We start from the raw sequence: 144,179 nt of genomic DNA, 5'->3' as shown, positions 1-144,179 counted from the left end.
TCAAGAAGCAGGGGATACCTGTATACCTGGCTTTACATACCCTGTTGATACACACTCAGGTTGTTTCCAATTTTTGACTCCTGAATAAAGCTGCTTTTAATAGTCTTACATAAGCCATTTTTGGACTTAGACTTTTAGTTCTCCTAGGCAAATACTTCAGGTATATTTCTCCTTAGGAAATGTTCCCCTTAGGAGAACTATTGGGTCAGGGAGGAGCTATATGTCTAATATTAGAAATAATTTACACACAGCTCTCCAGGGTAGTTTTAAGATTTTACACTCCAAACTTCAATATTCTAGAGGGTTGCAGTTCACATATTTATGACTATCTGGTATGAACAATTTTTTAGCATTAGCCATCCCCATGGTCTCAATTTGCATTTTATTTATGATTTGTGATCTTTTGTACCTTTCATGTACTTATTGGCCACCCTGAAGTCTTCCTTGTGAAGTGCGTGTTTGTTTTAACAGTTTTAGCAGTTATTTATATACTTTGGATACAAGCCTTTTGTTACATATATGTTTGTGAATATCTTATCACAATATGTGACTTACCTATTTATACTTCTTACCAGTGTCTTTTGAGTAAAAAAAAAAAAAAAAAAAAAAAAAAAAAAAAAAAAAAAAAAAAAAGTTTGCTTTCCATGAAATTTAACTTTTTAATTTTAAACTTACTATTTTTTTGTGAACTAAGAAATATTTGTCTATCACCATGCCACAAAGGTATTTCCACTGTTCTCTTCTAGAAGCTTTATAGTTTTAGCTTTATTTTAGAGTATGATTCATGTAAGTTAATTTTTCTGTGTGACGTGAGGTAAATGTCAAAGTTCTTTTTTTAAAATATTGATATCCAGCATACTCTGTTGAAAATAATCTCCATTTCCTATTGAGTAAAGGAATCGACGCTCCATTTCTTGATATACTTGTTTATCCTTATGCCAGTCTCCTACTGTCTTTGGCTTTATAGCAAACCTGAAAGTCTCATACTATTTATTTTCCAATTTATTATTTGTTTCTTTTTCAAAATTATTTTGGCTATTAGAGGATTTTTTTCAATTTCATTTATATTTTAGAAATAGCTTGGGAATTTCTATTTTTAAAATCTACGGGATTATGACTGGGATTACTTTGAATCTATTGTTTTATTTGAGGATTTGGGTATCTTTCATTTTATCTAAGCTTCATTCATTTGTCTTAGCAAACTGTCATTATTTTCAGTGCAGGGATATTAGATAGGCTTGGTTAGAATTAGTCTTAAATGTTTTAAGGTTTTCACTTCGATTATAAATAGAAAAGTTTTTTTTTTTTTCCTGAATTTTACTTTCCATTTGTTTCCTAATAATATATGGAAATGTAATTGGCTTTTGTTTATTGACTTTATATTCTTTATGCAAATACTCAGGGATATATTCTAAGTACATGCCTAGCCCTCTATACCTCTTGGATTTGTGTTGTTTATAGCACTTGGGATTTCACATCTATATTGTATAAGTTATGATGCATTTTCTCTTGTGGTTCTGATTTAAAAAGTCAATTAAGATGCTGTTTTATTCCAGTCTTCCCAGTTTTAATAATTGTGATTAATTACATTGCAATTCTTCTAGGTTGGGCTATATATGCATATATATATATATATATATATGTGTGTGTGTGTGTATGTATATTGTATATACATATACAAATGTATATGTAATGTATATAAATATGTATAAGTGTATTATATATACATATTCATGTATATACTCATAATGATGTTATTATATATACAGTCTAGTATATATGTATATATATATTCCTATACATATAGATACCTACACAGATAATAACCACCAATTAATTGATGACTGTGCTTATGGCTTACTGGGTTTCTCTGGAAAAACTGCTTAACTTCTCTGAATTGCACTTATATGCAAATAGAAAAACCTCTAATCTGTACTGAGAAGGTTACTGAGGTTAACAAAGATAATTAAATTTGTTAAGGAGAATGTGGGCTAAATTTTTATCTTTGTATCATACCAGTTGATATCTAAATAAAATTTCTTTCTATTTCCTCAAAGTTGTGGCATTATTTTGTTATTTGTTTTTTCTAAAATAGTGCAGTGGAAAGTATATTAAAAACCATGTACCTGACCTTTATTAAGACTTATTTTTAAAGCCAGGAAGATTAGAATTGCATATTGTTTGAGCCTGAAACACAGCTTTAGTGTTTTATATTGTTATTATTTTATGTAAATACCTTTGATGGTAGGGAGTCTTAGAAGATTTTGATATGATTAGCCCCAAGGTTGTTTTCATAGTGAAACAGAAATGTAAAGTCAAGGGCTAAAATCCTGGGTATAACGTTTTTCTGCTTTTGTTTTCTTTTTTTTTTAAAATTTTATTAAGAGGATTTTTGCTTTCCCAAATACTCTTGATGTCTAAATCTGTCAATTTCCTTTCATAAGATTCTGAGACCACATAATTATAAATGGGAAAAGTTCTTATCTGAACAGCTTTCTGATCATCAGCTTGTTTACGGTATGGGTAGCCATTCTGAATAATGTAATGAATACTATATTTCCTACTCCACTCCTTCTTTCTTTCATGCTGTGATGATCCCCAAAGAACGTAAAAATGTGCTGATGTAATTACAGGTTCAGGGTAATATCTATAGGAGTTTAATGCAGTTTTTTATGTTTCTAAGGATATAAGCCTCTCAGTTAATCACAGTTTGAATTATCCAACTGGTTATTTTAATTTCTCCCTATGCATTGAAGGCTTTTTCCTCCTTTGTTAGTTTTGGAAATGGAAAATATGCTCAGTGGATGTCTTGCTTCTTAACTCTAAAAGTGTATCCTGTTCTTACCCTGGTATAAAATTTTGGTATATTTTTGTGAAAAATAAGTTAGCTCTTTTTGTATATGGCTCAGTAATCCATACTGAAACATAGACCTAGATCTCTGTGAACTTTATGTATTGACTCATTAAAAAATAATGCCATGATTAATATTAAACACTTTGAAATCAAAGTCATGTTATCTCTGTGTAATTTCTTACACACCAAACCTAGTATGATAATGAGAAGGGTAGTAAATGCAGACTAGAAAGTGACAATGTAATACCACATGAAGTCTTCCCTTTAAAATGGTTGGCCTTTTTTGGAGGGTCTGTTCTGTTTTGATTTACGTTACTTTTTTTTCGGATTTATGTTGCTTTTGCTCTATATCTCATCTGGAATGTTTGTGACTAGGTATGATTTGACTTGCTTTTTATATATAGGCCAAATCTACTTTCTCTGGAAGTCATTAGTCCCCTCCCTCCATATCCTCATGTTATTTTTTTGCTGTGAAGACTCAATTATTTTTAAGGAGTAAAAATGAGAAAATAAGTATTTTTCATTCATGGAAATACTAACCATTTATATGGCTATTCATTTTTGTGAATGAATATTTTCATCTGGTATCATTTTATCTTTTCCTGAAGAACTAATTTGAGTATGTCTAGGAGTACAGGTCTGGTGGCAATAAATTCTCTCAGCTAGTGATTTTCAAAGCTTTTATTTTGCCTTTATCTTAAAAAGGTATGTGTGCTGGGTATAGTAGTTTATGGTGGCAAGTTTTTTTTTGTTTGGGTTTGGTTTTTACAATATTTAAACACATTGTTATGCTTTTTTTTTAATCTTGTAAAGTTTCTGATAAGTTGGCTATAATTTTAATTTTTGTTTCTCTGTACATAATTTGTCTTTTTTCTCTGTCTGTGTTAATGATGTTTCTTACATATCATCTGGTTCTGTCAATTTGATCATAGTGCACCTTACTCTCTTTTGTTTGGGGTGTATACTTGAGCTGATTTGTTTCATGGATTTGTAGCTTCTATAACATTTAGAAAGTGTTGACTATTGTATCTCCAAGTGTTGTTCTCTCTTTCCTTTCTTTCTGGACTCCAAAATATTAGATCTTTTGGTATTGTTTCACAGATCATTGATGTTCTGTTTACTTATTTCAGGCTTTTGTTTACTCTGTGGGTTTATTTTAGATGGTTTTTATTAATATATTTTCAACTTCACTGATCTTTTTTTCATGGTTAAACTAATTTGTTGTTATGCCATCTGATATCTTCTTCATTTCACATATTGTATTTTTCTTCATAGAATCTGATTTTGGTCCTAAATCATTTTCATTATTCAAATATGCTAAATACTTGCAGCATATTCATAATAGTTCTTTTAAGATTATTTTTATCATATGGGGTCTGTTTCTATTGATTGTGTTCTATTCTCTTATTCTGTTTTCTCTCTCCTTGATAACTTCTTATTGACTTATAAACATTGCAAATTTTACATGTGTTTTCTGGATTTTGTTGGATTTTTTTTTAACCTAGGGTTGAATTTGTCTGGCATACATTTAAATTACTTAGATTTAGTTTGATCCTTTCAAATCTAGTGTTAAACTTTTTAAAAGAGGGCCTAGGGTATCCTTTAGGACTAATTTAATCCCACTCCTAAGGTGATACCCTCCTAGGAACTTTTCCCAATACTCTGTATACTACAAGGTCTTTTATCTTGGGATAGTGAGAGCTTAAACTATTGCTAGTGCACTTGAACTACTGTTTGTTTGTTTCGTGTAGAGACTGCTGATTTCCAAGGTTCTTTGTCTAGCCTCACATAGATCCTTTCACACAGGCACTGATTATTATTTAGCCAGAGATTGGAGGGAACCCTACCTACCTCAGATTTCCAGAATTCTCTCCATTTCTGTAGCCCTTCCTTCTCTGATACTCTGCCTCCCAAACTTTGTTGCCTTGATTTGCCTAACTTTCAGTTTCCTCAACTCAGCAAAACTGTTATTCCCTGTTGAGATCTCCCTCTCTTCGCTGTGGCCAGACAATTGCTTCAACACAATAAACTGGGGACTCTTTTGCTTCCATTCCTCTTATCTAATGTCTGGAAACATTGTTTCTTTTTTTTAAGATTTTATTTATTTTTTCATTAGAGATACACTGAGAGAGGCAGAGACAGGCAGAGGGAGAGGCAGGCTCATTGCAGGAAGCCTGATGCAGGACTTGATCCTCAGACCAAGGGATCGCCCTGAGCTGAAAGAAGATGCTCAACTGCTGAGCCACCCAGGCATTCCTGTTTCATATACATTCCTGTTTAACCCAGGCATTCCTGTTTCATATACATTGTCTATTCACTTTATCATTTCTGAAGCAGACATTCTCCAAGAATGTTTTAAAGCATTTAAGCAAAGCCCAACCAGAGCTCTTATTTAAATTATATCTGTGCTATTTTCATTAACTTCCCTAAACCTGGAAATTTGGTGGACTATTTTGTAACTTTTTTTTACCTGAGGATTTCCAGAGGTTTTAGTAAGTCCTATATAGTTTTGCTTACAGGCAAAACTTATTTTACTTTGAGATTGTACTGCCTTAAACCGACAAATGGTTATTCATTCTGATGGTTAGCACTTGACTGGGCTTTTATGAGGGGTAGTTAAGTGCAACAGTTTTAAACAAATGAGACAAAAGGTGTCTGTTCCTATTGGCAATATATATATATATATATATATATATACTGTTCCTATTGGCATCCCTGCATTTCTGCAGGTTTTGCTATAATTACTTTATGCTAGATACCCATTACCAAATGCACCATGAGTTTAATACATTGCCTTCGTATTAGGAAAGGAGCTGTCTCTGTGATTGTCCAGGAGTGCAAGCAATCCCTGAGTGCCAAGAAAAAGGTGTCCCCATCCTCCCAACTAATTGCTGCCTCTGCTCCAGAGAATACAGCTAAGAAAGGGTGACCAGGTGCCTCTGCTAGATCCTTTGTGTAATGTATGTAGAAGCCTTGACCTCAACTTTCAGCTTTGTAGATTTGGAAAATTTATTGAGGGAGATTTCTTAAGGTGACCTCCTTAAAAACATTTTTACTTTTTTTAAAAAAATATATAAAACTCTAAAAATAAATTATAAAATATCACAAACCCCTTTGGTACTCCTTGGTTTCCCAATGCCGAATGCCAGTTGTCTGATTCCTTGGAGGAAAAAGGTTCAGAATTGTCAACCCACAGAAAACTGTGTCTGGGCCTGGATCTGCAGTAATCATTTTTAAAACCTTTGGTATCTCAGGAAACAAGACGTGAACTGTTGGTGCCAGAGAACCTCAAAAACAATGGGTAGCACCAAAGTATGCATAATACTTTGTGATTGAAAAACAAAATTGTGTTGGAAATAACATATAATGGTTGAGGAGGACAAGGGCCTTTCTAAACATTATAATTAATACCCTGGCTCTACTGCAGCTTTCATAATGCTTCACATCTCCCAGTCTTATTTATTGTGCCTTCCGAATCATATTGTTAGAGGAATTACATAAAGTAATTGGTTCATGTTGTACTTTGTACGGTACCAATCACTACTAGTTTGATGAGTGGAAGCCTTGTGAATAGAAATCATTATTGTTGCCATTGTCATTATTGTAGTCACTGTAAAATGCTAAATAGGCTAATTCAACACTACTTACTAAATGCTTACTAATGCTACTTCACTAAGACAATAGATTAAGCTCTTTAAGTTAGGATGCAAATAATAAAATATAAAATTTAATAACTACAAATATATAAACATGCACATACAGTTCAGCATAACTGTTTTTTGGAATGATCAATCAAGGCCATAGTAAGCTATTCTTATTAAAGATAATTTGTTCAAAAATGTCAGTAAGGGTTGTCATATATTAATAGTAATTCTTCAGCTGAAATTCTGTTTGAAGATTTTATCTCTGGGTTTCATCTCCCTAAAATAAAGATACTTTATTTAAGCATCGATCATGACAGGTTTTGAAGCTCTGGAAAGAGAGGAACATGCCCTGTCACTCCTTCTTCCTGAATTCTACATGGGGAGTAGAACATCCATGAAGGTGGCAAATCTGTTGAGGAGAGCAGTGAGGCTGTGTGACTTGAATTCCTCTCCCTGTGCTCAGAAAAACAAGTGATCATGTGATTGATAAGACTAATTTTGGCATCAGCTTTTTTTGTTAAGTGTTTGGTAGTTCACAATTACTTCTTCCCTAAGTATGGAGGAATACATTCTTTTGCTCAAACTGTCTTCCCCATTTCTCCTGAGGTTCCTATTCTACTAATAGTTATCACTACTTCAATTCATACTTCACTTCTCTCTCTCCATGATACATAGCCTGTGGAAGAGTGAAACTTCAGATGAGCTCAAATTTATTCATTTGTGACAAAATTACTAACATTGCACTAATTGTTATAAAAATCTAATTAGATACTAAGATTCATTATATGCTTACTTTTGTATTCTAATTGATTGCAGATCTTAATCAAGCCCTTGTATGGTATCAAAAATATAATTTATTGTTTGTGTACCTGAAACCATTCCAACACCATCCCTATTTTCTGTCCTGCAAAGTGACTGGAGAATCTTCTTTGGACTCATTTTCTATATGGGTATAGCTCTTTAAGACTTATCAGAGAGGATATCCTTGTTGGGTTAGAAAAAGGGCCCTTAAATATCCATGTACTTCCTTTAGTCACTTTCTTCCTTTTCTTTTTTCCTTAGAACTAAGGACCCACTTACCCCTTTTCTGCTACTCCCCAATACTGTCCTTGTGAACTCTCTGTTCTGTCCTTACTCCTTAAGGTACACTGTTACTGCTCAAAGCTGCTGATCATGAGCAAAGATGAGAGGATCTTCTTAGATGACCACCCTCCAAAACTGTCTGCATTACTGAGAGCACTAATGCAGAATGCAAAATTATCTATATAGTGTAACTTAATTTGTACTATATATAATTATTTGCAAATATGCACACATATGGAAAAATCACTGGGGAAACATGTAAAAAAATTAACAGCAACTGTCTCCGCATGATGTAAATTGTGTTTCCCTTATAATTTTTCGATATTTTCTATATGTTCTCTACTGAGAGATGCACATCTTTTATAATTTGAAGAGTCCACAATATTGTTAAAATTTGGAGTCAACAACTGGTGATATGGAAAAATTGAAATATTAATGCTAAGAATACTAGTTCAAATTAAGAACCATCTAAATATTATTCTAAACAATGTGTGTGTGTGTGTGTGTGTGTGTAGTGCGTACATATATATATATTAATGTATAGCCTAGGACCATTTTTGGAAGATGGAGGAGGCTTCAAATCATGGGAGCAAATGCTCTAAATATTTTCCAAATTCTCATTGTCCCTTGTTAAAGGTCTAATGTTATTAGATTTCTAAAAACAACTATGATGCCCTTGGGGGAAAAAGAATTTTGAAAGGAATTATATATCTATGTAATTGCAGTCTTCTGGATCACACCGTATTATTCTGAGGTCGACTAGCATTCACAGAGTTAAACACACACAAGCAAACATACCAAAACTACTCCATCAATATGCAAGAAATCGAGGACACTGTCTTGTTACTAGGTGGGAAAAAATGACACAAAAGAAAATTCCCTATGTAAAATCATGTATATTATAAATTCTCCACAAATAATGAAGGTTACTTTTCACAAACTGAAGCTATAGTCGTAGCAGCCTCAAGACTCAAGTTAAATATAAGCACAAAAACAGTATACTTGTTGTAAATAGAGCAATCAAGCAGGTAGCAGTGCAAATTATGCATAAGAACTACTTCAATCAAGTGAGGCAGAGGGTGAAAAATCACCTACCCTGATCGTCTTTAGACCTAGGAGACAGCAAGTTAAAGGAAGATAGAAACAAACGTGGCAGGATTATTTTGAAAAATCAATTATTAATGAATGAAGCAAATAACCTTATGTAAATATTTATCAAATGGATAGCTTTCCTAGGGGTTAGGTCATCATCTTTAGTCTTAGTATTACCATAGCTATAGTCCCTGCTCATGCAGGAAAGAGGGTAGCCCTGTGAATTCTTTACATAAATACCAATATTTTGGTTGTAGAACTGCCTTATTTAAGCACTAAAAATATGTAATCTGGAATCCCTAGATGGAGAGGAAGAGAGAGGGAGTGAAGTGGGTTTGGAGAAATCCCCAGCAGAGGATGGTTATAGACATGGCTGCTTTCATAAAGACCCAAATTCTTTGCAGTAGTATTCCTGTAAATTGAAGTTGCCCTCTGCAACAGATCATCCAAGCACCACTCTTGCTGTTATCATGACTGCCTTTCCAAGGCAGTTTCTCATGTCCCTCAAATTCACCTTTAGCTGTCACTGAGAACCAGTAAAAAAAAAAAAAAAAAAAAATCCAGGACCGAAGTTTTGGATGGTAAAGAGAGGAGCATGCATAGCTAGTAAGTCCTGCCTCCAGCATATACCATTAAAAAATCCAGGGGTGATACCATCATGGATTGAGCTCTTAATTTGGGCATAAGAGGCAGAGGTCGTGGGAGAAGAGCGTGGGGAGCACAAGACACCTGACTCCTATCATTTATGTACCTGGGATTTTCTGTCAAGGTGATCACATATTGTTTTCTATACCTTCTGTCCATTCTCAAATATGTGTCAAGGGTTTTACCTATCCCCTTTTCTTCCAAAACATAACCTTCAATAAATAGTCATCTAACTGCTGAGTATATGTTTGAGAATCTCCCTTCAGTAAGTAATTGCTCCTATGGCCTTCAAATCTCACACTCTTTTTACTCATTTGGTGAGAACAACATTGTTTTCTCCCATAACATGCAAAATTAAAGTAGCCATATTTCTAATTGGCCATTGAAGATGAGAAAAGTACCAAATTAGGGAGAAAATTAGAGTTTATGAAGCCTAATCAAGCATTTTTTTAATTAGGGAATTTAAATCTGTATAAAATGCAGTAAGAGAAAAATAGGCAAAACAACATAATAGCGAGAATCATTCAACCATACTTACTTATTGTGTTCCAGGAATGTTCTGGATGCTGGGAGGAAATGTTTTATATGTTTTATAAAACACAGTCATTGCCCTAGCAGGCCTTGCAGTCAAATGGAGAGACAGACTTGTAAAATTCCATTATGGTGAGAGCTAGTGAAGGAGTGGGAAAGAGATGAAAAACTCAGTTCCAGTAAGGGGGCCGGGGAGGCCTTAAAAGAGGAGCTGACAACAGAACAGGGAAGCATTCCAGGCAAGGAGAACAATATTAAAAATATTCACAGTGGGGTGTGTGTGTTTGTGTGTGTGTGGGTGGGTGGCTCAGCATCTGCCTTTGGCTCAGGTCAAGACTCCTGGGTCTTGGGATCAAGCCCTACATTGGGCTTTCTACTAAGTCGGGAGTCTGCTTCTCCCTCCCCCTCTGCCTGCTGCTCCACCTACCTGTGCTCTCTCTCTCTCTGTCAAATAAATAAAATCTTTTAAAAAGAAATATTCATAGTAGAATTGAAACCACTATTAGATTCTTAAATATCACCTTATTTTGATTTTTTTCTGACTAGATGCTAAGATTATCATCACTTCATAAAGTGATACTTAGATGGCTTCCAAAAATTACAGTAGGGTCCTTATTAGAGTGTCATTGAATTTTACTACCTGGGAATGAAGGTTAAGGAAAAGAGCAGAGAATTTGGGACATCATGGTAAAGAAGTATAATTTATACAATATCTTCATCTATGATTAAGATTCAACTGTCCAGTAGCTTCAGCTTGTAGGCCTTAGAACTTTTCACTTTCTGCCCTTTCAAGCCCAACTAAGATCAAGGTGCTTCAAAGTTTAATTTGGTTTTCTACTAGATAAGTTTCTCATCTCAGGATTGTTTCTCATCTGAGCCAAGTGCACATGCACATGTGTTTTGGTTGAGTCTTACTAGATTGGGACAAAATGATGAAGACAAAGTTTATATTCTCAACTTTTTCCTTCCTCAAGATGAAAACTCCTAGCCCTCTCAGATGATCTATGCTCTTTAGGTTTGAGACATGTGTTTCTTCTTCATAGGGCTTTGTGTAAGCTTTCTCTCTGATAATGGAATGGAAGATTCAATATCCAGCTGACTGCCTCTGAGGCACAGACAACAGGCAAGTCCAGGTGATCTGGATGTAGGAAATCTTTCAGTGCTCTAGTAACATACCATTTGTCCAAGGAACCCATATAAGACTCCTGAGCTCTAGCTATTCTTTTGTCTGTCATTCAGGAAGACCTTTGGTCTGAGAACTCTGTTTGTTAGCTCACGTCTCTGAGAAGGTAGGTTAAAAGGAGAAAAAAGGGGGGGAACACATTTTCAAGTATCACCCACACAAATGACTTTCTTCTTGATCACACAATTACTAATCCTATAATATTTGGATATAATACAAAAAGGTAAAGCATTGACTGTGTTTGTGATGTTCATGCTTGTTTGTATTTGCAGAGTATAAAATATACAGAATATACGAATAATAAGCAATTTAAAAAAAACACTTGGATCGTAATATATTCCTTGATTCATAATACAACGTCTTTGGTGCCTCCTGATATGAAACCATGCTGAGTTAAAAGTCATAGGAACTATAACAACACTTTTGTTTCCCACTTTCATGATAAAATTGGAGAAAGCTAAGATGATGACTTTATTAGAAATGGTGAACCAAATATAATTAAGTGGTCAAACCAACAATACATTTACAAAACTGTAAAGTTTATAATAATTTCTATTAGTTCATTCATGATATGTTCATGAAAATGTAGGGTTTTTTAAAAGATTTTATTTATTTATTTGAGAGAGATAGCAAGAGAGAGCATGAGCAGAAGAGAGAGAAACAGGCTCCCCACTGAGCAGGGAGCCTGATGTGGGACTCCATCCCAGGACCCTGAACCAAAGGCAGACACTTAACTGACTGAGCCACCATATCATGAATATGTCGTTTCATAAAGTGGGTTAAATCATAAAGGCCAGATAAATACAAAGCATGAGATAATAGATAGAAAATCTTCCAATGTTTCAATCTGATACATTTTGAATTAACTTATTTTGATCTTCACTAAAATTTGCAAGTTTGTATTTTAAAGGCCTACTATTTTATCAGAGCTTTTTTATTAAAAAAATAAAAAAAGAAAGAAAGAAAGAAAAAGAAAAAGAAAAAAAAAAAAAAAACAAGGACAGATTAAGTAGAAGCCCAACCAGATTACCAAAACCAAACAACTATCTATAAGAGTAAAAAGACAAAAGATAGGGTTCAATGAATAGATTTTATTTTCATTATTTGCTGAGTTGGCATGATTGATGGCAGATACTTGACTAATAAAATTTGAGATCCTAAAATAGCTTCTCAGTTTTTTGAACAGATACATAGTACTCCCCTGCACAAATGTGCCAGTGTTAAAAAATCCTTTATCCATGTTAGTCAGCTTTTTTTCTCTTAAATTTTAGCTATTACAAAAGAGATCTAGCATGAACCTTTTTATGCATACATATTTGCTTGCATATATTAAAATTTTTAGGATGGTTTGTTAAAAGTGCAATTAATATATCTAAAGATACCTAGTAAAATGTCTTTTTTTTTACAAGATGTAAAAAAAGTTTACATTTTTACAAATTTTACCAAAGTCAGTAATGAACATTTCAACCCATTTTAACCAGCAGTATCCTTACAACTGCTACTTTACTGAATTGATATTAAGGGAAACAATTGAATGGAGATGGGAAGAATAAACAGGGAAAGGTAAGAAAATAAGAAAGTAAACATGAAGATAAGGACAGAAGAAAATTGACACAAATGGGAAGATTAGGGAAAGAAGCATGAATCATACCATGAATTGAGATGCCAACTCCATAACTCATGCCTCCATACTTTTTGTGAGTTTCATACGCACTATCTGCACATTTAGTGTATGAAATTTACGTGGCTATTTTTTTTTTACAGTGAAAGTGGAATATACAAAACAAAGTGAAAATCACCAATTTCCTCTTTCAACTGCTTATTTTATCCTAACAGATGGTGCAACCATCCTCCTCAAATATCAGGACATAAACTTGGGTTTTCCTCTTGACTCTTCCTCTACCTTTCTCACATTGTAGTCCCTCACACTACCTCCTTCCTCTACTTTAATATCGATAGATTTTGTTCATTTTTCCTCATCCTTGCTATCACTATCTCCGATTAAGGTAATTACATTTTTCACATGGAGTTCAGTTATAGTTTCTTTGTTTTTACAAGCTTGTAGTATCTTATTCTAGGTTTCCCTTTGCGGGTTTAGCAGCTTTATACTTAATCTTTTCACAGTTAATCTTGTTATCATGTATACTTAACAAATTCTAAAATTACACATTAATCCTACCCTCTGAAAGATGACAAGGGCCTTAGAAAACTGAGTCTTGTTGACTCCCTTCCTGACATATATATGTAATATATTGATATAGTATTTTAGATTTATCTTAACCTCATAAATTTGACATTATTATTATCTTGTATAGATAATAATTTTTTTCTCAAACTGTATGTTATGTATTTATTATGTTTATTATTTATATACTGTGTCCCCTCACTAGAATGTAAGTTCCAAAATTGCAGATTGACCAATCAACCTTCTTTCTTTCCTTCTTTCCCTCCTTCTAAGAACTGTGCATGGCACAAAGTTTATATTCAATATATATTTTGGGGAAACAAATGCATTTATCCATACATTCACCTATTTTTTATCTCATTTTTTTCTGCATTTAGCTAGCCTTTGCGGAATAGTATTTTTCATAGTACATGCCTCATAAGTTTGCCATAGCTGGAATTTGTTGATGGTAAAATCTCCTATGTTTATGTAAAAATAAATAAACTTAGTTTTGTCCTATTTCTGGAAATTATGTCTAATTTGAAAATGTTTATTTAAAATGTTTCCCTCTTAGCACTTAAAAGATATTTTCCTGCTGTCCTCTGGCTTCTGTTGGTGATATTAAGACATCTGTTGCTAATCTAACTATCCTCGGTAGTTTCTGCTTTCCCTTAAATAGGCCTAGCTGTGGAATATTTCTCTGTTTCCATACCCCTTCTCCTTTCTCTGTCTCATAAAATTCTCTGTTTCCATACCCCTTCTCCTTTCTCTGTCTCATAAAATTCTGCTTGTTAACTGTTGTTCTTTCTGTATATGAGGATCCCTAAATTTCTCATTTCTAGAAAATTTTCAGACATTACCTTTGAAGTATAAATATAACCTCGGCTCCATTCTCTTCATTTTGTCCTTCTGAGATTCCAACTGGAAATATCCTACCTCTTCCCGTTCTATCCTCTTTGTCTTTTCCTGAGTTCCCATTTTCTTGTTTCTCTTTGTGTATCCTGATTAGATTATTCAGAATCATCTTGTTTTTTTTTTTTTTCCCTATAACTGGGTGTATTATATATACTCTTTTACTCATTTTCTATGTGTCAAAATGCATTTTTTCTTAATATGTACTTGGTCACTTTTTAAAATTTCCTGTTGCTCATTTTTGTTCCTATCCTTCATTCCTTAAATACTTCATCCATAAATATTTTTACAACCTGTATTTGATAATCCTAATATGTAATGTCCTTGCAAGTTTAAAATTGTTTTTATTTTCTACTGATTCCAATTCGTATTGACCTAGGATTACATTTGATTTTAAACTGTGGAAATCATGAAGACTCAACAGGGAATAGTTGATTCTAGAGAGATTGTTCTACCTGGATGCAAGTGACTTATATGGCCCAGGGCCCATTTTAGTTCCAGGTCCCAGGCTTAAAACTAAAGGCTGTGGTTCAGATTCTTCATCTTGTTAATGGTTCAAAATTAGTCTCTAGAGCTCTGATATTGTCACCTGCTCTCAGCACATCTTTTCCTTTCTTGTTTGCTTACAGCTCTCAGATCTCAGATTCACTTTCTTTTTTCTTGATTACATTTACTTTTGTATTTATCATGGGTGACACTCTTCCCTCCTATGAACTTAGAAGCTCATTAAAAGTTCCTTAAAGGAAGGCTGAGTTTCTGATGTAGTTTCTTAACAGCTTTCTGTCTTTAGTATGTCTCTTGCCTTTCCATTTTTCATATCACAGTTAGATCTGTTTATTTACTAGAAATCCCACTCTCTTCGGTTTAGCCCATATGCCACTGCTTTCCAGATAAAATGAAAAGTGAAAATTCTTAACATGTTTACCAGGTCCTCAGTAATTGGTTCCCAAGAATATTTCCAACCTCATGTTTTGCTATTCCACCTCTCTTTCTACTCCAACGTACACAGATTTCTTCAAGTTTGTAAATGTGTCATGTTGATTCCCATTTGTAGGCACATATTGTTCTCCCTTCTGTTGGTTTGCAAGCCTCTTGGGAGCTTCCATGATGCAATCTGAAATTGGCCTCTGCACATAAAGGGTGGAGAGAGACCAAAGAAAGAGACAAGTCATTCATTCCAGGTTGATAGGTGGTGGTTTTAATAAGCAAAGGGAACTTACACATAAGGTTTGTCTTGAGTGACAGCAAGACAGATGGATCATCCCACCCTTCCACCAAATCTTAGAAGTTTAGAAAGAAGATGTACCTGGATTCAGTTGTGTACACTGTGGAGGTATAGAGGTGGCTCTTTTGGTGGTCATCTGGCCACGTTGCAGGCAGATGCCACAGCCACAATACAGGCACATGTAAGAAAAACACAGGTTAAGCTAATAATCCCCCCAATCAGTGACAACATTTTTCCACCAAGATCTCCAAGATCCAAACCACTGATTTATTAAATCCCCTAGGTTTGAGATCAGATCACTTAAGGAATTCACTTGTGTCCTCATGTAATTTTATAAAGATGATATATTAGCAAACTCATGAGGTATGAACACAAAACATTGTGTTTTAATAATAGCACAGGGTCCTCCTTGCGGGGCAGTGATAATGTCTAAGGCCGTCTTATTTTGGGGGATGTTTTTTCTCATTAGAGTCATTTTATTGTTTAGTAAGGACAGACTTTGTTGGCTAACATGCAAGGCTTGCCAAGTGCATTTAGTAAGGGCTTCTGTATATGCTATGACATCTTTCAGACTGATGGAGGGGAGAAAAGATGGCAGACAAACTACTGTTCTAGTGAAAACAGAATCTTCCCACCTGGCATTGATGAGAGGGATGTTGGTAGTTTTAGAAACTTGACCTGGTTGTACATACCGCACATGTTGGCCAGGAGAGGCAATACCATCAGGCATGAGGAGATGACTGGAGGTGGGATATGCCAGGCCAAGACCCCCATATTCTCCCCTTTCAATGGTGCATGCTCCATTCCAAGCATGGTGTATTTTTTTTTTTTCAGGCATAGTGTATTTTAACAAGTCCAGCTTGAAGCAGAACAATGGGATCCTAGCGCAGATTGTGCATTCCCTTTACCCAGGGAGTATGAAGTAATTCACCTATCTTGGTAGGACATCCCCTGGTCTTATTCCAGTAAATAATTTCTTTCTGAGGTGTGATGGGGCTTGGTGTTCTCAGCAGAATAGCATGCTGATTCACAGTGAGAGTCAGGGCAATAGCTGGTACCCAGAGCTTCTATAACTTGATGGTACCGGGTGCCTCAGCAGGGGCTCCCAGTCTGGCATATAGGGCAACAGGCCCTACTAGTTAACCATTCAAATGTATTTAGGCCTGGGACAGTACTTTAATTGACCTAGCCAAGGTGGTTTTACCTGTGAATAATTTAATCTGCTGCTTTAATATTCAATGTTTTTCTTTCTGCCAACACTGTTGTTAGTGGCTTGTAGGGAAGAGGCAACATCCACTTAATGTGTTTTTTTTGTTTTTTTTTTTTTTTTTGCTATTTAGTCTTATATATCATGTGATATACATGTGACCCTCAATCATATGTTTGATGACAGTATCCATCCCTGGTACTCAGCTTCTGCTAATAGTGACAGCTCTGTTTGCATGGTAACAAGGAAAGCTTGAGTTAGGCCATTTTGTAGCATCCATACAAACCAAGGCATACATAGAACCATTGTTAAGAGGGAGGAGGTTAACAATCTATTTGCCAATTCTTCACTGGTTGGGAACTCCAGTGGATGGCCCTGGATTCTTTCACCACTTGCCTTGGATGCTGTTCAGAATACACAAGCCATCCTGTTATTGCATTAACCAAGTCACTATACTTTAAGGGCAATCTAGCATCGTTGGCAATATGCCATCTTACACAGGCACTGTGGTGGCAAGTCTTTCTATGTGTCCAATCTACAAATACAATTCCGTAACTACCAAATTGTCAGTAACTAGGGCTGATACTCAAGCTATGGCATCAGTTTCCTGATTGCCAGAGAATATCTGTATCTTATGAACCAGGGCATTACAAATATTGATGGTTGCTCTAGATTGCCTGCAGATGGACCCAAATGTCCTTCCACATATCTTGCCCCTACAAGGGCTTATTTATGATCACCCATCCTTTTGTTCCATTGTCCAAGTCATAGGGATGCTTTTTTAGAATGGCCCAAAAATCAAAGGGTTAATGGGCAGGGTTCGTGAGTAATCACCAACTAGACTGTTTTGAGTTCAGCCCAAAACCCCTGCTGCACTGGCTGCTATATGAGATGTTTTACTTAGAGAAGCACTGTGTACATTGCTAGCAGCTGTTGCTGTATGGTTGCATATTGGGTTTTCGAGTCGGGACAAAAATCCTAGGGCCATTTTTCCCCCTCTGTTGTCTCTGCCATCATATCTGACCCTGGTATCTGAAGTCACAAACATATCTAAACTCAAATGGTATCCCTGTATAGGAGATGCCCAGATCTTTAGTCTGCTTCACTAGTGTTTTTGCTTTCCCAAAGGTGGCTTGTTGCTCTGACCCCCAGTCTTATAAATGCCCTTTCCTTATCAGGTGATACAAGGGATGGACAGCCTGTGCCAGGTGGGGAATAAAAAACATTCAAAACCCCAAAAGCTCTACAAAGACTTGCACCTCTTTCACATTCTTAGGCAATGGATAAATCTACATTTTATCAATTACAGCTTTTGAGAGAACATGGGTCTTACCAAACCAGAGAGCTGGGCCTTGATTGTCTATGGATTCAGTGCTCACCCTCTGCCTTGTAGACGTTCTAGCAAAGCTTGCAAGGTGTCCTACGGCAGAGGGAAATCTTGACATGTTAAACATTATATCAATGTAATGGGCCCATTTTGCTGATGTGGGGATGGAGTACAAGGACAGGTCTCAGTCTACCATTCCATGACATACTGGAACTATGCAGGTAGCTGTGCGGGAACACTTGAAAAGTTTATTATTATCATTCCCACATGAAGGCAAGTTAATCTTAGTTATCAGAAATCTTGTCAAAGTCTTTTCCATAAATCTCTTGAAGAGGAAGTATTTATGCAGGAACTCTTTTTGCCAAAACATTAGAGTAAAACAATAACTGCATTTGACAAGACTTAAAAATAGCCATCATTGAAGATCTGATGGAAGTTCATTATAATGCAGCTGACTAGCGAACTTTTACAACAGTCTATATTTTTAAAAGCCTCCCTCTGGCCTCTTCTCCTTTGGTCTCTGTGAGCAGTGCTTTGGTTATCTCCTGGGGTGTTTACATTTCAAAGATATAAGATTTACAACTTCAAGGGACAGAGAAAGAATGCAAGTTTCCTCCTGGGAGTTTTGGGATAATTGCTATTTGAAATTTTCCTTTGTATCAGGGTCCACAAGGCATGGGACATCTTGCCTGTTTTATTGTCAGTTCCCCATAACATCCTCCTCTTTGTTTTCATCACTCTCTCTGAGATTCCACATCTTCAGCATCCTAATCAGGCTTTGTAAGAAGTGCCCAGATCTTAATACGTGGGAGGTTGCCTTTGCAAAAGAGCATGCTAAGGTCTCTAAATTACTATCCTCTTCTTCCATCTTGTCTACCAGCCCCAAAGCTAGCAGAGGATTATTTGCCACATGCCCTGGTCCAACCTCAGCTCTTCTAACTTTCTAACTCGAGCTTCAGCTTCTAGTTGGGTATTGGTCGCTGGTCAAACCGTCCACAGCAGAAGCCAGCCCACTGCAGCCATCATTTGTTTTTCTTCTTTGCCACTGAGTGCTATGTGCAGTTGTCCATGTGCATTAGGTTGCCTAGCATATTGGGGGCACCCTCATTCTCACTTGGTGGTCCACAGCATCTAACATATGGGCTACTCCTCCCTGCATTAGAGGTCAATGGCCAACTCAGCATTTCTCCCATGGATACCTCATTCCTCAGGTCCATATCTTTGCTCTTCTGGCTGGCTACCAATTACTGCTTCACAGTCCTCTTGGGAACTTCACTAGTATAATCTGAAACTGGCACCATAGAGAGAAGGCAGCAAGAGACCAAAGAAAGAGGCTGTTCCAGGCAGGCTGGTAGGTGGCAGAATTTTGTATTTATTTGCTTTTTAATAAGCAAAGTCTACTTACATACAAGATTTGTCTCGGGTGGCAGCAAAATGAGTGGATCCCTGCACATGCCTGCCAAATCTTAAAAATTTATGAAGAAGTCTTAACTGAGTTCAGTCACATATACCATGTAGGTGTTCTTAACACCACATCAGTGTCTTAAAGCTGTGTCCTTGGTGCAGCCTCTGGAAGTAGTAAAGCCAAGTGGAACCCACATTCAAAGACAGGAGCAGGAATAAGGAGCATTGGAATGCCCGGTGCAGCTCATAGATCAACTGGCAGTCACATCCTTTCAATCACCTTCCCCAACACCTTCTTTAATTTGCCTGGATCTATTGGTCTCTATGAAGTTTATTTAAATATGCAGTCCGTGCTTTCATTCAGCATGTAAAATGTTCAGTGGACAACATAGTTACTCTGATATAAAGTTTAAACATATCTTTATTTTTAAACTTTGTCTTCTCATTTAATTTCTTTGCTTTCAGTATTCAAGTAAAAAATAACTTAATCATGTAATAAATATACATAAAAGTGTACAGATAGATAACATGTGTCAAATTTGCATATATAAATAATCCACCTATCCTTAAACACACACACACACACGCACACACACACAACACTTGACTATGGCGGCTTGTTTGCAGTAACGTGAATTGCTGTTTCACTTGTTGTCAGCATCAATTGTTAAAATGGTTGAAGTGATTGATCAGGATGTATGAAAGGAAATTGACATCCTTAATGTGTCTCTGACTCTGAGATCTATGAGAGCTTTAACAAAAGGAAATTGAAGCAGCAAAACCTATTTAAAGATGGAAACACACACACTGGGTCTCTGTTTTTATGCACAACAATTGATGTCCCCTTAGGCTAAACCTACTAAAGCTTTCATCATAATGTAATACACCTACAATGGACCTTAAGAGCTTGTGTGGTGAATCTGAGGGGAAAGAAGAGCTCTTCATTACTTAGGGTATATGTGACAGCTCTTTGTTCTCTTGCAGCTGGTAGATTTGCTCTTCACTTTGCAGAGGACAATAGAACTCCTATGAAGAACTGGTGCTGTTTTATTTTTTAATCTCATTTCCTCTGTCCTTAGCTGCCTTATTTCCACCTGACATTCAAACAATAAAAAACACCAAGTCACCACCACTGCAGCCGAAAAGGAAAAGAAAGGCTAATGTTACCCTAAAGCACTATTGCAAACACAAAGAAAGCATAATTCCATGTCATGGGTATAACCTGGAATGACACATTGGCATGAATTACCTCTTTGAGTTTTTGACAGAAGAGAACAAAAAGTGGCTAATGAAGTCACGAGAGGCTTTGGGACTTCAACTTATGAAACCTTTAGTATTATGACAGTGTCAGGACAGGTCAGTCTTACTGTTTCACTCATAAGATGGAACATACTTGTGACCTCCTGGTAAAGTCAGACATTGGAAAAATTATAGCCTCAAGTGAATTCTGACACCCTATCGTAACTTTGCTATCTGAATACATATTTGGTTTTCTTTTAATTTTAGGAGTGTTCTGTTGGAGTATAGTCAAAAATTGGTGCTGTATTAGTTTATTTTCTTAGTATGTTCAGCTTATGCATCTTCTCAATACAGTAAAATATTTCTTGGCTGAGAGAGAAAATTAAAACTGAATCTGAGAGATATGGTGTACATTCTGTACGTATGTGTCATTGTCCTGTGAACTCAGAGAACTGACCTTGATACAATACCAGGAACAATCCATGTATATATACAGATTTTCTGAGCTCTTCAACAATAGGATCAAAATCAATTCCTGTTGCCTTTGCTAACTTAGAAAGATAAAAGATGACTTGGTCACTTATGCTGCAACATTTAGAGGAAAATGGAAAGTGATTTTCCCTAAAATATGTTCCTATTTTATCAAAAATGTATCTGAAATATAACATGGAATTAGTGGAATATAAAAGTTTAAAATAATATTCCATGAGATTTAAAGTCTTAAGATTGATCTCACAAACTCTATTTAAAAACTGATAAATTATGCAGGGCATGCATTATTGCAATCATTTTTATCAGAGAGGCAGGTAAATTTGCAAGGTTCTGTAGCAAATAAGGGAAAAGCTGGACTCAAGCACCAGGCCATCTGATTCCAGAAGGTCTTCATATTATACTAATAAATCATGGCATTTTTTACTTAAGTCATTTCTCTGTGTTAAAGTACAAATAAATCTGAAAAAAATAAACCTATTTAAGTCCATTAGCAGCATAAATGATCTAAATATATTATTTCAAATTACAAAGGAAGGAGAGAGGGAAGAAAGGAAGGAGGGAAGGAGCGATGGAGAGAGAAGGAGGGATTAGATAACAAATAATGATAGAGCAAGAATGGAGAGGAGCAAGAGGACCAGAACACTGATAAGTTCATCAGGACTTTTGGTTGTAAGTAACTAAAAGTTAACACAAAGTAGCTTAAGGCTAGAAGAGAACCTCCTAGAACATACAGAAAAAGAGAAAAAACAAATACCTGGAAGGAAGGGAACCAGGAAGATTTTAGAAGCCCAGCAACCAAAACTAGGGAGTCAACACATAGGATTCTCCATCTCTGTTTGATTCCTGCTTCTATTTTCAGGTTAGCTTCATTCTCTCTTCTACCAATAAAATTCTTTATGCTTTAGGCGTGTGATCACCCAAAGCTATAGTTTGCATCCTCAGGGTACCTCACTAAATGAGAAAGATAACTTATCTACTAGTCCTATCTCTAAAACTCTAAGCAAAGCCCCTGACTCGACTATGTCTCATGTTCACTCCTTGATCTAATTGTAAACCTATAATGATAACATAAAGCATTTGGCTCCACTTGGTTCAGGTCCTTACCTTGTGTGTATGATCTGAAAATAAATTAACCGCTATTTGTTAAAACTAACTAGCATGGGTGCTAGATATAGCAGAGAATTGGCCTCAGAAGAGCATTCTGTGCATTGAGGCAACTACTCAAGCAACTGGATTAGCTGCCCGTGGATGTACGTTGCCTGGGACATTTAGGAATTAGTAAATGAGCCCTCTGGGAAATCTACAGGTTGTACAGAGAAATAGAGATAGTGGAAGAGAAGAGTGGGAAGCAATTGAAGATAAATTTCCTACTGATGTGATCATTTCAAGTGTCAGACTGACTTGAAGGGCTTACCTCAAAAGCAGAACAAAGCAGAGTAAGTTTAGAGGAAAGGAGCTTGAGAAAGCCACTGTGGGAATTACTGTGTGGAAAAGAGACCTTTTTTTTTTTTTTTTTCAAATCCTGTAGGTTATTACAAGTAGAAATCAAGACAAAGAACATGAGATGAGAAAAAGCAAAGCAGAGGAATATTCTAGGATTAATATAGGAGGGAACCAGAATCTAGAAGGAGGTAAGCTCTGTAAAATCTTGTCCTAGGATGGAGAATCCTTCTCTCCTATCAGAGTGTCATGGTGGTAAGAGCTTTGCTGTTGGGTTTAGAGAGTCATGGTTTTGAATCCCGACTATGTGCTTGTATAGTCTACATTCATACCTATACTACATATTGTCTGTTTCTCCCTCTACATCTACTCTCTATCATGGTCCATTGTGGGAGGATCAATAACAATCTTTCTTGTCCTTCAGCTTCCTGTGGGTTTGACCAGTGAGAGATTACAGCAGGAAAGAGGGCAGTGTCATAGTATATCCCCTGTCTTTTGATAGCCAGAAGCTCCAACCTCATAAGCAGCTCTAAAACTACACCCAGTTTCCTCTTAATTGTTAATTACTATTCCCTATCCTTGACTTTGGGAGCTATAATGGCACCATCTACTTCCACCCTTAGAGTATTGCATTGCTCCTTTATAGTTTTCTTTAATCCCGCTCCTACTACTATAAATAGATCCTCCATTCAACTCTACTCAAGTACTGTATTGGAGTGTGGCGATCAGTTTCTTTGAAGTTTTCCGACTGATATAGTACCCTTTTTCATCTTGATCAAATCGAGATTTAAAAAATGTTTCTAATCACTTAAGCTGAAATTCCAAATGCCAATAGCATATATAGTTAAGACTTTGTGATTGAACAATTAGTTCCTCTGTTGATACATATGTTATTTATAAGATCATATAGATCTTAAGATCAAGATCATCTCATGATTCTCTCACACATAAAACTTTTGGCAGAGTTCCAGTAGTACTCGGTATAAGAGTTCGGCACACCTTTGCAGATTGATTAATCTGTTATGTTTGATATAATATAGTTCGATTTGGCAATTGGGCATACATTTTTCACACATAAAAATGTCTATCACTTAATAGATGACTCCTAAGATTTTCTTTTGTGATCTACTCATTGATATTATTGTATGTTCATGTTTATATGTTGCAACAGAATAATGCTATTAGGCGTCTTTTACATACTTAAATAAAAATAATAAGGAGAAAAATTCTTATTTTTATTTTTGTGCTGTAGGAAATTAGAAGACTGTAACTATCTATAACTTAAACATCCATTGTTAAAATGATTTTTCCACTATTTTATCAGGGTATAATAAGCCAACATTTAGTCACACAAGCCCGTGTAATATCTTATACTGTAACTGAGTAGAAATAGGTTTTATTTTTACGGTTTTGGGTATTGAATAAAATTGGTTGTGGAGACTTTCAAATTAACTTTTAGAGTGACTTTAATAAGATGGAATTGCTGTCAATCCAATCCCCAAGGCAGTATTATTTAGCAGTTCTTTGTGTTTTAGTTGTGTATTTGCAGGAATGCCACACTACTATTGGGACTTACTGGATGCAGTTCTGCTTTGTTTCCATATTCAGGCAGTCTGACAGGGACAAAGAAAAGCAGTCCTCAAGGCAGTGACTCTACCTGCTGGATATAAATATTGCTGTGATTTGTATTTATGATGTGTTTCTTTCTTTCCATCAGTTTATAAATGGATGGATAACAATATCTAGGTCTTCAATTTTTTTTTTTTCCAAACTCTCCCTTGAAGAGTTGTAGAGCTTGTGATTTGGGGAAGCTACAGTTGGTTTGTGATTTCTACTATGGCCACCACCTCCCGTTCATGTCCTTTTGTCTCTGCTATAGTAAAAATACAATTCTGTGAGGCTTCCCCACACAAAATCTTACATTCTTATAACCAATTACAGAGAAAGGAGAGGATTTTGATGTGTTCATGTAAATTTGAATGTGAGCTAAAAAATAATGAAAGAGCAATTTGAGGGAAAAACCTAAAAAGATAGGAATTTGCCATAATTCCGAAATATGAACTCTACTTTTAAAATATTAACAATTTCATTATGATTTATTCACAATTCTCATGCATTGATTAAATCTCTAAATTCAGATTTTATTTTAAAAACTATTTCCTCCCCACTTCTCATACATGTGTGTGTGTATGTGTGTGTGTGTGCGTGTGTGTATATACACACATAATAAAGGAAGAAATGCTACATTCCTCCATCAAAGAACATTAGAATTTCTTGAGAAGTGAATGGCCCACAGGAAATTGTGGAATACCACAGGGACTGCATGCATTTCTCTATTGGTGGTCAAATGAACTTCTAAGTTGGCCTCAGTGTCCTAGAATCTGGGCCAAAGTAAAAATAGGAGAACAAAGCAGAACATTGCCAAGTCATGTAGCTTTTAAACCTGTCAAAATCTGGCAATCTCTTGAACAGTCTTTTTAGTCTGAAGGCACAGGATATCACAATAGGATGCTAATGGTATTCTAAAATGACTTGAAATGGATACTTCCACATGGGTATTTAAGGGGAAGGTGGACAAAATCAAACTTGCAAAATAAGAAATGCTAACATATTTAACCTAAAAGCCAGGAAGTTCAGTTTCTTTTGCCAACTCCTTTTTTTTTTTTTTTTTTTTAAGGATTTTATTTATTTGAGAGAGAGAAAGAGAGAGTGTGCACTAGTACACATGCGTGAGTGGGGGAAGGGGCAGAAGCAGATTCCCTCCTGATGCCAGGACCCTGAGATTATGACCTGGGCTGAAGTCAGACACTTTATGGACTGAGCCACCCAGGCCCCCCCAACTCTTTTTTTTTTAAATTAATCTTATTTAGGCAGCCCACTCTTCAATGCCTTTTTGCTTTAAAAGATTAATAGGCAATGTATTTGTCATATGTTTCATGAGCATGTTGTATAGACTAATGAAGAATGTGAAGTAATAAATAATTTTCTTTGAAAAATGGAACTCTGTTAGTGCAGAGATTCTTTTTCCTTGATTGGTTGGCCATACCTACCAAGATTGTGAGGCGCAAATTTATTAGGCCGGAAATAAGAATCAGCTTCATTACCTTTAAAAAGAAGATTAAATATTTCTATTTATATTCTTGCAAATTAGTATCATACTTTTTCTGAGTATTTCAATAAAACAATTTTTAACTTAAATTCAATTAACCAACATATACTACATCATTAGTTTCAGATATAGTGTTCAATAATTCATCAGTTGCATATAACACACACTGCTCATCATGTCTTGTGCCCTCCTTAATGCCCATCACCCAGTTACCGCATCCCCCATCACCTCCATTCCAGCAACCCTAAGTTTTTTTCCTATAATTAAGAGTCTCTCATGATTTGCCTCTCTCTCTGTTTTCTTCCCATTAGGGTTCCCCTGCTTCTTCCCTTATGATCCTTTTCACTATTTCTTATATTCCATATACAAGTAAAACCATATTATAATTTTCTTTCTCTGATTGACTAATGTCATTTAGTATATATATATATATATATATATATATATATATATATTCCAACTTCTTTATCCATTCACCTGTTAAAGGACATTGTGACTCCTTGCATAATTTGGCTATCGTGGACATTGTTGCTATTAACATCGGGGTGCAGGTGCCCATTTGTTTCACTACATCTGTATCTTTGGGATAAATACCCACTAGTGCAATTGCTGAGTGATAGGGTAGCTCTATTTTTAACTTCCTGAGAAACTTCCACACTGTTTTCCAGAGTGGCTGCACCAGCTTTCATTCCCACCAACAGCTTACAAGGGTTCCCCTTTCTTCACATCCTTGCCAACATTTGTTGTTTTCTGTTTTATTAATTTTAGTTATTCTAACTGGCGTAAAGTGGTATCTCATTGTGGTTTTGATTTGTATTTCCTTGATGACAACTAATAAGGAGCATTTTTTCATGTGTCTATTGGCCATTTGTATGCCTTCTTTGGAAAAGTATCTGTTCATGTCTTCTGCCTATTTCTTGACCAGATTATTTATTTTCTGGATGTTGAGTTTGATAAGTTCTTATAGATCTTGGATACTAGCCCTCTATCTGATATGTCATTTGCAAATATCTTCTCCTATTCTGTAGATTGCCTTCTGGTTTTGTTAATGTTTTCCTTTGCTGTGCAGAAGCTTTTTATCCTGAAGTCCGAATAGTTCACTTCTGCTTTTGTTTCCCTTGCTTTGAAGATGTGTCTGGCAAGAAGTTGCTGTGGCTGAGGTTGAAGAGGTTGCTGCCTGTGTTCTCCTCTAGGATTTCAATGGATTCCTAACTCACATTTAGATCTTTAATCCATTTTGACTTTGTCTTTGTGTATGGTGTAAGAGAATGGTCCAGTTTCATTCTTCTGTATGGCTGTCCAATTTTCCCAGCACCACTTATTGAAGAGACTGTCTTTTTCCATTGGATATTTTTATCTGCTTTGTTGAAGATTAGTTGACCATAGATAGAGTTGAGGGCCCATTTCTGGACTCTATTCTATTCCATTGATCTATGTGTCTGTTTCAACAAAACAATTATAAAAGCAAGTTTGTGTGTGAGTTAATAATTTATGATTCAGTATTTATATGTGGTAGTTATCTATTAAACAATTTCTAAATAATTTGTTTAGCTAGTGGTTTTGCCAGTCAGCCAACAATTTAGACTAGCCAGCCTCATCTGAGAGATGTTTCTGATCTTATCTGAACTTCTTTGTTCATTTGCTGCCATCTGCGAGGTTAGATAGTCCTGCTTTTGGAGACTAGCTAGCTAGTGACTGGGGCATTTGGTTCTTCTGTTCAAGGTCTCTCATCATCCAGCCAGCCAAAGTGGCCTTCCTTTCGTGGTGGCTGAGTGGCATTCTAAAAAGGTAAGCAGAAATATGTTAGGCATCTTGAGAGATAGGCTCAGAACTGACACACTGTCACTTCTACCACATTCTTTTGGCCAAAAAATATTTATAAGGTTGAGGCATATACAGTTGACCCTTGAACAACATGCACATGAATTATGCAGGTCTACTTATACCTGGATTTTTTTCAATAAATTCAATACAGTACTGTACATGTATTTTCTTTATGATTTTCTTAGTAACATTTTCTTTTCTCTAACTTTATTATAGGAATATAGTGTATACATATATATATATATTATAAAACATACAACAAAATATGTGTTAACTGTTTTATCTAATGAGTAAGGCTTCTGGTCAATAGTAAGCTGTTAGTAGTTAGGTTTTGAGGAAGTCACATGTTATTGGTGGATTTTCTACTGCATGGGGGGCTGGCACTCCTAATGCTCACATTGTTCAAGGCTCATCCGTATTCTCCTCGTAATGGTAGAAGCTAATAAATTGTATTGCAAAGGCATAGATTGGGGGACGATAATTTGAAAATAACCCCACTATATGATGACATATCAAGGTTTTTAAAAATAGGTTACTACTTTATTTCTTTAGCACATAGGAGAATAACTGAATTTTCTTGAATACACAACTAAATTAAATAGGTCAGTCTACAATGAAGTTAAGTCCAATCATGTGACTGAGTTCTAGCCAGTAAAACCTGAGTGAAAATGATGTCTTTGGATTTGATCCATATAAATTTCCCAATTGTGATTATATATTTTTGTTTTCCATCTCCAGTCAACTGTTATGTCGCTCAACCCTGACTTAAGAGAATACAGAGTCAAGGACCACAAATGACTGCACAGAAGTCTATTTACCAACCAGGAAGCATGACTGTACTCTATGTCAATGAGAAATAAACTTCTGTATGTTAATCCACTGAGACGTAGGAATTGATTTGTTATGACTACTAGGATTACTTACCCTAACTTATGTAATTTTGTTATATCCAAATATTAGTAACCTGGGTTCATCCTTTATTGGCCTTAGTTTTAGATAGCTATGTTGACATGCATTGGATTATTTATTTAAAGAATTAGTATTGGAAGAATAGCTGCATTTGCAAACTCTGCAAAAATTAGTGTTAAAGACAACTAGCAATAGTTTACTAGTCCAGAGACATGCTTCCATATTCTAGGGTTGAAGGAAGCTTTCATGTCTAGTTGTAATATTGATTTATTTTGTCTTGAAATTAAATAATTACCTTATTTTCTGCTGTGTTTCCCAGTTATTTAATGATCATAACTTAACTGTTAATGTAGCCTAAATTATTGGTCTTTATCTTTTTTCTTGTGTGAAATACTGGAAGAGGAAGACCCCAAAGAATGCTTACTCCCCATGTTCTTGCTTTCCATAGGAAAAAAAAATCCTCAACAGAGTAACAGAAGCCATTGATAAAATATCATTTAGGTAATACAGTTTTATTAAATGTAGAAATTAAAACTCATTTCCCTAAAAAAGGAACACAATTGCAACCATTTAAAAATGTTCATACTATTTAATTCACTGGCCCCTAAGAGAACCTAGGGACAATATCAGATCCCTGATATTATGAACTTTCTCAGTCATAAACCGGTTGTTAAAGACAAAGAAAATAATGATGGCAATGATAATATCTTGGGAGTTTTACGAATTATAAAGAAGTTCACAGAGTTTATTTAATTTTCTGTGTCTCTGTTAACATTTAACCTCTGTGCTTGAGGTTGACTTAAGGAAAATCTTTCTTTTTATATTATATTTGTAAATGAACCTAAAAATCAAGTGCTTTTATTTTCTAAAGCTTCAAGTGTTGAATTACTTCTTGAATATGAAGTATTCTATTTAAAAATAAATTTGGTTATCTTTCACACATCTTGCCTGTACTGCCATATGTTTATAAGACATAAAAAAGACCAGATATTAAGTATATTGATTTGTTAAAAGGTCAATCAATCCATGAGCACTTTTGCAATTATCTTGTGCATTTCTTTTCATAGAAGCACAATGTCCACAGGCTATTTCTAACAGATGACCAATGGAGTTCTTTAAAAATGAATTTAGTTAATATATACCAATTATATATGAATTTTTCTACATCCTTTGGATTGAGCTAACATCATTTAGAGACTATCTTTCTGAATTTCATCATGTTTTATCTAAATTTTATGTCACAACTTTTGGACCTTGATTTCACCCATATTATGACTAAAAATGATGTGTAAGCTTTTGTGACAATGAATTTTGGTGAGTTTTTCCTGGTATTCTGAACTTGAAACAAATGGTTTCTCCTCTCTTACTTAACTGTTAACCATGCTTTTAAAATATATATCCTTTTTATTTTATAACAGTTTTAGAGTTACAAAAAAGTTACAAAGATAGTACAGAGTCACCACAATATATACCATATTCTATTTCTCCTTACCTCCTAATCTTACCTCAATATAGTATATTTACATTATTACTAACTAAAGTATGTTTAATTAATATTTTTATACTTTTTACCTAATGTATTTTTTCTGTTCCAAGATCTCATCTAGGATTCCATATTACATTTAGCCATTATGTCTCCTAAAATTTCTTTCTGCTGTGACAGCTTCTCACAGTTTTTTTGTTTGTTTGTTTGTTTTGTTTTGTTTTTGATGGTCTTTGACAGTTTTGAGGAATGTCTCTCTATTGGAATTTAGGTGATGTTTTTGTCATGATTAGACTAAAGTTGTGGTTTTGAGGGAAGAAGACCACAGAAGCAATGTGCTATTCTCACCGTACACTATCAAAGGTATATACTGTCAATCTGACTTATCATTGATGATGTTAATTTTCTTCAGGTAGCTGAGGTAGTGTTTGTTAGGCTTCTCTAATGTATATTTTTTTTTCATCCCTTCCATGGTGTATTCTGCATGTAAGTCATGAGGCATCATCCATTAAACATACTCTTCATAATTTATTTTTAAAATTTGGATCCACCTTTTGAAAATTAGTTTATTTCTGTAGTAGAACTATGATATTTCCTATTTTAAATTCATTTAGGTTTCTGTTTTCTGGGATTACTTATATTTCTGAATACCTGTTATAGTATCTTAATTTCAGGTTATATCTACATTATTTCAGGGTAAAGCATAAAGTGTAAATCATCCATGTCCTTCAAACCATTCAGATGTTAGGTGACCCAGAAGAGTGTATATGAAGTTTAGTTTTGGCAAAGGGTTTACTAGAGAGAGAATCAATGAGTGGATGGGTCAGGATTTAGTGATTAATTACAGATGAAGTTATGTGGCAGTTAGGGTCTTAAATAGGACATAGCAACAGAGAAAGTACAAAAAAGTCCATCTGATTTTTGTGATGTATATATGTATATATGTGTAAAATATAAGAACATTTTGAAAGCTTTTCCAAGTTAATGGCTTAGTAAACTATAGAAGTAGTTTAGGCAAAGAACAATGGGATGAGAACTGAAGGACCAAGAGATAATATGGCAGAGAGATTCTAAACTATCTCATTGATCTTAAGGTCCTTAACATAGACAATGGACTGTCCTTAATTTCTCCTCATTTTACTCTGTATATGTGTGAGTGTTGTTTGTGCCCCTTAAAGCAAGCCATTTTATTAGATTGGATCTTTAAGAGTAATTGCTCTCTGGTACTGAATATAGAACTGACTAGTAAAGGCCAAGGCCTCTGGTCCTGCAAAGACTGTAAATATGGTGGGTTATCAAGTCAGGACTTCAGTCACAGGGAAACAACTCAGTTTTCCTATTACTAAACAAACAAAACAAAACAAAACAAAAATTAAAGTTTAATTGTAGGAATACAGACTAGAGGGTACCAGAATTCCATACATGAAAAATCCCTGATCTTTTATGTTAACCACAAATTCAGTATGCCAGTATAGTGAAATAGCTGCTAGAATTTACTGCAAGTTAGATGACATTAATAGAAGAATGATGTTTCTCTTTCTCTAGTCTGTACTAGTCAAACTACACCAGGAAAAACTGTTGAGTTGAGATATTATACCATTAATGGTTATAATGATAATGATGATAAGTACCTTACAATTATAATAACAATTAACTCTCTAAAGTATATATTATCCCATTTTTAGCACAAATTCTAATAAAATTCTGTATGTCTAGGAAGACATGATAAAATAAGTTATGTGGAAAGAAACTACAAAAACTTTAGGCAGCATTTTTTTTTTTTTGCTTTAAAATTTTATTTATTTTCAGAGGGAGAGCACACAAGTAGGTGGGAGGGGCAGAAGGAGAGAGAGAATCTCAAGCTGACTCCACACTGAGCTCAGAGCCTGACCTCACAAGCTTGGAGGTGCTTGACCTCACAACCCGAGATCATGACTTGAGCCAAATTCAAGAGTAGACACTCATCTGACTGAGCCACCCAGGCACCCCTAGGCAACAGTTTTAAGGTAGAATTTTGGTTTTGAAAGTGAGGACTTTCAAAGGGAATGGGTTTTCAAGATTTATTCAGAGAACTGGAAGGTAGATACAATTTTCATAATGATACTAAGAAATTATTTGCCTCTTCAGCATATTGACATTTTCACTGATGGTACAAAAGCAGTGATGGGTAAAATTTCTTATTCTTTTATCTAAATCAAAGCAGTGGTACAAAACTATACTAGCAGACATTGTATTATTCACTTGCAGGCACTCACAGAAAGAGAAAAAGCAGTTTCATTTAAGAATTTTTGTCCTTGATGAAGCAAAAATATTATTTGTATTAAATATGGGCCGTTTAGTACATCTCTCCTTAATATTCTGTGTGATGAAATGAGAAATACACATAAAGCATTTCTGCTGCATACCAAAGTGAACCAATATTTTCCAAATGAACAATGCACAATGTCTCAAAATTTCAAAGTTATATGCATGGGTAAAAGTTCCAAACAAAGCACAAGTTAGACCAATATATTTTAGTAGAACAGGATAAAAACATTTATTGGTATAGTTTTGGATTCCATGTTGCAGCCTATAAGAAACTATTTTTCAAGTTTGGATGTAGTATCAAAAATTAATATCCACAATTACCTGAAAATGTTGTTAGAAGACTCTCCCTTTTCAACTATATAGTGTGTGAGGCTAGATTTTCATTAAAACAATGCAGAATGAAGGCAGAGAAGATATGAGAATTCAGCCATCTGGAGTCACTAAAAAAACTCGAAAAACATGTAAAGCGATGCCATTCTCATGAATTACTTCTTTTGGAATATATACTCATTTTTCATAATAAGTACCATAGTTACACTAGTAGTTAATAGGTTTATTGTTATTTTATAGGAATTAATAATTAAAGATTTGTAAGTTTTCCATTTTAATTTTTAATATGGTATATATCAGTACATATAACTCACATATATAAAATTCTTGGAAGTTCTCAACAATTTCAGGAGTTTAAAGAAGCCATGAGACTGAAATGCATGAGAAGTGCTTGCTTACGTAAACCTGATAGAAGAATAATGAAATAAAATGGAGCTGTCATTAAGTACTGGCGAGAGTACCTTGGACATCTTTTGTTTTTCCCCGCTGAGCATACAATTTCTGTTTTTCTGATAGAAGCACACCAGTTTTCCTTTGATGAATCAGACCGCCCCTGTTTAAATTGGGGCTTATCTTAATTCCTAGCTGCAGGGGTAGATATTCTATCTAGGCATAGCCAATAAATACATTTTTTATAAGCCCCATCTCTTCCTCTGGCAGCCAGAGTAATTAATCAGAAATGGGTACAAGCCAATGAGACTTGCAGGAAGCTTTGGAGAAGAGGCTCTTTTTGTAGGAGTTGATAAACCACAAGGCTATTTGGCTAGAATGGCTGCTTGGCATCCTTGTCACCATTTGGAGACACCATTCTCAAAACAAAAGCAAAACATAGGAAAATAAAACAGCAAGATGGGGAGAGAGATAACTCTAATTATATCATTTGAGCACCTGGCTCAAGCCATATCAGTTTTGTGAGCCAATAAATTCTTTATTTGCTAAATTCAGTTTGACATGGATTTCTCTCACATATGTCTAAAAAGATCCTATTGACTACTGCTCCAGAAAGAATGAGAATCATGGTTGACCAGCTTTCTTCTTAATATAAGGGAGAAATTTCTGGCAATCATTGCCATTTTAGTCATGGTACAAACTGCTCCATGGCATTAGGTAGTTTTTTGAGATGAAAAGAAATTTAGAGATGAAGAGGATAAGCACTTTTATTTTAGGAGCTAAAGTCTAAAGAAATCCAGATCTCTAGTAAGATCCAGATTTTTAATATTCTGTCCATATACCTAATTTGTGGTAGATTAATAAATGACCTCATTGTAAGTATTTATAAACATCCTATGACCATTTTCCAGTGACGGTACAGATATAAAGGATTCCAAAAGGGCTAGTGGGAACCAAAGAAACAAAATAAAGTGAAAAAATAAGAGAAATATCCAAAAAATCTAAAAGGACAGTACCAGATAGGTAGAAGAGTGGTCATGACAAGGTCTATTATTGTTTTTTATGAAAATTGAGAATTAGAATACAGTGATAATTGGTCTTTTTTTTTCTTAGATCTACACAACATTCTATTTTTTTCTCTTAGTCATCAAAAATTCATTCCTACAGATAATTCTTAGGAGAATTAGCAGACTTTATACACATATACACACACATGATTGTATGTTAGGATGACTACAATATATACTGTAATGTACTTTTAGTTAATTGAATAGTTTTCTTGAGTTTATCCTCTACACTAAAGAAGATTTTCTGGTATATATGCTTTTCTTTTGTTATAATTTAGGTTGAAGTTTAGGAAATTACTTCAATCTAATAGTATGATGTACAGTGTATTAAATCAATATCAATTTAACTTGAGTTGTGTTGTGCATGTGCATATAAGTAATTTATTACTCATATTATAATGGGTTATAATATGGGGCAATTTGAAGGTTTTGCCCAGTTACAGTAGGGAATGATACATTATTTTCTTAGTGTTCTATAGCTTTGTACTTTTATGCTGCTGTGGCTTGAATGTAGTTTTCTTAAAAATATGAAGAAAACAAGTTCATCTTTGATATAGTTTTTTTTTCTTTCCAGGTATTGATCATTTCAGATATCCCAATAAACGCTCACTAACTTATCCTCATTCTCTTGGAAGAAATTAAATTCTTAAAAATCTAGTACAGACAATTTCTCTCCTCACTAAAGTACATCCTGTAAGTACAAGTTCATAATCTACAAGAAAAAAATGAATTTCCTATTTGGAAACATAACAAACATAACAAATTCAATGAAACAAGAAAAATAGGCTTATACCTTAGGGCACAAATTTAATTTATTTCAGATTTACCAAGCAGTGCTGTAATTCTGTTGATGAAAGGTGAAGTTCAACTTTGAAGATACAGTTGTAGCAAATCAAATTGAGAAACAAAGAGCAAAAAAGTCAAATGAAAAGGGAGGGGTAAAAAAAAAGTCAGTGATTATATGTATTCAGGTACTTCTTTATGTATAGCAAGCAATGGTTCTCAAACTTCAGAGTCACTGATCCTGTTAAAATCCAGATATGAGTTATGAATCATTTTAATTGAGTGAGTTTTAGTCAGAGCCAAGGAATCTGCATTTTGGGGAGGAAGGAAGGAAAGAAACCCAGGGAATTCTGATATGGATGATTCAAATGTTGTATCAGGCAAAACAAATCTATTTGGTCATATATGAACTCTAGTTAAATTGTATAAATTATATAAAGCAATTTTTAACTTAATAAAGGGCATTTAGGAAATAAGTTGCAACTGAATGTCAATGTAATTTGCTTGATTTGCCAGAAATTCCTCAATGAAAATACCAGAAAGAGTCAAACAAAACAAATGAGAAAGAGAGAGAGAGAGAGAGAGAGAGGTCCGAAAGAGAGAGGGGAAGACTCTTGCTTGAAAAACAGAGTGAAACACCTTTTTTACATCTTAGTGACTTCTGTCTGGGCTAAATCTCTTATAAATTGCAGTCGTATTGTAATTGATTTCATTCTTAACAAAACATCAAATCCTCTTGGGGGAAAAACAAAGGAAAGTGAGATTAGCTAAAGAAACAGAAAAAATTCTATTCCAATGATTAAAATGTATGCCTCAGGAATTAAGCAGGCTTGATGCTTTCCTGGATTTACAGCGTTTCATTTGTTACTGCCATTAGCTTTAACTGCTCTGGGAAAATTTAACAACAGAGCTATAGCATGGCTTACAACCATCATGAGCTTCAAAGATTCAAGAGCATGCGAAACATTTCCTTGCAAACTATGCTTTAATAGGATTACATGGATAGCGTCTTTGAATATTTATTCCCTCTACAAATCAGATAGGATGCATTTTAATGACATATTTAAAATGTTGTCATTTTACAATCCAAGACAATGACACCTAGAAATGTGTACATTTTTGAAAAATAATAAATCACAAGCCCAAAAACTTTCTTGAAAATATCTAGTATGCATAGTATCCTCTTTATTGAACAAACTGAAAAGTAGAATTTATGAAAAAATCGTATTGCATATCTGTTCAACAGTGAATTTGGAAAAATGGGATTAAACAGAATCATACAAACAAAAGGCTAAAGTGGCCACCTTAATCTTTCACAACCACAACATTTGCTATGATTTTTTTTTTTTTTTGCCTCTGAAAAGACAATTGTGATACACATTTGGATTGATATCTCTCAGTTCTCATGCATAAAAAATAAACTGACAATACATAATTAATCCAAGCAATGAAACTGGAAATATCTGAGACCTTGTTAAGATTAATGCCAACTGCTTGAATTGCACATATTCTTTTATTTTGAATTTTGACTGGATTTCCTTTAAATCATCCTATTTAAACTTTTCTAATCTAAAAAATTATGATATAATTTGAATTTAGGCATTCTGTGTTTGTATAATTTCAAAGTTATAAAACTTTCTTTAAGTTTCTTCATTAGCCTGGAGGTGACTTGAATAAAGTTGTTAACTAATGAATAGAGTCATTGTTAATATTAATCTACATATGCTCATTCTCTTGAAGAACATTTATTCAACTTTGAGTTTCAGAGCTAATTGAAAGTCATGGTAGGTTGATAAATATTGGAAATAGGCTAAATACCTAGGAATAAATTTAATCAAAGAGGTAAAAGACCTCTTTATTGAAAACTACAAGGCATTAATGAAAGAAGTGGAAGAAGACATGAATAAAGGCAAAGAGATTCCATGCTTCTGGATTGGAAGAATCAATAGTGTTAAAAATCCATACTGCCCAAAGCAATCTACAGATTCAGGGCAATTTTTATCAAAATTTCCATGGCATTTAAAAAAAATACAAGATAAATAATCCTAAATTTGTATGGAATCACAATAACAATAACAAAACACAGCTGAAGCAGTCATGAGAAAAAAGAACAAAGCCTCCTGCTAGCTGATTTCAAACTATATTACAAAGCTATAGTAATTAAATTAGTATGGTATTGGCATAAAAATAGACCCATAGATCAGTGGAACACAATAGAGTCCATAAATAATGCACAGATAATGGTCAGTTAATTTCCAACAATGCAGCCATATACAATGTGGAAAGGACACTCTCTTTAATAAATGGTGTTGAGAAAACTGGACAGTCACATAAAAAAAGAAGAAAGAAAGAAAGAAAGAAAGAAAGAAAGAAAGAAAGAAAGAAAGAAAGAAAGAAAGAAGAAAGAAAGAAAGAAAGAAAGAAAGAAAGAAAGAAGAAAGAAAGAGAAAGAAAGAAAGAAAGAAAGAAGAAAGAAAGAAAGAAAGAAAGAAAGAAAGAAAGAAAGAAAGAAAGAAAGAAAGAAAGAAAGGAAGGAAGGAAAGAAACTCAATCAGTATCTTACACCGTACAGAAAAATGAACTCAAAACAGATTAAAGACTTATATGTAAGACCTGAAACAACAAAACTCCTAGAAGAACCCATAGGTAGTAAGTTTCTAGCATAGGTCTTGACAATGATTTTTTTGAATCTGACTCCAAAAGCAAAAGCAACAAATAGTAAGTGGGACTACATTATACTAAAAAGGTTGTACACAGCAAAGAAAGCTATCAACAAAGTTAAAAGGCAATAATAAATGGCAGATGTTTGCAAATCATGTATCTGATAAGGGGCCAATATCCAAAATATGTAAGAATTCATACAACTAAATAGCAAAAATACAATCTGATTTTTTTCAATTCCATTCCATTTTTTAATGGACATTCTGAATAGACATTTTTCCAAAGACAACATACAGGTGGCCAACAGGTACCAAAAAAAAAAAAAAAAAAAAAAGATACTTAACATTATTAATCATCAGAGGAACACAGATCAAAACCACAATGAAATATCATTTCACACCTGTTAGAAAGGCTATTAAAAAAAGAGAAATGATAAATGCTGTCAATAATGTGGAAAGAAGGGAATCTTTATGCTTTTTTGGTGGGAATGTAAATTAGTGCAACATTATGGAAAACAGTATGAAGGTTCCTCAAAAAATTAAAAATAGAAGTATCATGTGATCTAGCAATTCCACTTTTGGGTAATTATTCAAACAAAATGAAAAGACTAGCTTGAAAAGACATATGCAACCCCATGTTCATTTCAGCATTATCTGTAACAGCCAAGATATGGAAATAAACTATGTATTCATTAATGGATGAATGGATAAATAAATTGTGGTATGTATATAATGGTATATTATTCAGCCATAAAATACAGTAATGCCATTTGTGATAACATAGATGGACCTTAAAAACATTGTGCTAAGTGAAATAAATCAGAGAAAAACAAATACTGTATCATTTCTCTTATATGTGAAATTTTTTTAAAAAAGCAAAAAAGTGGAAAGGCTCATAGATTCATAAAATTGATTAGTGGTGCCAGAGGAGGGATAACGGTTGGGAGAAATAAGTGAAAGATTATGTTAATTAAAAAAACTAAAAATTAAAAAAAAATTATAAATTTAACCAGTGTTTAAATTTTCATTTGTATTAGTCAAATTTGCTGCTGAACAAACAGTCCAAACTCTCAGTGTTTTACAGCAGACATTTAGTCCATGCCTCGTAGGTGTTTGTGACTTCAGGTTATCTGTGGTTGCTGTGACTCAGCTTCATTCAGCTTTGCTCTCCTCAGCAAATCTATTTTAAGATGAAGGTGGAAAGAAATACTATTTAGGACATGCCCATTCTTTGGCAGTAGGAATTATCAAGAGACTATGACAAACTCTACATTTAAGAGTTCTGCTCAGTTGTGGTACATGTCAAATCCCCTTACATTCCATTCATCAAAATATATCACTAATTAACTCCAATATCAATGGGATGGAATGTGTACTCCAAGGGTGAAGAGGACAGGGGTGTGTGAATACATATTTGAAAAACATAATAAATCCACCATGTCATTGTAGGCTCTTTCACATGCCCATTACACTCAAGACAGTTTCAGTATAAAATAGGTGGTTTGAAATTAAAACAGATACGTATTTTTCAAAGAAGCCTCGATTTAGGATCATCCTACCATAATATTTGTATTCTGGACATGTTTATTTAAGAAAAAAAATAAGACTTATTTCTGTCTGGAATTAAACTTAAACTATATATAGTCTATCAAATTCCCATTGCAAAGACTTTCTGTTGCTGAATCAGATGGTATTTTCACAAATTATTTTAATTCTATACATGAGAGACAACCTAAATATAGAATCCTAACCAGAGAAAAATCAAGGCTGATTTATGAGACTAAAAACTTAGGAATTGTCACAACCTGGTAAGGGGGAGAGTGACTAAGAGACATTAAATCACTTCTAATTGAGTCTTCTCTTTTTATGGTCCCTGGGTGAAATACTTTGTGGTTCCAGGCTAGATACACTTTCTATCTCATCCAGATTAGCCAGTTTGACCAGGACCTTTTACCTTCCCATGTTTTTTCCTATGGATGGTAATGGTTAGATTAATCAATTGGTGTGTGTGTTCATATGTGGGTGGAAACGAAATTAATAACACTTTGTTTAGGGCCATTTTTTGCAAGATTAACTGATGACTCTGTAATGCAATAAATCATTTCTTACTTCTTAGAAATTACTACTGCGATTTTTCCTGTAAATGAGAGACCAGAATTCCACAAGAGCTTCCATCTCTAATATGGGCCCAAATCAGTCTCATTCAATTTTGATATGCCCTGCTTTGGTCTTCCTTGATGAGTTAGCATCTCTGCTTCTTATTTAATCTCTTTAAATTATCAAGATCACACCCATGTTTTTTTACTTTATTTTAATTATGTTAAAATAAACATGTAATTGGAAGAACTACCTATAAAATATGATGAACATCAATTTAATAAAAGGAATATTTCAGCTCCTTTCTCTGACTCCCAAACCTCAATCAATAACAACTATTCTCTATTTTGGCTTGTGTAAAGGCCTTGATATTGATGACTTACCCATTGACATAAGGTATTCTCTCTCTACTATTTTTACACAGTTGGCAAGGCTGCCTCTCACATACCAGGACAGGTTGATGGGACAGGGATTTGTACCAACTTCTATATGCATAAGCTTTAATGATGCCAAGTAGATTTGCCAGTCTCACAGATTACCAAAAACTTCAGAGCTATCAAATTATATTAGCTATTGATTAGTTATCCATTCAAATTTATTATTTTTAAAAAATATGTCTCTAGCTGCCTATTGATAGTAAACAAAAATATCTCCACATATTTTGTGTGTCTCTCTCTTTCCCTCCTTACACTATAAATATAAACACTTAAACATATTTTGTTTTTCACAGAATAAAATTTGTTGGCCAGGCTTTATGAATATAGTTGAATCTTATGACATTATTTTTGATTTATGAGGAATAAATGGTCATATTTAGGGAAATATTGCCAATATTATTTTCTTATTGTTTTGTTTAATGATGTCTTCGTAAATAGCTAAAATTATTTTTATAAAAATGTTTAATACTTGGGCAAAAAATCTTAAAAATTGGTAAAAGGAAAACACAAATGTCTCATTAGGTTTCTTAGAAAAGGGAATTAACATTAAGTATATTTTCTCATATCAAATTATCAAAGAACAGCCAGTTTAAACTATAAAATGAGTAATACTACCTATTCAATAACAAAATATATAGTCCTCAGTGTTAGTGATGACACTACAAAATGTGCATTACTAATGTGTTGTATCATTTTAATGTCATTTTTCCTAAAGGCAATTTGGCCATCTATTCTAAAGTTTGAAAGTGTTTCCACATTTTGTTCAAGTAAATCTACTTTGAAAAACATATTCTAAAGGAAATGTTTGTATATATCAACTTGGCTATAGAAGGAATTTTAAGTTAATAAAAGAGGTCACAAAATTACAAATTCATAAATGTAAGTTGCTCCATGAAACTAGAGGTCACGTCATTATTTGTATATTTAAAATTAAACTGTCCAACTAGCTAGAAGAAAAGCCTGACACCAGCATTATTTCAGAGTTTCCTGTCCTTGCCTTGTATCAAATTATGTAATATGTCTGGGGAATTTGGGATCCTGGGGAAAAAAAATAATGTTCAATCTGTCTTCAACTGTCTTCATTATAGTTGCTTTTATTTCTTGCAAGCAAAAGTCCTCAAGGGATAAATATTGATTTCAGAATTTTATTTTATTTTTTTACCATATGATCTCCTTTATATGTAGAATCTAAAAACAACCAAAAAACCTCATACATGTAGACAAAATCCAAGAGGATCCACTGAAAATTCAGACTTCAGAAATTTAATGTTATCTCCTCTGATTTCAGAATTTTAAATTCTAGTTTGATCAGTTTCTAGCCTAGGACAGCAAGTTCTTTTCACATATTATAGCTGTGGTGAATTAGTTATGTCTGTTCCACGTTTAAACATATGGCTCCTCATGAAGAACCTTTAAGAAGTAGAAATTCCCATGACTAGTTTTTAATAGCACTCCTGACACCAAGCCTGAGGCACTGATTTTTACCAGCAGAGCTGAATCATATCAGGCTGAAATCCACTCTCTCTGTCTCCAATTCCATTTTAGTCCTGGGAATCCCAGTGCCAGGAGATTGTGCTGCTTCCCCTTCAACCATCAAAGCATATTAGAGAACCTTATTGGGTAGCTTGCTCTACATATCCTAGCCTAGACCCAGAACACCTTATTCTTCCTCAAGAGGAACATAAAGATACATCCTTGAAAGCTCTATCTATGGTTGGACTCCATTTCATTTATTCTGTCCCAGTCATCATTTTCTAAAAATGTTTGAAATATTCCTTATAGGGTATACTAGTTTTCTATTATTGAGCAACAGATTAACACATTTGACGGCTTAACTCAGCATCCATCTATTATTTCATAATTTCTGTTGACACAGTGTAATTGATTTTTCTGCTCAGAGTCCCAAATTAAGATATTAATATATGGAGCAGGACTGAGAGCTTGGTGTCTTCTTCTTCCTTCTTCCTTCTTCCTTCTTCCTTCTTCCCTCCTCCTCCTCCTCCTCCTCCTCCTCCTCCTCCTCCTCCTCCTCCTCCTCCTTCTTCTTCTTCTTCTTCTTCTTCTTCTTCTTCTTCTTCTTCTTCTTCTTCTTCTTTTCTCCTCTTAACATTTTATTTATTTATTCATGAAGGGCAAAGACATAGGCAGTGGGAAAAGCAGGCCCAATGCAGGACTCGATCCCAGGACCCTGGGATTACTCCCTGAGCCAAAGACAGATACATGCTCAACCACTGAGCCACACAGGCGTCCCTTGGTGTCTTTTTCCAAGATCATTTACATTATTGGCAGAATCGATTCCTTGATTGTTGTACTGAGGTCTCTCTCTCTCTCTTTTTTTTTTTTCCTGGTTTTGTCTAGGGATCTCTCTTTGCTCTAAAGACTGCTAAGTCTGTATTATGTGGCTCCCTCCATAGAGAGTTGACAAAATGGTTGTTTTTTTTCTTTCTTTCTTTCTTTCTTTCTTTCTTTCTTTCTTTCTTTCTTTCTCTTTCTTTCTTCCTTCCTTCCTTCCTTCCTTCCTTCCTTCCTTCCTTCCTTCCTTCCTTCCTTTCTTTCTTTCTTTCTTTCTTTCTTTCTTTCTTTCTTTCTTTCTTTCTTTCTTTCTTCTTTTTCCAGGCCTTTGAAAGAACTCTCTGACACTTCACCTTCTCTAAAATGCTTATCTAACTAGATTAGGTCCTCCAGAATTATCTTCCTTTGGATTAACTCAGACTCATCTGATTATTAACCTGATCAGGAGAGTGATATTTCCAGCATATTCACTAACAACCAAAATTAACAAGAGAAGGAGGTTATATGGAGTTTGTACATCAGGTAGGAAAAACTTTGGAGACCATTTAGAATTCTAGCTACTGGAGTTTTCCCTCTGTCTGAATCAATTATTTCATTAGAGTTTGCATTTTTTTGCCCTTTAATGTAGAAATTTTTGCTGTATCAAATTATAGAAAGTTATGTACATTAAAATAATAATAGACATAATCTCTAAGTGATGAAAACTTCAGGGCAAGTTTCAATATTTTTATTATACATTTATATTTTGTATACTTCAGTATTGAGGTTTTATCAACAGTGTGCTGGTAAATATTTAACAACTTGCTCTTCAAAAACAAAGACCTTATTTGTAGCATTTGTGGATCTGTGGTGCAAGTACTCCCACCAGATGCCAGTTCCAAGCTACAAGTATGTTGTTACTGAATGAAGAGTTAGCAGGAAATGCACATCATATCATTGACGCCAGCAAGCTGGTACAGCTAGCTTCAGAACACCTATAATTACTTTTATTATAAAAATGAGCTCTTTTCATTTTAGAAGAAATGGACATTTCCCTTGACACCATTTGGATATGATAGAATTCTATATTAGACTAAGAATCACTGAAGTAAAATTTAGAAATCTCTCAAATGAGCAGCACTAGGTTTTACACATACTCCATTTAAAAGACAAAGTATTTTTACATGATTGATTACATTGACCCTTGAGGCAGTTTAAATACATAGTAATTAACAGTCTGATCATAGGATTCTTTTGAAAACTCAAGTCTTTTGTGATAGTCCAGCATGCTTAGGAGAAAGCACAAGCCTTTTGGGGGCCACAGCAAATTCTCTCTTTTAAATTAATATAATCAATAGAAATATTATTTGAAAACATTAAATATCCTTACTCATATAAAGGTAAATTTAAAATTATCATTTTAAAAGTTACAATATTATTATACTATCTCAAAAGAAACATTAAATATCCTTACTCATATAAAGGCAAATTTAAAATTATCATTTTAAAAGTTACAATATTATTATACTATCTCAAAAGGGGAAAACTGAAGGCAAAAGCAACTTAAAAATATATAGAATTCCATATAATTTTTATAAGCATATAAGCTCACAATCAGGATAATGAGTTTAGTTTTCAAAGATTAAAAAGTCACAGACTAGCTTGTACAGACATTCAGTTTTTGTTTAAAGCATTATCAGTTTCGCTTTTTTCCTTTCCTTTTTTAGGAAACAGATTTTTTAAAACAGGGAAGGAAATAACAGTAAAAGGCAAATTGCAGTTTCATTGAATTCACTAAATGAGTTCTATCAATCTTGTGCTAATGTGTCATATTTACTTTAATAAAAGTAGAATGTTTCATTGATGGGAAAACAGATAAAGATTCAAAGAGTAGGTCTCTACTCCTAAGTAGAGACATCATCAAATCCCTTAAGTAGAAGCTTAGCTATCTGTAATCATTTGTAAATTAAAAAGAGATAAATTTCAGGAAACGATAAGATCAAATATTTTTCCCTAAAGGATAAACAAGTTTATAGAACTGTGACTGGCATACTCAGTATTTTTTCCAGGAATGGAAATATAATCAGTCATTATATTCAAAGCACTCTAGACTCTAAAACTTAGTATGATCTATAAATAGGAAGTAAGTTGGGGAAAAAGTACATAAACAAGTGTCCAAAAGTGAATAATGAAAATGTCAAGTCAGAAAGGACCAAAACAAAAACTACTCCAGGGAACAGAGAAGAGAGAAATAGATGACTTACTTCAAATAAATGTTAGTTTATTCAAACCCTTTGTAATTCATGGAGGATACGGTATGATTGAATCAGGTTGATATTTACTGAAATCACATACTGATTTCTGAAGGTTAAAAATAGACTTGAAGTTGTTCTAATAAAGTCTTTCTTACATAATTGAAGTTATTGGTGCTATGACATATCTCTGGCCACTTGAAATTGGGAAGAAACTTTTTGTCAATACCATGGACTGACAGCCATTCAGGCAACTCTCTAACAAAAATTGCTCAGTCTTGTCTGTTATGAAGACTAGTGGCATTAATTCAAGGTCACCTCTGAGTTTTCTTTACCTTGAATCTTCTCTCCAATTCCCTAATTTTACAAATTGGGGTCACTTTAGCACTTCTCTATTATTAATCCTCTCCCACCTCTGTCATAGGAAAACAAAATACACATTTTAGGGCTTTTAGGTCATTAGTTCAGAATTTGTTCAGTTTCATTGCTGCTTCCTTTTGCATCGTTTGTTATCTGCCTTCTTAGGCTATTTTGCATTTTAGTTAATAGATCTCAAACAGGTCCTTTAGGCGAAACCATTATGTTGGTACCAGGATAGCTACCTTAGCCTGAAAGCCAGCACCTGTTGTGCTTTCTTCTCCTGAAACTCCTGAATGTTGTGCTCTGGATGATTTCTGTAATTATACTAAATATTTATTGTAGATGCTCTCTGTGTATATGGCTCATCTGATTGCATCTTTCATCTTATTCATCTATGAGCCATCCCTGCCTATGCAGGCTTATCTGGCCTTCATATGTCCCTTCTTGGTCTGGCATAATATAGCCCCAAACAAGCATAGAGTACACCAGGGGTTAATAATATATCACATTTTTCTCTATCCATATCCCCCCACAAATTCTAAAAAAAAAAAAAAAAAAAATGGATTCAGGATAATTACTGCTGGGGTATGTTCACAATTGCCTTTCACAGCAATTTAAAGTAAGTAGATTTACAAGAGTCATTCTGACTGAGCTCTTTTTAATATGCCTATGTTTCAGAAGCAAAAGTTGGTATAAAGGTTCAAAATAACCTCAGGATGACAGGTGAAAGATGAGGATCGCACAGCATGGAAAACTAATACTAAAGGTATCCTTCTTGGATTCCAACAGTATAATCCCGATAGCTCTAATACTGAGCAAAATCCTAAACTTAACATGGTGGTATTTAGCTTGTTCCTTCTGTTCCTTCACATGCACTTAGACTTCAAAATACCTACTGCTTATGAAACACTTACTCCGAGTTTCATTTTTTTAATATAGGACTCTGCAGTGCAGAAAATATAAATCCCAGTTGAATTGCCTTTTATCATTGAGTCATGAGGAGTGCCAGAATGAAGGGTAGAGAAATACTCAAGCCTAATAGATTGGCTGGCATCCTGTACTTCTGCTATTATCCCCTCTACCTTTTCTATCAGTTGCATCCCTGATTAATGATCTGTGAAAGCAGGATCTGTGTCTCTCTGGTCCACTGCTTTATCACCAGTTTCTTGCATGGTATATGATCTATAGTCTAGTATAGAAAAGAGTGCTAAGTCCAAGAAGACCTTCAGCTCTAGTCCAAGAAATTTTAAGAACTCTTTCTGCCCTGACTAATGAAAATAAAAATAATTTCCATGAGATGGAGTCTACAATTTGGGAGGGAAAAAAAGAAAACTTTATCAAAAACTTCAGCAGTTAAATGTGAAGGGGTACATAAAATATATTTGATAAAGTATTAGCTTTATTGTTAAATAAAATATATTGTTTCAGACTCACAAACATAAAGAGAATCTAGAAACATCCTTGTGTAGTTAAAAAACAGCGAGAGAATTAGAACACTACTGAACTCTGCAGGATAACAAATGATAACCCTGAGGATATAACTAAATGTGAATAAACAATACCTCAAACAACCGTTACAGTGGCACACCACAGAAAAGGAAGCTTTGATTATATTTAATGTATTTTTATGGAATGAATACATAGAAATGCATGATGTGGGTAATTAAAGCTAATGAATACTTGTTTTTTTTTTTTTTTTTTTTTTTTTATTTATTTGTGATAGTCACAGAGAGAGAGAGAGAGAGAGAATGAGGCAGAGACACAGGCAGAGGGAGAAGCAGGCTCCATGCACCGGGAGCCTGACGTGGGATTCGATCCCGGGTCTCCAGGATCGCGCCCTGGGCCAAAGGCAGGCGCCAAACCGCTGCGCCACCCAGGGATCCCAATACTTGTAAGCCTCTGTTTAGCAGATCTGAAATTGACAGAACAAAGTGGGCAATGAAGGTGGAGTCTTGTAAGGCAACACAGAAGAAATTAGAATGAGACTGTGCTTTAAAAACAAAGTTGTGTTGTTGAGGCCCACTATGAAGTTTATGGGCTGAAGAGATAATATTATCACATGGATTTTAAACTGTTTGACTCAAGAGACAAATAAAGACCTTAAATTGTTTGTTGTGTTTGGTATTGCCTATGGCTTTGGAAAAGAGAGATCAATAAAAGAAGCAAACAACCAGGGAAAGAATCACTGGGGTTGTTAAGGAATCTAAGTAGAAAGTTAGTAACAGAATTAAGTTGATAATGCTATAAAAAAGCTAGAGAAAGTTTTAGCTTCCACTTTTACTAAATACACAGATATGGAGGTCTTGAATTCAAGGTGGTCTATCATAGGTACAATATGCTCAGTCTCTTTTCAAAAGACAATTGATATAAATAATAGGGTAGTAAAAATATCTTTTCTATGAATACTGTAAGTCTTAGGAAGAATGGATATGTTGTGGTGACTGGTTCGCTTCCATCAACATCCTTGAAAAGAACAGTACTTTCAAGATCTCTTGAAACCAACTGATTTCAGCTCTGCAACTAAAACATGGTTTCTGTTACAGCTGACAGTTGATTCAAAATGCCGATTGCTGAAGTTTCCATAAGGAAACTGCCGCCGGATCCCCTAGTGGATTTGCAGGAATTGAACATTCCGAGAACATTTTGATTCTATAGAGGGAAGCAAATGAAAAGTAGACTATAAAATATTCTACTCATGATGAACAAAGCCAAATGACTCACACAATACTCTAATTGAACTGTTGATTTAAATCACCCAGGGTGCCTGGGACCATAAAGGTATACTATTCTCAGAAGCACAATTGAGACATATTAAGAATTAACCTTCCTATCTCACTTAATGGGAATTTCAATATCTTTATTGAAACTAAAAATGATTTCTCTTTCCAGTGTTTATTTTCACCATTTTTATCCTTCTACTCATATTCATTTTACTCTCAGTGCTTCACAAAAACAATTCTTACCAGGTCTAGCTCATGTTATTCCAGGGGCAATTTTAAATCCTTTTTTTTTTTTTTTTTAATTTCATAATAGTAATATTTGACACAGTTGATCACTCACTTCTTTGGGAAATACCTTACCTCAGCCTTGGGACTGAACACTACATTCTTTCTTGGTTATCCTCCTGAGCTAATCATCCTAAACTGCTTTGCTGATTTCTCCTCAACTCTCTGACTTCAAATGTTGGGAGGCCTCAGGGCTCAGTCCTTGAAAATATTCTATTTAAACACATGCCTGAGATTAATCCATCCAGTCCCAGTCTATTTTCCTCATCAAGTCTATTTTCTGATGATTCACAGAATGTTATCTCTAGACATCTTTTGGAATGCCAGGATTGTCTGTTACTTAATCTACTTTATGTCTCAAATTTGATATATGTAAATCTGAACCTGAATCCTGCTTGCTATGAACTAAATGTTCTTGTCCCTTCAAAATTCATATGTTGAAACTTAATCCTCAGTGCGATAGTATTTGGAGGTGCAGGGCCTTTGAAAAGTGATTAGCTCACAAATGGGACTGTGAAGCCCCAGAGAACTTCTTGGCTCTTTCCACCATATGGGGACAAAGCAAAAAGATGGCCATCTGTGAACCAGAAAGACGGCTTTCACCAGACATTGAATCTTCCAATACCTTGGGTTTCATACTTCCAGTCTCCAGAATTGTAACAAACAAATTTCCATAGGTTTTATAAACACCCAGTTTATGGTATTCTGTTGAGCATCCCTAGTAGATTAAGACATTACCCATGGCCCCCCTATCTCACTAAATAGCTCCATGTTTCCATTGCTCAGGTTTTGAAACTGATGCTATTCTTGACTCATATCTTTCTCTCACAGCCCACATCCAATCCATCAGATAAAATTTCAAAATATGCCTGGGGTCTGACCACATCTCCCCACCTGCACTGTGATACCCTGGGTCCATGCCCTTGTCTCTTACCTAGATTTCTGCAGTGGTCTTCTAACAGGTCTCCCTCATTCTGTCCTTAATTGCCTCTAGTTAGTTCTTAACATAGCACCCAGAATTGCTCCATTTTTAAACATTTTAATTATTGTACCTTTGATCAAAACCTCCAGGGTCTTCCTATCTAATTCAGAGTACAATCTAAAGCCTTTAAAATACAACTCAGTCTCACGTTCCACAGCTCTGTCCTTTGACCTCTTGGCTCTTCAGTCACATAGGCTGACTTATTATTCCCCAAATACTTTCAAGTCAGGATATGTGCAGCAGCTTGTGTATCTCCTAAAATAATTTTCCCAAGATCTCTCTATGATTTGAATTTCCTTGTTTCTCAGATTTCAGTTCAATGAGGACTTTACTGGTTTTCATATGTAAAATATCACTTCTACTGTACTTTCCAATATCTAATAGACTACACAGCCATATATTTATTTATTTATTATCAATCTCCCACACTAGATTTAAACTCAGGTAAGCAAAGGAGGATTGTATTCTTGTTTTTCGTTTTTTGCTTTTTTTGTTTTGTTTTCCAGGTCTTTTTTGGTTTTGTTTTTCTGTTTTTTAAATTTTCCACAGATGTTCTTAGCACCAAGGACAGTTACCTAATATATAACATGCTAGTAACTGTTTGTTCAGTAAATAAATGGATGAATGACTAGATCATCTACTTAGCATAAGAGGGAAAGTACTTACCCTTTATCCCCTTTTCTTCAGTTTCATACTAATGTCCAAATTTAAAATTAATATTTCATTAACTGGTTCATATATATGAAGAAAAAAAAACCAATAAAAATAAATCATTTTTTTGTTACTTCTAGTCCAACAGGTATTAGAATGTCAACTCTCTTTAAATGTTATTTATTCTTAAAAAAAACTTTTATTATTTAATTATAGTTGACATATTTATATTAGTTTTAGGTGTACAACACAACTGATTTGCAATTCTTTTCTTTATGCAGTACTCACCACAGTAAGAATAGTCACCAACTGTCATCATGTAAAGTTTTTAAATTTTATTGGCTATATTATCTATGCTCTACTTTTCATCTCTGTGACTTATTTTATAACTGGAAGTTTTGTACCTCTTTATCTTCTTCACCTATTTTATCTACTACCCACTTTCCTTCCCTCTGGCAAACACCAGTTTGCTCTCTGTATTTATGAGTCTGTTTCTATTTTTCTTTGTTTCTTTTGATTTTTAGATTCCCACATGTAAGAGAAATCATATGGCATTTGTCTTTGTCTCATTCATTTCACTTAGAAATACCCTCCAGGCCCATCCATGTTGTTGCAAATGGCAAGATCTCATTCTTTTGGGGGGCTGGGTAACCATTATCCATTATCCTTTATTCATTCATATGTTGATGGACACTTGGATTGTTTCCATATCTTTGCTATTGTAAAAAATTGATACAATAAACATAGAAGTACATATATATCTTTAAGTTAGTGCTTTCATTTTCTTTGGGTAATACCCACTACTAGAATTACTGGTCTTATGGTATTCCTATTTTTTATCTTTTGAAGAAACTTCACATGGTTTTCCACAGTGGCTATATCAATCTACATTCCTACCAACAGTGCATGTATGTTCCCTTTACTCTACATCCTCACTAACACTTGTCTTTTCTTGTTATTTTGATACTAGCCATTTTTACTGGTGTGAGGTTGGTGATGTTGAGCATCTTTTTTTTTTTTTTTTTTTTTTGAGCATCTTTTTGTGTAGGTATTGGCCATGTATATATGTTCTTTGAAAAATTGGCTATTCAGGCCCTCTGCCCATTTTTGATTGGATTATTTGTGAGGGAGGGGAAGTTAGTGTTGAATTGTTCAAGTTTTTATATATTTTGGATCTTAATCCCTTATTGAATATATAATTTGCAAATAATTATATTTGACTGATGTCAAAGAGATTATTGCCTATGTTTTTTATAGGAGTTTTATGGTTCAGAACTCATGTTTAGGTCTTTAATCCATTTTGAGTTTTATTTTTGCGTAGGATATAGTAAAACAATTCAGTTTTATTCTTTTGCATGTTGCTGTCCAGTTTTCCCAGCATCAGTCATTGAAGAGACTGACTTTCCCCCCATTATATATTCTTATCTTCATTTCTCCAGATTAATTGACCATAAAGGCATAGATTCATTTCTGGGCTCCCTATTCTCTTTTGTTGATTTGCATGCCTATTTTTGTAACAGTACCAAACATATTTTATTAATAAAGCTTTTTTAAAAAAGTATATTTTGAAATTTGGGATGGTGATACTTTCAGCTTTGCTCTTCTTTCTCAAGATCCTTTTGCCTATTGGTCTTTTCTGGTCCCATACACATTTTAGGATTATCTGCTGTAGCTCTGTGAAAAATAACGTTGGCATTTAGATAGGGATTGCATTGACTTTGTGGATTGCTTTGGATAGTGTGGACATTTTAACTATATCAGTTCTTCCACTTCATAAGTATGGAATATCTTTCCTTTGTTTCTTTCATCTTCAGTTTCTTTTATCAGTGTTTTGTAGTTTCATCATATAGGTCTTTCCTGGTGTATGTTGCACTGAGGCTACCTTTTGGGGATGGCTGAAGTTTGGGTGGTTCGGGGGAGTCTCCTTGTGGGGACACCTGGGGCTGCTGTGGGCTAGTGTCCCAGGGCTTGCTAAGGCAGCTATCTATCCAAAGCACTCATATCTGCTTCACTGCACCATCAAGGTCTAGGGACAGATGGGGATTCCTGGGTAGCTCAGTGGTTGAGCGTCTGCCTTCAGCTCAGGGCATGATCCCGGGGTCCTGGGGTCAAGTCTCCCCCCCCAGGTGCCTGCTTCTCCATCTGCCTGCCCTGTTTTTCTCTGTCTCTCACGAATAAATAAATAAAATCTGGGGGAAAAAAAAAAAGGTGTAGGGCAGCCCAGGGGGGCTCAGTGGCTTAGCGCTGCCTTCAACCCAGGGCATGATCCTGGAGACCCTGGATTGAGTCCCATGTCGGGCTCCCTGCATGGAGCCTGCTTCTCCCCTCTGCCTGTGTCTCTACCTATCTCTGTGTGTCTCTATGAATAAATAAATAAAATCTTAAAAAAAAAAAGGTGTAGGGAGAGATGAACAATGATGCTCAGTGCTCCCTCCAACCCAGAAGACATTCTTGCAGCTGCCCTAGGACTATTTCCACTATTTTCCAGTTATATTTAAACTGTGGCATGTGTGTGTGCGTGTGTGTGCTGCAAGGCATCTGGGTCAACTATGGGGTAGAGGCCTGAAGGGTCAGGCTGGCCAGAGTGCCCAGACCCTGCTTCTGTTTATATTTACAAAGGTGGAGGGGAAGTGTAAACAATGGTAATCTAGCCCCTCAAACCCCAATGAGCATTCCACAGGTTGCCTTCCATTTGCCAGACACTCAAAGGCTGGTTCTTTTAAGTTCTAGCTCCCCTTTTAAGCCATGACTTTTTTTTCTGTGTTCCTGGGCAAATGAATCTGTCTCTGTCCTCAGTAGTAACCATCTCCACTGTAGTTCAGTGTCAGTACTCCGGTCTTTGTCTTTCCCACTGTTCTGTCTGTGGTCCCTCCAATTCTCTGTTGTGTAGAAGTTATTCAGTCAGCCTTTAATTTTTCTTCAGGAAGAATTGCTATATGTGAAGGTACAGATTCAGTGTATCCAAGGAGAAGAGGAGTTCAGGCTTTTCCTATATTGCCATCTGGGATCTCACTTTATCTTTAAAGTAACCTATGTTTGTCTCCTAAATTACATTACCCTTCCTGCACTCAAATATAATTACTATTCTGACTTCCATTATTATCATAGAATGATAATTTATAATTAACATATATGGATGTTATAACATATTTTCTTCATAATTTTCTTCATAATTTAATGTATATGGTGAATTGCTAAATGATATCTTATAGTTTTCATTTATTCTGTTCTATGTAAATAGAATTGTATGGATTCTGCAATTTGCCTTATTTCACTTACAATAATTTTAAGATTTGTCTATTTATTCCTTTATGGATTTCTCAAAAATTTGGAAGCATCTCATATATGCCACACACCCTTTTGTGGCCTCAGAATATATCAATAAATCAGATAAAGATTTTATCATCATAAGGATCACATTCTAGTAAAGAAAATCAAATAGTAACTGAAAACATGAGTAAATAAAATAAGCAAGTTAAATATATAGCATATTTAAGATGATATATATAGAAAAAATAGAGCAAAGGCAAACAGTAGGACTATGTAGGCAACGGGGTGAGAGCAGAGTTTCTTGTATTAGGGAGGGTGGCCAGAGGAGGCCTTAGTCAGCAGATAACATTGAGCAAACTTACAGAATGTAAGGAGGCTAGAAATATGGATTTATAGGAAAATAACATTCCATGCAGTGGAAACAACTAGAGCAAAGGATTCAAGGCAGGAACATGACTGGTGTGATTGAGAACAATAAGGGGGCCAGTATGACTGGAGCAGAGTGAGCAAGAAAGGAGATGAGGAGATGAAGTCAAAGATTTAACGGGGATCCAGAACCCATGTTGTTCTGTGAGTCACTGTACAGCTATCATCAGCCTTTTCTATGAGCGAAATGGAGAACTACTGCAGCATTTTCAACAGGAAAGTGACACAATCTGCCTTATATTTTAAAAGTATTTCTCTGTTGCTCCAATGAAAATCAATGGTAGAGGACAGAGATGAAAGTAAGAGAGCAGTTTGGAAGCTATCACAGTAACATAAGCCTAATAGAATTTCTTGACAAATTGGATGTGTGCATGAAAGAAAGAGAAAAATCAAGAATGGTTCCATAGTTTTTGCCCTGAGTAACTGGAAGGATGTAATTTCCAGATGCTTATACCATCACAGTCCCATTTAACTTTGGCTTATGTAGAAGGCTGATGGATCATAGAGAATGATAGTGGAGTATCATAAGCTCAATCAAGAAGTGTCTCCAATTGCATTTGTTCCTTAATGGTGATAGTGAATATAGCCCCTGACACCTAGAAAATTAGCTATCAAGCTGATTGATGCATTTTTTTCGCAATACCAATAAACAAAGAGCATCAGAAGTCACTTACTTTCAACTGGCAGAGTATAACTGCACTGTTTTGCCACAAGGCTTTATCAATTCCTGGGCTTGGCTCCATAATTTAGCTCAGTAGGACCTTAATTATCTTGTTTCCTATAGGAAATCATGCTGGTCTATTACATTGATTGTCCATGCTGATAGGACATATTGATTGGTAAGTAGCAGGTATCCTAGATACCTTAAAAGATACATGCATGCTAGACGATGGAAAATAAGATGAAGGACTTTTAGGTGCTTGCCACTGAATTAAATCTTCTAGGTGTTTAGATGTCTGAGGATGTTGGAATGCCCCTTCCAGGTGTCAGATAAGTTGCATCTCAGACCTATGAAAAGCACAATGAAAAGCACAATGCCTGCTGGACCTCTCTAGGTGTATACATGACATATGCCAAAATTTAGTGGATTGCTCAATTGATGCACATATTTGGAAATGCCATTCCTTCCTATTTACCTGGTAACTCATAATATTGAGAGCTTTGAGTGGGACTCAGAGCAATACAGGCCTTCTAGCCAGCCCAGTTTGCAAAGCAAAGAGTGTTGTTACTTGTGCTTATGCTCTATTAAAATCAAGAGTGTTCAGGGTGCCTGTTATCAGACTGCAATGCTATCTGGAGAGTGTGTCAAGTGCTGATGGGGAATTATAATATAGAACAGGGAGTTTGGGAGGAAGAAAACCTGAACTGTTCATAATGAACTAGGTATTATCTAACAAATTGTCTAATTGGGCATGCCCAGGATTATGTGGATGAATCGTACAGAAAAAGTGTGGGGAGTTAAAATATTTGTTTCCACTGTGAACATTCAGTGTACGTAAGGAGGCACTCAGTGATCAGGTGTTAAAAATACTTATTCTGTTATCTTTCACTATCAGCCTCAGTGCCTGCTCATTGCACTTACTATAGAGGAGGCCAAAAGTGGTGATTTTCATGAATTTTTCAACAAGTAATCCCCCTTCCAGCTCTCACTACCCCTCCTACCCCACCTCATATTTGATCAGGCTGCAGCTACTACTAAATGCCCTACCTTCCAGGGGGCAGAGACCAATATGTAGCGACCTGGTGTTAAGTCAATTATATTAGATCTTTACTATCCTAGGGAAGAGAGACGAGGTTTGTCCTCCTCATACTGAATGTGGATCTGGTTTCTCTGCTTACGTTTGGTATTCAATGATCTTTCCCTGTTATATATTCCATCACCTGGAAGCAGCTGACCAAATAAAATTGTAAAACGGAATATTAAAAACTCCATTTAGCCCACAATACCTTGTGAAGTTAGGCTTATGCACAAGAGGACTCAGTCTCCATTCAGTGATGCTTTCTCTCCCATAACTGAAATAAAGAGATGTGGGACCAAGAGGTAAAATAGGGAATGGCATATCTGAGTACTTCAGCTAATGACCACCAACTCACCAAGCCTGCTGAAGAAGTTTTCCAAAGTATACTCTGTTGTTGTTAATTTAATTCTGAGAAAATCTTCTTTTCTTCTTTAAAATAATTAGGTATAACATTTAAATTTTATATGTTTTTTTTTTAATTTTATATGTTTTTAAGAATAAATCAAGCATTTACTTCTATGTTAAACCTAAGCATCAATTTTGCTAAAATGAATTTTAGGATTTTACTGTTATAAGAAATTATAACTATGTCCCTATGTGATACTGGCTTTTTTTTTTTTTTTTTTTTGTATTGCACTTGTTAGAATATTTACTATTAAGGTGATACTAATCTTATAAAATCAGTTGAGGAGTGTTCTTTCTTTTCCATTTCCTAGAAGAATGACATTAAAGTTGAAATTACTACTTATTGAATACTAAATATTCCTAGGACACCCTAGGAGCCTATTTTATCTGTTTGGGGTGTTTTTAAATTACTTACTACATGTCATTAATGTTACTCAAATTTTCTGTGACTTCTTGGATAGTGTAGGAATTTCTCATCTATGTTAAAATTTCTCAAATTTGTTGGCATATGGTTGCTTATGATAATCTCTAATATTTTTAATCTCTGTTGTGTAGATATGTATGTTCTCTGTTTATTCCTAATAATTTTTACTCATACCTTGTTATATTTTGTCCCATCTGCTAAATGTATCTTGGACTCCCCTAATCTAAAATACAAGCACACATAGAAATCCATTGATTCAGCTTATTTTTTAAACTAATACCTTAATTATTGCCTTTTGCAGACAAACAGGTAGAGTACAGTAGTAAGTAACAATACGTTATCAGTTATATAATGCTAGTTTAAAAAAAAAATCACTCCAAACTTAGCCAAAACAATGGTGTTCTTTAGGATTTTGTGGGTTAGTTGGGAAGTTCCTTTATGAGTTTTCCCAGCCCACTCATATGCTTACATTTAACAGGGGAGATGGCTAGACTGAATAGTCGAGGATTTTCTCATGTGCCTGGCAGTTGGCTGGGGCACCTTGCTTCTCCTCTATGTGGCTTCTCCTCCTCATACTAAACTTCTTCCTTCACTGAGGTGTTAGTGTAGCATTCTAAGGGAGAAAAGTGGAATCTGAAAGTCCTCTGTTCCTTAGACTTTAGAATTGTCATTTCTAACACATTTATCAAAACTAGCCACCAGAACAGCCTGTATTCAAGGAGGGGGGAAACAGCCCTCACCGCTTGACAGGAGAAGCTACAAAAAACAAACAAACAAACAAACAAACAAACAAACAAAAACCTGTGGCAGAGTTTAGTCTCCTATAGCCTGTCTTCTGGCCACAACTAATTACATAGTTCTTCTATGCAAAATACATTCACCCTTTCAAAGACTCCACCAAAGTCTCATCAAATCCTAGCATCAGGATTGAAGTTTTTTATTTCGTGATCTGTATCAGTTCTGGGTGAGGCTTTTCAAGTGTCAGTTTTCTTAATCCAGAGATTTGTAAAATAAAGAACTAATAATTATTCTATCACTCCCCTTCCCAAAATGTATAATGGTGAAATGAATGTAGGGATCACTACCAATTTCAAAAGAAAGGAAAAGAAGGGACATAGCAGCCAATGGACTATAGAAACTCTGGTGCTTCTGAATTCTAGGAAGGCACATGCCACCATTTCGCCCAATTCCTAGAACAAGAAACTTGACAATGATCCATTTCCATTTTCTGGGAATGGTTCCTTAACCTATTTTTCTCTTCAGCTCTTGGCTCTGCCCTATGGTCTTTTAGCTCCAGACCTTGGACTCCTGGTCTGTTGTCAGTTACTTTCAGTCTGTTTCTTTTCATTTCCCTCCCTCCCTTTTTTTTTTCTTATTAATAAGAAATAATCTCTGTTTGCAGCTGTGTGATTTTCCCAAGGCCTCTGTTCATTTTAATCTAGCCCTGTCCCTTTAGCTCAAGCTAGTAGTATTGATAATTTCTTCTTACAATTTTCTAGTTTCCTATGAATCTGATTCATTTCCTCCAGGATCTCAAAGATAAGTCCACAATTCATTTTGAAACAGACCACTATCTGAGGAATACATGAAACTTCTAAGAGATAATACCATTATGATTTTCAGAAGAAAGTTTTTCTTTTTTCCCCATCTGAAAGCATTTACTAGTAGCAACTAAATTTCCCGAGATCTTACTTTAAATTTCATATATACTATGAGGCCAATTTTATTTAAAAAGAATATTTTCTGGAGAGAAGATGGAGAAGAGAAATAGATTTATTTTCCAACCCATAATGTATACTGTGTCTTTTGTAATTTCAGAAAATTTTTCTTGCTGCTGGAACTTCAGTTTGTCTCTACATTTTCATACCTTGTCATATGAACCTGTCAGAAGTCATTTGACAGTTTTGACAATCTGTCTGGAAATTTCCTTGGCCAGATTCATAAGTTCATTAGTTTTATTTTTTATCTACAAGTTTTCAGATGACATTGTTGTCAATTGTTTCTCCACTAAATAATACAGATTACCCTACATAATAAAGCTCACCCTTTCTCAAGATTTCAGTAGCAATTTTTTGTTCGTCTCCCAGAATCCACACTCTCCCTGCTTCTGTTATACTTTCTTCCTATTACTTTGTTCAAAACTAATGCCACGTGTTTTAGATTATTGTTATGGCAGCCACCCAGTTTTAGGTACCAATTTCTGCATCAACCATTTATTGCTGCATACCAAACACCCTCCAAATTTAGTGGTCTGTTCTTGAGATCCTGTGGGTTGTCTGGGTGTTTCCTCTGCTGCTTTCCCATGGGCTTACTCATGTGGCTCATTCAGCTGCATCTTTGGCTGAGTTAGCTTATTCACATGTATGGAATCAGTGCTAATTTTTCCCTGGGGCCCTTCATTTCCACTCCATGTGGTTAGCATCCTTACATGGTATCTCAGGACACTGTTTTTAAGAGAGTAAAGGTGGAAGCTGCAAGGCCTCTTGAGGCCTTGCCTCTAGAAATCAAGGAACGTTATCTCTACCACATTCCATTCATTAAAGCAGATCATAAGGCTAGCACAAATTTATGATTATCGTAACACTGACTCCACTTCTGGATGGGAGGAGCAGCAAACTTAATGTAGAGAAGTATATGCAGGGGGAAATAATCAGTGGTTAAGAGGAAAGGTTTGGGAACAAATTGACCCAGTTCAAATCCTGGTTGCATTATTCTTGGTTCTATATCCTTGGATTAACACCTTAGTTTCTTTCTGGCTCAGTTTTGTTATATCTAATGTGGGACTAATAATCATACATACCTCATATAGTTATTGTTGAGAGTTAAATGTGTAAAAGCATGTAAAGTGTTCATAACAGGGCCTGGTATATTGCAAACTCTTTTATAAATGCTCAGTTCTTATATTTTAGTTGATGCTTCCACTTTATTATCTGTTGTTTATTCTTTACTCTTCTTTATTATGACCTCTGCTCCTCCCACTCTATTTACTGCTTCTGTAATGATCAGTAGTGATTCCCACGTATAACAGTGTTGTGTCATAGGTTGTTATTAATACTCCTTTCTTATGGAATCACACTAGTGATTTCCCTGATTGTCCTTTAACAGGACCCTTAGGATCTTCTTTTTCTCTTCCTGTTTCTTCATTTTGTTCTTCATCAATGGTCTTTCTTTTTGTCTATTTCCCTCCTTTCTCAGTTTCCTCCCCCAAGCAATCTCATCCAGTCTCATTTTGTGAACTTTCAACATATACTAATACCAAATATGCATCTTTATTTCTCAACATTATTTCAGTTTCCAGTTGCCTACTTGGTATCTCAAACTGATATGAACCACAAGTTCTTCAAATCCAAATTTTCCAGACCAAAAGCGTATGGCTCTTGATTTTGGCTCAGGTCATGATCTCATGGTCATGAGATGAAGCCTCATGTCTGACACTATGCTGAGTGTGGAGCCTGCTTTAGATTCTTTCTCTCCCTTTCCCCCCATCACCCACTTGCATGCTCTCTCTCTCTCAAAAACAAACAAAAACCCCAAAAAACTTGTCTCTGAAATTTCACTGCTTTCTACATTCCCATCACCGGAAACTATATTATCATCAAACCCTGCCACCCCAAATTAGACCATCTTGTACCCTCATTCCTGTCATTTAATCTCTATAGCTACCTTATTCTACACCCAAAACTCCAGTCATGATAACATGTCTGTATTAGACCATTATAAGAAACACTACCATTGGTCTTCCTGTCTGCACTAGTAACACTTTCTCCCCTCTGTTGCCTCAGTTACTTTTGTATGTACAGATCTGTCAATACCTCTATTCAAGAAAATTATTATTATAACTTACTGATTACACAGTTAAAGTTAAAACCCTTGGTGGAGAAATCCCTATTTCCTTCATGGCCTCTTTTCACTCTGTATCCCAATACTCTTTTCTATTACCAGCCCTTTCCTTGCATGAGTACACATATACTTGGTTCTGAGTACTTTTAATCATTATATAATTCCATGTTGCTTTTTGGGGGGCTCTTTATTCTGCTTGAAATATGTTTCTCTACCTCCTCCATTTCCTCTTTGAATATGTGCAGATTATAACTCACTAGAATTTAAACTCCACGAGGACTGGAGACTTTGTTTTATACATTTTTGTGTATATGACACCTACAAATATGTCTATTTTGTAGCATCATTGAATATCTGATTCTAAATGAATGAAGCTTGGTAAAGATTCCTCTCATCACCTGACATTTCTTAAAGCACTTTATGCTGCTTTCAGTATTTATTGCAGTATACCTGAAATTGTAGTGTGTATTGTAACTTCCCCACTAGCCTCTGATTATGCCTGTGGGCAGAGACTGCTTTACTGATCTGTGACATTTATTATATAACACTACACATACAGTGTTGAATGAATGACTTCCCACCCAACTCTCCTATAGTTTATCTACCCTTTATTTGGTCATTGAGTTACTGGTCACCACATATGGCTAGTCACAATCTCCATGTTGACCTTCCCTTTGAACTATGGATAATAAAAATTTTAAAAACATTGTAATAAATATATTTAAAAATGTTACATGATAGAATTTCACAGAAAGCATCTCTGAGCATATGTTAGAATCATTAATAAAAAAGTTATTTAGTAAAAAAAGTCAATGTCAAAATGAAAAAGTACATAATAATAAAAATGTGTAAAGTATAACTTACTTTCAGTAAAAATACCAAAAATATATAGAAATATCCAACCAATAATATTATTTCAAGGTTTGGAAAAATAATTATAAAACCAAAATCAAAAAAATGCATTTAGCACTATAAGTTAAAGAAGATTTTCTTATAAGCATTAATTAAATATAATTTTAAAATATTGAGTTGAAATGACACACTTAGAATAGTAATGTGCAATTCCACTCAGCTTTTCCCAAACGTAGAAATCAATAAAAAAATTTAAAACATATGTATAATGAAGGAATTTAGGCAGAATGGTTTTGTTTTAATCTCAGAGAAAATGTGTTCTAATAGTGTTCTCATTGGGAATAAAATAACTGTATTTATATAATCATGAGAAGAAAGAAATGGGTTGATGGTCATAAAACTCCCTTGGTAGTCAGGCATTGTTAATTTAAAAGTAGGAAGGCAGGGATTGAAGTTAATGAGGGGGTGAACCACCATGCAATTTAGTTAAACTGTTTAACACAAAAGCTGGTAGGAATATGGAAAGAGAGTTCCAGAGGGAGTAATAGAAGAAAAGGTTGTAAATCAGTCTATGAAAAAGAAAAGAGAAAAACAGAACACTGTTTTAAAGGAAATGAGAATCACATAGTTCCATTATTTGATAGATTAGAGCAGTCAAAGGGATGGGAAATGCCAAATTCAGTCATTTGCTAGATTGGAGGAATCACAATAAAGACGTAAAGGTAAATTTGTATTCCTCATGAGAATGATCAAAGTGGATTATTAAGTACTCCCATGACTGTTAAATATTATGGTGACTTTAACTCTTCCCTGGGTGCCTGAAAATGTGTCTATCTTGATCATAGAAGGAGCGAAGTTACTTCTAGACCTTTATTTTCAGACTGCTTAAAAGTCAAAATTATATTACTCTCTGGGAGAGAACAGCCATTTTCATCGTAGTTGCTACAGCAGAGATAAAAATTTCACTGTCCACACAGAGTAAATTGAGGGGAAGTTAGAGAAGACCCCCAAGTAGCAGTAATGAAATAATCTGAAAAAAAAATATTTCATTTCATTCCTTCTTTCATCTATTTATTAATTTATTTAATAAGCATCATATGCCTACTATGAAATTATTTTAAACTGTTATAACCCAATGATTAAATATTAAAATTGACTCTTTCAGAGATTGAATATCTAGTGGTTTTCAAGATTTCTTTCCTAACTTTGTATAATTTTTAGATATCGATTATATGTTGAAAGTCTCCTTTATGTCACACATAAAATGCATCAAAATAATTTTTCAGTCAATTCTAATTCTACTTTAAATTAGCTTGTTTTGAATTAATGTGCATAGTTTACATACAATGGGCAAAAAAAAGTTAAATAGTAAGACCGTGAATTCCTAGAGCCAGGGAATTGCTGGCAATTAGAACTTAGAAAAGCTTGTAGAATCAATGACTTTGCACTGTAGGAAGATTTTTTTATGAGGTCGTACTCAATCTGAAAGCAGTTCTTTCCTGCCTCAAGATGGGATTGGCTATAAAACTGGTGTCATCACAAAAGAAACTAGAGGCCTTGAAGACAGACAAAGACAGTTAACAGTGCAGCACAGTTTAGCAAGAGACCAGTCATTCTCAGGTAAACAAAAAAAACAAAAACCAACCAAACAAAAATAGTTTAAATTATGTGCATTTTCATAGAGAAAAATTATCTTCAGATCTACTTCCAATAACAGGAAACATACAATTGAAGAATATAAGCTTCCTTATAACATAGTAAATATAAATTGTATTTCAAGTGTCAACATTGTGCACTTACAGAGAACAAAATTCTTTGCAACTTTAGGGAAACCTTGATTAAGTAGAGGCAATAATTCTACCACAGACTTCTTTGAAAATGAAAATAATCAGATTATGATTAATATGAAAATAAAGTTAAAATGAAGGAAATAGAAGTACTTCTATTCACTACATATGAATAAATGCTTTAACAGTACTTATGAGGAAAGATTAAAAATTGACATATATACTATATGTCTATGTAATTATTATTCATGTATAATCATTTCTGTATTGGTCTTCTTCCTTACTATTGGATCCACAAATCTCATTCAGTCCTTTATTTTAAATCTATAAATCGTTAGGGGAAAAGCTCTCAGTTTTTCCCCATTGAAAATGATATACACTGTGGGCTTTTTGTATAAGGGTTTTATGATATTGAGGTATGTTCCCTCTATCCCTACGCTGTGGACAGTTTTAATCAAGACAGGATGCTGTATTTTGTCAAAGCTTTTTCTGCATCGAGATGATTTTCTTTTGTTAATGTGATATATCACATTGATTGATTTGCAGATGTTGAACCAGTTTTGGGATCAGGAATTAATAAATCCCACTTGGTCATGGTGAATAATCCTTTTAATGTACTGCTGGATCTTATTGGCTAGTATCTTGGTGGGAATTTTGGCATCCATGTTCATCAGGGATATTGGTCTGTAATTTTCCTTTTTGGTGGGTTCTTTGGTTTTTTGATCAAGGTAATGTTGGCCTCATAGAAACATGAAGTTTTTCTTCCATTTCTTTCTTTCTTTTTTTTTTTTTTTTTGAAACAGCTTCAGAAGAATAGGTATTAGTTCTTTAAATGTTTGGTAGAATTCCCCTAGGGAAGCCATCTGGTCCTAGACTTGTTTGTTGGGAGTTTTTGATTACTTCTTCAGTTTCTTTGCTGGTATTGGATCTGTTCAGGTTTTCTATTTGTTCTTGTTTCAGTTTTGGTTTATATGTTTCTAGAAGTGTATCCATTTCTTCCAGATTGTCTAATTTGTTGGCATATAGTTGCTCATAATATGTTCTTAATATTGTTTATATTTCCTTGGTGTTGGTCATGATCTCTTCTCTTTCATTCATGATTTTACTTTGGGAGTTCTTTCTCTTTTCTTTTTGATAATTCTGGCCAGTAGTTTGTCAATTTCTTAATTCTTAATTCTTAATCTTGAATATTGTCAGTCATTTCAAACACTTTTTGAGGTAATATGTAAAAAGCAGAATTTATTTTTTTTCTTTTACTTGTGATTTCTTGAAAATATTGAAAGTTGACCATGAACTCATGCACATCTTGAGCTTCTCCTTTTTTGAATTACTTGTATTTTTCCCCCAATTCATATTAGTTTAGTTATTGTTTGCTTATTGTTTGGAGGAACTCTATAGTTTCTATACTAACTTTTCATCTGTTGAAACAACACTGCTGGGATCCCTGGGTGGCGCAGCAGTTTGGCGCCTGCCTTTGGCCCAGGGCGCGATCCTGGAGACCCAGGATCGAGTCCCACATCGGGCTCCCGGTGCATGGAGCCTGCTTCTCCCTCTGCCTGTGTCTCTGCCTCTCTCTCTCTCTGTAACTATCATAAATAAATAAAAATTTAAAAAAAATTAAAAAAAAAAGAAACAACACTGCTAACATATTCTCACTTAGTTTATCTCATATTTATGATATTTAGGTTTTTGATGTTCTTATATAGTTAAATGTGCCAATTATTCCTTCACCTTTGAATTATGTATCATTGTATGAAGAGATCTCAAAGATTTCTGGAAGTATGGTAACAGCATAATTGAATTTATGGCCATAAATAGAATTTATTCACACCAAGTAGTGTTTGAGAAGGGGATTCTGGATAGAACTCATCACATAAGCAAAGGATGAGAGAAGAACACACAGGTATGCTCAGAGAAAACATCATTTGATGAGCTGGAGCTTCAAATGTGAGGTAGGTAGTGGCAGCAAATAGGTTTGGAAAAGATAAGTAGGTAGATTCTCAATAATGGAGAAAAAGTGTGCTGTAATCAGAAACTTGGAAATGTGCTTTTTAACAATGAGGAACCACATGGGGATGTGAAATGGTCATATTTGCATTTTATTAATAGATTCTGAAAACTGTAGGAAGGATGGATATGAGAAACTCAAGATACAATGGTGACATAAGGAGTTGCAGTAAGAATAAATGGTGTTCAGCTAAAGCTAGGGTGCTGGTATTTTGAAGGAGAAGAAATGAGATCCTCTGTACCAGTATTGAAAGGTGCTACATTAAAAAAAAAAAAAAAATCAAGTATCTTTTTTGTTGTAGTTGTCTATCTAAAATTTAAAAATTTTAATTCCTAGAAGTCTCTAGGTCCTGTTGTTCAACAGTATGCCACAAAAGGCTGAAATTACCATTGGAATATTTTCTACTGACAATGTTTAGAAAGTTTATGTTACCTCTATATAATATTTTGTATAATTTAATATATAATACTTAAGTGATTTATGAATAAGACGTAAATTTATGATTAATTTTTCTTTATTCTTAAAAAATAAAATTCAACTGAATAAATTTGAAGATCAAATTGCCTTTGTTTAAATGATTCATGAATCTAGCAAGTTAGAGGAGAACCCTGTGGAGTTGTACAAAATGAAAGGTTTTTCAGGGAGAAAGGGGTGAGGTAAGAAAGTTATTAGCCAAAAGAAAAAGAAAAGAAAAGGATTGTTCCAGGCCAGGTCACTTTCCATTAGGGGGAAGAACAGGAGATCTTATGCAGATTACCTCATCTTACTATGGGGATAGAGAGGGCCTCTATGACAGATTACCTCATTGGGGTTGATCAGAAAATCCCTGACTGGCTGATTAAGACTTACATTTCTGGGGGAGGTGGAAACTGCCATAAGATTAGGTATTAAGTCCCATTTGGTGACGTGGCCTAAATGATGCCATTTGGGGCCTGTGGTTTTCTTTTTAACAATTCTCTCCTTATGATGAGACTTTCAGTTTAATTGAGAGATGTGATAAAATTTTAAGCCATTGGTGGTACTCTCAGCTACTTACTGGTCTGCACTTGTGGCTTTTACTGATCCTCTGTATGATATTCACAAGTCATGGGTGTTTGTTTTTCTGAATTCTTGTGATACTCATAAGGCCACAATGTAGGCCCACAATCCAGAAGTCATTTTCTTCACTTCTCTGATATTTCACTCTTAGAACATCTGCTTGGTAGTTAGTAGCTATGAATAGGCATTTAAAGGTTTTGAGAGGATACAGTGCACTAGGGAGATTATTATGGTGACTATAAGCAGGTTAATTCCCAAATTTGGAATGCACTTTAGAGTCATGATCTCTAAGACCCAAACCAGTCAAAGAAAGTCCCGATTGAAGAAGTCGCCATTTAAAGCCAAGTGCCTTATTTGGTGATCTTTTGTAATTGTGTTTTAATTTCCACCAAAGTGTTCATCCAAATACAGCAAGTGGTGGTAGCCACAGCACAGACACCTCCTTGCTCACCTAAAAGATAATCAAGGGCTATCCTAGGGGATCCCTGGGTAGCTCAGCAGTTTGGCACCTGCCTTTGGCCGGGGGCATGATCCTGGAGTCCCGGGATCAGGTCCATGTGGGGCTCCCTGCATGGAGCCTGCTTCTCCCTCTGCCTGTGTCTCTGCCTCTCTCTCTCTCATGAATGAATGAATAGAAGTCTTTAAAGAAAAAAAAAGGGGTGGGGGTCTATTCTATTATCTAGAACTATTTCGGCTAGAGAATTCAAGGATCTTTGTTGAATCACTATTGTTCTAGTAGCAGATTTTACAAGAATTTTAAGATTTAAGGAGGAGTTCTCAATCATAGCCTTATTTACATTTATCCCTAACCTGGTAAATAGGGATCTGCCAAAAGGAGTAAATTCTAAACCACAAGCTTCCTGGTAGGTCCTTTTCAACTCAATAATGTAAATTCAGGGAGTTGACCAATGAGATGTGTTCTTTTGCTTCTGAAAAGTTAGAGGCAGGGTTAGATTTTCTCCCAGCTTGAAATAAAGTTTTTTTTGTTTGTTTGTTCTTTAAACATCATCATCAACAGCTCATCCTCCATACCCTCACTTAGCAATAGCCTGGAAGATATAGATGAAGGCATTATCTTTATAGGCCAACAAGAGGAAAGGGAAAAAAAAAAAAGAAAGATTTAAAGTATGAAATTTTGATCTACTGTCTTGGGTAAAAACAGTCCACCTCAATGTTAGCTATTTATCTTCCTAGGCAATTGGATTTATAGGTCTCCAGCATCTATACGGGACCAGTATCAAGTGGAAACTTCTATAGATGTGTGATGTGTACCCAAAAGCCTTGATACCTCCTGGTTGTGAAGCATTATCAATAATCGTGAGCACTTGGTAAGGTCTTTTCTAACTGGGCATGAGAGCTGTTTTGCTCTAATGATGTTTCCAAAATAATCAGCAGGTTGTGATCACCAGGATCCTTTAAATTGGAATCCAAGAAGTCTTCTTTAATCTATTAATAGTTTTGATGGGATGCCTGGGTGGCTCAGCAATTGAGCCTCTGCCTTCAGCTCAGGGCCTGATCCCAGAGTCCCAGGATCGAGTCCCACATTGGGCTCCCTGTATGGAGCCTGCTTCTCCCTCTGCCTGTGTCTCTGCCTCTTTCTGTGTGTGTGTGTGTGTTTCTCTCATGAATAAATAAATAAATAAAATCTTAAAAAAAACTATTAATAATTGAGCATAAGATATTAGAGACTTATAATAGCTGCTCATACCAGCATAGTATCCTCTAGATCCATTCATCTTCTCAAAAATGCAAGTTCTCATCCTTTTTTTGTGTCTGAATAATATTACTCTGTGTGTGAGGTATGGGTATGTGTGTGTGTGTGTGTGATCTTCTTTACCTATCTATTGATGGGAATTTGGGTTGCTTCCATATATTGATTTTTCTAAATAATATTACAAAAAGCATATGAGTGTACATATCTTTTCAAAGTAGTATTTTCATTTTCCTTGGGAAATAGGAGTAGAAGTACTCAGTCCTATGGAATTTCTATTTTCAAAGGAACCTCTAGACTGCTTTCCGTAACGGCTATACCAATTTACATTCCCACCAATGCATGATGGTTCCTTCCTCCACATTCTCACCAGAACTTGGGTTTTCTTATCTTTTTGATCCTAGCCATTCTGACTGGTGTGAGGTGGTGTCTCATTGCAGTTGTGATTTGCATTTCCCTGATGATTAATGATGATGAGCATCTTTCCATATATGTGGAAAAAGACCATCTATGTCTTTTTTTGGAAAAAAATCTATCTGCTAATCTTTTAATCAGATTTTTTTTTTTTTTGGTGTTGGGTTTAATAAGTTCTCTATATATTTTTGGATATTAAACTTTTATTGGATATATCATTTGCAAATGTCTTCTCTCATTAAGTAGGTTGCCTTTTATTTTGCTGATGATTTTCTTTGCTGTGTAAAAGCTTTTCATTTTGGCGTGGTCCTGATATTTATTTTTGCTTTTGTTTCTCTTGCCTGAAGAAACCTATCGATAAATATGTTGCTAAGGTTGATGTCAGAGGAATTAATGCCTATGTTTTTCTTCCAAGGAGTTTTATGGTTTCAGGACTCACATTTAGATGTTCAATCCATTTTGAGTATATTTTCTGTATGCTGTAAGAAAGTGGTCCAGTTTTCTCAACACCATTTATTGAAGAGGTTGCCTTTTCCCCATTGTATATTCTTGCCTCCACTGTCATCAATTAACAGCATAAGCATGGGTTTAATCTGGGCTTTTGTATTGTATGGATGGACGTTTCTGTGATTCATCCTGCATAACTGACCATCCTGACCTATAGGTTCGCAAGCTTGTTGAAGAATGTTGTTTGTGAGACTTGGGCTCCATGAGTGACCTCAGGAGCCTAGTTCATTGCCATTAGCTGCCTTCCAGGTTAGAATTGGCCCTTCTGGTCTGGACACCAAAAGCTATAAGTTTTGCTTTACATCCCCAATCCCCTCTGGCTCCAGGCTGCCCCTCCCCCCGTGGAATCTGGGAGGGGAGGCAAACATGCCTAGCCCAGGTTCCTTGAATATATAAAGAGATGATGAAGTAGGAATGCAGCTGGCTCCAAATTGCAAGTCTTGGCAAACAAATGTTTAACTTCAGACCCAGTCATTTGTTCTATAAATACAGCCCTATGAGGATGGTCAGTTAGAAGTGTCACCTGAGGGGAGGATGCTCCACCCAGACCTCTGAATAGGGACTAAGGACTGCAGCTTCCCTGTCTCCAGGGGGCTTCCCCAGGTGATAAGGTTGAGTGTCAGATGTACCCGATTTGATGTAATTCTGTTTTAATCTTTACTGCTTACCATTACCCTCATCTATGTGCAGATTTCCCTTTTCTTCTGTTTCTATTAGGTTTTTATAATATCCATAAAGTGTTTTTTTCTCCTTGAAACAGAGTATGGCTGCCGTGAATCTTTAGAGCAGGTTTTTATCCCATTCCACTTACCTGAGTGTCTGTTTTTGTTCTAGTATGATATTATTTTGATTACTATAGCTTTCGGTGTATCTCAAAATTTGGAATTGTGATACCTCACAAGATTGCTTTGGCTATTAGAAGTCTTTTGGGCAGCCCTGATGGCTCAGCGGTTTAGCGCCTGCCTTTGACCCAGGGCTTGATCCTGGAGACCCAGATCGAGTCCCACATCAGGCTCCCTGCATGGAGCCTGCTTCTCCCTCTGCCTGTGTCTCTCTCTCTCTCTCATGAATAAATAAAATCTTTAAAAAGAGAGAGAGAGAAGTCTTTTGTAGTTCCATACAAATTTTAGGATAAATAGTTTTAGTTCTGTGAAAAATACTGTTAGTATGTATGCATGAATGTATGTTGTATGCATTTATTTTATTTATTTTTTTACTGTTAGTATTTAGATAGGGATTGTATACATCTGTAGATTGCTTGGGGGTAGTATAGACATTTTAACATTTTAACTATATCAGCTCTTCTAGTCCATGAGTATAGAATGATCTCCCCCCCCCCCTTTTTTTTTTGCATTTTCTTCAATTTCTTTCCTCAATGTTTTACAGTTTTAATCATTATAGGGCTTTCACTTCCTTGGTTCAATTTATTCTTAGATATTTTATTCTTTTTGGTGCAAGTAGAAGTGGAAATGTTTTCTTAATCTTTCTTTGTACTTTGTTCTTAGCATATAGAAATGCAACAGATCTGTCTAGTAATTTTGTAACCTATAACTTTACTGAAGTCACTTATCAGTTCTAAGTCTTTTGGTGGAGTCTTTCTAATTTTCTATTATAGTATCACGTTATCTACAAATAGTGACTTTCCCTACCTTCTTATAAGTTTGGGTGTGTCTGATTGCTGTGGCTAGGACTTCCAGTACAGTATTGAAAAAAAGGGATGAGGCAGACATCCTTGTCTTATTCCTGATCTTAGAGAAAACATTTTTAGTGTTTCTACATTGAGTGTGATGCTAGCTGTGGGTTTCTCATATATGGTTTTTATGATGTTGAGGTATGTTCCCTCAATCCAGTCTGTTGAGAATTTTTAACATGAGTGGATATTGTATGTTGTCAAATCCTATTTCTGCATCTGTTAGATGATTGTATGGTTTTGACTTTGCTTCTTATTAATGCATCACATTCATTGATTTGTTAATATTGAACCACCTCACATCCTCCAAATAAATCCCACTTGATCATGGTCAGCGATCCTTTTAATGTATTGTTGAATTTGGGTTCTGAATATTTTGTTGATTATTTTTGCATCTATGTTAGAAATGTTGACTTAAAATTTTTTGGTAGTGTTTTTGTCTAGTTTTGGTATCAGGGTAATGCTGACCTTACAGAATGGATTTGGATGTTTTTCTTCTTCTGTTTTCTAGAATAGTTTGACAGGAATAGATATTAACTCCTCTTTACACGTGTGAATGTATCCATTTCTTCTAGTGTCTAGTCTGTTGGCATATAACTTCTCATGTTACTCTCCTATAATTCTATGAATTTCTGTTATTACTTTTACTCCTTTGTGTCTGATTTTCTTTTCTTTTCTTTTCTTTTCTTTTCTTTTCTTTTCTTTTCTTTTGGATGAGTCTGCCTAAAGGTTTATAAATTTTGTTTAACTTTTCAAAGAATCTGTTCATTTCATTGAGCTTTCCTATTTTTATATCTTTCTGCTCTGATCTTTATTATTTCCTTCCTTCTACTAAACTTAGGATTTGTTCTTTTTATTTATTAGTTCCTATAAATGTAAGATTACTTGAGATTTCTCTCAATTCTTGAGGTATCACTCTATCACTGTGTATCACTATAAATTTCCCTCTAACTTCTGCTGCATCCCGAAGATTTTGGTCTGTTGGAATTTCATTTTCATTCATCTCCATTTGTGTTTCTTCTAGTTTCTTCCTTGTGATTAATTTCTACTTCTGTATTGTTTTGGTGAGAAAAGATGCATCTGGTCTAATGTGTCCTTCAAAGACACTTATTTTTTGACTAAATGACCACCTATGTAAGTGGAGTGTTAAAGTCACTATCAATTACTATCAATTTCACCCTTTATGTCTAATAATATTTGTCTTCTGCATTCAGGAGCTCTAGTAATGCAGTGCATAGATATTTACAATTTCTATCTTCTCTTGTTGGATTGACCCCTTTATCATTATGTAAAATCCTTCTTTGTTTTTGTTTGTTTTAGCAGTCTTTTCTTTAAACTTTATTTTATCTGATAAGTATTACTATACTGGATTTTTTTTTCTTCCATTTGTATGGACTTTTTTTTTCTCTTCTTTTACTTTCAGTGTATAGGATGTCAGGTCTGAAGTGAGTCTCTTGTAGGCAGCACATAGATGAGTCTTGTTCTTTTATCTATTCCATCACTCATTCTAGATCTCCTGATTGGAACATTCATACCATTTACATATAAAGTAATTATTAATAGGTAGGTACTTACTGCCATTTTGTTAATTTCTCTTTTTTGGTAGTTCTTCTCTGTTGCTTTCTTCTATTCTCTTGTGATTGATTACTTTATGTAGTGTTATGCTTGGCTTTCTTTTTATTTTTTGTCTAAGTTTTGGTTTTGTGGGTACTATGAAGTTCATATATAACATCCTAAGTATACAGGAGTCTATATTAAGTTGATAGTCACTTAAGTTAGAATAAATTCTTTTTTTTTTTTTTAGAATAAATTCTAAAAGAACTTTTTTAAAAAAATTTCTCCCTCCACATTTTTATATATGTTTTCATATTTTACATATCTTTATCCATAATTTCCTTCTAATTATGGCCTTTCTTTTCCACTTAAAGAAGTCCCTTTACTGTCTATAGGATAACCAGCTTAATGGTGGTAAACTCCTTTTTGTTTTTCTGGAAAACACTTTCTTTCTCCTTCCATTCTCAATGATAACCTTGCCAGGAGAGTATTCTTTTTGTAGTTTTTGCTTCCTTTCAGCATTTTGATTATATCATGTCACTCTCTTCTGGCCTGAAAAATCAAATGAAAGCCTTATGGGGTTTGTCTTGTAAGCTTTTCCTTGAAAATTCTCTTTATCTTTAAACCTTGGCTTTTTAATTATTATGTGTCATGGTGTGGACTTCTTGGGTTTATCTTGTTTGGAACTCTCTGTATTTTCTTATACTGGATTCTGTTTCCTTCTCCAATTTGGGAGGTTTTCAGCTATTATATCTTCAAATAACTTCTCTGCCTCTTTCTCTCTCTCTTCTCCTTCAGCGATCCCTTACCTGTGAACATTTATTTGCTTGATGTTGCCCAAAATATTCCTTAAGCTATCTTCATTTTTTAAAAATTCTTTTTGCTGTTCAGCTTGATTGCTTTCCATTACCCTGTCTTCCAGATCAATGAGCCATTCTTCTGCATCTACTAGTCTACTGTTGCTTTCTTCTAATGTATTTTTCATCACAGTCATTGTATTCTTCAACTCTGGTTCTTTTTCACATTTTCTATGTCTTTATTGAAGTTCCCTCTGAGTTGTTTCACTCTGCTCTGCAGTCTACTGAGCATTTTTATCATCATTACTATAAACTCTTTTTTCAGATATTTTGCTTATTTCTGTTTCATTTAGTTCTTTTTCTGAGATTTTTGTTTTGTTCTTTCATTTGGAGCATATTGCTCTGTGTTCTCATTTTGCTTGACTGTGTTTCTATGAATTAGGGAGAACAGTTGCTTCTCTTAAACTTGAAGGAATGGTCTTGTGTATGGTCATTCCTTGTATAGACTGTGTGTGACTGGGGTATCTGGAGCCTACCTAGAGGGCATCCTGGCAGGATAGGTGAAGTGCGTGTAGGGCTACCCAAGTTGGGGCAACTGGAGCCAAGGCTGATGTGGGCTGGGGTGACCTTGGGTACTATAGGCAGGAAGTATCAGTGAGTATGGCCCTGGCTGAAGTCAAAATTAGGCATGAGAGGAAGTCCTAGTGCACTCTGTTCAAAGGAGTTAGCCATCTGGAACCAAAGTTTTACAGGCCTAAAGATTTTTAGTACTTTGTGCCAGTGTTATCTTAGCATGATGGATAGGGCTGTAGTGAGTGCTGACCAGAAGTATCCCAGTGTGTACCACGTTAAGGCTGCCTTAGTGGAACAGTTGGGGGTGGTGGGGGCTGGGGACTCAGGGCTGAGATCTAGGCCAGCTATGGCATCCAGATCCTGTAATCAAGACACACTGGGATAAACTGTGGTGTTCATTATCCCCACCCCATCCTCCAACCCAGAGAGAGTTCCAGCAGCTACCCCATTGTTTGGCAGAGTTCTCAGGATAGTTCCTCTATATCCTAGTTGCTCTTTTAAACTATAGTTTTGTCTTGTGCCCCAAGGCATCTGGAGCTGGTGTGGGCTAGAGCCAAGGGATTGCTGAGGTAGCAAGCTAGTTGTGGCATCGAAACCCTGTCCCATCTGTACCATTAAGATGGAAGGGAAATGTGAACTGCAGATCTTACCAGCTCCTCACACCCAGAGAGTTCCAGTAGCATTCTGGAACTTTGTTTGGCAAAGTTCTAGGGCTGGATCTTTTATATTCTAATTGTTCCTTTAATCTGTGGCTTTTTTTTTTTTTCTGTATGCTGGGGTATACATATCTATTCATGATTCATCAGCACCTTCCCTCCCACTGAAATTCACAGCATCAGGGAGAATTCCATTTTTTGCTGTGTCTCTGTCTCTCTTGCTGTTTCCTATGGGGTCCTTCCTTCCTTCTATTGTACAGAAGCTGTTCAATCAGCCATCTGTTCTTCTTCAGGAGGAATTATTCTATCAATAGGTTTAGATTTGTTATGTCTAGGAGGGGGTGAGTTCAGAGCCTTCCTACATTTCCACCTTGGGTTAGAATTCCAGGAAGGTAATTATTATCTAACTAACTAACTAAATAAATAAATAAATAAATAAATGGAAAGGTCATTTGGAACTTGACTTGATAAGGACAAATACAAATCTTGAGTGTCTTCTCTACAAATACTAGAAAAAGCTTTAGGCATCTAGACAGATAGCCTTAACTTTTCCTATCTACCCAAAAAGCAAACTCAAACTGACTTTTTATAACTAGTGAATTTTTTGTTTTTCATGGTAGTAATTGTTTTATTTTTAAGATTTTATTTATTTATTCATGAGAGGCACAGAGAGAGAGAGGCAGAGATGCAGGCCAAGGGAGAAGCAGGCTCTATGCAGGGAACCTGATGTGGAACTCGATCCCAGATCCTGGGATCATGCCCTGAGCCAAAGGCAGTTGCTCAGCCGCTGAGCCATCCAGGCCTCCTTTCATAGGAGTAATTTTAAAATGGAAGCTATAAGGTAGCTGAGTCTGTATGTTTAGGTGTCTTACAGATATGTAGCATTCTCTATCTCTGGGTGATATTACTAGAATTAGTTCCTATAAGAGCTCTATTTAGTTGGTTGGAAGGACAAGCACCTATAAGGATTAGGCACTCTAAAACCCTCAGAAAGATAGAAACTAACTCAAATGTGATTCAAGTTCATGTGATCCCCAAAAATATTTGATATGAAAGCCAGGTTAAGGTTAAAAGTCTGATTAAAATTTAGTTTTGGGATGTACTGTCTTGGGGCACCTGGGTGGTTTAGCGGTTGAGTGTCTGCCTTTTGCTCAGGGCTTTTGCTCAGGGTGTGATCCCCAGGTCTGGGACTGAGTGCCTCATCCAGCTCCTTGTGAGAAGTCTACTCCTCTTCTGCCTCTTTCTCTCTGTGTCTCTCATGAATAAAGAAATAAAATCTTAAAAAAATAAAAGAAACTAAAAGAAACATGGGATGCTTAGATGGCTCAGTGGTTGATCATTTGCCTTTGGCTCAGGGAATAATCCCAGAGTCCCAGGATTGAATACCACATCGGGGTCCCTGCATGGAGCCTGCTTCTCCATCTGCCTATGTCTCTGCCTCTCTCTCTCCCTGTGTCTCTCCTGAAGAAAATAAATGAAATATTAAAAAAAAGAAACAACTTACATGTCTTTAGAGTTATCAATACTAAATATAAAACTTTTATTTTATCAGAGTTCACTGTCAAATAAGTATGTTTGTTATCTCACATAAGATGTATAGATAATAAAGTAGCTTAGGATAATGGCTGACTTCACCTAGAAAAACTTCATTATGCATTATATAATCTAAACATAATTACAAAGAAAAAGTGAATTAAATAGATGTAGACAAGGTAAAAGTTTTTTATACATTAACTTTCAGCAATACTTATGTCTACTTTCCAAATCTTTTTGGTAACCTAAAACTTTGAAGTTTCTCTGAGTTAGGTTAAATGATGAATAGTTAAATTCATCAAATATCTAGATCATTTCCTAAAAAGACAAAATACTAAGGCATTAATTACTCAGTATAGGTTTGTTTACTTTTGGTTTCTTATTTTCCAGAAGATAAAACAATATTTGAGTATGTCAGTGGTACACTGGAATAAAAAACATGCTTCTAAAATTATAAAGTGTTTTCATAAATTTGCAATTTTTAAAGGATTATTTTTTTATTCATGAGAGACACAGAGAAAGAGGGAGAGACATAGATAGAGGGAGAAGTAGGCTCCTTCTGGGGAGCCTGATCCAGGACTTAATCCCAGGACCTTAGGATCAAGACAAATGCTTAACCACTGAGCCACCCAGGTGCCCATACATTTACAAATTTAAAGAATGCAAATATAACAGTTCACAATTGGCTACTTCCTAGTTTTCACTAGAAATTAAAGTTGTAAGGTTTAAGAATTTGAAGTAATATATACCATTAAAGTTACTAGAAATAATAAGAAAAACATCTCCATGTGCCAGGAAAGTGGGATACTTTTTAGTAAAAAGGCATAAGAACTGGATATAACTGGATATGCATTTTTCATTTTCTGTTGAGGGCAAATAAAGCAATTTTCTCCTAAAATAAGACTGGTTGTTTATAGAGGAAAAATTCAGGACAAAATCACAATGTAGAAGAATATAGTTGTAAAAGTCTTGTGGAAAAGGAATATTTGAAAAGGAATTTTACTCTGCGGCCAAGCTGGCTAAAATTAAAATGAATTTATTTAAAAATAGGTTATAAAATAAAAAATAAGCTGGTACATATTTAGAATTTTTTTTCCTTCTGTTAAAAGGAAAAATTTTATTGGATTTTTGCTCTGCTTTTGATATATTTTAAAGGTAAAGAAACTCTCACAGATTTCATAATGCTATGTGATTCTGTTTAATCAAGTGCTTTAAAACCCTTTAAATGATATTTTTATCTGGAATATACCAAAGGATTTGTTAAGCCAAATAGATTTATTTGATTGGTAAATTAAATGGGCAGTATTGTCAAATAAGTAATACTAAGGTTTCTTTATATTACATTTGCAAGATTGTGGCACATGTGGATGAAGTCCATTCTGCTTTGTTAAAAAAAAAAAAAAAAAAAAAGCAAGCCCCTAATTGCCAGACTACTGCCATCCTGACACCCTTGTAGCATGGCAATAATCTCCTGAATCAGAAATTAAGACAGGTAGGGATGCCTGAATGTTTCAGCAGTTGAACATCTGCCTTTGGCTCAGGGCATGATCCCAGAGTCCTAGGATCAAGTCCCACATCGGGCTCCCTGCTTGGAGCCTGCTTCTCCCTCTGCCTATGTCTCTGCTTCTCTCTCTGTGTCTCTCAGGAATAAATAAATAAAATCTTAAAAAAAAAAAGATATTAAGACAGGTAAACAGTGACTATAAGATGAAGAATAGATGGGGCTGTGGAAAATCCAGAATGGCTGCTTGAGTCCTTCTAGCTCCCTGAAAAATCTTATTTCTTTGTTTTTCACATGCTTTACTCATCATGGTACCTTTAAGACTCAAAGTACTGAGAGTAGCATTAAGATTACAGAGTAGGAGTTTCCTGATGTCATGTCATCCCATGAAAACATTGAGATAACAACTAAATTTTTATAGCTACCTCTGAAAACGACCTGAGGATTAGCAGAAAAGATCTTCCATAGCTACTTGTAGAGAGAAGGCCACATCAGAAAGGGTAAGAGGGGCTGAGATGGTGTTGGGAACCAAACCTCCAGTGCAAATAACCACAAACAGGAGTTAAATAACAAGCATGCAGAAGCAAAAGAATCAAGCACCACCACTACTGGGAACATGCACTGGGAAAACAACGAACAGAGAAAGGATGGAGAAAAGAATAGAGAACAACCCAAAGACAATTAACAAAATGGCAATAATTACTCTAAATGTAAATGGTATAAAAACTAAATCACTGAATTAAAAGATAAGAAAACACCTGGGTATCACAGTTGCTTAAATGTCCTACTCTTGTTTTTGGTTCAGATCATGATCTCAGGCTTGTGAAATTGAGCCACACACATGCTGAGCACAGAGCCCACTTAGGACTCTCTCTCCCTCTCTTCCTTCCCCCCATGTGCTCTCTCTCTCTCTCTCTGTCTGTCTCTATCCCTCTCAAAGAAACAAATCTTTAAAAAAAAAAAGTTAGGTGATAGAATAGATTAAAAGAACAATGCCCATGTATATGCAGTCAAACCTAAAGACATATACAGAATAAAAGTAAAGGAATAGAAAAACATTTATTTTAAAAATAGAAGCAAAAAATAAAAGTAACAATAGACAGAAGGCATTAAATAATAATAAAATGATGACTCCAACAGGAGGACATAGCCATAGTAAATGTCAATGCACCTAAATACATTAAAGCAAAAATTAACAGACATAAAGGAAAGAATGAAGATGTTATGATAATAGGGGAGTTTAACACTCTGCTTACATCATGAATATATTATCCAGATAGAAAATCAACAAGAGAAACTGTGGCTTTAAGCAGTACATTAGACCAAATGGCCCTAACAGATATAAACATAACATTCTATCTAAAAACAGTAGAAACATCAGAATACTTTTTTTTTTTTTTTAGGTGTATATGTAATGTTATCCAGGAAAGATTACATTTTAGGCTATAAAACAAATCTGAATAAATTTAAGAAGATTAAAATCTTATCATCTTATTTGACTACAACAGTATGAAACTAGGCATCAGTTACAAGAAAAAAACACAAACGTGGAGGCTAAACAACATGCTTCTAACCTAGTGAGTCAAAAAGGAATCATACGAAATAAAAAATACATGAGACAAAAGTAAAAACACAATGGGCCAAAATCTTTGGTTCTTAGCAAAAGCAGTTCTAACAGGGAACAATAGCAATATAGGCCAACCTCAAGAAATGCAGATCTCAAATGAACAAACTAACTTTACACCTAAAGGAAATAGAAAAAACGTTCAATGCTAGTAGAAGAAAGGAATAATAAAACACTATGAAAAGTTGTATACCAACAAATTGGACATAGAAGAAACCTAAAAAAAAAAAAAATGGATATATTCCTAGGAACATACATATTTCCAAAACTAAATCAAGCAGAAATAGAAAATCTGAACAGACTATAACTAATAAAATGGAATCAGTAAAAAAGAAAAGCAAAACAAAAAACTGAAAAACAAAAAAACCCTCCCAAAAAACAGAAGTCCAGGCCCAGATGGATTTACAAGTGAATTCTACCAAACATTTAAGGAAGAGTTAATTCCTATTCTCCAAATACTCCAAAAAATAGAAGAAAATATTTCAAATATATAAGGCCAGCATTACTCTGATACCAAACCCAGATAAAGACAATACAAAAGAGAAAACTACAGCCAACATCCTTGATGAATATGGATGCAAAAATAATCCTCAAAATATTGGCAAACTGAATTCAACAATACATTAAAAGATTCATTCACCACAATCAAGTGGGATTTATTCCAGAGATATAAGAATGGTTCAATACTTGAAAATCAATCAATGTGATATACCACATAAAAAAAAAGAGATAAAAAAATCTCATGATCATCTCAGTAGATGTAGCAAAATCATTCAGCAAAATTAAAATAAACATTTGTTCATGATAAAACTCTCAAAAAAGTATACTTAGTGGGAATAGGCCTCAACATAATAAAGGCCATATATGAAAAACCCACAATCCGTATCATACTCAATAGAGGAAAATCTCCTAGCTTTTAATTAAGATAAGAAACAAGACAGGCCTATCCACTTTCACCACTTTTATTCAACATAGTATTGGCATTCTTAGCCATAGCAATCAGACAAGAAAAACAAAAGGCATCCAAATTGGTAAGGAAGAAGTAAAACTGTCACTATTTGCAGATGACATGATACAATAAATAGAAAATCATAAAAACTCCAGCAAAAACTATTAGGAGCAATAAATGAATTCAGTAAACTTGCAGGATACAAAATTAATATACAGATATCTATTGCATTCCTATATATTAATAACAAAGTCACAGAAAGAAAAATTCCCATTTACGATGTACCACAAAGAATAAAATACCTAGGAATAAACTTCACCAGGGTGGTGAAATCCCTATCTGCTAAAAACTACTGAACACTGATGAAAGAAATTGAAGGTGACATAAACAAATGGAAAGATATTCCATCCTAATGGATTAGAAGAATAAATATAATAAAAATATCCATACTACTTAAAGCAATCTATAGATTCATCACAATTCCTATCTAAATACCAATAACATTTTTCATGTAACTAGAACTAACTATCCTAATAATTATATGGAGCTAGAAAAAAACCTCTAATAGCCAAAGCAATTCTGAGAAGAGAGGACAAAACTGGAGGTATCACAATCCCAGATTTCAAGATACAGTAAAAGCTACAGTAATCAAAAGAATATCATATTAGCATAAAAACAGACACACAGATGAGTGGAATAGGTTAGAAATCCCAGAAGTAAACTTACACCTATATGGTTAATTGATGACGATGGAGGCAAGAATATGCAGTGGGGAAAAGACATGGCCTCTTTAACAAATGGTTTGTGAAAACTGGGCCACTTTCTTACATCATACAAAAAAGTAAACTCACAATGGATCAAACATCTAAATGTGAGTCCTGAACCTAAAATTTCTAAAAGAAGACAGGCAGTAATTTCTTTGACATAAGTCTTAACATTTTTCTAGTAGATATGTCTCTTCAGGCAAGGGATATAAAAGCAAAGATAAAGTATTGGGACTACATCAAAATAAAAAAGCTTTTGCACTGCAAAGGAAACCATCAGCAAAATGAAAGCAGCCCACTTAATGGGAGAAAATTTTTGCAATTGAGAAATCTGATAAGGGAGTAATATCCAAAATATACAAAAACTTATACAACTCAACACCAAAAAACAAATAATCTTAATTTAAAAATGAACCGAGGACCTGAATAGACATTTTTCCCAAAGAAGACATATAAATGGTCAACAGACCCATGAAAAGATGCTCAACATCACTTATCATCAGGGAAATGTAAATCAGAATCACAATGAGATATCACTTCACAACTGTCAGGATGGCCAGAATCAAGAAAACAAGAAATAATAAGTGCTGGCAAGGAAGTGGAGAGAGGGAAACCTCTGTACTGTTAGTGGAGATGAAAATTTGTGCAGACACTGTGGAAAAATTAAAAATAGAAGTACCATATGATCCAATAATTCTGCTGGGTAATTACCCAAAGAAAATGAAAGTACTTCAATGATATGATATATGCTCCCTTTTGTTTATTGTAGCATTATTGGCAATAGTCAATATGTGGAAGCAACTTAAGTGTTTATGTATAGATGAATGGATAAAGATGTTAGTTATATATAGAGAGAATATTATACAACCATAAAGAAGAATGAGATCTTGTCATTTTCAACAACAGAGATGAATCTGAGGTTATTATTTTTTTTAAGATTTTTAATTTATTTATTCATGAGAGACAGAGAGAGAGAGAGTTAGAGACACAGGCAGAGGGAGAAGCAGGCTCCATGCTGGGAGCCTAACGTGGAAGGCCCTGGGTTGAAGGTGGCGCTAAACCATTGAGCTACCCTGGCTGCCCGAATCTGAAGTTTTATGCTAAGTGAAGTAAGAGACAAATACCGTATGATTTCATTTATGTGTGGAACTTAAAAAACAAATTTAAAAGTAAACAGAAAGCAGAAACAAATACATAAATCGAACTGATAGTTGTCAAAGGGGAGAGGTTTGAGGGATGGGCAAAATGGGTAAAGGGGAGTGGAATATACAAGCTCCCCAGTTGCAAAGTGAATAAATCAAAGGTACAGCATAGGGTATATAGTCAACGGTATTGTAATGGTGGTGTATGGTGACAGATTGTAACTATACTTGTGAGGATAGGATAGCCTATAGATTTGTAAAATCAGTATGTTATACACCTGAAACTAATGTAACATTATATGTCAACTATACTTTTGTTAAAGAAGAACAAAAACGAATTCCCTCCCTGAAGATGGTAGATAAACATTCCTGGAAAATATCAGATAGAACATTGAATGATTAAATTTTAATGCACAGGGAGGGGGGAAATCAAAGTCCTCCTCAAGGAACTTTTGTTCCTTCAAGGCCATAATTTTTATAATACTTATAAGCATTTTGAGATAAATAGGAGAGATTTGGGGATTGGGAAGGATGGGTTATCTCTAAATTGTTTCTGGTCCTGTAGAGACCAGATTTGTAAAACAAGGATTGCTATTTTTAATTCCTCAAAGAATTATTTTGCCACTTGAATCATATCAAAGGACTGACAGATCCATCCACCTAATGCTTTTACCTCTGATACATTAAGCTTAGGGGAGAAGACCTAAAAATAAATAAAGTTATATCAAGCTCTGAATATCAGCTTCCAGTTTTGCCAACTTTCTGATCATAAAGTCATGAAATCCTTTCTAGTATGTTGTCAGGCTTCAGCCAGGACAAACAGTAAATAAATATTTCTGACAGTATTAAAGAATCTCATAGATTCAAGAGCTGTCATTGTCATCAAAGAGTATGCAAAAGATGCTGACTTCATATGATCTAGAGTCCCTCCTAAAGTTAGCCAGAGAAACAGCCAACAATCTGTGTGTCCCAGGCAAGTAGAAAGTCAAACCCTGTTCTTGGGACATGTCATGAAACAAGCAAGAAGGAAATATCTATCCGCAGGAGAGGAAGGATCAATAACCAATGGATCTGGATTGAAGAGAGGAAGGAAAAATGTAAAATTTTATTTCCCTTTCTTGACCAGGCTCAGGAGATATTCTGTTTACAAAAACTCTTCAGCATCCACCCGAGGTTCAAGAAATTCTTTAACTATGATCCTTAGTTTGGCCTTAGACCAAAAAGTGAGATACCTCAAGAGGATCACCTACAGCCTCCAATGGTCCTATTCTAAAATGTTACTATTTAGTAGTATCTTTAGAATGGAAAGATAATTTATTTTTATATTATTTAATTTAAATTCAATTAATTAACATATAGTGTATCATTAGTTTCAGACTTAGAGTTCAGTTATTCATTGAGTGCTTATAACACCCAATGCTCATCACATCACATGCCCTCTTTAATGTACATCACCCTCTTGACCCATCCCCACTCACCACCCTTCCAGCAACTGTTTGTTTCTTGTAGTTAAAAGTCTCTCATGGTTTGTCTCTCTTTCTGATTTCTTCCCAGTCAGTTTTCCCTCCCCTCCCCTATGATCCTTTGTTTTGTTTCTTAAATTCCACATATGAGTGAAACCATATGATAATTGTCTTCCTGTGACTGGCTTATTTCACTTAGCATAATACCCTCCAGTTCTATCCACTTTGTTACAAATGGTAAGATTTCATCCTTTTTGATGGCTGAGTAATATTCCAGTGTGTGTGTGTGTGTGTGTGTGTGTGTGTGTGTGTGTGTGTATCACATCGTTTTTATCCATTCACCTGTTGATGAACATCTAGGTTCTTTCCTTAGGCAATTTAAACAAAAGATCAATAGGAAGAATTCTCAAAGGATAAAGGGCAGCAGTAGGAGCTATATCAGTTTATGGCCTTTTTCTCAAAGGATAAAGGGCAGCAGTAGGATCTATATCAGTTTATGGCCTTTAATTTTAAGTATCTTTATCTTTTTTTATTAGCTTTTACACTGGATCTTTTTAATTAAACTCTTGGAATTTTGAAACCTTTTGGAGGCTTCTCTTTTTCAGTTTAAATAGGTATTCCCACTTTAATTTACTTTGGGAACCCTTGCTTTCAAGGGTGTTTCTTACATGATATTACCTAGTTGGAATGCTCTCCAAAATGGCCAATGCAGTTCCACATTATTTTCCAGTAATATTTTTATCTCGCACATATCTGCAATTTCTGGAACTGTAGTTCTTAGACATAAAATAAGCAAGTGTGCTGGAATGTGGCTCTCTCAATTCTCCGGATATAAAGGATCTCATTTTTTAGCTAGGACTTTGGGTTTTATAGAGCCAAACTAATACCTATGAGTGACTTGCCCTGGGGTTGGGTTTTGTGGGTGCTTTACAGTGTGCCTCATTGCAAGGAAACTTCCTTGAGGATGGTGGATGACCTGGTATCAATCTAACCTAACCAATTATATAACCAACTCATCCTAACACAGGAGTCTTTGAGTTAGGTGGTGGGCACTCTAACAGGTTTTAAATGGTAGACTCATGCACACCATTTTTTGAGGCTTTTCGGCCTCTGAGTTCCCTGTTAGCAATGGCCATTATTTGAACAAAATAAGACAAAGAAACATGCACCTCGACATACCCGCAGTAACAAAAGATGTCACTGCAGACTGGCTATGAACAGACTGTGCACATCACAAGCAATTCCTACTGTGGGCTAAACCAACATATTCCATTCAGTGAGAATGCAGTCTAGAAATGGGGAAAGGGGATCCCTGGGTGGCGCAGCGGTTTAGCGCCTGCCTTTGGCCCAGGGTGAGATCCTGGAGACCCGGGATCGAATCCCACGTCGGGCTCCCGGTGCATGGAGCCTGCTTCTCCCTCTGCCTATGTCTCTGCCTCTCTCTCTCTCTCTCTGTGACTATCATAAATAAAAAAATAAATAAATAAATAAAAATAAAAAATAGAAATGGGGAAAGGACTAAACCAGCAAACGCAGTAAATGACTATGAAGTGGAACTGGGGAAGTTATTCGCATGTGAAATTACAGATTAAACCAAGGACTAAGGACTGGCACTCTGTTAGAGCCTCCAGTCAGTCTAGACTGACCTGTTAAACCCTGGATTGAAAAGCCAATTTTAGATTAGTAGCTCAAATGCGAAAGGAGTGGAGCTCAAACCTAGAAGGATTGGCCTACAGAAAAGGCAAGAAAGACAGAAGGATTCACAGGGTGCCACACCTGTTTTCTTGTTCCCAAATGCTGTCAGAAATTTGCTTCACATCTTACCACTGCCACCAGATCTGTTCAAAACAAAATTCAAGTGAATTTGAAGGTCTAATTGCTCTATTAAATGATTTATGAATCTGGCAACATCCTATCTAGCAAGTAAACTCTGGGTAGCTGTACAAAATGGAAAGTTTTTACAGGAACAAGGATAGAGCAAGAAAGTTATTAGCAAAAGAAAAGGATTATTCTAGTCAAGGATATTTTTCCTTTGGGGGTAGAACTGGGGATCTTATCAGACAGATTATTTTATCTTACTTTGGTGGGTGGAGAGGGCCCATGTGACAGACTACCTCATGGGCACTGATCAGAAAATTCCTGACTGAGTAAGACATACTTCTGGGGGTGGATAAAACTGCAATTAGATTAGGTGTTAATCCCTGGTTTGGTGACTCAGCCCAAGTGATGCCATTTGGGGTCTGTGATTTCTTTTTAACAACTCAGTCATTAATACAAGGAAAACAGGTATTTTTTTTTTTAAATCCCTACTGTGTATCTGTCCTACTTTCTATGTTATCTTTAACATAAAATAATATGTGGTAAGTGTTCTTAACTATTTGACATATGAAACAAAGTATTAGGATAGTGGGTAAATATTTCACAGAGAATGGTTTTGGATTTTAATTTTGATCTTCAGTTTTAAAATTCTTTTGTTTAATAATACATACTACCTAGAATTTAAAGGTTACACTCAACCACTCTTAAATGTAATGTATACTATTGGAAATAGAAGTCAGAAAATTTTGAATTACATTAATTTATTTTTAGTTTTGCAGATCTAAAAATAGAAATTTATATTCAAAGAGATAGTTAACCCTCCATAGCATTTTGGTCTTCAAGCATTTAAATCATTTTGGCATAATGTTTCACATTTATCTAAGTAGAAAGTGAGTAAAACTTCATCATCTATCTCCAAGACAAAAACAAAGCAAACAAAAATTTTAAATTGAATCTAAAAAAGTTGATAGTATCATAGCTTATATCAGAGTATTTCAGTTGGAAATTATAAATGAGCAGAAAGAACATAAATAACTTTTCTAATTTATCCTTAATTTTTTTGTATGATTACTGATGTGCTCTGAAATATATACATAAAGACAGATTATTAAGGGCATTTTTACTGACACAATTTAATAAGTTAACTCTTTTAGAGGAAATTATCAGCTATAGGCTTTAATATGGCTTGGGGCTCAAAATACTAAATTATATACTTTAATTTCATGACTTACAATAGTAACAAACTATGTATAAATGTTTATTATCAGTGCTGACATTTTCCCTTACCAAGTGTTCTCTGTTGTTTTTGGCAGTCTGTGTCAGACCCTAGTTTGATTCGTAGAGCATTAGTTTACTCCTTGTCATTAGATTTCTCTACTTTAATCAGTCTTCAAATTAAACAGATTTTATTGCACCTGGAAATAAATAACAGCATGTAGCAGTTTTGTCTTAAAATAGATCAAACTTAAGCTATGAACCAGAGGCATGTTTTAGAGCTGAACATCTTCTGTTTTGATTGGTGAAATCTATCTGAATTTCTGAATTTGCATGAAATATGCATATATATCATAATTAAGTAAACTTTTTTTTTCAGATTTTTAGTTCTGTTTGAGTGATATTAATAGATCATTGCTATATCTTGTAGAGGTTTACTTTTATTTACAGGAAACATTTTTTCATATTCATGGGACTAGAACGAATTGAATTTTGTATTTAATGGATCAAAACAATTTATACAGGCTTTCAGATTTTCTCTTAATGCCTCTTCTTTTCTTTCTTTCTTTTTTTTTTTTTGCCTCTTCTTTTCTTGAAGTAATTTTTAGTTAATCACTAATGAAGATGTTATGAGAATATGAACTGGATGAAGGAGAAATTAAACAAAATTTGAAGAATACTAGACATTTATCTTTTATTTTATTTTATTTTTTAAAGATTTTATTATTTATTTATTCATGAGAGACACACACACACACACAGAGAGAGAGAGAGAGAGAGGGAGAGGCAGAGACACAAGCAGAGGGAGAAGCAGGCTCCATGCAAGGAGCCTGACATGGGACTTGATCCCGGGACTCTAGAATCAGGCCCTGGGCTGAAGGCGGTGCTAAACCACTGAGCCACCTGGGCTGCCCGACATTTATCTTTTAAAGGCTGTTTCCAGTTCCTGCTTATTTTACATGTTTTAAATGCTTACATCATATGGTATTTGGTAAGAGTTTAATAATGTAAATAATAATGTGAATTTAAAGTGTAGCAAGGTAATCACATACTTTAATTAGTCAAAGAAGAAATAATGAAAATCACAGTAGACTTCTCCTTCTGTACTCCCTTATTGCCATGACACAAAATGCATTATAGGAGAAAACAGAGCAGAAGGATTGATTGATGTCATGTCCCTTACCATCTACCTCCAAAATGGGTGGTTGATTTGTTTGTTGAAAACAATTTGAACATTCTTCTTAGCATTTCAGCTGAAAAAGGGGTCAGGATATTCACTGAAATCTGGTCTTTGTAGTCAGCAAATAGCATTGTTAATGATCTTAGCAAAGCAACTTTAGTGACTTGGAAAAATGTTACCAGATTGTACCCAGTCAAGGGGAGATTTGAGAAGTAAGGAAGGGGGGAAAGTAGAATAGCAATTCTTAGAAGTGGCCTCAAAACACTGGAAAGCATTTAAAGCTTTTTGTTTAAGAGGAGACACAGAATCAAAAGAGAACCTTTTTTTTTAAGTTATGACAAAAAAAAAATTTGGGTACATTTATAAGCAGAAGAAATCATTGGTGCCAAACAAACAAAAAGTTTTAAACAATGTAGAGAAAAGGATTATTAGCTAGAGTAAAGTCCCTGAGTACATAAACTAGAGTGGGAAGAAGAGCATTGGGAGATGAATTAGCTTTCAACATAGGGAAGGTGATGCCTCTTTTCACTTTAGAACAAGATTTTCTAGGTCATGTTTCCACATCCCTGAATCTAGAGATAAGAACAGTTGAGGAAATGGGGAATCAAGACAGTAGAACTCCCCATTGGATAGATGAGAATTTCTCAAAATACATACTATTTTCATTCTTTAAGAGGAGATTAATTATGTCATAACTGAACTATGCAGCCAAGACTCAAAGAGTAAATCTCCAGATATTTTATGGTTTAAGCTTATGACCTCTTCACACTTCCATTGAACACTTTATATTTTCTTTTGACTCAGTCCAAATGTTATCAAATCAGAATGAGAAAATGAGTTATTTGCTGACATATGAAATGGAAAGAAATTTCTCTTATATTTTTTTAAAAGTATTTTCCTAATACATGTGTTATAAAATTTTACTTCTTGATGTCTTCCCTTTTTAATTTAATTTTCCTTGAGATGAATGACCCTTTTTTCTTTTAGAAACCATTTTTGCTCACTGCTCCCTAGGAAAGCACTCCAGTCTCCCCCAGGCCAATTTACAGTTTCCATTTTTAATAGAATCTCAGCATATGTGGTCTGTATCTTCAGGTTTTAAAAACTTTTGTTCATCTCTGATTCTATTTGAAGTGTGTAAGCGTGTAAGTCCTATGGCTTGTTTGGAGAAACTTGGTAAAAAGTAGCATTTTAGAACTGATTTAGTGTCTATTTTGTGAAGTGAGGGAATACATAGCTCAGACCAATTCCTTTGTATTTATTTTGGAGGCAATAAGAGAGCAAGTGAAGTCATAAGAAAAGTTTTCTAAGGTAAATTTTATTTCACCCATTTGGGTTACTTACTAATACTTTCTGACTGATAAGAGTGATTTCAGTATGGAAATAAATGATAGAATTTTCAAGATAAACTCTCTATGCCACCAAATTACAGTTTGTTTTTGACACCATGTAAATGCATATTCTCTCCTCCTCCTCTCCTTAGGACAAACAGACAAGAGAATGGCACAAAGGCTGTGTGTACTCAGTGATGAAATATGTGGGTCACTGAAGTCTACTCCATCAAGTGATCAAGGTGGTTTAATTTAAACTTAAAACACTTGGATTATTTGAATTTCTAAATACATTTAACCAGACCAACTATTTTTTCATCTTAAAGACATTCAGAACAAAATACAGGTGGGAGTGATTATCAACTTGGATTTTATGATTAAAATTCAAATGATTTTTGCAGTTAGAACAAAGCGTATGTTCTTTTTAACATTAAGTGAAAATGATGAGATAACTATGAGAATAATGAGCAAACTAAAAATTAAAAGAGAATAGTATAATGGTAAATACCAATATTAGCATATTCCTATTAGGTTGAAAGTCTCAAATCAAATTATAGATATAGAGTTTACTTCAATTACAGTTAATATAGAATTAATGGAAAGCAAATTTATCTTCCTGTTTCATTTTATTCATGGCAACTGTCACCATCTGAAATTTCTTATTCATTCATGTATTATTTTACTGTCTGTTTTCCCCATCAAGATTAAGAGGAAATGATTTTATTTGCCTTAATAGATTTTAAAAATCTATTATGTGGTGACTAATAGTGGTTGAAAAAATTAACAGGTGACAAACTATTAACAATGAGTTTCAGAGGCAGATAATCAATGTTAATATGTGCTAAGAACTATTTTAGGCATTCTATACATATTAACTTATTTATTCCTCACGATTACACTCATGAGGTTGATACTATTATCATCCACATTTTACAGAAGATTAAACAAATGTAAAGAGAGAATAAGGAACTTGCCAAATGCCCCAGACTAGTAAGTGTGGAGAAAAATTGTAATTTATCTGGCTTTCAAGACCATAGATGCTATGATAATTTTGTTTCTCCTGACACAGGGATATTTTCATTGTTGCTATAAATATCTACCTATAAGGTGGTGCTAATTAACTGAAATTCTTATATATTTTAATGTATAAGCAATAACATCTTATTCCCAGAAATTTTCACTATGAAAACTGTAGGAAAATTATCTTTCAGTAGTATAACTTGCTGAGAATAATATTTCATAAAACAACTTGTGGGTTTTTTACCAAGATTTCTTTAAATTTAATAGATTCTAAAATCTCTGAGATCAGTTCCTATTGTTACAGCACCAAGTTAAAATATCATTCAATTAAGTTTTTAGAATATTACTGGAAAAAGAGACTTTGAGGCCATATATAAATTTTAATTCCAGCTCTGACATTTATAATCCTTTTTAGATTTATAGGAGTCACTTAATCTCTTTGAGCATCTGAGACTCATTTTCTTGATCTTTAAAATGGTTATAATGATGATGCTTAAATTGTGAAGATCAAATGGGAAACGTGCAGAATGCTTGCAATGTAATGGAAGCTCAGTAAAGGTTAGATGTGGCTTCCCTTATATTCTATATAGTTGGAAAGAGTAAATGGGGGCAAAACGCTTTAGTAGGTACAGCTTATCACGTATTTTCTGAATCAGTATATTCATTCAGTTTTTGAGCTATATCATGTCAGACACAAAATTATATACTGGAGCATTATGTTGGCACTATAGAACAAAACAGGTATGGCCTTTATCCTCATGGAAGTTACACTCTGATAGAGAGGAAAAACATTTAACAACTAATTATAAAAATAAATATATAATTATAGGTTATGATATAATCTGGAGAAAAAAATAGTTAAATTAGTTAAGAATGAGCTGAAGAAATAGAATATTACTCTTCAGATATAGCATGAGGTTAGTGGTTCAACTAATTTAAAAAAGACTGTATGTTAGATTGATAGATGGCCCTGTAAGAGTGGCCATATTTGGGCTGGAGATTATACATGTATAGCCCTATAGCCCAAGTTAAGGAGTTGAACTCTATTTGAAAGAAAATAGGAAGCCAGTGAAGTCTTATAAGCAGAGTAGTACAAAATTTATATTTCTGTGGTATCACTTGTCTATTCTGTAGAGAATGGATTGGAAGAGGTCAAGAATAGAAGAGTGAAGACTAGCTGGAGAAATTTATAGTATTCCAATGTAGAGAATATTGTGGCAGGGTTAAGGTGACAGAAATCATGATGTCAGATTCACAGATTAAGGGCTCAGTATTAGAAGCCTGTCACTGCAGCGACCACCTCCCACCCCCGCCATCCCCGCCCCAAACCCCACTGCAGGAGTTAGTTGCAAACCCAGATTATCAAATAAACTTCTGGCTAACAAGCTATAGAACTGAGGTTCCAATGTCGCCCTCCTTGGGTTTGATTAATTTCTTGGAGCAGCTCACAGAACTTAAGGAAACGCTTATGTTTATCAGTTGAATAAAGGATATGATAAAGGACACAGATGAACAGCCAAATGAAGAGATAAGCACAGGAGCTTCTGACCCCATAGAGGTGATACGTTTACCAACCTGGAAGCTCTCCAAACCCTATACTATCAGGATTTTTTGGAGGTTTTTTTCCAGTAGGTATGATTAGTTATTTACTCTCTTTCTAGCCCTCTCCCTTCTCAGGAGGATGACTCAGGTAGAGAAACATTCTAAACTTCTAACTAGGACCTGGTCTTTTGGTGACCAGCCCCCATCCAGAAGCTGTTCATAAATCCACCCAGAGTCAATACCATAGAACAAAAGGTGCTCCTAGTCCTCTTATCACTTAGGAGTTTATAAGAGTTTTGGGAGCCTTCCATCAGAGATAAGTCAAAGACCAAATATTTGAGCAAAAGGTGTTCCTAACAATCCTTTCATTTAGGAAATTACAAGGGTTTTATAAGCTCTCTTCCAGGAACTGGGGATATATATATATATATATATATATATATATATATATATGTACATATACACATATACACACACACATACATCTATACATACATATATTCTGTTATCTCACAGGTGGGAAAGAATGGATATGTGACTTAGTAAATGAAGACGGATTTACTTTGTTCAGAAGTGAGATGCCTGTATGGTAACATGAAGCAGGAAACAGAGAATTCTTAAATAAGGAAAAATATCAGGGATTTTAACAGGTAAGGAGTCAAAATTTCAGCAGATGTAGATAGGGGAAGCGTTTTGGAGGCAGACAGGAGCAATGTGTGGTGCGGAAGAGGATGCAGGGCAGTGGGCACATGTCTGATCATCAGAAGGGCTCACTGTGGGAGGGGATAGTATAAGCAGGAATGGGAGACAGGATAGAGGGAAATTGCAGACATGATCCTAGTACAGCAAATAGGTTTGTGAGCAAATAAAAAAATCGTTTAAAATAATTATAATTAATAATGTTCTTTCTATAGTGTTGTTAATGTGTATACACACAGACATGCACACATATACTTGAGGATGGATTATTTAGGTGTAATTGAAATGCTTTAGGATTTTCAGAGGTTCAGCACATTTTTCTTCAAGTTTAACGTTACTTAAAAGATTGGTAAATGAAATCCTTTTTAAGTACCTCAAAAATATGGCTTGCCTGGGTAGCTCAGCTGGTTATGCTGCTGCCTTCGGCTTGGGTCATGATCCCAGGACCCTGCTTAGCAGGAAGTCCAATTCTCCCACTCCCTTTATCCCTCCTCCTGCTTCTGCTCAGTCTTTCTCTCTAATTAAAAACAAAACAAAACAAACAACTCTTGAAAAAAAATAAACTAATGCCTTTCTAAAATTTTTTAGACTATTAAATGTTTTAGCAGTTTTATTTCTGTGCGATCTTCTAAAGTACAGATAACCATGATACAATTAAAAATTGATTTTAAAATACAGAGCAAAGTTAACAAAAGATAAGTTAACACATGTAGTTGTGTAGTGACCAGTTGAGTAAATCTCTTTGGACATGAAAGATAACAGATCCTACTTACTACCTTGAAACTACAGAGGTATTACCATAATTCTGTGCTTTGGGGTATGATTAATGAGCTCTGTCTTCAGTTGTATTAAGAATTGAGTGAAAGTTTAACTACCAAAGAACACATACATCACTCCAAAAAGAAGCTGTGCTGTGTATAATTCCCTTGGAGACAATAGAGAATCTTAAGAAAAATAAGCACTGAATAGTCAATAGTTGGATCCTTCTACGTAAGTTAGTCAACTAACTCTGTAATGAATCGCTGCAAATTGAGAACTTAGAAGTAAATTGCAGATATTTGAGTTTGAGGTATAAAAATAATTTACTAACAAAATAATGCACCCCTATCTGAATGCATAAATGGGAAAAAATGAGAGTTCAGTAAAAATCCATCAGGTGTTATTCATGATTTCAAAATAAATGAAAGAGATGGATTTATTAATATGTTAGTTTTTTAAAAAACCTAGGGGTGCTTGGGTGGCTCAGCTGGTTAAGTGTCTGCCTTCAGCTCAGGTCATAGTCCCAGGGTCCTGGGATGGAGCTCCGAATATGGCTCCATGCTCAGTAGAGAGTCTGCTTCTCCCTCTCCTTCCCCTTCTCCTGCTCTCTCTCTTAAAAAATAAACCTTTAAGAAAACATTTTTTAAAAACCTTAAGGAGAATTAGGAAATAGAGAATACATGTTGGAGCATATCAACATGTGTTCATTTTTTTTTGTATTTTGAAATACCCACTTCATATTAAGATGTATGATCTTTTAATGTATTTTTACCTAATAACAAAAAGTAAAAAAATTAATCTAGACAAATATCAAAGTAAACTTACCCTAATATTCATTCAGAATATTTTTCTCCAGTAAATGGTTTTGTTTTTGAATGATTGATTTTTAATGGTTCTGCTGCCAGATGTAACAGCAATAAAACCAATTCAACTGCAATTTTAGTGAATCAGCTCTCTGAAATCATTCTAACTCACAAAATATATAGTTGTATCAGTTTGGGTTTTTTTTTTTTTTTTTTTTTAATCCCTATTGTCTGTATACACCATAAAGTTGTCAGGAGTCTGAAAGTGTTATTGATACAGCCCTCTTGTGATGCTTTCATAGGAAGGTGACACTTAATTTTTTCTTTCAATATTCTTTTGACTTTCACATGCCTTTAATCCTTAAAAGGAAATAGAAACTAGAAATAATAAAAGTAATCAAAACACCATACATGACAAATCAACCACTTAATTATGTGGCATTTAGACAAATGTAAGTCAGTGATTCATTAAACACAACCAAACACTAATCCAATTATTGATTCAACAGTGAAACCTTGCCTAAGTTTCTAGTTCATATTGCCACTATAGGGAAATTCTCATGCCAGCCCAACGCACTTAGGTGGGCATGTGCAGTCACAAAATTAAGCCTAGAATACTCACCGTGACTCATTTGCTTTTCCAACTAAGGACTACTCATTAAGATTATTTCCTTGAAGTAGCTACATAATTTTTTTTTTCCATTTTAACTGTTGTGGTAATGTCAATTTGGGAAATCCAGAGGATTAGAATACCAATACATTTAGTAATTATTGGCAATAAACTGCCAATTTACTTATTTGCTTCTATAATTTATAATATTTTTCCCTCTGTATTTTCTCTATTCTTTGCCAATTTATAGAACAAATTAGGATATTATAATATGCTTACTTGAAAAACTTATTTAATTAGGTTTCATGTGAAAAATAAATATATCAAAATGGCCTTATTTCACTTATTATTAACCCAATATAAAGTCTATTATAAGATATAGACGTATGTATGAGGAAAGGCGTACATATGTTGCCTGTAAGAAGAATATAGAGAAATTAAGTAAATGAGAGGAGAAAGGCTTTGCTTTAATAATCTCGAAGAGCTGTTCAGTTTTAACTGTGAAGACCTGGGATCAGGATAATTTTCTGGTTCTTTAGGAGTCACAGTCTTGGTGGGGAGCTTTCTCTAATTCTGCTTTGTGGGTGCCATGATGCATGCTCAGCCCTAAAGACATATAACAAGATGTACAAATTTTTAAAAAGTTCTTTCCTGGTAATTTGTTCTCACTTTTAAGTACATGTGAAAGAGATTATAAATACACTATTCAGAATCCAGTTTTGTGTACCTTTCAAAAAAATGAAAGATGTTTCAGAGATCGAACAGTCAAAGGAATGGGTGTTATGGTCAGAGCAGATACTAAGCACTCAGTATGCTAAACAAACAAATGACTCTACATTAAAATAGACATATGAGGAGGGAGCTTTCTGGATTATCTGATGGTCATTCTGTTTGGCTGACTGGAGAGATTTTGGTACCAGGACTCTGACCAAGGCTTCCAGAAGCTTCATGATAGAGTAAACCATCTTTGATGACTTGGTTGGTCTCATATGGTTGTCCTGAGGGCCATGGGTAGCCCAAAGCCAGGGTTTACTTCTTTCACAGTGTTGGCCAGAACTATAAATCTGTCTCCAGCATACAAAAAAAGATTTCTTATAATTACCAGAATGCTTCTCTTCTCTTGACAAACCAGAAGCACAACAACCCTAAGACCACTTTCTTGATTAAAATTATCAACTGGAGCTGTTTTTCAGAAGGAATACTTACTCCCTGCTCAGCACAGCCTCTGTCAACCCCTGGGACTTCCCCTTCACTGAGGCTGTCATCACCTGGATGTGTACTGAAGCCTGGCCAGCCTCACTCATTTACATTAAGCCTGGCTGCCATTGGCAACTGGTTTGACCCCTTACCATAGTGAAGTAAGTCTACTATGCTTGTCTGCAGCTACCAGGGCTGCATTAGGGATTTTACTTCAAGGTCCCTTTCATCCTTCCACACAAGAAAATGTTTATTTGCTTGCTTTGTCCTGAGGGAAATGTTTATGACACTGGTCACCCTTTCTCCTCTTGGGACCATTACTTGTCTAAATATTTTGTGTCTATCTCAATGTCTTTCATGTAATAAAGCACAACCGAAACAGAGGTTTAAGTTACTTTTTTAAAGAAAAAGTAAGCTGAAAAAAGTACAAGTTCTGATACCAAGGGTAGATGAGATTAACATACTGTGATTCTGAGCGCTAGGAACATATGAATGAATACATGATGCCTATCTAAATTTCTATCAAGATCTTATTTTTGTGGCATATTTCAGCGTGTTGGGTAGCATCTATATTAACCACTTTGCTTCCATATTTTACTGTTCCTCTTTCAAACCTCTTTTTTTATCTGCCTGAAAAAATTAAGATAAAAACATGTAAGGAATGATGCAACAAACAATTTCTAATTAGCATTTAGTCAATTTTTCTTTATATTGAAGGATAATTTGATCCCTGTCCAGCCTGATTTCCCTTCCTCTCTGAAGAGCCATCAGTATCATTAGTTTGATATGTATCATTCCAGTGTTTTCAGTTTGTATTACAGAAAAAAGTATCATACTGTTGATTTATGGATTTGAATGAATATAAGTATTATATAATATGCATAATTAAGCAAAATGTTTTTTCCAAGTCATATTTTAAAAGTATCAATAGATTCAGTTAATATATTTATGTTCTGTATAATAGCCTATTATATATTTGTACATGTACGTGTGTGTGTGTATATACATACCCTACAGATAGACTTAATTTTTCTCCAAATGTTTATAGCAGTTCTCCCTGAAAAATATTTTTCCATTCCTTTATTACCAGTGATTTTGGATCATTTTGTTTCAAGTATATGTCTTATAAATCATGAAAGTGAATTATATTTAATGTAATTAAACGTCTCCTATTAGGTTATTTGAATGTCTGCATTTCTTTTGATTTCTAAACTTGTTAATTTCTGTCTCCTATTTAGCATGTTTGTTTTTCTTTGTCCTCTCTTTCTCCTTTCCTTCTTCTCTGTAGGTATTCTTTTATTCTATTTTCCCACATATTTAGGTGTTGTGATCTTTTTCACATAGTATCAATTTTTTTAAGGTCAAGCTTAACCATGAAGTAATCAATATCTGTATTCTCTTAAATGCTGTAAATATCTTTTTCAAATGCTTTTACTCTGAGCTCCCTAATTCTACCTTTCACATTATTGTTTCAGAAATTTTCTATTTTTAATTCCCCCAAATTAGTACTCTTATAGTCAACAATTAGGTATATGAGCATGTTAATATTTGCTTCCTGGGGGGCAGCCCGGGTGGCTCAGCGGTGTAGTGCCACCTTCAGCCCAGGGCATGATCCTGGAGACCCAGGATCGAGACCCATGTTGGGCTCCCGATATGGAGCCTGCTTCTTCCTCTGCCTGTGTCTCTGCCTCTCTCAATCTCTCTCTCTCTCATGAATAAATAAATAAAATCCTTTAAAAAATATATTTGCTTCCTGGATTACTTTATTTGACATTGACTCATACATATAAAGACATAATTTAACATTAAAGACTTCTCTGAAAGAAGTATTAAAAGATTTAATGCTATTTGGAAAACAACAAAATCCTTGGAAATAAGGAGTTGCAAGAAAGGATGGTGAGCAAAGAAATTATTTAAGGTGGATTGATTTTTAACTTAAAATGGCTATTAAAATTTTACTTTTTATTTTGTTGGGGTCAAAGTGAATGTATCTAGAGCCTTTCCTCAATTTTGGAATTTTTGTGGTTTCTCTGCCACATACCTTGTTTGTCTTTCCAGATTATCCTTCACATCTTCCCTTCTGCTTTCTGCCTCAAATGTTTGACCTACATGGAATCACATCAATGGATTTCTCAGTTTTCTGACTTATAGATGATTTTGTCCATTAGAAAGCCACAGCATGGGAATAGAGGAGGGAGAAGAACAGAGGTGTGGGGTTTATTTATTTACCCTTCTGGGTTTATAACATCTCCCCACTGTTGTCTCTTGTGCCTCTAGTCCTGGGTTACTGCAGCATCCCTTCTGGTCCTACACCCATCTTTGTAAGTAGTCACTTTATAAATAAATTCTTCTTAAGTTATCATAATTTGAGTGTAGCATTTATTCTCATTGGGATAAACATCTGGTAATCCTTTTGGCAACTTTTTCAGGTGTTTGGATAGAAAGGAAGGTATTTACGATAAAACATAAATATCAAAGAGGTATAAGTCATGTTCAACCTTACTAAATTATTCAAATCTTTTTATCTTTCTTTTTATCCATCTATTATGCTCAAAGGCCAGTCTTATGTTTACATATCTCTGTAGATTTATGCATTTGTCTATTTCTCCTTAAATTTCCAACTGTTTTTAAAATAAACATTACTATATGTTTAAATATACAATCCAGACTTATAAATTCTTATGTTACTATCTTCTTTCTCAACATTATCCCATGAGTATGTAATTTCTTTAGATATTAATGATCACATATCTTTTTTTCTTATTTTGATTTACATGAATTTTCCCTAACTTTTGACTTTCAGCCTCTTGTTTAAATTTGTTTCATGTAAGATACAATATGATATCCATGCAACAAACACTCACATAAAGTTTCTATGTGCAGGTACTGTTCTAAGGGTTTTTCTTTTTTAAACAGAATCATCAGAGGGGTATATTATAATTTCCCCTTTATAGATGAAGATACTAAAGCCTAGAGTTTTGAAGCACTATTAAACACCAGCAACCATTATACCAGGTTCACAGTCTCACATGGTTGGCCTCCAGAGTCCGTGTTCTTAGCAGTTTACTGTACTGCTGCTCATAGTAGCAAATTTAAATCATTGGATGGCACATCTGATTTGTGTGCTCTTATGTCAATTATATTGTCTTAGTTTTTCCTTTAGTGAAAAAAGACCAAAAAATGATAGTATTTTACTTCCTATTATTTAAGATGAGGATTTGGTGTGTTTTCACTCTCTCATTTTGAGCTATGTTAATTTAATGTGGACTTATAGTAGCAGAGAGAAATTATTTTTAATATTAAATATAATATTTATATATCTTTTTTTCGATTTTGCTTTCCTCAGTTTTTCTAGTCATAGATATCTCCTATTCCAAAATACCTATATTTATGTATTTTTGATGCTTATGTCCCCTCTAGTCTTTTCTTTTCTTTTCTTTTCTTTTTTTTTTAGTCTTTTCTTTATAGGACTTTTCAGTGTTGAATTTTTATTTCATCTTTCTTATAGCTTGATTATGTGTGTATGTAAACATATCTGTATCTATGGTCTATATTCATATCTCTATACTTACATCTAACACTACTGGAAAATATGTTAATATATACATATAGGGATATGCATATATACTCTTATTCCTTATATATTTAACAATGAATTCCCATTGACCTTCATGTGTAAATTATATAATATAGAATTCTCAGTTTATTAACACAAAACTCTTCCTCTAACCAGTGTTTACTTTTAGCATTCGCTGTTAAAGAAGGACAGTCTCATGTAAATCATTGTTTTTTAAAGTCTATATGCATATTTATTTGGAACTTTTATGAATGTAAAAATTTTCAGTAATTCTTCAAGAACATTAAAATTATGGGTTTTATTATCTTAATTATGTTAGAAAAACCTTGGATTAATGGGTTTGGATTAAAATCTTGGTTCTTTTTTTTTTTTTTTTTAAGATTTTATTTATTTAGGAGAAGAGGCAAGATGGTGGAAGAGTAGGAGTCCTTGATTCATCTGGTCCCCCAAACTTACCTAGAAAACTTTTAAAACATCCTGAACACCTATGAATATAACCTGAGATGTAAAGAGAGAACAGCTGGAATGCAACTGAGAGAAATGTTATCATTTCTGACAAGGTAGGATGGCAAAGAAGAGGAAAAGTGATGGAGGGGAGCTGTGAAAGCTGGGGCAAGAAAGCAGCGCTAGACTAAAGATTCTTAACTTATATGGGGAGAAACATCAGATTGACAGCAGACTTATCTGCGGAAACCTGGCATGCCAGAAAGGGCTGGCATGATATATTCAGGGTACTAAACGAGAAAAACATGCAGCCAATAATACTTTATCCAGCAAGGCTATCATTCAACTTGGAAGAGAGATACAAAGCTTACAGGATAGAAACTGAAAGAATATGTGACCACCAAACTGGCTCTACAAGAAATACTTAGGCGGGCCCTGTAAGAGAAGGAGGGGGCCCAAAGAAACAATCCACAGAATTAGGGACCGTGTAGGTAATACTATGACACTAAATTAATATCTTTCAATAGTTACTCTGTGAATGGGCTAAATGACCCCACCAAAAGATGCAGGGTATCTGACTGGATAAAAAAGCATGACTCATCTATATGCTGTCTATAATAGACTCATTGTAGACCTAAGGATACCTCTAAACTGAAAATGAGGTGGTGGAGAACAATTTACCATGTAAATGGTCCTCAAAAGAAAGCTGGGGTAGCAATACTTCTATCAGATAAATTATATTTTATACCAAAGTTTATACTAAGAGATGAAGAAGAAAACTATATCATACTTAAAGTGTCTATTCAACAAGAAGACCTAACAATTATGAATATTTATACCCCTAATGTGAGAGCCGCTAGGTATATCAGTCAATTAATAACCAAAGTAAAGAGATACATAGATAGTAATACATTAATAGTAGGAACTTTCAATAAAGCACTCTCAGTAAAAGACCTTCTAAGCAGAATATCACCAAAGAAACAAGGGCCTTACATGATACACTGGACCAAATGGATTTCACGGATATATACAGAACATTCCATTCTAATGCAAGTTAATACACATTCTTCCCAGGTGCACATGGAGCTTTCTCCAGAATAGACCACATACTGGGTCACAAATGAAGTGTCAACTGATACCAAAAGATTGAGATTATCCCCGAATATTTTCAGACCACAAGGCTGTGAAACTAGAACTCAGTCACAAGAAGAAATTTGGAAAGAACTCCAACACTTGGCGGTAAAAGAGCATCCTACTAAAAGTTGAATGGGTCAACCATGAAATTAGAGAAGAATTAAAAAGATTCATGGAAAGTAATGAAAATGAAAATACAACAGTTCAAAATCTTTGGGATACAGCAAAAGTGGTTCTAAGAGGGAAATATACTGCAATAAAAGCCTCCCTCAAAAAATTGTAAAAAACTCAAATACACAAGCTAATCCTACACCTAAAGGAATTGGAGAAAAAAACAGCAAATAAATCCTAAACCAAGCAGAAGAAGAGAGACAATAAAGATTAGAGCAGAATTCAATGAAATAGAGACCAGAAAAACTATAGAACAGATCAACAAAACCAGGAGCTGGTTTTTTGAAAGAATTAATATGATAGATAAACCCCTAGCTATACTTATTAAAATGAAAAGAAGAAGGACTCAAATTAATAAAATCATGAATGAAAGAGGAGCAATCACAACCAATACCAAGGAAATACAAACTAATTTAAAAACATTATGAGCAACTATATGCCAACAAATTAGGCAATTGGAAGAAATTGTTGCATTTCTGGAAACCTTCAAGTTACCAAAACTGGAAGAGGAAGAAATAGAAAACCTGAACAGGCCAATAACCAGTGAGGAAATTGAGGTAGTCATCAAAAACCTCTCAAGACACAAAAGGCCAAGGCCAGATGGCTTCCCAGGAATTCTATCAAACATTTAAAGAAGAAATAATACGTCTTCTACTAAAGCTATTTCAAAGGATAGAAATGGAGGGAACACTTCCAAACCCATTCTATAAGGCCAGCTATACCTTGATCCTAAATCCAGACAAAGACCCCACCAAAAAGAAGAATTACAGACCTATATCCCTGATGAATATGGTACAACAAGATACCAGCCAATAGGATCCAATCTTACATTAAATGGATTATTCACTGTGACCAACGGGGATTTATCTCTGGGATGAAAAGGTGGTTCAACATTCATAAAACAATCAATGTGATAGATCACATCAATAAAAGAAAAGACAAAAACCATATGATCTTCTCAATAGATGCAGGGAAAGCATTTGACAAATACAACATCCATTCCTGATTAGAACTCTTCAAAGTATAGGGATAGAGGGAATATATCTCAAAATCATAAATGTCATCTATGAAAAGCCCACAGTGAATATCATTCTCAATGAGGAAAAAACTGAGAGCTTTGCCTCTAAGGTTAGATAAATGACAGGCATGCCCACTTTTACCACTTTTGTTCAACTTAGTATTAGAAGTCCTAGCCTCAGCAATCAGACAACAAAAAGAAATAAAAGGCATTCAAATTGGCAAAGAAGAAGTTCAAACTCTCCCTCTTTGCAGATGATATGATACTGTATACAGAAAACCCAAAAAACTCCACCCCCAAATTGCTAGAACTCATAATAGCAATTCAGCAACGTGGCAGGATACAAAATCAGTGCACAGGAAAAAAATGTTCCACATAACTTGCCATCAGGGAAATACAAATCAAAACCACAATGAGATACCACCTCACACCAGTGAGAATGGCTAAAATTAACAGGACAGGAAACAACAAATGTTGGAGAGGATGTGGAGAAAGGGGAACCCTCTTGCACTGTTGGTGGGAATGCAAGCTGTGGCAACCACTCTGGAAAACAGTATGGAAGTTCCTCAAGAAGTTAAAAATAAAGCTACCTTAACTCTGGGAAACAAACAAAGGGTTGCAGATGGGGAGGAGGGTAGGGCAATGGGGTGACTGAGTGAGGAGCATGAGGGAGGGGACTTGATGGAATGAGCACTGGGTGTTATACTACATGTTGGCAAATTGAATTTAAGTTAAAAAATAAATTAAAAAAAGATTTTATTTATTTATTAGAGATAGAGAAAGAGATAGCAACAGCTAGAATGAGTGAGGAGGAGAGGGAGAAGCAGGCTCCCTGCTCAGGGGCTCAATCCCAGAACCCTGGGATCATGACCCAAACCACAGGCAGACACTTAGCCAACTGATTGAGCCACCCAGGCATCACACTTCCTTTTTCATGTCGGGAAAGCTGTTGCATACTTCTACTTAATTTATTTTGTATTTTTAAAGGATCCTATTTTAAAGGCTTTTTATTTTATTTCTAATTTTCCTATAATCTTGATTTTTTTTTATTGATAACACTCAGAAAGGGTGTGTGTGACTTGTACCCATATGTTTGTAAGTGAGCTGTGACCCTTGATCCAAACTGTAGCTCCCTTGTGTTTTAGCAGGTTCAGTGAATCTGATACTATAAATGTACATTATATGAACATAGCAGATTGCATAGTCTGACAGTTTTGACTAGGTAGGTCAACATATCTTTATTCAGAATGAATTAATAGATTATACAACTTGTGTATATATAGATGGAGCTCTCTATAATAGTCATTAATAAACTCCCTGGCTAGATAAAAAAATCAATGTCATCTTAAGTATACTTTCTCTCTCTTCCTCCTCTCTTCTCAGATCCCAGGCAAGAGCTAGTCCTCAGATATTACCTAGAATAATGAAATTACAGAATTGTTAGCACTTAATCTATGGCTATTGGTTCAGAGTAGACTCCTCTTTCTTTATACCTCCATATGATAAAAAAAACATACGTTTGAAGTAAACATTCTGATGAAACTCTAAGAAGTTTGTTTGTGTTTGTTTGCTCTTGCTAAGTTAAAGGTATATATTTATATAATCAGTCCCTTATTGTGTTCTGTAAATGTGCTGCCTGGTTTTGAATATTAGAAATAAAATCTAGAACACTATCATTGCAATATTTCTAAAGGCAACCATTGTTGTTCCACTATTAATTTTTTTTCTGATCTGCAGCTGTGAAATTTTTGAATTTTGTCCCAGTGTTTAAAATTACTCTTTTAGCTCCTGAAATATCATACAGAAGTTATGAATGCTTAAGATGGCAGTCATACATCAAGATATAGGAAACCACTAACATAGCATGATTAATTGTCTTTAATATATACACTTACATTTCAATTTATACCAAGTTGCAAATGAAAGTCTGTAATAAATGCAGTTCGTGGGGAAAATGCTGATTGAGCTCAGTAAGTAGCTTTTGTGCTTTTAATCTTGTTTACCATGTCATGCTAAATATATTGGAGCCATAAAAATGATTAGGTATGACATTATATAAAAGAGACTTAATCAAATATTAAACATTTAACTTAATTAATTTTATAATTTTCATATATATATGTATATGCTGAAGACTAAATATAATCAAGTACACAGAATTTTGTTGAAAAAAATACTGCTGTCACTACCTGAAAAATACTATTATTTAATGAAAAAGTAAATTGCTATTCAATGTGTGTCCTGCCCAGTGGTCTCTGCTATAAATTTTTGTAACCTTTGAAAGTCATGTATGCAAAGATGAATCCTATACTTTCAATATATTCTTGGTTTTCTTTCCTAAACATAACCCCTTGTACTTATATCCCTTAGACCTAAACTAAAGTTTTAGTTATCCCATTTATTCTTATCAGATTCTCCCTCCTACAAATACCTTCCCAACCATCCAGTTTCTTTACATAATAAAATTTTAGATCAATCCACACTGCCTCCAGGAAGCTGCCCACCATTACTCAATGTCCTCTTTTACATCTGAACAGTATCGCTCATCCATTCCACACCATTTAGCATAAAATAAGAGGCTGTGGTGTTGCAACAGTAATACATACAGAGTTATTTAACAAAATCTTGATTGATACTCTGTTATTTTTAGGCAAGATGTTGAGTATTTGTGCAAAAGTGATTGTAATGATGAATCCAAGAACCCAATCTAGAGAAAAATAATTGATAATTCTATTTATTAGAGTCAATGGATTTGAGCTCTAAATGAGGTAGAATGATTATTGCAGAGAGACACTGTGCAAATTAGCAAGAAGAATGAAAATGGATGGTCATAATTTTTGGTTGGCACAGTTCTTGAGTATACTGGTATCAAGGATGGGACCAGAGGGTTGAGATCTTGAGATGCAGTAACAATGGCTTTAAGATCAGAGTACAGGGCAGCCCCGGTGGCGCAGCGGTTTAGCGCCGCCTGCAGCCCGGGGTGTGATCCTGGAGACGCAGGATAGAGTCCCACATCGGGCTTCCTGCATGGAGCCTGCTTCTCCCTCTGTCTGTGTCTCTGCCTCTCTCACGCTCTCTCTGAATGAATAAATAAATAAATCTTAAAAAAAAAAAAAAAAAGGACTCCCTTCTCTGATATCTCCTACTTTCCATAACAGAGGAAGGTTCCTTTAAAAAAAAAAAAAAAAAAAAAAAAAAAGATCAGAGTACAATATGGGTTACCCCTAAGGAGAATCAGTTTTTCAAGCACCCTAACTTGGTGGCCAAGAGGATAATATCTATTCTCATATTTTACTATATTGTTTCTATAGGTCATCTATGCTAGGATTTGGTTATGAAAAATGTGAAACCTTGTTTTTTTTTTTTTTTTTTTGTGAGGTTTCCCCAATATATGTTAATAGAAAATGTCTTTTTCTGCACTATTTTCTAGAAACTATAGCTTTTTGTGTTAAAACCATAATGGATCAATCTGTTTGTCATCTTGCAACTGTTTTTAGCATGATGATCACTTTCCTGTTGTTGTTGTACTATATATTAATTCAGAAATGTGTGTTACACTGTGATAGGAAGAATTCTTGATTTAGTTAAATTTTAAAAATGCATTTTCTCCATTGTATTCAATCATGACATTCTGTGTTACTCCTTTTAATATTCTTTTGTCTGTAGTAGTTCGGAGATTTTGCCATTTAATCACTTCATCCTATTTATCATGAGGATTAAACATTCTATACTCAATGAGCTCATGTTTTCTCCTAGCAAAACCAAAAATTGCACTGAATTGTTTTCGTCAACAACATCTCAAGTTACTAAAATTCTTTATCATTTCTTGGTATCATTACTTTCTGTAATACTGACTGATGCTTTTTATGGCTTTAATTTGGGATAATAGGAAACATATTTGATAAAATTAAGACAGTCAAAGACATAAGAAACCAAATTTTTAAAAATCTTTTGAATTAAGAAAATGATAGCTGTATCCCTAGTAAAGAAATGAAATATAATTAAAATACAGCTCACAAAATTATCCTGAAACATCTGACTAAGTCACTTCACTGATTAAAAAAAAGTATAATTATTCAATTATTCCTTATCACCTACAACAGTTGTATGTGTGTGTGTATGTATGTGTATTTGGTTATATATTTACATTAGTAAAATAATATTGAGTAAACACATATGTATTTATAATTATAGTCATATTATTCTACAAATATATTAGATATGATATACATGTATAACCAAAATTTTTAAAGGATAAGAAAAATACAAATGAAAACTTCCTACCTTCCCCCATATTCTAGGGCTTTATCTTGAGTAACGCTTGGCAAGCATCCAGCCTCTGGCAACCATGGACCTAGAACAGGGATCAGCCAACTATACCTGCAGATAGTATCAAATATACCACCTGTTTTTGTAAATAAAGTTATATTAACATATAGCCATGCCCATTTGTGCCTTACATATTGTTTGTGGCTTCTTTCACACTTCATAATGATACCATATGTCCCACAAAGGCCTGACTTACCTCTAAATAAAAGTTCTATTTTGTTTTGTTAGCTCTACCACTCAATTTCCAAATATCTATAGTTCTAGCCTTCAGGATCAGTGAGGAATACCTATGTTTTCACACAACTTAGAGCTTTAAGCTTTTTCCCTTTGCTTAGAAGGCTTAGTGAAGGCCTTCTAATTCTTCATACCATTCCTTATTTTATAAAGTGTCTCTTCCCTGTGACTTTTATGTGGCTATCAATTATAAATAAACTTTTGTCTGTCTAGTTGGATATGAGACCTCAGATAGGCAGATGAAACTGTCTCTCAGGGATTTGAATCTCAAGTAGAAACTCAGGGAGAGAATGCAATTGGGGTATTCAATAGCAATGTCCTAATGGAATGGTTCACAAAATCCCACTGCTGAGTTCCCTGGAAAGGTCTGTATATTCACATGATCTGATCATTTAGGACTTCCTTTGATATTATAAGGTATGTAACATCCTTCTGATGCATTTATGTTTTATGTAAGCTAGCCCTGATCTAATGTTATTTGTAAATGTGATAAAGTTTATCAGGATTACACTTGTTTATTAGATATTACCCAAATTCTTACAAGAAAAGTCATGAAAAGTTATTAGGAACCAAAAATAATAAGCACACAAATTATATAAAATTATTTCTCTAAAACTTAGGACCAGTAGTTAAGTTACAGAAGACTAAAGAATTCTCTTCCCTGTCACTGATTTCACTACACTTTAGAAAAAGGGTATTGAAATTGTAATAGCATAGTTGCGAAACCCACTTACTTGTATAAGATATTGGATTACGAGATTCATTGCTACTGAGTAATAAGAATCTGTTATAGATTCACAGAAAAAAAATCTAGCAAATGAAAATCTTTATAGTCTTTAAAAAGCTTAAACAAGGGACACCTGGGTGGCTCAGTTGGTTAAGTGTCTGCCTTAGGCTCAGGTCACGGTCTCAGGGTTCTAGGATCGAGCCCTGCATCAGGCTTCCTGCTCAGTGTGGAGCCTGCTTCCCTCTGCCTGCCACTCCCCCTGCTTATTTCTCTGTCTCTTTCTGTCAAATCAATCAATCAATCTTAAAAAGATAAAAAAAATAGAAAGCTTAAATAAAACAGCATAGACCACAGGTTAGCAAACTTCCTCTATAAAGGGGCAGATAGTAAGTATTTTCAGTTTTGTAGGATCACAGTGTTACAGCTACTCAGCTTTGCCATCATAGCACAGAAGCAACCTTCAACAGTGTGTAAATGAACAAGCATGGCTGTGTTCCAGTAAAACTTTTACAACAGGCAGCATCCTATGGTTAGTAGGCCCCATGTATGCATAGACATTTATGCACATCTGTGGGCTTCTATACCTGAGGTTTCAACTGGCATAAATAGTTTTAATATTATAGCTCATTTATTGATTGAATGCCTTTTTGAACCCTCATCCTGCATCAGAAAAACGTCCCAACTCATAGCTTCCTGTAGTTAGTTCTAGAGGCAAAGCCATAGGTCCTGTAGCATTATCAAATTTAAAGTAATTTCTGAGTTGAGACCCTGAGAAGTAGCTTTCTGATCCCAAATGTATATAACATATATCCTGATGGCAACAAAAATCTGTGTTCTGACCTCCAAGTGTACATAATAGATGACATACATGACGACAATAGAAATCTGTGTTCTGATTTCCCTTTGGAAGTTTGAATGTATGTGTCCCAGAACTTCTGTTCAGATCCATTTGAACAGCTGAGCCCAAGGCTAGCTTCTTTACTCTCTCATGTGTTTACTTTGCTGGTGTTGTGGTTTGTTTATTGGCTTCTATAGCTTAAGAAAAATAAACATATTCATATTTAAGCTTAAAACTTCTGTGTGGTATCATCTTGAAATGTACTATTGTTAACTGCCAAGTTTTCATAGTTGACAGTCCTTATGGAGCCAAGAAAAAACTAGTTGCAATCGGGCCTTGAAATTATAGCAAACCTTTGGATTTGCTGGTACACTTTGAGAATGCTTCTTCTTATTACAGTGGCTTCTATGCTGTAATCTTACCATTCAAACTATAAACTAAACAGACTCAGAAAAAGTTATATTAAGGGTCAAAATGAGGGAAGAGTAAGGACTTTCATGCCCATTTCAGAACCCCTTATTAGTAATAATTGTAAACAAAGAGGTTCTAGCCTCTAGGTAGTCAAAATCAGAAGCTTCTACTTTGGACACATAAATACAGTTTTGCCTTGCTTTAAAGATAATTTTGTAGTTGTGGTTGTGATTAATTTATTTAAGTACATATTCTTGATGTTTTCTACTGTCACCATTATCTTCTCTGACAAAAAGGTCCCCCATCCCTCTTTACTCTTGTGTCATTCCTTGTGGATTTGCTGTCCTTGGACAGTATAGGTATAGATTACAAGTTTTCAATTCATCATATTGTCTTATTGGGCTTATAACTTTAATATTTTAAAGATAATTATTGTTTTCAGCAGTTTGTGAGAGGGGTCATTATTACTCGTGAGTTACTGGATTGAAGCCAGCCACCTAAATGTTTATCTGTCTTCATTGGGCATAGAGATCAGGGTCATTGCTAAAAGAAAAAAAATGATATGTCTTCTCTTGTGAAAAAGGCAATTAATTGCCCTCCAGAATTTCCTGTCAGGTGTATATAAGAACATGATCAACCCAAGAAAAATGAAAAATTCACAGTAATAGCTCTCCTTCATTTTATAAAAAAAAAATTTATGCTTTGGTGTTCCTTTGCTGTTATTTTTCCTTCATTATTTGTATTTGATATTTTTAAAAACTTTGATATCAAAGAGTCACTCTTAAAATTTTAGTGTATTGGTAACATTCTTTTTCATAAATAAACTCCAAATTTAAATTCCCTATAAACCAAAATAGGGAAAACAAAGCCACCGCATTACACTTGAAAGCAAATTACATAATCATAGTTAATTGCTCTAAAAAATAAAGGAAATGTTTAATTTATTTAAAGTAATATATGTAGCCACACTCTAGGTATCATCTCTTACAGAGACATTAAATTTGGTTATTGCTGTCACATGAATCAGTAATTAGAACTTAAGGAAAACCCCCAGAATGGTTGTAACCAGGCTAATATACTGCAAACAGCCCTTCTAATTGCATAGCTTACATTCAGGTTAATTGTGCTACCAATGTTGTCTTAGTTGTTCTACTGTGAAGTTGACACCTACAGTAAACATCAAATGATTCAAGATTACTACTTAATTCACGCAATAGATTCAAAACTACTCCATACTGGTTTATTAAATGTTTTAGTATACTAAGTAAGCTTCATTGTCATCAGAACAATTTTCCTTATTTTAATGTAATTAACGTTGTTTTAATCTAAAAACTTTGGGTACTTAAAAATTATGGAAGTATTACTCAAGAGATGTTTCTTTAAAGTTATAGATGTTGGAAATAAAGATCTTATTGTTAAGAAAATGAGTAGAAAGACTTACTTCAATCATTGGATCTAAAGGCTACAAGTGGACCATCATAAATTTTTAACAGGAAGATTACTGAAGACTTTTCTGGGTGTGGAATAAGAGGTGACTTTTATAAGAATAAAGTAATGCTTGCATAGTGGAAATGAAGTATCTGACTACATTTGCTTTGTGTGTGTGTGTATGTGTGTGCGCGTGCACGTATGTTTCAAAATGCTTTATTTTGGAATTTTAAAACTGGAGAAAAATTAGACCCATTTATTTTACAGAAGAAGAAATTGTGTCTCAGATGAAGCAGCACAGAAAAGTTAAGAACTATCATCTAATGCAAGGAGTATCCAAATAGTACGTATTGACTTTATTCCAGGATTCTGGGTTTTATCATTTTAAGAACTTACCAGGTGGGAAAGTAACCTATTATATTTACTAGAGAAATGTTCATATTTGTGTTTGTGTGTGTGTGTGTAGCAGAGTTGGAAGAGAAGTGTACTTAGGAGACAGAACTCTTTGTGGAATTGTTAATGATATATTAATACAATTGAATATAGGTAATAATGCATATATGTTACCTAAACAAACAAACAAACAATACCTTTACTTCTCCAAACTTTATTGTTTGAAATACAAATAGGCAGCTATTTGAGGATGTCCCTTGAGGCTGTTTTGATTTCCAGAGAATTCCTAATTCAGTAGCTTTACAATTCCGTGTAGATCACAGGGTGTCACGGCTCACCTCCTATAATTGGTGCACGTGAATGAAAGCAAGTATGAAAAGGAGAGGCACCTGAAGGAAGATTCTGATGATATGCATGTTGTGAAACAGCATGTAGGTAATTAATAAAGGCAAATAGAAAAACAATCATAGGTTATTTGACATAAGACATTTACATTTGAAAGTAGCACAATGACAAATTTCCATAATACCATGGTTTTCCATTCTATGTGATTTCATACTCCCAGTGGAATTCCCCAAAAAGTTTCCAGATTAAATGTGTGATAAAACCTTTAGTTTCTTTTATATGTACACTTTGCCCATCCAAGAGAAATCTTCTCTAGGTTAAATTGACTGACACTATAAAATTTGTCAATATTTTACTGTAAAATCTAATGCTTTCATATTGGCAATTTTATACATATTTCAATAAGTATATGTGTGTACATATAACATCTTTCTTAACCTTCATGATGAGTAACATCAGTTTCCTTTATCTTTACTGACCAGAATTAAGTGTTCTATGGGATTGACCAAGAATCCTTAGTGAAATCTTTTGTCTGTTTATGACTGTTCAGGGGTAATTGTGTTTTTGTTTGTTTGTTTGTTTACAGTGTCCCAATTCACAAAATTATAGAATAAAGACAGATTTTATGAGATTTTAACAAAGCTACCGGAGGTACTAACAAATTCAGGAGATGAAACAAAGTACAGAGCTTAAAGTTTAGTACAATTGTAAGAAAGGTTTAAATGTTGGGTGTACTTTATTTTTCATGGAAAATGCATCAAAAGAAATTTCACACACTATCTCTGGAAATTTCTCTAGAGTAAATTCAATTTTTTTCTCTGCATGAATTCTTTATAGAGTGGACAAAAATGACTATCTGCCAGTTCTGAGTCAAGACTTCCAAGACCTAATTTATTTATCTTTGCACACTTATGCCTCTGCCATTGCCAGGAAATAAATAAATGGTGGGGGAGGGGGGAGGGGGAGAGGGGGAGCCTGGGTTAATTTGCCAATTTTAGGAAGAGGATAAACTTGTTAAGTAAAGCCAATGCCCCAGCTCAGCCTTGTCTAGATTTACTGATACCTTTCTCCAACCCCATGTCACTCCCTAGTTACAGGAGCAAGCCTAACCCAAAGTAGGCCAACCTTCAGCCCAAGTGCAGCTCTAGGACAATAAAGTATCATTAAATTAATACTTTAGGTGTAGTTTGTTACATATTATTCTTGTAGCATAGCAAAATGATGGTCTGAATAATAATTCTATCCATCTATCTCTAGCAAATCATTTATTGGTCAATTCTGTCTGTACAGAATATAAGATTCATTAATAAAGAATCTTTGTTGTGTTGTTATATCACAAATACTTAGGCATTGTCCATAACATGTACATAATAGATATTTGTGGTATGGATGTGGCAGCATAAAAATAATTTTCCACTTTTGGAAGAACAAAAAATAAGTGCCATCCCTAGATGAGCAAGTAAGTCCAATAAATTTTAAAGGCAGTTGAAATTTACCAGAATTAAAATGGGAAGAAATAAATATAAAATTTGGATGGAGGTTTGAGAAATGAGTGCATATTTTCATTGCTTTCTGAGACTCAATGGCAAAAAAACCCTAGGGAAATTAAAAAATGCTTCCTAAAAGTGAACATGCCCAGATGCAAAAATGTACCTTTGTTTGCCATTGTGGGTTGGAGCGCTGCAAAGAGTGCTGCAGCAGCCAGTGGACCCAATCTGGTTTGAAAAAGAAATAATTCCAACAAGAAGTACAATGCCAAGGCACACCTGCAAGTGGAATTATATTATGTACACCTAAAGGAAAAGATTGTGAAAACTAATTAGCCTCAACAAAACTAATATGTTGAATCATATTAACTGTGTCTATCAATTTAAGCCTATAAAGATCGCAATTTCCTATGGTTCAACCTGATACATGGCCCTGTCTCCATCTTCTACTCCATTCAGTAAGATAATGAAAACGAATTAACAAGACACTAAAAGAAGAAAAATGAGAAATAGAGCAGAAACATTTTACCAAGAATTGAAAAATGTCCCTATATTAGATATTTACTATTTGTTCCTAATACATGCTTCCTTCTCTAATTTGCTAGGTTTCTTGTCTAATTTGCTAGGAATTCATGGAGGCTGATCATTGCAAACTTCTTCAAACGTTCTCTTTTGTTCCACTAGATTGATTTTGGTGAGTGGGGTTGGTGAGAGTATAGACAGGAGATCTAGCGGTAAAAGATTAAGGTCAGGACAATTGTTTCCCAGTTTTTTCCAGCCAGAATACTGGTGTGCTATGTCTCTCCACTAAAGTTACAGCTCCTGTTAAGTAACCATCTCTTACAGCAACTAAGTTTCCTTTGGCTTCCAGTAATTGTTTCTTCCCTTGAGGCCTCCAAAAGATAATATGTTTTCTACTCCTTTTATTAAACTTGCCTCATTAGTGTTGTCTCCTTTGAGTAGATCATCTCTTTCTTAGTGGAGTTTTGATTACTACAACCACAAAACAAGAAAGTGAGAATTCCGGAAACACAGCAGAAGGTAAGGACATAAGAGCTGGTATAAATCCTGAAAGCACAGAGAAAAACAGATAAAATGGGAAAATCTTAAGAAATAATTGACACTGTGAAAACTTGGTAAAGGTAAGGGTGGATATAAATGACAAAATTAATCAAAATTAATTTGAAATAAAATGTTAAGCTGTTTAATAGGAAATAAGATTTAGAGGATTTGTCAACGAAAAGACCTATTTGCTTAGATGTTCATTCCACCCATTCCCACAAAAAAGAAATAGAATACTTGAAGTTGTAAATCAAGAGAACTTCTCTGAAATCAAAACAATCTTAAATTTACATATCAAAAGATATGCCATGGAATAAGGAAAATTGACACAGAATTGCCAATATCAATGTATATCCTAACTATCAAAGATAAGAATTTCAGGGAGCAAGGCCAAAAGATCAATTCTTTTATGAAGAAGAATAGAATTAGGCTAGCTTTAAAATTTTTTTTAAATTTGTATAACAGAAGATATAGTAGCAAAGTTATAAGGCACTCAAGAGAAGTGGGACTATGGATTTCATATAGGGAAAACACACTCTTCAACCATGAAGCTTGAATATATGTAAGGCTTGAAAATGTATTTTTCCCAAGAGTATTTCTTAGGTAAACTACAAGAAGAACGTTAATTCAACTGTGGAAAATCTCAAGAGATTATATAAAAGATCAGGTTATGAGCATTAAATATATGAATGTGGAATAAAATCTAAGATATATTTCAGGTATAAGTTGAGGAAAAATGTAAAAGTGATAGGCCTCACAATGCAAAAACAATTAAAAGAAAATATAAGAGAAAAAAAAAAGATGAGAAATACAATGAGTTCAATTACCTCATCCGATATAGCTAAAAGTTAAGTGATACCACTGAAAGTATTGTTGAGGATGCAAAGCTAAATAATAAAAATAGTACTACTGACTAATATCAGATGTAGATAAGAGGGAGGAGAGAAAGCAGTAGAGGAAATATAGTAATATTTTTTTCATAATATACAGTAAGAGACTACGGTTTCAAATTAAGATATTATCATAGGGCAGCCCTGGTGGCTCAGCAGTTTAGTGCCTCCTTCAGCCCAGGGGGTGATCCTGGAGACCTGGAATCGAGTCCCACATTGGGCTTCCTGCATGGAGCCTGCTTCTCCCTCTGCCTGTGTCTCTGACTCTCTCTCTGTGTCTCTTGTGAATAAATAAATAATTTTTTAAAAAAGAAAAAGATATTATCATAAAAATAACCACTATAATAAAAAGCAAAGCTTCCTAAATATTAGAAAAATCTACATATTAAAAAGACTAAAGCAAACACATAGCTTTAAAAAAATCAATAAAATTAAAAAAAAATGTAACATTACATGAAATACTATGAAAACATAATTGGAAAAGAAAATAAGGGCAGCCATGTAATAACTTCTCAGCGGTTTAGCGCCACCTTCAGCCCAAGGCATGATCCTGGGGACCCCGGATGGAGTCCCACGCTGGGCTCCCTGCATGGAGCCTGCTTCTCCCTCTGCCTGTGTCTCTGCCTCTGTGTGTGTGTGTCTTTCATAAATAAATAAAATAAAAAAAAAAAAGAAAAGAAGTTTAAATGAACTAACATCATCTAGAGAAATAATTTCATATTAATCTATAATGAGAAATTCTATGTAATACCTAAAATCTATACAAAAAGCATACTTTGAAATGAAAAAAACAAAAATACTCAAAAGAATATATGGAATCCTAGAGCTCCATCAGAGAAAATAAAAATAGATAAGATTGACAAAATAGTATATTATAAATCTTTAGACTATAAAAGGAGAAAAAGAATCACAGTTGTTGATTTTAATTTTTTCTTTCAGAAAATCAAGTGGAAAATAACAGACAATAAGACTGCTAACTGATTTATATATGTACATAAATTAATATGTATAAGTTGATGTATTAATATCTTTACATATAAATATGTGTGTATATAAATATATGTGTATATATATATATATACACACACACAACTTGTGTAAATATAAAACTTGGTATGTAATATATAAAACTTGTACTCCAAAATTTGATGTTATCACTTCTTTTCAGAGCATATTAATAAAAGTTGATCATATATTTGACCAAAGATAAAGCTTCAATATCTATCAAAAAAATATAGAAACTATGCTGTCACTATAGGTCAATAAAAATGAAAATTGTAGAACCAGAAAACAAAATGGTATACTATTAATTTTGATACTATATTTTTAGATAAGTCCTGGTTCATGGAGTTAATATAAAACAACATCATAGAAAAATCTAAAAAATAATGATAATGAATATAAAACACTAAGAATTTATGAGATTTATCTAAAGGAATGCTTGGAGGAAAATGAATAGCTTTTACTACCTAAAGCAATACACAAACAGAAAATAATGAAAAAATTACTACTGATGCAAATGTTTAGAAGTTTTAAAATAATAAAACTTTAAAAAATTGGAACAGAATTTGGGGAATATGACCACAAAGTAACTAAAGCAGATCATTCGAGGCCCTGAGGCAGTAGGGTGCCTTGTGTATTAGAGGAACAGAAAGAAAATCCATGAGACTGGAACAGTGAGAACAAGAAGGAAATCATAAAGATGAGGTCAGAGAACTAACAGGAGGTGCAGACCACATACTGTCTTGCAGGTGATAGCAAAGACTGGCTGTAGAATTGAGAGTCGGTTTCAGGGAAAAATGAGGAAAAAAGCACAAAAGTTAATGCACTAATCCAGGGGAATGATGATGTGGCTTTGACCAATGTGGGTTGCCAGTTGGAGATGGTGAGCAGCAGTTGACTTCTGGATATATTTTAAAGTAGAGCCAATAGGATTTATTGTTGAAACTGATGTGAGAAAGGAAAAAAGGCAGAGGTGACATCACTTACCTGAACAGGTAGAATGGAGTTGCCAGAGACTGAGATGAAGAAAACGAGTGACAGAGCTGGTGTGGAGAGAGATCAGGAGTTCAGTTGAAGACAAGCTGATTTTGAGATGCGTATTATATGTCCAAGTGCAGGTGCCAATTAGGCAGTTAAATATTGGGGGCGGGAGACAGGTGAAAATTAAGTGGAGACATCTGGCCTGTATATGTGAACTTGGGAATTATCAGCTTAGATGTCAAGCACAAAAATTAAAGAGGAAATGTTCAATTTTCACTTTCCCACTTTTGTTGTTGTTGTTGTTGACTTCCATGTCTGAAATGAAAGAGACGAGGAAATTATTTTTGCCAAAGCAGTGTATGTTAATCCATTGGGTGCCAAGCTAATAGACTTATGTTTTATCTGCTATAACCTACTGGATATGAATGGAAGATCATGAACACAGGAAATATGACCTGCTGAAGTTTGAAAGTGATTATTCCAGTAAATCTGAACACTATGTATGGATGAGGTACAGAGACACAAATAGGGCTTTGCATTAAGAATATGGAATAGAAAACCCAGGCTTAAGATTGATGTAGTGGAAATGGAGATGAATAACTTTTCTTTTTTTCCTGAAAGATTTAACCACGCATGGATTTCAAATGTTACCAATTTAAATGTGTTCCCATAACCTTCTTAAGTGAAATGAAGCTGCTTTCATTTCAAAGAGCCAAAGGCAATATGCTTATATTTGCAACAATCGCAATAACAAAAACATTTTTCCAGTGGCTCCATACTTTAAAGAATATTCTTTCTATAGCGGATACTGCCCCTTTAAGTAGCAGAAAACAGCTTTAAAGGATAATAGTTGTTATTATGATTGTCAATCTATCCCAGATCTGCTATTCCGTATTTTGTCGCTTATAAAATAGTACTTTCAGCATGAGAATTCTATTTATCTCAAGCCTGAGTGTCAAATCCCTGATGGATTGGAAAAGGATGAAATCTGAGAAAGATAGAAATAGACAGAGAGGGAGACAGAGAGAAAGGGCTCAATGCCAACAAAAAGAAAAAAAAATATGGTTCTAGACCTTTTAAATCAATCCAATGCTATCTATCTTAAATTAGCGTCCTAAAAAAATCTATCAGTATATAACTTCCTTTTATTGTTTCATTAGGAAAAGATGTCAAACCAGTACGTAGAGATATCACATCTTTGATTTCTATTATTTGTATGTAATGTCTTTGATAACATGTAGTTGGCCTGAAACTATCACTTCAGGCTTACAGGTATATCTTTATTAATCTCTCATTAGATTTTTGAGTAAACAACAGTTAAAAGAATCAAAAGCCTTTGCAATTTTTTGAGTAGTTTATAATTTATTTTGACCCCAAACATACATACAATTTTCTCGGTTGGTTAATTTATCTGTTAAATAGGTCTCTCCATATTTACAAATATTTGAGGATGTCTCATCCACAAGAATGCCATAGAGTATCATGCTAAATATTCTGAAATACAAAATTTCCATAAAAGTCAACTTATTTTTCTTATGGAGGACTCACGGCTTCATCTCAGTAAAATCTTTGCTCACTCATTGGTTTGTCATTCAATGATGAAGACAAGTTCTCTGAGTTTCTGGTATAAATTCCATACATTATCTAGGGTGAAATTTTATTTTTAAAACTTTGTGTCAAATAATATTGCTCTGTAAGATATTATTTCAAGAAATAAAGAGTGGTAATATTTGAGAAATGAAGGGATATTTATGCCACTGGGAAAGAGAGCAAAATACTCCTCAGGAAATAATATAAATGCCAAATAATACATGACTTGGATGTTAAGCTGATAAAGGAAGCATATTTGGTGAAGTGATGAGAATGCTCATGGCTGAAAGAAATTGGGGCCAGGAAATATCATGTAATTAACAAATTGAGATTATGAAACATGTGGGAAGAACTAGTCTATAGAAAAAACAAGAATGGGCGTTAGAGTGAAAACCACCTGGGGAGAACCTTTGTGTCACTTTACTATCTATACTGTTTGGAAAAACTTAATAATCTGACTCTCTTGTCTTCCTGATTGGAAAGTGGAATAAAAGGATATCAGAGACTCCTTTAAGAATTAAAAATAATAAGCATAAGCAAAAGGTTGAGCACAGTGTCTGGAACACGGTAGCAGTTTACTAAGGGTTTATTTTGTTCCTCTTATAGAAAAACAAGCAAAGAATAGATTATAGCAAATGAAAAGTCTTTCAAATTTTGGCATATATGTATTTTTAAAATGCTCTGAAGGAAGAATTTAGCTTAATAGTTATAGAAAATACAAAATGAAATTCGACTACTCAGATACAATGAAAAGACTAGAATAAAATCAGTCAAACTGATGGACTTTTGGCATGCTCCAAGAATGATGCAGTTGAGAAGAACAAAAATGAAGTTAAATAATCCTGGATACTGGTTCTAATTTACATAAAGATTATTATAACTGTGGATTTTGATTTCGTTCATTAAGAAGGTTCACAATTAGTTTGATAATGTTCTTTGTTGCTAATACTTGGTAGTTATCACCACTTTGGGTGGGGAGACTAGAGAAAGAGTCTTACTCTGAGAAACTAGAGATTTGGATCCTAGTTACAATTTTTGTCAGCAATCAGTAATGATTTTTTTTCTGGTCTTTGTTTCCTAATCTATAAACTTAAATTTTTTAACTCTTCTAGTTCTAAAATTCCCCTTTTTACTCTAAGCAAGTCTTAAGGCTGATTTTTAAAATTAATTTTAATGACTATTTTAGAGGGCTTCAAAATTTCTAACTACCTTCTACTATATCAGTCTCTTACTAGTATTTTTTTTATTTTTTTATAGATTTTATTTATTTATTCATGAGAGAGAGAGAGAGAGAGAGAGAGAGAGGCAGAGACACAGGCAGAAGGAGAGGAAGGCTCCACGCAGGGAGCCCGATGTGGAACTCGATCCCAGAACTCCAGGATCACACCCTGAGCCAAAGGCAGATGCTTAACCCCTGAGCCACCCAGGCATCCCTCTTACTAGTATTTCTAATTAAAAAAGGCTGTGGCATGGGTTCATAGACATGCTACTACACAATTTTTTTTATTTGGAAGTGTGAAGCTTTTTACATGTGACCATGAGTCAGTGTCCCTAAGATGGTGTGTAGAAGATACACTACGGAGATAAATGTTTCAACTCTCTTTGACCCTGGAGCAAAATAAATGAGTGTAATAAAGTTCACCCCTTTGAGTTCTGCCTTGTTATCAGATATTCCCCAAATCAGGAAGCCAATAAAAATGAAATAGTCTGTCAGGGGAAAAACAACAACAAAAATCATAGTTTTCCCCCTCAGGCATTTTAAGAAAACTTCAAGTCTAGATGTATGAATGAAATTACTTCTAAAAATTAGAAAATTCTATCAGATTGGAAGTATGTGACTATCTTTAGCAGGAGGTTAGACCTCTAACCTGAGAAAAATAATGATGGCATCATTTCACTTTTTTTCTTCCTATCAACTGGGGGAAAAAGTTTTGACCTCATTTCTCATATTTTTTTTTAATTCAATTAGATCCACATATGAAAAAAATAAGCAAGAGATAAAAGAGACTCTTTGGAAGAACCAACACTTCCCCTCACCAGGTCTGAGAAGAGCCTTCATCACCTCGTTCAGTGTGTTGTCGGGGGCCCAATAGCTAATACTTAGTGAAGACGGTAGGAAGGCAGGTCTGAATACAGGACCTACTCCAGCACTCAGCTGCTACTGGGGCCTTGGCAGGGGCTGATCATCCCCCTCTGCCACCCTCCTTTCCTCTACCTCCATCTCTCATAGCAATATTATGACTATTTTACTGAGATCATTTTCTTGGGCCTCCCTCCATTTTCCTATCACATTTGTCTCGCATTTACTGGACCTACTTCTAGCCTGCCTGATGTTGTTCAAGAAATCTGTGAACCCATGCATATTCCCAGTATATTCATATGCCCTTGTCTTCACGTGGAAGCTCCCCATCATCCCCCACTTACTCCTGCTCATAGTCTCCTATTACCTTTCCAGAGCTTTTCTTTTCTCAGTCCTTACAGAAAGGAAAGAAAGGAATGCCTTCAACATCCTTTTCTACCTCATATTTTCTCCTGGTCTATTAATGTGCATCCACCACAGCCCATCATCAGAGTCAACAGTGGGCTACTCACCACATGGCTTATTCCCTTCATGTCTCCCTGGCACTTTGCTTCAAGATTGATGCTCCCTTTTTTCCTTGTCAGTCCTGCTCTCCTCTTGCTCCATCCCTTCAGTCTTTTATTGATCACCTAACTTCATTTCTTAACTATTTCCCTTGCGTCGAATCTTCCATTACTTCTGGTTTTTCCTCAATCACTATCTATCTTGTCTGCTTACATACCTCAGCTTTCTCTTTAGCTTTCAACTTCCTAAACGTAGATGTCTTCAGACATAAACTTAAGTACTATTTGTTCTTCCTTTTAAAATCTCTCCCTTCAAAAACCCTAGCCAAAATTCGTAGCTTTACTTACCTTTGCTTTGTGGATGATTCCCTTGTAAGTCTATATATTTAACTTTTGTTTCTATTTTGAGCCCCAGGGCCATATTCTCAAATAGCTACTTCATTAACTACAAATTCACACCATTTTTCCCCCTCAACTTTTATTTTTGTTAGTGGTGCCTTCATACACTTCCATCCCACACACATACACTGTCACCTGAATCAAAAGAGTACAGCTATCATTCAATCCCTCCTTCTCTCCATCCTTACCTCCAACAAATTACCCAGTTTTATCAGTTCTATCATAGTACTACTACCTTACCAATCTTTGTGGAGGTCTGAAAGAAGAAAATAGGAGAGAAATAATTATATACATTATTATTTTTATTTTTTCTAGATTTATTTATTTATTTATTTATTTATTTATTTATTTATTTATTTATGATAGACAGAGAGAGAGAGAGAAAGAGAGAGAGAGAGAGAGAGAGGCAGATACACAGGAGGAGGGAGAAGCAGGCTTCACACCGGGAGCCTGACGTGGGACTCGATCCCGGGACTCCAGGATTGCGCCCTGGGCCAAAGGCAGGCGCCAAACCGCTGAGCCACCCAGGGATCCCAATTATATACATTAATTAACAATTCTCCCTTGCCTGGTAATATGCTTCTCATGCCTCTCCAAAAGTATGCATAGGGATGATTACTTAATGCTCCTCCTTACATTTGAAGCCAGATGGCTCTTCCCAAGTGAATTAAAGAGAAAGTTTACACTGATATTTCACTTAGAATTTAAATTGCCACCTTTCAATCACTTTCTGAAGGTGCATATTCTTTGGTCAAGTAGAAAAAAAAGTCTTGTAATCCTGTTCTTAGAAATGTCCTGAGACAATTTTTGTTGACTTCTGTGGTTTTTTTTTTTTAATTCTCCTTGATTACATGTAACTGTAAACCCTAATATTTTCTGAGTTCCTCCTAAAGTGAATATAGTAAGTAGCATTACAATTAATTGCAGTAAGTTCACTGATAAGGAAATAACCACTTATGAATCTAGATCCTTGTTTTAATTTCAGATTTCTAAAATTTAGAGGTTTTAGTTTTTTGTTTTTTGTTTTTTTAAGATTTTATTCATTTATTCATTAGAGACACAGAGAGAGGCAGAGACATAAGCAGAGGGAGAAGCAGGCTCCCTGTAGGGAGCCCGATGTGGGACTCGATCCCCAAACTGGGATCACGCCCTGAGCCAAAGGCAGAGGCTCAACCTCTGAGCCACCCAGGTGTCCCAAATTTAGAGGTTTTAGTAGACAATTTTAGGTTAAGTTATTCAACCATTTACTTCAAATGATGGTGTTGCCAAGATAAAAATCTTGCTTCAAAGCAACACAGAAAGGTAATAATTGAAAGTCTCCAGCATACTCAGTTGTTTTGTTATGTGAGAGTATTTTATAGCTAAGATTCTCAGTAATGATTATTACAGTATACATCTTCATTTAAGTTCATCTCAAAATTCAATTTTAGCATCAAAGTGCTGTGACATTGAATACTCTTGGAATGCATTCTTTTAAGGGTTCACCATTGATCCTACCCTACAGTTTACTTTCTGCCACAAAGTGGAAATTATATTTAATTGAACTTAACAAGAGAATCACACAACAAAGAGCTCTGTTTTATTCAATTCCCAGATACTTCTTTGGTGAAATGACTAAAATATAATGTTGGTAGATGATACATAGTAATTTACCACACAGTTTTAGTCATAAAAGCATATTTTTATCTTTATGTTAATCAAAAACATTTTCAAAGCACATAACTTCACCCAGCAGTTTTGAACTAATGGTGGAGATGTCAGAGGAGAAAGGTTCGCATATTTTAAGATTATACAGTGGCATTAAATAAATAGAATGAAAAGTTTCTCCTGATCAGGTATAAATATTTTGCATTTCTTTCTGTTTATGATTCTTTTTTTTTTTTAATTTTTACTTATTTATGATAGGCACACAGTGAGAGAGAGAGAGGCAGAGACACAGGAGAGAGAGAAGCAGGCTCTATGCACTGGGAGCCCGATGTGGGATTCGATCCCGGGTCTCCAGGATCGCGCCCTGGGCCAAAGGCAGGCGCTAAACCGCTGCGCCACCCAGGGATCCCTCTGTTTATGATTCTAAGAGCAATCATTGAAAATGTTTTTCTTACAAAAACTGGTTTAAAAGAATTATCTCTTTTTTTCATTCATTTAAAAACGGCCCCAGTGGACATGCAGTGTGCCAGGCTCTAAGCTATTTCCTAGGAATGCAAGGATTTTACAGCCGATTCGTCTTAATATTTATAGCTTATTTTGTATAGGAGATCTTCCTGGACCTGTACAAGGATAACTGAATTCTCATGTTACCTGCTATGACTTACCGTTCTCAATTCTATATCTGATTTTTGTGATAAATCTTTCATTTCTTTCACATGCTTTATCTGTTACCATATCTGTTGCTACCACAGCCATTGATCCTTTTTGTTGTAGTCTCTACAAAAGAAATATCTATTCAGCACTCTGGAGGAGAATGTGAATAGATTGTTTTAGATACCTTACCTAATCATACCTTACCTAATCATAGATCCTACTAAGAGCTACCAAAATGGTAGATCTCAGAACCCCCTCCCACAATCATATGGTACGGACCTCTATAAAATACATTCTTATTTTATGTATCTCCGACTGGTCAGCATAAGACAGCAGCTTTTGTGAGTGAATTACTGGGTGCCAGAGCAATAATACTGTAGCATGTTTGCTTGGATATATAGCATATTTTAGAAAAGAATCACTTCCTCTGGAATCAATAAGACTCACAACCCTTCCCACATCTGAACTCTGAAAAAACTACCCAAATACCTATTGAAAACTTATATTTGCTATTTTTTTTCTCCCTTTAGGTTGGTATATGAACTCTGAGCTTTAAGTAATTGATTATTTTTATGTTTAGGGTGAGACTAGATCATCTAGCAGGACTCTTCTTTTGCTTGACAATGCTACTTGATTATCTGGAATGCAAATGCATTCTTAAGGTTGCTCACTCTATTGATCATTGAATATACAATTAATTCCCTATATCAATGTGCACTCAAATTTCAAACACTCTCTTCTTATGTATACACTCTACACTTCCCTGATTTAAGAGTTGTCAAAATTTCTGTGTAGACGCACAGAATTTTTATTTTTTTGAATACATTAACCATTTAATTCTGACCCAGTTGGCATACTTTTCTCCTTAGTCAAAGTCATAAAAATTTGCCTACAGCATTTTCCATATCTTTTGCTACATTATATATAGAGAAAAATGATTAATGTAGTTTTTTTAGGAGTTTAATTTTTTAACTCAGATGCTAAGCAGTTATGACTCTTTCCAGGTTTTCCCCATATTTCTCAGAAACTCGTATCTGTCAAACTCAACATTTGATCTTTAATTTCTTGAGGCTATTTAATACTGACATATGTGCTAACTGACTATCTTTAGTTCTTCAGAGTTTAGTTTCATTCATTCCATCAAGTATTTTAAGAAGCCTGAAATGCTCCCAGGATCACTTATCTAAAGGGATTTAAAGAAAGACAATACCAGTAGGATTTTATTATATACCATCTGAAAGGAAAATTAATTTCGCCTCAGGTTTCAAATGCAAATGAGAACTCCATCATATAAAGGAGGCTTGTCTGAATAACCTAACTGAATTAACGGAGGACAAATATTCAGATAGTCTATGCAAAAAGATGTACTTTTGTTTAAATGATTAAAATTTAACATCTAAACTTTCCCCAATTCACTAGTCTAACAATTTTTCACTTTTGTTTATATATCTATACTTCCCATAGCATCCTAATGAAAATGATAAAATGACCCCATATTATCTCAAGATTTGACAGTAGAGTACATAGATTTAAATGAAGAATGGCAAGAGGGGACTTGGAGATATGGCAAGATCAATCACAGATAATTGGAAATTTTATTGCTTTTTTGTCAGTCTTACAATAATTCTTCCAAAGAGCCTATTTTGTGGGATAAACTACTCTTCCCACTTAATAATTTGATTCTCCTGTATTATAAATAAAATATCAAAATCTCCCTTAGAGTAATTGCTGGCAGAAAACTTAGGCTATGAATAGGCATATTTTCCCCATCATTTTTATGCACAAATACCTAACATCTGGCCAACATCAAAATGTGTAGCTTCTGGCAGCTGGTATCAAACTTTGTACACCAAATGCAGTCAGAATGTTTTCTGAGCAGGTTCACTATACACGATCTGGGACACATGTTTGATATTATCTGAGAAAATGAAAACAATGAGTCAATGACTTGAGCTCTACTTGACACTAAAAAAAAAGTTTGGCTCCATAAACTGTTTCTGAGAAGAATATTTCACTTTGAGCATAGCAGCTAAAGGTTTCATTATTAATGTAAATAAATGAGAGGGAAGAGGGAAGCCTTGATGATTGGCATGGTAAAAAATTAAACAGCCCTGGGACTGTCGATCAGAGTTTACTTTAGTAACTGGCTGGGAATGCAGACATTTGATCCAGCATACGTGATTACCAGAATTCACACTGACCAATGTCCTCTCCTATAAAGTATTTGCACTTTGGGGAATTAAAGGTTTCCAATGACACTTTTGAAATTTCCTAACTTTCTGGAAAGAGTTTTTGTACTAAATGCTACACTGATTTTAGAGTAAACTTAGGGCAGGTTTTGTTTTTTTTGTTTGTTTTTTGTTGTTGGTTTTTTTTTTTTTTTTTTTTTTTTTGTACACACACACACCCCATACACAATTTCCCCTTCTTTTGCTAATATATAGATTTACATAATTCAGAGGATGTCTGCTAATACCAGACTACATATTCACCTACAGGTTAATGTTTCAGGTCTCAGCATAAACATGACTAATCTTCCTGAGTATCAGTTTTACTGAATGGTAATAGCACCTTAGTTTGATCTCCAGAACTATTTCCCCACAAGTGATAGGCAATGACATTTATCTGCTGAAAATAACTCTAGATAAATGAGTAAAATTGTATTTGAGATTATTTCTGATTATTTTGATGTGTTTAGAAATAATTCACAAAAGAAAATTTTCCAGAAGGAAGATGTTGATCATCTTTGCAAATTCCTGTTTAGACTAAGCTTACAAATACGTTGTCACTAAGTTAATCAGAGCATGGACCAAGTGACACACGGATGTTGCCTTAGCATTCATTTTGTCACTCATATGGAAACATAAGAACAGTCACAGATACCAACATACACACACAAAAATTAATAATTCCTATCACTTCAGAGTAAGATATTTCCTCTTAAGTATCATGTTTTTGTGCCAGGAGAATTCAACCTACTTGCTAGTGGACCAAGCTATTACATCAAACCTATTTCCCTACCAGTTCTCAAAAATTAAAAAAAAAAAAAAGTGGAATAAAAATATGATAATCACTAGCAATGTCTCTTTCCTATTTTCTAAAATCATACACTTTTTTAAAAAATTTTTATTTATTTATGATAGTCACAGAGAGAGAGAGAGAGAGGCAGAGACATAAGCAGAGGGAGAAACAGGCTCCATGCACCGGGAGCCCGACGTGGGATTCGATCCCGGGTCTCCAGGATCGCGCCCTGGGCCAAAGGCAGGCGCCAAACCGCTGCGCCACCCAGGGATCCCCAAAATCATACACTTTTAATTAATAGTCCATTAAAGTGAAAACAGCTTATCACAATAAAGTGATTTGTATGATTATTATCCTTTGTGAGTTTTAGTAAAATAAGGAGAAAGAGAAGAATGAACTGTGGCCAATTCAGCTCAGAATAAAAGGAATTAATTGAGAATAAAAATCTGATGATGCAAACCCATTTTTGGGTTGATAAAATGCAAATGAAGGCCACACTGAGTTATCATTTTATATATATTTATTTAAAGGGTTAAAAGTCTGACAAATATCAGGAAGTATATGAATCCATAGGATCTCTTCATTTGGGGATGAAGTGAACACACATAATTGCAGTAATTTTAGAAAAGTGAAGGAATCATTGCCATAGAATGTCAGGGAGGTAACAAACGAGTAAGAGAGGTAGGGAACATCTGCAAGATTTTAGCTTTTGTATTTAATGGTGGTTTCATTAGTGTTTATATTATTACTAAAAACAAAAATGTAGGCAGATTTAAAAAGGACATTCATAAAAAATAAGTCTGTTATTAATGAAAGACTATATTTAAGCTAAATCTATATATCAGAGTTAAATAAATATATAAATCAATCATGCTCTAGCTCTGAGAAAACTTACGCCATACTCATTAGAAACGGCTTATAAATACATTGTATGTCTTATACCTGAATTTTATTTTGTTTGGCCTTGCTTTGTTTTTAAATTTTAATCACAAAGGAACAGAAGATGGGAGAATAATTCAGTAAAATTTGGGAAAACTATTCTAGTGTCCACCTTAACAAATTGATTATCTTGCACTTCATTCCTCTAAAGTTCTGTTTCTCATTTGGGATATTAAGAAGTTTACTTATTTATAGATTTATTAAAGAAATATTTAAAAACTTTTTATGAGCCAGATACCAGTTTCAGTAGTAGAAGTACAGGGGTAAAAATATGTCAAACCTGCACTCAAAATTTATAGTCTAATGGAAGAAAAATTCATTGCAAATTTAAATACCCAAATAGATCTCACATTGCCTCTGTGATCAGTGCTACAAAGGAGAAACATAAGGTGCTTGTGTTTAAGATATAGGATCACAGCATATTGAATGAGTTTATGTCATCCAAAAGATAAGAAAAGGCTTTCTAGCAAGTGATGACCACACTGAGATCTTAAGGATGTTAACAAGGATCACCTAGGGAGGGAGAGAGAACAGATTTCATGCAAAGGAACTAGCATAGGCACGATGGACAGAAGGGCACAGCCTACCTTAAAGGGGAAGCAAGCAGAAATGTTTTCTAACAGAGAGGGTGAGAGAGATTGTGACACTAAAAGGAATTAAAGAGCAACAAGGAACAGACTACAAAGGATTTATAAAACTAAGTTAGATTATTTTTATCTTAATCCCAAGAGCAGAATTCCACTTATGGTTGAAAACAGAAGATTAAGTGCTCATTTGTAAGCTTTTAACAAGGATCTCTGACCCAGGTGTGAAGACTAGATTGGGGTTGGTCAAGAATGGATGTGGGTGCAATCTCTATCAAAATAACCACAGCATTTTTCACAAAACTAGAATAAATATTTTTTAAAATTTGTATGGAACCACAAAATTTCAATAGCCAAAGCAATCTTGAGAAAGGACAAAGCTGGAGGTATCACATTTTCAGATTTGTGCTCCAACGCTGTAATCATCAAAAAAAAAACCATGGTACTGGCACCAAACCAGACACATAGATCAACAGAACAAAATAGAAAGCCCAGAAATAAATCCACACTTACAGTCAGTGGTATTATAATAGTGTTGTATGGTGACATGGTAGCTACGTTTGTGGGGAGCACAGCATAATATAGAAACTTGTCAAATCACTACATTGTATACCTGAAACTAAGGTAGCATTCCATATTGGAAAAAAAAAAAATCTGGGGCAGCCCGGGTGTCTCAGCAGTTTAGCGCCTGCCTTCAGTCCAGGGTGTGATCCTGGAGACCCCGGATCGAGTCCCACGTTGGGCTCCCTGCGTGGAGCCTGCTTCTCTCTCTGCCTGTGTCTCTGCCTCTCTCTTTCTTTCTCTCTGTCTCTCATGAATAAATAAAATCTTTTTAAAAATATCTTTTCTTAAAGAAAGAGTGTATGAGGATAACATAATAGAAACTTTTCAAAGTATATTTCAGACAGAAAAGGATAGTTTGAAGTAGGATACTGGTAATGAAAACTAATAAAAAATGGTGAATTGAGTAAGCATATAGAAAGCAATATGTAGGACTCAGTACTCAAAGGAAAAGGATAATGTAGCATCACGGATAACTATCAATTCTATATTTTGATTTGGACAAATCTTTGACATTTATTTTTCATGGGGGTGCCACTCACTGAAATAAAGAAGGTGGGAGCATCTGATTCAGTAGGAAGGAAATACATTATCTTTTATCATGGATGTGTTGAGGTTGAAGTGTTAAAATTCTCCAAAAATGACTGGCTTTGAAGTCTGACAAAAATGAGTGCTCTACCAGAAGCCATGTAGAAGTTTTAGTTTCCTCATTGTTATAAAGCTGTATTTCCAGCAAGTCCCATTCGAGGATATTAGGATAGCAAACACCAGAAAGCAAAACTCTTTGGGTCTTCTAATTTCCTCTCAAGTTAGGTTTTCTCCTCAATGGTGATAATATTTTACCTGCTTTAGGTGACATCCTGCCAATACACAGAATGCATTAAATGTTTAACAAGCTGCTTATTATCACCAATCATGTGATAGAACGAGACCTAACTACTTAGTGCTGTGCATGCTTTCTAATTTTGTTCTAGTGCCAGTTTATCAACATTGACCTTAAACAAATTATCAATAGATTCAATGCATGTATATATGCATTGCAATTATTTATTGATGACCAGCCTGTGGGCTTATACCAGCACTGTATCTTCTGTTAGAGAAGCGTAGTAGGAACTGAACACAATAGGCCTAGCCAAGGCCTACTGTAGACACCATTATGGTATCCATGAAACAGTTTTCAGTTGCCTAGAGATGTCAAGAGGTAGATATTTTTAATCCTTTGAGTATAAATGACCATTAAAGCAATGGGTATACAATTTTACAGAGTATAGAATGTAAACAGAGCTTTAAAAGTACAGTTAATAAAAAAAAGATGACAACTTTAATAAAAAATAGAATTCTAACCCAAAGTATAAAGTATCTACAGGTCCTTAGTGGTATAAATAAATGATCTAATAAAGAAAAATAGACAAATGTTGGATGCAGAATTCCAAATAATTTATGTGAATACTCTACCCTCAAGAAGGTAGAGGATAACTCCCCACATTTTATCTTTACATTAAAGAACACCAACATTACCTCAGCCGAGTAATTAAGGTCAGCATCATTAATGATAAGTAGTATCGATAGTATGTACCTTTGATAGGGTATGATGAGAATAGCATTTTATCTCTGATCTTCCTCCCCCAAAACCTACAACCCCAGTCTAATCATCAGAAAAACATCAAACACCAATTGAGAAAAATTATACAAAATACTTAACTGGTACTCCTCAAAAATGTCAACATAAGCAAAAACAATAAAAGGAACTAAAAAAGTAGCCTTATGTTACCTCTTTTTTTTCTTTTCTCTCCCAAAGATTTCATTTATTTATTCATGAGAGACAGAGAGAGAGAGAGAGAGAGAGAGAGAGAGAGGCAGAGACACAGGCAGAGGGAGAAGCAGGCTTCAGGCAGGGAGCCCAACGTGGGACTCGATCCCAGGACTCCAGGATCAGGCCCTGGGCCGAAGGCGGCGCTAAACTGCTGAGCCACCCGGGCTGCCTAATTAGGTAAATATTTAAATATTTTTTTTTTAAAGTCCGTAAAGCTAATGAAAGGGAATATTTGAAAGAAATGTAGTCTAATTTTAAGATAGGGTTTTAAAATGCCAAGTATCTGTCTTAATGAATAAATAACATCACATATCCCAAAGCAATTACATCTTGTGACACTGTCTAAAGTTGAGAGGCAAGAAACTTGATTCGAAGGAAAAACTTGCCCAGCCCAGCCACTTTGTAAGTCCATGATGTTCCATCATGGTTGGGATTTCTCGGTGTTTTCTGCCCTTACCTCTTCTGTGACCCATGCCCCTTGAATATGATACGAGCATCATTCACAGAGGACAACAATGGTTCGACACTGTACCCCTGCCTGTCTTCCTGAGTTGTCATCTAGCACTGCCTCAGGAAAGAGAAAAGGGAAAGAAACAGGATTCTTTTACAATCTCCCATTTTTTTGTGCCCAGTCTGTTCTCTTCAGTTTGAATATGTCAATCCATTGAATTTAATTTAGCAAATATTCAGTTATTGATTTCTATGGAAGGAAAAAAAGTAAGTTATTTACTAGGAGTCCATACCTAGTACCATGTTTAACAGAATTTTGACTAAACAACCAGTATGATAACAAATTGATATATAAATCAAAACCTTTAAAACTGTATTCTCTGGGATGCCTGAGTGGCTCAGCGGTTGACCATCTGCTTTTGGCTCAGGGCGTGATCCTGGGTCCTGGGATCAAGTCCCACATCAGGCTCCCTGTGAGGAGCCTGCTTCTCCCTCTGCCTTTGTCCCTGCCTCTCTCTCTGTGTCTCTCATAAATAAACAAATAAATCTTAAAAATATATATAACTGTATTTTCTTTATTCTCTAAATAAAGGGAGACTGTACTACCAAAAAAATCATTTTGGTTAAAAATGCTCTTTCTATTCTCCCAGAAAAATGAAATCATAAAAGTAATTGCCAGATAATGCAATATTTTGATTTTTGAGGGCAAGTAGTATACAGTACACCCCTAGTCTCTTGTTCCAATTTGTTTCAACAGAACACAATGATAATGCAGTCAATCTCCCATTACTAAAATAACAAAGTGTTTACTCATTATAATACATAGCTATATACTAGGCAGCTCTTGGATGCTTTCTCTAGCAACATCTCAGACACAGAACTTGTGTTTCAGGTATAGCTCATATTACATTCTTCTTCCAACTTGTTCCTACTCTAGATTCCCCATCGTGGGGTGAATCACCACCCAGCTACGCACAAAAGGTAGAATTGTATTATTTTCATTTGCTTCCTTTCCTTAACCTCTACATATCCAATTATTCAATGCAATTTATCAAATCAATTTTTTGAAATGACTCAGAATTCCACCCTTTCTCTTCATTCTTACAGCCCCAGGTTAATTGAGGTCTTTGTTATTTTTTGCCTAGACTATTATAGTAAACTTACCTTACTTAGGTTTTCAACATTCTCATCCATGAAAAGCAGCTAGAAGTATCCTTCCAAATGCAAATTTGATCATGTCTCACCCATAATTAAAACTATTCAGGGATTCCTCATTGCCTATATTAGATAAAGTGCCATTTTGAGGCCAAAGCACATTCCCAGCATTTACTCATATAGCTCTGTATGTACATACTTCATACTAAATACTATGTACAGGGGATCCCTGGGTGGCTCAGCGGTTTAGCACCTGCCTTTGGCCCAGGATGTGATTCTGGAGTCCTGGGACCGGGTCCCGTATCTCCCAGGATGGAGCCTGCTTCTCCCTCTGCCTGTGTCTCTGCCCCCCCACCTCTGTCTATCATGAATAAATAAATAAATCTTTAAATAAATAAATGAATGAATGAATGAATGAATGAATAAATATTGTGTACATACACCAGTCATACTAAATTAGTTGTTATACTTTAAAAATTCCATCCATTTCATGACCTTCAGACTATACATTCAGCTATATCCTTGATCTCAACCCTCTTCTTCCTTTTGGACCTGGACAAATTAAATGTCCAAGCCAAATAAAAGTAGAATTATCATACATTTGGGTTTCCATTGGTGATTTCTGGTTTATACTCATCATTTTAGGATAATCATTAATAGCACTCCCTTTCACTTGCTATCATGATTTTCTGATTTTATCCCTTTATTTAAAAGTCAACCTCTTTCTAAAACTTTTATTGAATTAACTAAGAGCAAGTAGTTGTCCTTGGAACACTGGAAATATTTCTACATATATAATTTACTATATCACTATGTGAATTATAGTAACTAAATGTCCTGACAAGTTATGCATTCTATAATAGTAGGAACAACAGCTAACTTTTAATGTGTGCTTAGTGTGTTAGTTCCAAACACCTTAAGAGTAAATTTCATTTACACTTTACAACAATCCTGAAAGGAAAGCACTCTGATTCCCATTTTGCAGATGAAGAAACCAAGGCAAAACAAATTTAAGTAACTTGATTAAGGTCATATATGTGATAAGGGGCCAAAGGTCGTGCTGTCAGGTAAATGAAGGGAATGACTGCAAAGTCCATACTATATGAAGTACAATATGCATATTTATCTTTGTGGCCCTATTGACTTCGAATATCTAAGAGATACATGATAAATGCCTCTGTAAATGAATCATTTTTTTAAGAACAGAGAAATGTCATTACAGATGTCCTAGTGAGATAAATTCATGTACAGCCTTAGATGGCTAGTTTTGTCAAAATATCATTTCCCTTTGCTTTATAAAATTCCAAGGATATTGATATGTTAATATCAATATCAACTAATACCAATTGATGCTAATATTTATTGATGTTATTTAATTAATATCAATTTTCCCTCTTGTCCCTACAAATAGCTGAATAAGTATATAAAAGACTTTTTGGAAGTTAATACAGCAAGCTTGTCTACCCTTTCTAAATTTAGAGCTCTTTTCTGTCAATATTTTCACTCATTTGTGTGGGTTATTTTATTTTATTTTATTTTATTTTATTTTATTTTATTATTTTTAGAGACAGGGAGAGAGAATGAGCAGGGGGAAAGGCAGAGGGAGAAGGACAAGCAGACTGCCTACTGAGCATAGAGCAGGATGGCTTGATCTCATGACCCTGAGATCATGACCTGAGCCGAAACCAGGAGTTGGATGTTTAATCGACTGAGCCTCCCAGGCTCCCCTCATTTGCTTGTTTTAATAACAGGAATAGTTGGTTTTGGCATAGTATTGGAAAATCTTGAAACAAGACAATATGGAGAAAATAAAATTTCCAAACTGTGTTTGCTGGAATAGCTGAATGCTTGGTAACAGTGGTGGAGGTAAGTGACTAATCATTTAAGCATTTGCCTTTCTGACTGGGAGAGAACCAGCCTTCGCAGCTGATGGGTCCTTGAAGAGTTAAACAGAGAATGTGACAATTCTTTGTTTTTTAATAGGATTAGATTTGCATGTTAAGCTGACAGAGAATACTTGTGAACACTCTAAAATTAAACGCAGTTATTGATAATAGAAGAGGTTTAAAACACTGCAAAATTGTATGCATTTAAGAAGAATCTTTCTAAAGCATACCAATCTTCAATCTTTTCTAACTGGAGTCTGATTCCATAATGAATTGTGTACACACACACACACACACACACACACACACCTGTATAAAGTTTTCTTTGGATCACACCATAGAAAAAAGAAACTGACATGCTTTGAGTAATAGGCAAGTCTATCTTTAAGCAGACAGGGCCTCAGATCAATTAAACAAAATGAGCTTTATGAGAAAAACATTAAGCGGACTCCTTCCTGGATTATTTTTCTGAAAGAAAATTTCTGTTCTAATTGATGCCTTGAAGCTTGTTGCTGCAAATTGAAGTTTATGTCAAATATTTGGCAGTGCTTCAAGGAAAATGATTCTGTTCACCTTGATTCTCTAATTGAGATGTTTTAGGGGTGCTTTACTTCTTTTTTATCTGGAAGTGTTGTGGTGACATTGTCTACATGGGATGTTTCAGCCTGGGTTCTCCTTTTCTTGCTGAGTGCTAAATTGTTATTTAGTCTATCTGGCAATCTGCTATTTTTTTCCTCCCCCCACAGGGTTCAGTATTTGTCCTTGAAGTGTTGTCAACTGCAAACGCAAGAGAAAATCGTATATCCAATTAAAGTGAGGCAAAACACAACTGTCAAATAAAAGCCATTAACCCCTTGAGTATGAAATTTGGGGTATATCTGACAGGTCTCTCCTTGCTTCCTTCAACTGTAATCATTCCCAATTCCCTTCCATTCTTTTAAAGATACTGCTTAGGGGACAGTTTGTAGCCTATAATATGTAATGTCAATAAAATTTCGTCAAATCATAATCCAAGTGTAAGTAGCACATTTACTAGATGTTTTCCAAATGAATGAGTAATTTAGAAGAATAGTTAATCCACATGCTTTGCACTTTGATTTAATTTGCTTTCATTCACTTAGAGTATATCCTTATTTCTTAGTACTTCTCAGGACTTTGCTATCCACTAGATAGACAACATTGAATGACAGGAAACTTTACTGTCCTTGTGAGTTTACAGTCTAGTGAGACAGACAAGCAACTAATAAACTAGGACTTAAGTACAATTGTTCTAAGTGACCTGAAAAATAGGGCACAGTGCTATGAGAACAAGAGATGGGACTGAGCAGCCTTTGGCTACTTGAAGGATAGAGAGAAAGAGATTGAGCCAGTGAAGACTCAAGGGAATTGCTTTCCCTGTGGGCCACATACTTTATGTGAGGCTGAGGAAGAAATATAAATATTGATAATGATGATGCTGGGGAAGAGCAGAAGAATGAGGAGGAAGATATCTAATGTTTATTGAGGGTTTCCTATTTAACAGTTACAGTGGTTTACAGCTATGTGTTAGAAAAAGGGTGATGCTAATTGGTTTTAAAAATAAGGACACTCATGATATATGGCCCCCAATTAAGAGCTCCACAAGGTTAGGATCGTCAAGAACCCAGGCTTTTGCACCTCTCTGCCCATCCGTCTCAGCATGGCAACTTCACCTGTGGGCTGGCTCCTATCATGGTTGCAAAATGGCAGCAGCAATTCAGGCATCATAACCAGACATGGCCATATGCAAAGGACACTTTCTCTGCCTCTTCTCTCTTTCTGGGAGAGGGATATCCTTTTGAAGATGCCCCGATATGACTTGTGTTTTATTAGGCAGAATTGGAACATGGTGTTCATTCCTAAGTGAATTGCTAAGAAGGGGAATGGAATTGATGAGTGATAAGAGATTAGGGATAGAAATTAGCAAGTCAATCCCCATGATGGCTTCCGACTCATTTTCATGCCACTTCAGTGCACATGTTGAAAACTCTAGGTAAAGGTCTTCTCAAAGAAAGCTTACTAGTCAAAACATATTTATAATTTCAAGATCAATTTTTTAAAATCGTTTCATAGCAATGAGCATATCTATTATTTAAGTTAGTCAGGCAACGATATGAGAATATAGTAGTTTATGCATTTGTTGTTAAAGTCTATTCATGCAAAGTATTCTAAACCCGAAGAGAAAGGGGACAGATGCTGTTAGAAATGAAACATTTTATCTTCCTTGCCATTCATTGTGACAATGAACAATATGTCACATTGTCTTTACCAACTTGAGAAATTAATCATAGAAGAAATTGAAAAAAAAAAAGAGAAAATGTAAAATATCACAAGGAAAATCTTTGTACTGACTGTACTTGACTACCTTTTTATTATATCGATAGTATAATTACAATAGTACTTACTGTTCATTAAAAGATGAGTATCTGGTGGGTGTTAGACATTTAGTATCTTAATTCTCATACCATCATCTGTGCAGTGTATTTTTATTCCCATAATCTTGGAGTTCAGAAATTTACATATGGCTAATTAGTGGGAGAGGCTGGCAGTTTTCACACTTCTCTATCTGTCCTACTCTAAAGCTACTGCTTTTATTACACAAATATTCTGTCCAGCATTATGTCTTGACCCTAGTCAAGGAATCAGAATATGGCTTTGACAATCAAATCCCATTATGAATTTACACCTATAACTCATCTGTCAATAAAACTTTAAGAAGTTTACATTTATTTCTGTCTTTCATTAATAGCACCCTAAGTAGATTTGCTAACACTACGTTTTCATGGCAATTCACTTCTAAAATCTTGCTGTTTTAATTTTCCCAAGCTTAGCTCTTTAAAGACTGAACAGGATGTGAAAAGACATTTATCCTCCACAAGTTTTCATGCTTCATATTTTGGCCTAAGAACCAACCTTTTGTTCAGAAAACTTAAAGATATTTCTGACTTTAAGTAGAACACATTTCTCTTCTTGTTTTTTTGTTTTGTTATTTTTTCAGAGATTTTTACCTCCTTATTCACCAAGGTACTTTTATAGGAGATATTTTTTTTTTTTTTATTTTGCTCTTTTGGATAGAAATAGCAATACTATTCTAATAACTTCAAGTGAGCTAAACACATTCTAATGAGAAGACTCTTTTCTAGCTTATTCTCTTGTTGGTTTAAGTCATTGCTTTTCCTGTTTTGCACTTCGTCTGCCATGGATTTATTGAAAATGTGACTGTGCTGGCTGAGTCCCACTGCTATTTCCATAGATAAGTAAAAGTATTTTAAGATACAGAAAAAAGAATTGAACAGATAGTTCTTAGGATAGATTACCTATATGGAAAATATTGGACTGTACTTCTCTTAGCAAGAGCTACACTCTCCTGACATTGAATTTGTATTTCAGAGAAACCGAATATATAGCCCCTCGCTCTCACAATGCCTCACAATTAGGATAATTTAACAACTAAAAATATGAGGCACCAATTAATTTTAAATGTCACATACTCAATAATTTTTTAATGTAGGCATGTCCCATACAATAGTTGAGACATGAAGAATGACCACCTACTATCAATATATTTGAAGTCTTTACTATGAGCCACTGCAGTGCCAGAACTGAACTTTAAATCCATGCTTGTCAGAGTTTCTGGCATATAGTAGGGACTCAAATGTTGGTTTTGGTGTTGGTGTCGGTGTTAGAACAAGCAGTGAGAAGAAAAGAAAATGAGGAGGGAAAACACGTATTTACTTGATAAAGGTCAGCTGAACTGAATGAAAGGACTCATTTAGAATCTGTCCTAATGCTTGAGGCCAGTATTATTTACACAGTCAAGAAGCAGACACTAACAAAAGACACATATGTACCTAAGACCTCTGGCCTACGATATCAGATCAGAAGTGGTCCATGCTGTCAAAGGAACGGCCAGTCTCCTAATGTTAGCACCAAAGGACTAAAAATTACCAAGGATTATTCAAAAAGTGGATTCTTTATGACAACTAAAACATTTTCTACTGCATACTACCTTAACTAATTCTTAAGGAATATCATAAAAGCTATCACTTAGTAGCAAATAAAAAAAATAATTCACATGACTAAACACCTAACTAGTAGGCATTAACTTTAAGGAGAACATCTACTATACCTTTAACAAAAGCAGAGCTTTCTCTTCTTCTTCAGCTTTCTTTGCCAACCTTAAAGAAATATATACTGACAATATCATTAAATGTTGTGACAGTTCATTTTTTTCTATGTGGAATTCAGAATCAGGGCTGAATAGTTCATGCATTTTGCTTATGTGATGTGTTTTGATTTGTATCTTTTCAGATGTAGAACCAGAATCAAACTGACTCATGATGTTTCCTAGTCATCCATATCTCCTGTCACTATCCCTGTTACAACATGTGACATTTCCTAGACAGTTAGTTCATAAGTATGTACAAAAATACCCTAAATATATCTGCAACAGTGGAGACAGCTGCAGGTTATGGCTGATTAAAACTCACACATTCTTTTCATAACAATCTGTGATGTTTGTCTGAACTGATAACCACATGCCATTTGAACTCTGAACCTTGGAAAACTGTCAGGGCTTATAAAATAAACAGATGACCAAAGATGTCTGAATATTTGTGAGGGAAACGTATTTGCAATTTGTAAGTCCTGAACATTTTCCCAGTTAGATTTTCTTTATTTTCTAAACAGCATTTGCCTTTAATTGGAAAAAAAATAATTTAAAATATTTCCCCAAACTTTTATGGCATTTTAATGTGCTAGTAATAAGCAATAAAAAATAAAGTTATGATACTTAAAAATAGCAATTGAGCTAGAGTCAGCATAAAATATGGTGGTATCTGTTTTAGAAGATGGTAAACAATAGACAAGATCAGAGAACTCTTAAGTTCAGAAACCTCACTCTGTTACTATTTCCCTAGGCCTCTGTTTCCCCATCTATACAATGGGAGAATTGACTTACTAAATATCACTTATCAGTTCCATAACCTATGATCCTAGGAGCAATATTGTAGGTTGAGTAATAACTTCAACTAGGTCTGAAAGTCTTATGTAATTTATATTAATGATTTTGAAAAACTAATTTAGTATTACATTTTTAGTGTTCTGTTCCTTTATTAAAATATAATTGACATACAATGTTATATTAGTTTTAGGTGTACAACATCTTGATTGAGCAATTCTATACATAATTCAGTGCTCATCACAATAAATGTAATTGCCACCTGTCACCATACTACATTATTACAATATTTATTAGAGGAAAAGAGAGCAAGAATCCTAAGCAGGCTCCATGCCCAGCATGGAGAGTGATTTGGGGCTCCATTCCACAACGCTGAGATTATGACCTGAGCCAAAAATCAAGAGTAGAGTGATTAACCAACTGAGCCACCCAGATGCCCCCATTACTATGATATTATTGACTATATTTTTGATGGTGTACTTTCATCCATGACTTATTTTATAAATGGAAGTTTGTGCCTCCTAATCTCTTATCTATTTTGCCAATTCCTCCAGCTCTCACCAGTTTTTTCTCTGTACTTAAAAGTCTGTTTTTCATTTGTTCGTTTGTTTTGTTTCTTAGATTTCATATGTAAGTAAAATCATAAAAGCATATTGGCAAGGATATGGAGAAGAGGGAACCCTCCTGCTCTGTTGGTGGAAATGTAAATTAGTGCAACCATTGCAGAAAAAAAAAAAAAACATGGAGTTTTCTTAAAAAGAAAAAAAGAAAGAAACCCTAAAAACAGAAATAAATGATACAGTAATTCCACTACTGAGTATTTAACCAAAGAAAACAAAAAACAGAAACACTAATTCAAAAAGACATATGAACCCCATATTTATTGCTGCGTTACTGACAATAGCCAAGATATGGAAGCAACCAAAGTATCCACTTAAATGAATGGATAAGGAAGAGGCCATATATATATGCAATGGAATATTACTCAGCCACTAAAAAAGTATCATGCTCTTTTAAAGAAGGTGCTTCTAGAATTTTAAGAACTATTGGAATAATTAGTTTCTATGGAATCTGGATATTGTTATTTTGTTATGAAAACATTTTAAGTGAATAGCATAAATATTCAAGTATGGGGAAGCTCTGGTGCAAAATATTTCAACCTTTCAATTTATGATATAGCCCAAGGGTTTTGGATATCTCCAATTAAGTGTGGAAAATATAATTTATACTACTGAAGAGCTAGGTGCTGTTTCACTTAGAAAGGAGGCTCTCTAAATATAAAGATAGATAAAGGGCAAAAGGAACTATTCTAACCCTAAAATTCTACTGAATTATACACCAACAGAAAAACAACATTTCTAATTTCCTTCCCTCATTGCTTAACAGGAGATAGTATAAAAATTAACATCATGAAAAAGAAATAAAAATGTTATCCAATAAAAGTTAAGGGGCATGAAAAATACATAAGCTCCATATGCAACTAATTAATGCAAGTAATATTCTGGGCCTTGTCTTATTAGTGTATGGTAGGATTGCATACCTCATAATTTGAAGTTAGTTCCCTCTGCAGCTTACTTTGAGTATTGAAATGTGAGCAGAAATAGCATAGGTTACTTCAAGGAAAAAGCATTTAGTGTATGTACTTTGCCATGTTTCTTGATCTTCTACCACAGGTAACAATACTGTGTCACAAGAGTGTCCACTCATCAGCCTATGTTCTGAAGTAAGAACAGAGTAAAGCAGAGCTTGCAGCTCATATATTATTCAGAGTAGCATGTGTAAGATGTAAAATGTTTTAAGTAACTGAATTTAATGAAACATTATCTACAGACTCATGTAGACAAATAAATTACAATTTTTGCTTTATACAAGAAACAAAGTCAGATACATTGAAAGCATAGAAAGATGAAGATACTAAAGATTAGAAGTTCTAATTAGAAGCTATTATTACACCCATTTGTCTGGGGTAACAACATAGAATTATGAGGAAAGGCATTGTTTTAAAGACGGTTAAAAAAGCAAATATTTGATTACCAGAAGCATACAACAAATGTAAACTTGTATTCAACTCATAGCCTTGAAAATATAAAAACTAGATGATAATAAGAAATTCTTATTATACTAGAAGGCATTAAAATAAATTCCTTATTACTTGATAGATCAGTCGACAATATATCAGTAAAAAAAAAAAAAAAGGAGGATTTGACCAAAAAAAAAAAAAATCAGAATTTATCTAATGGACATATATAGAATGAAAAAAAAAGGACCTTATTTTCAAATCCTTAGCACATTATAAAATTTGATCATGTAACTTTTTCATAAGCAAATTCCCAATAAATTTTAAAGAACGGATATAAGATATTCTCATATTCTCTAAGCCGAAGGCAATAAAATCAGGAAAAAGCAAGAAAGATAATGTAAAAATGCATAAAAATACATTTAAATGTACTTTAAATCATAAGTCAAAGAAGAAATAGAGTACAAATTTTAAAATAAAACTTACAACAGAATACTAATGAAAATATGCCATCTTAAACTTCATGAAAAACAGCTAAAAAAAAGCAATTTAAGGGCAATTGATCTCTATACATATTTATATTAGAAATGAATAAATGTTTACTATTGAGAAGCCAAATGTCCAACTATAGAATCTGAGAAAGAATAAGAATTCATCAAAGTAACACAGAAGAAATAGAAGATCAGAAGTGAATGAAGTGGAAAACAGAGATTCCCATTAAAGAAAACAACTTTGTTAATTCTCTAAGAAGACTGTTAAGATATATAAATATTTTTAAGAAAGGCTGACATCACTAAATACAACATATACTCAATATCTACTTAGAAAAGGCTACAAAGAGCTTTATGTTGATACATTTGAAATTTTAAAGGAAGTTTAAAGTCCCCTCAAGTCTTAGGCCTTGCACTAATTTGCCCAAGTGTGAGAGGAAATTACTCAAATCTTGGGAAAAATAAACTGAAAACAAATAGTCAAAAGACTTTCTGGCATTCATACAGGCTTTAGAAAGCTTATGTCCCCAACAGCCCAAAGGGAAAGACCTTGTAATATACAGAGCATTAGGTAAAATTCACAGACATGTAACATTGGGATAAATTAGTGTTGGATAAAACACTGCTGTGGGCTTACCCTAAATAACTGCATGGCACACAAAAAAACAAAAGCATTATTCATAAGAATATGAAAAAAATGCATTAATCAACAACATAAAATTCACAAGTATCTGGCACACGTGAAATCCAATAAAAATTAGTAGACATGCACAGAAGCAGGAAAATATGACCTATAACTAGGAACAAAGTCCATTAATAGAAACAGCCCCTGATGATAGAACTAGCAGATAAAGATTGGGTAGGGGGTAGGGAAGCTCTTCATGTTCATTCAATAATGTAGGTGGGGGTGGGGGGGCGGGGACAGAATAAAGATAACAATGGAATATTTTAAAAGTCTCAAAAGCAAAAATGTAACCTGAGTTAAAAATTAACTTATGAGAGTAGCAGAGTAAATACTACAGAAGAAAATATTAGTGGTACAGTGATAAAAACTATACAAAATGAGGCACAGGAAAAAAACAACACAAACCCACACACACAACCAAGTATAATAGCAGTTGTTCTAAGAAATGTGTAATTGCAGCTCCAGAAAGAGAAGGAAGGGATAGTTTGAAGAAATAGAAGTTTAACATTTTCTAAAATTGATTAAAAAAAAAAATAAACCTACAGGTGCAAAAGCTTAATGAATCCCCATAAGAATTAACATAAAAATATCCCAGGGGTCATCACAATCAATTTACTAAAATCCAGTAATTAAAAAGACAATTAAAAAAACAGTCTGACAAAAAGACATTATTTTTCAGGGAAGGGAATTTAAGGTTTACAGTAGACTTCTCATCAGAAAATGTGCAAAACAAAATATTAAGCAACATTGTTTAAATGCTGAAAATAATGAACTGTCAATCTAGAATTTTTACCTAGAAAAATGTAACGATAAGAAATAATGTCTTTCTCAGACAAACAAAACTTGCAAGATTTCATTTTCAGCAGATTGCACTATCAGAAATGATAAAGGAAGTTCTCCAGGCAGAAGAAAAATTTTAACAGAAATTTGAATCTATATATCTAAATAAAATATATAGGCAAATAAAAGCTTTTCTATATCATACTTTATTTAAAAAATAACTGAGTATTTAAGCAAAAATAAAACTTGTGAGGCACCTGGGTGGCACAATTGGTTAAGCATCTGACTCTTGGTTTTGGCTCAGTTTCTGATCTCAGGGTCATAAGACCTAGCCCAACGTTGGGTTCTGCACTCAATGGCGAGTCTGCATAGGTTTCTCTTTCTCCCTTTGCCCCTCCCTCCCATTCTCTCTCTCTCTCTCTCTCTCAAATAATAAGTCTTTTAAAAAAATAAAATAAATTAAGAAAATAAAATTTGCAGCAACAGAAAGGATAGAAGATATGGAAAAGAAGCAGTCATAAAATCTTATATTACATGTGAATTGACTTAATGTTATTTGAAGATAAACTGTCAAAATAAAAGCATATATTGCAAATTCCAAAGCAATCATTAAAAAAAGTTAAACACAAAAATATGTCAATAGAGCAAATAAAAATAAATCATAGAAATCTCAAATCCAAAAGAAAATATTGAAAAAGAAATAGCTGAGAATGTTAAACGAGTAGAAAAAAACAAGATTAGTAAGTGTTAAACTTACAAGGTGTAAGCACCTCAAAGGATTGTTTGATTAAAAACAAAGACACAGGTCTATCCTATATACAAAAGTTTGTTAAAATATAAAGATACAGATGTTTAAAGTAAAATGATAAAATGAAGGAGGCAATGCAAATATTAATCAAAAGCAAGCTAGAATGCTTGCATTAATATGAGACAAAGCAGACATGAAAATAGGGAATATTACCAGTCATTTTACAAAGACAAATAGATCAAGTCATCAAAACGACATAACAATCCTAAATGTGTATGCTACTGATAATGAGCTTGAAGATACATGAAGCAAAGTGAATAGAAATGAAATAAGAAATAGACAATACCACATTCCTCTCAGTAATTGATGGAACACATTTTACAAGGACTATAGAACACTTGAACAATGCTCTCAACCAACTTGACCTAATATTTATAGAATGCTGCAATAACCACAGAACATACATTCAATAATACAAGTGATATTCACCAAGATAAATTATATTCTAGGCCATAAAACAGTGTTAATAAATTTAAGAGTACTCAAATCATGCAGATATGTATGCTGAAAAAAATGCAATTAAATTAGAAATGAACGAAAAAATTTCTGAAGATTTAGAAGTTAAACATACTTCTTAGTAACCAATGAGTCAGATAAGAAATCACATCAGAAATTAGAAAATATTTGAACTGAATTAAACTACATTAACATTTGTGTAATATACTGAAAGCCTTCTTTATGTGCTATTAGAAAAGAGATAGATCAAGTCAATCATTTCAGTATCTGCCGTAGTAAAATAAAAATAATAAACATAAGATCAGAAGACAATGATATTGAAAACAATAAACTGACAAGAGGACATCAATGAAACTAAGAACTAATTCTTTGAGGGGTTCAATAAAGATGATAAGCTTCCAGGAAAAAAGTTACCAATTTCCAATTATGAACCACTTTGTGCTAGTATATTCTGTCACCTAGGTGACATGAGCAAATTGTTGGAAAGAAGGAGATCACCAAAGCACATTCAAGAAGAAATAGATACCCTAAATAGCTCTGTATCTAAAGTAATTCAATTTGTAGCTTAATATTTTCTTTAAGAAAGAAACCAAAAATGGCAACAACAGTTCTAGGTCTGGGTAGCTTCACTAATGAATTCTAGTAAATGTTTATGTAAAAAAAAAAACAACAAAACAAAACAAAACAAAAACACCAATTGTATAAACACTGTTTTTTGTTTGTTTGGTTAGAAATAGAAAGGAACCCAACCATTCATTTTATGAAATCAGTATTTCTGTGATAACCTTACGAGATATTATAAAAAAGAAAATTGCAAACAACTACTCCTCATGAACACAGTCACACAAATTCTTAGCAAAATTTCAGCAAATAAAAATCATCCACAAAGAGAAAAAGAATACATCATGACCAAGTGAATTTTTACCAGAAATGAAAGTTTTGGTAACATTCAAAAATCAAGGAAAGGGACTTTTGGTTTCTTGCTCTACATAAAAAGGGTTTGAAAATCACCAGGTCATCCTAACAGCAAGTTAAAACCCAATCAGACCGAAAAACCAACAAGTCATTAAACCAATAAGTCATCTAGGATCCTGTAGAGAAGCGACACAAGGAAAACCAGGATTAGAGGGACAGACAGGCAAATACAGCAGAGACTCACCAGTGGAAACTGCCTGGGGAGCCAGTGTCTGAGTAGAGAAAGCTGAACAGTAGTTTCCAAACTGCTGGAGGATATGGACAACTCTGGGAGTTAAAATCTCCAGGCATAGGAGGGTCCCCAGAATTTCTTAAGACTTACCTGCAGGAGGGATCCCTGGGTGGCTCAGCGGTTTGGCGCCTGCCTTTGGCCCAGGGTGCGATCCTGGAGACCCGGGATCAAATCCCACGTCGGGCTCCCGGTGCATGGAGCCTGCTTCTCCCTCTGCCTGTGTCTCTGCCTCTCTCTCTCTGTGTGACTATCATAAATAAATAAAAATTTATTAAAAAAAAAAAACAAAAAGACTTACCTGCAGGAGCTCTAAGTCAATAGCAGAGGACATATATCCTCAGACTTCCAGCAGGGAGGGGAGAAAAGGAACCATTACGAAGTACACCGAGTCCTCTGTTCCTCTTAAAAAAGACCTCAGGAGGAACCAAAAAACTAAGAGGCAAGAGACTAATACCTGCTGAGGTCTTATCAGAGCCTAACTGACTATATTGATGCTGGGTTTTTTCCTCCATCAGTACACTGGGGTAGACATATTCAATCTAGGTTGAACTCGGTTCCACGGGATAAAAGAGTTCACAGGTGTTCTGACTTGGCTGCATACTCGATGGAAAACTGGCCAGGTAAGAAGCGTTACAACACTACATGATCCAGCTGTGGAGAATAGATTTGGATGTAGGTGAGAGACAGCCTGAGGGGCGATATCCTCAGTAGAAAGAGATTTAAAGAGAAATCATACTGTGGGACAAAGTGAGAAAAATGGTCATCTTATAGGGTTATTTGGTACACAATGAGATTTGGTTGATG

This window comes from Canis lupus, chromosome 7 (genome assembly GCF_048164855.1).
Source record: "Canis lupus baileyi chromosome 7, mCanLup2.hap1, whole genome shotgun sequence".
NCBI lineage: Eukaryota > Metazoa > Chordata > Mammalia > Carnivora > Canidae > Canis > Canis lupus.
This window is presented reverse-complemented; position numbering follows the sequence as displayed.